The 144,179-nt window shown below is 45.7% G+C and overlaps 1 protein-coding gene and 1 non-coding gene across 2 annotated transcripts; both read left to right on the top strand.

The window, feature by feature from the left end:
- Positions 1-56,934: 56,934 nt before the first annotated feature.
- On the top strand, positions 56,935-142,775 carry LOC126528425 (uncharacterized). Its single transcript, XM_072284576.1, has 6 exons — positions 56,935-57,236; positions 72,872-72,960; positions 78,645-78,744; positions 125,132-125,214; positions 139,910-139,993; positions 142,642-142,775. The coding sequence occupies exons 1-6, from the start codon at positions 57,229-57,231 to the stop codon at positions 142,773-142,775; spliced, it is 498 nt and encodes a 165-aa protein (XP_072140677.1). The 5' UTR covers positions 56,935-57,228.
- TRNAF-AAA (transfer RNA phenylalanine (anticodon AAA)) lies at positions 60,291-60,366 on the top strand. Its single transcript has one exon. It is a non-coding gene; the product is annotated as a tRNA-Phe (tRNA).
- Positions 142,776-144,179: the final 1,404 nt, after the last annotated feature.

The following is a 144,179-nucleotide window of genomic DNA, read 5'->3' as shown; positions in this document are numbered from 1 at the left end:
AGGCCTCTTCGAAAGGGAGAGATAGAAGAAAGCAGGCAGGTTAACCAGAAACCAAAGTCCCGTCTGGTCCTCTGCACGTGGTTTCGGCAAAGTTGGTTAGAAATAAAGGACGGGGAGAAAAAAAAGATGTACACGCTGAAACTGCTGTGAGAAAAGTTTAAGTATGCGTAAGCATTGTGCCTCTTGCTGATCCCCACGCAGGCCGGTATCATTATCAAAGTCAACTGTAAAATTTTATCCGACCAGTGCACGCGACAGTGCTGCGGCGACAGAGACTACTGCGGACGGCAGCGCAAGGGGAATTGATGAGGCAAGCAAACTACTGCCGGTGGCGGCGCCAGGTGCGCTGATGACGTGCCGATCATTACAAGGCGGTATCACTCTTTAGCGCCTTATGCATCCACGTGGAACCGTTATGAACCGTGATCAAACGTACTCCGGCGGCGGCTGCGTATGGCGTGACTGCACGGACCATGCCTTGGAAGTTATCTGCGATGCGGACAGCAAGTGCCGACTGCTGATAGCTTTGCGCGATGCGTTGAAGTGCGCGGGCCCATTTCCAGAAAACGATCTGCAAAAGGGGCTGGGTGCGTCGTGTGCTGAGCGGTTCGTGAGCGCTGTGTTCTCGGTGCTTCGTTCGCGTGGAAGCGACAGGCAGCACCAAGGTAAACTCACTCGCTGCTCCGGGCTCTATCTGGAACGCGATTGTCTTACAGGACGGACGGATGGATGGACGGACGGACGGGCGGACGTTTTTTCTCGTTGGGTAAGGATAGAATTAATTATGCATTTAGAAAGTACTCAGGGTGTTCGCTGAGTCATCCGGGTCGCAAAAAGCACAACAATATTTCAGCAGTCGCATGGTAAGATATTGAGTCAGTTTTAAGTTGCAGGATTGTCGTTTTGGACAGACGTGGGCCGTCAAACTTGTTGAGCAAGAAAAGAAGTGAGTATTGCGTGTACAATATACTGCGGACACTGGCACAGAATACAGCTGATGATTTCTATGCTCATAAAAAAAGTGTACACCCTTTGAGATTTATCTTGCACCACAGCTATCATCGTCATCTGTCTTGACGTCATTGCCTTCCATTAAGGCTACCAGCCCCGCACTGCCAAGTCACGAACATCTTGTGCGTTATCAGCGCGACACAGCATTCTCGACAGAAAAGTAGCGAGCGCCAAGTTTTCAAGAGAAAAAAATTATGATCGTGCCAAAGCCATGATCTCATTATGAGGCACGCCATAGTGGGGGACTTCGGAAATTTGGACCACCTAGGGTTCTTTAACGTGCACCTAAATCTAAGTACACGGCTGTTTTCGAACTTCATCCCCAACGATTCGGCCGCGATTGGCGGGATTCAATCCCGCGACCTCGTGCTTAGCAGCCCGAGTTATTAAGAAAGTAAACACACCCGCCGCGGTTGCTCAGGGGCTATGGTGTTAGGCTGCTGAGCACGAGGTCGCGGGATCAAATCCCGGCCACGGCGGCCGCATTTCGATGGGGGCGAAATGCGAAAACACCCGTGTACTTAGATTTAGGTGCACGTTAAAGAACCCCAAGTGGTCGAAATTTCCGGAGTCCCCCACTACGGCGTGCCTCATAATCAGAAAGTGGTTTTGGGACGTAAAACCCGATAATTTTTTTTTTAAGAAAGTAAACACAAGTAACGCCGATGACGATTATTGTTAGTGGACAAGATGAGCCCCAAAGGGCACACACTTTTTTTAGAGTGCTGTTCCCCGAAGTGGTCAGAGGTTGGTGCATCGGCCATTACTATGTGGAAGGCGCAAGCCTCTTCGTAATCAGTGCACTGATTGTTCGGCAAAACGATTTATTCGTTTCCATGATTTATACAAGATGTTATGTGGTAAAGCTTCCCTTTCAGTGAAGTTATGAGAGTAATAACAGCCAATGTACGCCACTAACCTGCGGCAGCGCGGCAATTACAATTCGCAATTAGAAACACAATAAATGAAATGCCTCTTGTACGTACCGCTAAATGTGCTTTGTTTATAGGAAGCTTGTAAACTAATAGACAAGCAAATAAATTCTAAGACACAATTACACTGCCTAAATAGTGACGTTCCATTCGATCTGCATTCTGCTCCTATGCAGCAGGCCATTATTAGAGAACTTTAGAAGTGGACTCCCGGCCGGCTTTGCGTACACATAAATTCGAACTCCCTTATACTCATTAGGCGTTTATTTGAAGTGTCTTGTTTCTTTTGCGTAGTTTTGTACACCTGACCTATAGCGGCCCCTTGCTTCGCGTCTACTAATTGTAGAGCCCCACATTATGGTATTTTAGAACAGCCTTACCATCACGCTTCACCCTTGCTGGCCAACTTAGCTACAGAAAACCTCTCTGAGCTGCCAAATGAGTGCACGGCGTTGATTAATTATATTTAGTTTGCGCATGAATGCCCCCCCCCCCCCACACACACATACCCACAACACTGACAGATAGCCGGGTAGGTAATACGCGTCCGTCGATTCTGAAACACACATTTTAGTGTTTTCTTCACGCAAGTTCACCGTGTTTGCAAATGCACTGCGAGGCAGCAGCCTGGGAGGCCGGGCGACGCAGTGGCGTCGCTGCGTTTTAAGCACAGCTCCGTGGTAGCAAGTCGCACCACGTAAACAGTGTAGTGCACTCTGTAATAGTTGCTGTTTCGACCCTTATTTAAACTGGCTCGTATCCTCTAGGGGACATTAGGACTGTAATTAATATCATTCAATCAGTCTTCTGTTGCTTTCATATATCTTTTAATTACGCATTCATATTGTCTTATTTAGGCACCAGACGTTCTTGTTCGCCTCTTGGTTTACTTGCTAGTCTTTTTTCTGCATTGTTTCATTCTACCTATTCGAGCCTCAAAACATATACCACAGTAGATACGTGGGGTTTGCTATGTGTTTAACACCCGTCGTGTCAAACACATAGCAAAGATCTGTTAAGAAGCTTACTCCACACGTACAACACCGCCGAGGAGATTGCCGAAGCCCAAGAACGCGCGCAACTCACTGGCCTGACCACCACAGCGGCAGGTAAACGCATCCTCGAAGAGCTGGGTTACGACCCTGCGGGATTCTCGATGGTCAGTACCCCCGATCCCTAGGTGCATTCGAGACAAGTTCGAAGTAGCCCCTGTGCCCCGAAACGTCCATCCCGTCCACAACGAGGGCAGACGCAAGGCCAGAGCAACAGCCATCCTCAAGCAGATCAAGCAACAGGACATTAGAGCAAGCTTCGTTGACGCCGCGGAGTACAGCGATGGGAAGACCTTTGCCATCGTTGTGGTCGACTCAAGCGGCAAGATTTCCAATAGCGCCTCGATTCGGACTTCAGACCCCGGAGTCGCCGAGCAAGATGACATTAGGACTTTTCAGAAAGGTTGCATCGCCAAGCAGGCTGCTCATCTTAGCGCCTCGAATCCGTATGCTCTCACGCATCATTCGATTCACTGATTTCCCGCTCACGTAGGGTCAGTCGAGGGTGCTCCCCCTAAGCTCAGTGAGTCTTCTGACGAGGCTGCGCGTGACATCACCGACCATGATTCTTCTGTAAAGCGCCGACTCCCCCCCCCCCCCACCCTACGGCCACAGAGGCGCTCCCCGTACTCGCAACGAGGCTATTAAATTCTTCTACATATCTCGAAGGGTCTTTCCACCCCCTCGCCTCAAGTTGAATAGGACGCAAGCTGTTTCGCTTAGACTTCTGCAGACCAGCACATATCCGTGTCTGTCCGTTCTCCACGAGGCTCACCCCGACGTATATCGCGAAGGCGCCTGCCCGTCCTACGGGCAGACCTCCACTCTAGCGCACATGCTGTTGGAGTGCAGGTCGATATACCCCAAGTTCATAAAAGAGGAGTGGGATTCTCTTCTGCGTAGCCCCGCTTTTGCCTCCCCGCTGCAAGCGAATCCTGGCTGTCCGGCGTGCCCGCGACCGGGCCAGTGGGCTAGACGTGCTGGTCCCGACGTGGGACTAGCAGGGTGCGCGACGAGTCGGCGTCCTCGCCGGATCTGCAATAAAGTTTTCTCACTCACTCGCTCACTCACTCACTCACTCACTCACTCACTCACTCACTCACTCACTCACTCACTCACTCACTCACTCACTCACTCACTCACTCACTCACTCACTCACTCACTCACTCACTCACTCACTCACTCACTCACTCACTCACTCACTCACTCACTCACTCACTCACTCACTCACTTCGTGGCTTCTAGCTGTGGTTTTTTGTAATGAGCTTCGCGTTAGAATCGGGAAACGCTATGGCGGTCCACTAACCGTAGTATAGCGCACATTATTTAAATAGTAGTGTTGAGGATGATGAATATATTAAACATGAAGTATTACTCGAAATGGCCGACATTATTTACTGTCTAAATAAAAATGCATATTTGCCCAACAAACTAAATTTTATTAATCGTGCTCACGCTGTTATTTCTCTATCGTCCCCCACAGGGGCGTCTGCGCAAGCAGGCGTTTGGTGTGTTGCGACACCACGTACCCGAGCACACAAGGGTTGGACCCTCCCGCGTGTAGCCGTGCGCGGCTTAGCCGTGTTTGGGGAAAAGGGGATCCTGGGGGTTGAGCCGATGCTGGGTGTTTGGACCTTTAAGGCCCCCCGGCGGAGGCCACACACCTCTTCGGCCTCGGCTTCACATAGACGGCACCTCCAGACTGACCCACCTGGAGGAAATCGGCAGTCGCCTTTTCCTGTCCTCCTCTCCAATCTTCGTCTTTCTCTCCCACTTTTACATCTTTCGTGTCTTCTCTTCACTTCTTATTACTTCCGCATTTCCTGGCGGCATGGGTTAACCGTGTGTAATATATCCTGCCTTGGGTATATATATATTAGGTTATAGCGGCGATGCATAGCTGGCGTCTGCAGGTATTCTTCAAACCTTGTAGCGTCCCCTTGTTGGGCTCGGTGGTGGGTGGCTACCATCGCCGCCCAATTTTCCTGCTCTATATGGCAAATAACTTTCCTCCGCTACCTGATCGCTCCCTGAAGAGGGGGCGCACCGATGAAACATTCACTTTCTTCATGCAGCCAAAACAATCTTTTCCAAACTAACACGTTGTACATAGTCAGAACGATAAGAAAACAGTCAGAATGATCTCACCATTTGTTGTAGCGAAATCTCTCACTGAAGCAATTGGCCCAGGCTATAAAGTATCGAGGATGGGAAGTGGCGATCTTCTTCTCGAACTCCGCGACAAAGTGCAATATGATAAACTGTCAAACGTTGTAGCATTTGGGGGAATTCCCGTCTCAGTGGGCCCACACAGATCAATGAACACAGTGCGCGGGGTCATCTCAGAAGATGACCTCCTCGAACTGAGCGAAAGCGCACTGCTTGAAGGATGGCAAGACCAGAACCTAGTCAAAGTTCAAAGAATAACATTGCGGCGAGATGAGAAGCAAATACCTACCAAACACATAATCATTACTTTCGGAACCTGCAACCTACCTGAAACAATAGAAACCGGTTACTGCAAGCTTCGCGTCAGACCGTATATCCCAAATCCGCGTCGATGCTTCAAGTGTCAGCGCTTTGGGCATGGGTCGCAGAACTGCAGAAGGACGTGGTACTTGTGCCAAGTGTTGTTCTTCTGAACACGCTTCTGACACCTGTACATCAACAAACCACTGTGCCAACTGTGAAGGAGACCACCCCGCCTACTCGCGATCGTGCCCTACTTGGAAAAAAGAGAAACAAATCATAGAACTGAAAGTAAAACTCAACCTATCATTTCTAGAGGCACGCAAGCGTTTCTCACTCCAAAATCAGTCCAGTCCTTCTTACACCGATGTGGCACGCCAGGGGGCAGCGCTACATCTTCAGGCGGCCGCGCAAGTCACACGGAGTGTGACGGCGGTTACGCTATCAGCCCCCCTGGCGGGAGCAGCCACGGCTCTTCCGCCCCCACCACGAAGGACCAGCAGACCTCCGAGCCTGCCCGTCCCAGGGCCACTGCTCGTGCTGACAGGCCCGAAAAACCCCCGCGCGTGCCCGCTGAGCGGGCGTCATCCAGCGCCTCTGACGAGGCGATGGATGTAACAAAAACTTCTCCGGCGTCTCAGACGCCGAAGGAACGGCGTTGCTCCCTGGAGCGCGCCAACAAACAAGATATACCCCGCATCAAGGGGCCTGGAAAGGTCCCTTGAGCCAACCTAAGTGATATCTCTTTACACACAGCACATAAACACAAACAATATGGATACACAAATATTACACTGGAACGTGAGAGGTCTGATCCAAAACCTCGATGATATCAAAGAACTCTTGCACATATACAATCCAAAGGTGCTGTGTGTTCAGGAGACACATCTTAAATCCACGCAAACAAACTTTCTTAGGCGATACGCTATTTTCCGGAAGGATCGAGATGATGCTGTTGCATCGTCCGGCGGGGTAGCACTAATAGTAGACAGAGGCGTTGCTTGTCGGCAACTGCAACTCCGAACTCCTCTTGAGGCAGTTGCTATCCAAGCAGTGCTATTCAATAATCTAGTTACTATCACGTCCGTATACATCCCCTTAAGTTATCAACTCTCTAGCACAACATTTCAAAGCTTTATTGATGAGCTGCATCACCCTTACATAGTCGTCGGTGATCTAAACGCGCATAGCCCACTGTGGGGCGACTCTCGCTGTGATGCGAGAGGATGGCTTGTAGAAACCATCCTATCCTCTTCAAGTTCCTGCTTGCTGAACAAGAAAAAGCCAACATTTTACAGCTCTACACACAAAACATTTTCGTCGATAGATCTAAGCATAGCGTCTAGTACAATTGTGCCATATCTGGAGTGGGATGTCATTAATAACCCATATGGAAGTGATCACTTCCCCATCGTTCTAAGCCTTAAATAACAAAGTGAGTGTCATGCACATCTTCCTCGATGGAAAGTTGACTGAGCCGACTGGACAAAGTTTCGCGAACTAACACAGCTGCCCTGGAATGATATCTCTGAACTTAGCATAGACGACGCAGTAGCATACATAACAGCATTCATTATTGATGCTGCATCAGTATGCATTCCCCAAATAAATGGGTCGCCCTCGAAACGACGTATTCCATGGTGGAATGAGGAGTGTAAGAAAACCAGGAAAAAGCAAAACAAGGCTTGGAACCTCCTTCGTAACGCTCCATCTACAGAGAATCTGATTAATTTCAAGGCGATCAAGTCGCAAGGTAGAAGAACGCGCCGCCGCGCTAAACGCGAAAGTTGGAAAAGCTACATAAGCAGCATCAATTCATACACAGACGAACGAAAAGCTTGGAACAGGGTGAACAAAATAAAAGACCGTGAAACTCATCCCTTACCTTTAATAAATACACAAGGAGACACTCTTGAGGATCAGGCAGATTGTCTAGGATCACATTTTGAGCACATTTCCAGTACAACTCATTACCCAGATACATTTCTAAGATACCAGCGACTAGCAGAACAGATGAATTTGGGTCAGTACAGCTCATCCAATGAAGTATACAATCGTCCATTTGGAATGGCTGAGTTCCAGGCCTCACTGAACTGTTGCAACAAGTCCGCCCCAGGAAGTGACATAATAATGTATGAGATGATCAGACACCTACACCCTGAAACCCAAGAAACACTACTGTCACTTTTTAATTCCATGTTCTCTGCTGGCTACATTCCTTCTGCTTGGAAAGAAGCAATCGTAATCCATATTCTCAAAGAGGGCAAGGACCCTTCCTCACCCAACGGTTATAGGCCTATAGCTCTGACAAGTTGTATATGCAAATTATTTGAGAGGATGATTAACCGTCGCCTCATCCATTTTCTTCAAAGAAACAAGATACTCGATCCCTTTCAGTTCGGTTTTAGGGAGGGTAGACCCACAACAGATCACCTTGTCCGCATCGAGATAAGTATCCGCGATGCCTTTGTCCACAAACAGTTTTTCCTGTCGGTATTTTTAGATATGGAGAAGGCATACGACACAACCTGGCGCTTTGGAATCCTCCGTGACGTGTCTGAAATGGGAGTTCGAGGCAACTTGCTGAACGTGATTCAGAGTTACCTCTCCAATCGCACGTTCCGTGCGATTGGTAACGCTCTGTCTCGTACATTTACGCAAGAGGCTGGGGTTCCACAAGGTAACGAGTTGGTAACGCTCTGTCTCGTACATTTACGCAAGAGGCTGGGGTTCCACAAGGTGGTGTGCTGAGCTGCACTCTTTTTATTGTCAAAATGAACTCTATCCAGACTGCTATACCACATACTATGTTTTATTCTGTATATGTGGATGACATCCAGATAGGTTTCAAATCATGTAACCTAAGTATCTGCGAGCGGCAAGTACAGCTTTGCATAAATAAATTATGTATGTGGGCGGACAAAAACGGTTTCAAGCTAAACCCACAAAAAAGCACATGCGTCCTGTTTTCTAACGAGAGAGGCATACTTGCGGACCCCGCAATATATCTAAATGGAGAGCGGCTGTCTGTGAGCCATGAGCACAAATTTCTAGGAATCCTTTTAGACAGTAAGCTGACTTTTGTACCACACCTAAAGTATCTGAAATCAAAGTGCCTCAAGGCTATGAATCTGCTGAAGCTCTTGTCACGTACATATTGGGGAAGCGACAGACGGTGCCTTTTAAAACTTTACAAAAGTCTAATATTAACACGGCTTGACTACGAAGCAATAGTCTATAATTCTGCTGCACCTAGCGCTTTGAAAATGCTAGATCCTATTTACCCCTTAGGTATCCGCCTTGCTACAGGCACCTTTAGGACTAGCCCTGTGCAAAGCCTCTACGTCGAATCAAACGAATGGTCATTGCACTACCAAAGGACATATTTAACTTTCTCCTACGCCCTGAAAGTTAGCTCAGATGTTAAACATCCTTGTCAATCTACTATATGCGGCTTGTCCACTGCTAGGCTGTTTCGTAACCGCGCGGCCACTAGGCCTCCTCTGTCCCTCCGGCTGGAAGCACTCTCAGAAAATACAGGGGTCCCTCTTTTACACAATGTCCTAATGGCTCCTACACGGCTTCCACCGCCTTGGGAGCGGCCGACTATCAAATGTGACATGTCTTTCTTACAAATATCTAAACAAGCACCTGAGGCTCACATACAATCACATTTTCTTGAACTTAAAGAGAAGTACTCCTGTGACGAATATTACACAGATGCTTCGAAGTCTCCTGCTGGTGTTGCTTACGCAGCTCTCGGACCCTCATTTTCAACATCTGGGCCACTAAACCCACACACCAGTATCTTTACTGCAGAAGCATACGCTATACTTTAGGCTATTAAAAACATAAGGCGCAGAAATGTCGCTAAGGCTGTTGTCTTTACAGACTCATTAAGTGTCGTGAGGGCGCTAATTAGCTTACGAAAGCATAAGAATCCCGTTTTGAATGAGCTGTATAGCTTGTTGCGCTCCGCATATATGTGCAACCAAACGATTATCCTATGCTGGGTACCTGGCCATAAAGGCATAAAAGGCAACGTAACTGCTGACGAAAACGCTACGTCAGTGAGTTTTAGCGACACAGATGGAAATACCCCCATTCCTGCCACAGACCTAAAGCCCTTTCTGTGCCGTAAATTGAGGAGACATTGGCAAGCAGAGTGGGATACACAAACATGGAATAAGTTACACATCATAAAACCGAAACTACGGAATTGGATAAGTGAGAAAACAGCACGGTATAAGGAAGTGCTTTTTTGCCGATTAAGAATAGGACACTTACAGTACTTACTCCTACCTCTTGACTGGCGGGGATTCTCCTACTTGTAGTAGGTGCGGCGATAGCTTGACAGTGCTCCATGTTCTTATCCAGTGCCCTGCAATAGAAACAGAGAGGAAAAAGTATTTCCCTTCTGCATATCGGGAAAATATACGCCTTCACCCTGGATTTTTTCTTAGTGATGAACCACTTTTTAAACTGCAAGTAGTCTTAGATTTCTTAGCCGAAACCGACATTCTGAAAATAATTTGGCCAGGAAATTTTAACACGTGATTACCAGCCCTTGCATTCAAGGACCGTCTTGATGCTTTAGTGTAACTATACTCGTTTTCGTATGTTTTCATCAAAACACAACTGCCATCGTCCACGCCCATAACTAATAAGTGTCATTATTTTACTAGCTATATATTTACGTCATATACAGCGAAAGCTTTTAGGCCCTTATACAGCCATGTCACACATACCATAATAAATTCACTGTCCACGCCATTCAGAATAAATCCTTTAAATTACCATTTGTCATGGCGCTCTTTGGCCATAAGTGGCCCTTGCGCCATTAAAAACCACATATTATCATCATCATTCCTCTATCGTCCTCATTTGAATATTGTCATCCCAACGTCTTCACGCCATCGTCGTCGTACACCTTCGTCGACCCACCGAGCTCATTCCTTGTTCATCATTTTATCGTAATTACGCTGTCGTCATTCAATAGCGTTCGCCGCCACTGTCATGCCATCGTCACCTTTGCGTCGTCGTCGCACAGAAGGTATCATGCGTGCATTGTCATGCTGTCATGGTCTTGGCGGTGTGGTAAGGACACCGTTGTCATCGCTACTCCTTCATCGGGTTGCCGTCATACCGTCTGGTTGCCCTCATCGTCACGTCATCGTCATGGTACAGTTGCGGTATCATCGCCCTCAAGTTGTCGTCACCATAACTTAATAATCAATATCTAATTTCCTTCATGCCGTCGTCGTTACACGCCTTTGTCTATCGCTCTATCGATATCATTTCTGCTAAGTCATTACACTGTCACTGTGTCAGCGTCTTGCATGTCGTCGTCACAGCTCCACACTCATGGGCGACCTTCGTAAGCGAGCGCCATAGTAAAGTGGGACGACATCGCAGTATGTGGCATTTGGGTTGAGGTAATAAAAGACTCAGAATTGCTACTGCGTGTGGATAAAAAAACGTCACTTCAGAAATGTGGTCCGTGTCTGCATTGCCAGTTTGCTATCCGCATCATCGTCAACAGCCATCACGAGATGAGTTCTGCCGTAATTGCTTTTTAACGTCATGACCGCGTCATCACGGGAAGCCTGAAAAATGTGGCGACATTAAAACACCACGAGGTGGCGCTCACTCGAACTAAACTGGAAGTCGAAGAGAAAGTTCCGAAGCGCACAACCACAGGACAAGACGAGGTTCCCGTTAGGCCGATTGATGAACTAGGGCCAGAAAGTAAGGAAGCTATGTTGAAAGCAGTAGAAAAAACTTAAGAAGGTAGACGAATATCAGAAAGGTGGCGCAAAGTGGAAGGAATTTAATTGATAAAGGTAACGCGGAGAAAGAATTCACTCGTGTAGACCATTGATCATTACATCGGTAATATACAGGTTAGCAATGCAGGCAGTTACGCTAAAGCTGCAAGCATGGGCAGAGAATAATGGCATATTGGGAGAACTTCAGAATGGCTTCGGAATAGGCAGGTGTTTGGATGGTAACTTATTTGTCCTTACTCAGTGTATTGAAATATCAACAGTAGAAAGGAGACCGTTAAATCTGGCCTTTTTAGACATTACAGGGGCGTATGACAACGTTGACCGCACATTTTGTCGGATATTCTGGAATGGGAAGACATAGGCGACGATCACCTACAGCTTTTGAGAGAGATTTACCTAGAAAATACCGTTTGCGTTGAATGGGAAGGAATGAGGAGCGAGCAGCAAGTTGATATCAAGAAGGGACTGAGGCAGGGGCGCCTTTTATACCCACTGCTGTTTATGATGTGCATGGGAGGAGGGAAATGGCGCTAGAAAGAAGTACTGCCGAGTTTAATCTTTAATGCAAACAGGCGGGTACAGTAGTAGAGCAGCAGCTTCCAGGTTTGTTCTGTGCGGACGACATTGTGTTGCTATCTGACAAGCAAAGTGATATAAAACGCCTGGTTAATATCTGTGGGCAGGAAGGCGATAAGTTAGGTCTGAAATTTAACTTTAGGGATCAGGTGTCATGGTATTCAATGAAATCAGCGAAGAGAGAGTGACAATACAGGTCCAGGAAATACCTCGCGTAAAAGAATATAAATACATTGGTACATGGATAAATGAAGGCAATAGATATATGGAAACCCAGGAAAAAACAATAACAGTAAAGGGTAGGAGAAATGTGGCCATATTGAAACACAGAGCACTATGGGGATACAATAGGTACGAGGTGCTCCGGGGTATGTGGAAATGTGTAATGGTTCCGGGACTTAAATTTGGAAATGCGGTAATTCGCTTGAAATCAGAGGTACAATCATGACCAATGGAAACCAAAGGTCAGTGGGACGCCTCGCATTAGGCGCTCATGGGAAGACTACAAATGAAGCTGTGCAAGGTGATACGGTCTGCACAAGTTTTGAAGTGAGCGAAGCTCACAGCAAAATTGGGTATGAAGAACGTCTGAGGAATAAGGAAGAAAGCGAATGGGCTGGGAGAGTGTTGAGATATTTGTACAGGAGTACCATTGATTAACAGTGGAGGAAAAGAACTACGATGCTTACCAGCACGTATGCCGCCTCTATGGTGAGCAACCCAGCAAGAAAGGACGTCAAGCGGAAAGTCAGAGAGGCTGAGATAATCTCATGGGTGGCGGCAATGGAAAAGAAACCTGCCATGAGTAACTAATTACGAGGAAAAAATGAAATAATTAAAGAAACAACTACGATAACTCAAAGGGAAGCTCATTACTTTTCGAAGCGAGATCAGGATGCCTTAGAACACGCCTCTGTAAAGCGAGATATAAGAAGGAAGAACGAGCATGTGCTTGCTGCGGTAAACCTAGGAAAACAATGGAGCATGTTTTACTAGAATGTGAAGATGTCTGCCCAGTGGTCGATTTAGGCACCGCTGGCTTCCTGAAGCACTTGGATTCAGCGAGAGCAGGGGGAAAGCAAACATATCTGCAATGGAGACATACAAAAAGAAAGTTCACAACAGGGGGTCAGAACATTTCGTTATGGGGATTCGACGTCGTTTTTTTTCCTTTTTTTTTACCTAGGTAGGACATTAGGCAGCATAATAGCAAGAGCTTGGTGGCGTGACCCACCGCCCCGTTCCAAAGGGGAGGCTCATAACATCCATCCATCCTTTTATGTCCAGGAAAGTTTGGTATGCTTCCATTTTGGCGCAACCGAAGTGCTGTTCCCTGGGATGTGAGCTGGCAACCTCGTACTCAGAAGCGAAATAGCCCTGCCTCTGAGCCATTGCACAGGGATGACGACGACGAAGCGGGAATTTAGGGCGGTGCAGCTCGTGCCGATCTGAGCGGCGAAGGTGCGCGTGACAGTACTCGGAAGAATGCGGCCAGCGTGGAAAACGAGGGAGAACATTGTGTGCAGGGCGCTGTGGGAGCCGGACTTCCTGGCCCATGCTCGCTTCGGGCTCCCACTTGGGTCGAGGTACCAGATCTAGGTGCTTCCTTCGTCCAGGGACTGGCAAGCGTGAACACGGTTCGGAACAGCGTCTCCAGCACCGTGGCCAAGCTCCGGCATCGAGCTCGATACTGCACCGGCGTCGGTCGACGCCACCTGGACGACACTAGATCGGCATCGACGATTTGTATCCACTACTGCGCAAGACCCACACAGGTCTTCCTCCTCGTCTCATGACCAGGTAAAGTCTTTCCAATGGCAGTTACAAATTCTCCAGGGCATTGTCGGAAAGGGCTGGGTTATTCTAGTTTGCGTTCTATGCTTCGCTCTTGCTTGTCCTCGTGAGAATATATGTTCTTACTGTAATGCATTCTTCTCCGAATGCACTCCCTTTTCTTGCGGGTGTCATGCTGCCTAACTACGCGAATCTCGCTGATAGTGCAGCTATCTTTTTTTTTTTGACCGATTCATCTATTACAGCAGTCTAAAATAGGGTATCAATCGTCACTTACACCGCATACATATACGAGGGACAATAAATTCTAATGAATCCACCAGACGTAGCATTGAAGCAGCAGCGATTGCCGAAAAACCAGACAAAGAACTGGTTTTTCTGAGGTCGCACATGCGCTCACGTTCATCTTAAGTCATGAATTTTGAATGCATACTCATGTCGGGTTGATGCTTTGTAGGGGGCGCTTTTGCCTTGGTGTCTCAGTATATATATCTGTTTGTTTCTCAAAATAAAAATCAGTTGGAAGTCAGCACTTGGCTTCGTCGTCCTCTTTTGTCCCTCGTCTATGTATTCGCTGTAAGTGACGATTGATACCATGGAATACCAACTAGCCCGTACCCAAACCTTGCTTCAGTATAAAATAGGGTGCCAAATAGGTTATTGTGTATGTGAGCTGCAGCCACTAGATAAGTGCCACGTGGCTTTAGTTTGCTTTCAATCTTCTTATATCTTGTCATTATAAATGTTTGTTATTGTAACTATAAAAATTACAGCATGTTGTCCCGGCCTAATCGTTCATTACACAACATTTACATTATGCATAGAACCGTTGTCTACAAATCATGACTGGCTCGCGGTATTTAGTCAGCTACACTTGGCTCTGCCATATTTTTGTTCTCTCCGTAACACTACAAAGAGCATCATTTTTATTTTTATATTATTATCTGCATTCATAAAGCACCATTAACATGAGATGGCTAGCTTTGTCGCGGCTATGGACCAGGCTATCTAAAGTAGATAAATAAATGATGGGCCACTCTAAATGAGGTTTAGTTTGTAGGAATGGCTCTTCGTGAGATGTAACTAATACGTCACGTTTGTTATCTATAGTCGATCTAGCAAATACTCTTTACGAAATTTCTATTTTTATTCGTACTCCGTTACGAACTTGTAAGCCTTCGAGCCGCTTCGATCTTCTTTAACTGTTTTGACAACTTCTGCAGAAAATATTCTTGTCCTGAAATTCAGCATTGAAAAATTTCTGGAAGTTAGCTTTCTGTGGGAAATGCAAGCGATATTGTTCAGGCCAGTATAGCTGTGGCCCGTGTGCACCGGTGTTTATGCTGGCGCCGATGTACGTGTTCTGCGTTTCATCTGATAAGGGATTCTTAAGGCCACTTTATAGCCCGACGTGTGTGCATATATACATATATATCAAGAAGAGCACAACGTACGTTGAATAAGCACAGTATATGTGACTGACGTTTCGGCTGGCGGACCAGCCTTTGTCAAAGTAACCATTGACGAAGGCTGGTCCAGCCTTTTTCGAAGTAACCATTGACGAAGGCTGGTCCACCAGGCGAAACGTGAAGTCAATATACTGTGCTTATTCAACGTACGTCGTACTCTGCTTCATATTACTACCGGGGCCAGCGTGATTTCCTCAGCCATAACTATATATATATATTGTCAACCAGCTATTACAACTAAAACAGTTTGGCAAAATACAGATTGGCAAAAAACGTCTGCCTTTAGCGATGGCTGGTCCTCGGAGAGCCCGCGCGCGACCACGAACTTCGTCGTTCTCGCCTTAAGGGTCCCGTGTCAACGCGTGCTCCCCTCTCAAAAGCGACCGGCCCGGTCGCTTCAAGGGTAGCGGGCGCGCACTATGGCCGAGAGCGCCAACATGAAGACAAAAAAAAACAAAAAATACAGGAATGTACACAATGCTGAAGCGGTTTGTGAGGGTTGCTTAGCCCTGGCGTGCGTAGTACGGCTTCATCCGTACTACTTCAGCACGGGGACGGCGTCGGTTCGAACCAGGATCAGAGCTTTGAGGCACCACCTCGTAGTACAGATCACTGAGGTGGCGTACAACTTCATAGGGGCCGAAATAGCGGTGCCACAATTTCTCTGAGAGCCCACGGTGTCGGATAGGTGTCCACACCCACACGCGGTCGCCTGGTAAGTACTGGACCTTCCGTCGGGTCTGGTTGTAACGGTAGGCGTCGGTATTCTGCTGGGTGCGGATGCGATTCCGAGCAAGCTGGCGAGCTTCCTCGGCTTTCTCGATGAAATCTTCAGTGGTGTCATTTCTTGTGGCTCCGTGGTCTACCGGGAGCATGGCGTCTAGGGGGGTTGTAACGAGACTTCCGTAAACAAGCTCGAATGGTGTACACTCGGTGGTCTCCTGCACAGCGGTATTGTAAGCAAACGTGACGTACGGCAAAATTTCTGTAGGCAAGCCGGTGATCCGGTAACGAAAAGCGTTTATTCATGGGAGGGAACGATATAAGTACACTTTGAAAGGGGTGACGTAGGCGTCACATGTTAACAGTCTGGGCGCTATCAGAATGACAGTGTGATATGGCCACATCTCCCCTTTAATGATGATAAGGTCTAGAAGTTTCATCTGGCAACGGGTATCGACAGGGTTCCCGACGCAATCTTGTGCTCCTGCGTAACTGCTGTTGTCCAGGCTGGAGGTCGTCTTCTGAAGGCCCCTGCGAGGTTGATTCTGGCTCCGGTTGAGGTGCTGCCTCCCGCAGGTGTTCTCTTGTGCGACGGATTTCATGGCCGTCTTCGGTCTTCACAATCGTAGATCTTGGCGTTGCGGCTGGCCTTAGAACAATAGCTGGAGCCCAGGTTCTCTGGAGAGTGTCGTACGTCGTTACGCGTTGTCCCGGAGTCAGCGGGGAAAGGTTCCTGGCGCTGCGGTCGTAGTGGATCTTTTGCCGGCGCCGGATCGTCTGGAGACGGTCGTGGACCTCCTTGCTGGGTATGGCCTCTGGCTCCAGGTGAATTGTTGGTACCGGCAGGAGGGTCCGGGTCTGCCGCCACATGAGCCTCTGCACAGGAGACTTCAGAACTGGGTCCCTGGGGGTATTACGCCACTCAAGCAGAGCAATTTCAAAATCTGGTGTGCGAAAAGAGCACTTTTTGAGCAGCTTTTTGGCCTCCTGAACAGCTCTTTCCGCCATGCCATTAGAACGTGGGTGATATGGACTTGACGTGACATGCACAACGTCTAGTTTTCTGAAAAAATCTTTGAAATCTGAGCTACTGAAGGGGGGCCCATTGTCACTATACAGCTTCTGTGGCAGCCCATGCACCGAAAAAACTTGTGCACACCAAGTCTTGAGCGCATTAGACGTGGTGTGGCGAAGTTCTCGGACTTCGAAGAAAAAGGAATAGAAGTCAACCATGACGACGAACTCCCGACCGCCATAGTGAAACAGATCCACGCCTACGGACTTCCATGGCAGGGTCGGAACATCATGGCTCAAAAGGGGCATTTTCTGGTTTCGTGGCTGGTGCATTTGGCATACCTTGCAGGTCTTGCAAAACTGTTTAATATCTGCGGACATATTTGGCCAAAACATTACACTGCTGGCCCTCGCTTTCATCTTATCTGCTCCAGCATGCGCTGCGTGGAGGAGCTGCATGATCTCTGCCCGTTTCGATTTCGGTATAATTACCTTGTTGCTTCGGAAGACTAGCCCATCTTGTGCGTGAACTTCTTCCCTGTAGGTCCAGTATGGCCTTCCCGGCTCTGGGACACCATGCTTGTGCTCCGGCCACGCCGTCTCTGCGTATTCACGGATGATGATCAGTGCCGGATCCTCGTTTGTCGCATCCCGCAAGGTTTTCAAGCGGTGTTCCGACGCTGAAACATAGTCAAGCACATTTACTTGAAACTGCTCGGTTTCTTCTTGCAGTGCCATCTTATTAGGAAACCGCGATAACGCGTCCGCTAGGAATAGCTCTTTACCCGGTTTGTATTGCAAAGTTATTGCGTAACGCTGCAAGCTGAGGCGCATTCACTGCAAACGAAGCGGGCACTGATGCAGGGGCTTGGTGAAGATCGGTATCAAAGGCCGGTGATCCGTTTCGACGATCACGTCTGCTTGGCCGAAAATATAATCATGGAACTTCGTGCACCCATGTACTATCGCAAGCGTTTCTTTTTCAATCTGCGCATAACGCTGTTGTGCCTCTGTTAGAGATCTGGACGAGAAGGCTACGGGATGGCCGTCTTGCATCAAAACAGCCCCTACGCCCGACTGGCTAGCACCGACAGAAAGCGTGACTGCCTTCTTCGGGTCGAAGTAGGAAAGAATCGGCGCTGTTATCAGTGCCTGGCGCAGTGCTTCAAAACTGGCCTGTTGTTTTTCTGTCCAGACCCATGCGTTATCTTTTCTCAGTAGTTCTCTTAGCGGTTCCGTCAAGACAGACATGTTGGGAATGAAACGCTGTACATAGTTCATTGTGCCGAGAAAAATTTGCAGTTGCTTACTGGTCTTAGGCTCGGGTATTTCCAGAATGTCCTGAACACGCTCCGGGTCGATGCGCAGGCCTTGCGTAGTGAGGATGTGTCCCAAGTAGCAAACCTCCGCCTGCAGGAAGGTGCATTTTTTGAGGTTGAGTCGCAGATTGTGCTCACGGCAGCGCGTCAGTACGAGTGTCAGGTTGCAGTCATGCTCATCCTTTGTCTTGCCCCAGACTAGTATATCATCCATTACAACTGCGACACCGGGTAGACCGTCTAACAAGCGATGCATTGCAGCTTGAAAAATTTCTGGGGCTGACGATATTCCAAAGGGCATTCGCAGGAAGCGATAGCGCCCGTATGGCGTACTCATAGTGCAGATTTTTGAACTTTCTTCCGTTAGCTTAATCTGCCAAAATCCCGATGCTGCATCAAGCGTAGAAAAAAATCTTGCCCCGGACAGCCGCGGAACTATGTCTTCTAAAGTGGGCATGGGGTAATTTTCTCGAAGCAACTGTTTGTTCAGGGCGGTTGGATCGAGGCAAATACGCACTTTTTCTTTTTTCACCACGGTCACCATGTGGCTAGACCATTCGGTTGGTTCATTTACCTTTGTAATGACGCTCTGCTGCTCCATGCGCTGCAGTTCTGCCAGAACTTTGTCTTGCAGGGCGATGGGGACCCTCCTAGCAGGCACGACGGTTCCCGCGCTGCCGGGTTTCAGCTTCATCGAGTACTCCACGCCTTTCAGTTGTCCTAGCCCGCTGAAAACATCTGCGAAAGGTTGGGCTGGGCGATATAGTTCTTCACTGGAGACTTTCTGTATGCGGTATATAAACCCCAGGCGTTCTGCGACTGCCCCGCTGAGCGTGACTGGAACATCGTGCTCGACGAGGAAAAATTGTTCTTCGCATTTTTTGTTGTTAGCGTAAAGCAGAAGCTTGACTTTTGCTTGTGCCGTAGTCCTGTGACCAAAGAACGCTGTTAGAGTCACCTTGCAGGCTTCCTTTGGCTTAGCAGGTAACCTTTCCAGCTCGTTTTTGGAGATAACGCAACAGTTCGCTCCTGTGTCCAGTTTGCACGTGACAGGTTGGCCTTCGATGTAAACTGTTGCTGTCCATTTATCAACTTCAAGCGAGTTTATTGCTAGCCCCGCAAGAAAAAAATCGTCTGTCTCGGCCCGTACCTCCCGTAGCTCTTTTCCTGGACGGCTGGCGTTATGCGTGGCGCCGACTGATTTGCAAACCTGGGCAAAATGGTTCTGTGCACCGCACTTCCTGCAATTCTTTCCTCTCGCTGGACAATTTCCACCAAGATGCATCTGGTAGCCACACCTACTGCACAGCTTCTTTTCCCTCGCAACCGAGTTCACTATCGTAGTTTGCGCTCCGCCTGTTGCTGCGCTTATCTCTTGGAAGTGCTGCTTCCCTTGCTCTTCAATGCGGCAAATTTCTACGGTTCTTTGGTAAGAAGGGTTTTCCGCTAATAGTTTCTGCTGCAAACGCTTGTCTTGGACGCCTAGAACGATACGGCTGCGTAGCATACGGTCTTCTAGAAGTCCGAATTCACAGTTCTTGGCTAAAATTTTCAGTTCGATCAACCAGTCATTAAATGGTTCGCTTTCTTTCTGGTCCCTTGAACCAAAGCGGAATTCGTGGAGGGTTAAGTTGTTTGCTGGCTTGCAGTAGTCCTCGAATTTCTTGATCAAAACTTTGACGTCATTTCTGTCCTCGTCCGCGTCAAACTTGAAAGTGCTGAATGCTTTCCTGCCTTCTTCGCCTATGCTCACGAGAAATGTTGCTACCTGCACATCGGTTGGCTGCTTAGTCAATTGAGTAGCAGTGGCAAACAGTTCGAACTCACTCTTCCATGTTCTCCAACCAAGCCAGGCGTCGTCTGACGTATCCAGGGGTTTCGGCGCCGGTAGTAGAGTCGATGGAACTGGCAGCGTCGTAGGCGGGGGTGGTGTCGTCGACATCTCAACTGGGCTCCGCTGCCACCATGTAGGCAAGCCGGTGATCCGGTAACGAAAAGCGTTTATTCATGGGAGGGAACGATATAAGTACACTTGGAAAGGGGTGACGTAGGCGTCACATGTTAACAGTCTGGGCGCTATCAGAATGACAGTGTGATATGGCCACAATTTCATCCCATGTTTTGTGTTCCACATCAATGTACATGGAGAGCATGTCGGCTAATGTTCTGTTTAGGCGCTCTTAACAGAGCGCCTAATCGTCGTGCCCTTGTTGATGTGCTTGAACTCCTGGCTGAAGTTTGTCAGCAACGCTTCAGTTTTCCGTCCGTGTAGCCGAGCGATCCTTCTTGCGATGCAAATTTCATGGTCGAGCAGTAGACGTTGGTCACCCTCGATGACGCCTTCTACGTCAGCAGGTGTTTTGGTGCCGACGGAAATGACAATGCTGGAGCGAGGCGGGATGCTGACTTGACTTTCGAGCACGCTTAAGGCATGGTGACTACGAGAGCTCTCCGGCGGTATCGATGATTGCGCCGTATTGGTTCAGGAAGTCCATGCCGAGAATGACGTCTCGTGAACACTGTTGTAGGATAACGAAGGTGGCAGGGTAAGTCCGGTCATGAACGGAAATTCTTGCCGTGCAGATTCCAGTAGCGTGATGAGGTGTCCTCCAGCGGTCCGAATTTGAGGGCCTTCCCATGCAATTTTACTTTCTTCAACTTGGCGGCGATGTATCCACTCATGACGGAGTAATCAGCCCCTGTGTCGACTAAGGCGGTGACTGCGTGGCCGTCGAGAAGCACGTCGAAGTCGGTGGTTCTTTGTCTTGCATTACAGTTCGGTCTTGGCGTGGGATCACCGCTGCGTCACGTTTACCTGTGGCTGGTATGTGACGTCGTCAGGTCGTCTTTCACCGTCGTATTCCTTGCTTCCACACTTCACCGGGACGGCGGCGTGTGGCTATGTCGTCGAGGTAGTTTCTTCGGCGTCTTCGTCGCCGGCGGAGGATCTTCGTCAGTTCGACGAACAGCAACCGCACCTCCATCGGTTGCTGCTTTTAGTTTTTCGGATAGGGGCTCGCTGACCGGCCCCGGGCTGGGCGAGGGTATGGTCGGCGCTGCGGCGACAGGTAGCGGCCTGGTGATGGCGAACGAGACGGTCGTCAAGGGCTCCACTGAGTGGTGGAGAGGTGGTCACCGATATCACGAGGTCGTTTGCCAATCTGTGGTCGCGGCGCGTTAACGGCGAACCCTCGCAGTCCCATCTCCCGGTATGGGCATCGGCGGTAGACGTGACCCGCTTCTCCGCAGTGGTAGCAGCGCGGGCGGTGGTCAGGAGCGCGCTAAATGTCTGTCTTCCTCCCGTAGCGGTGCTGGGCGACGGGCGGGCGTGTTGACGGCAGCGGCGGTGGACGACGTAATTGTGGCGTTAAAGGGTCCTGGCCTGGTCGTGCAGGGCGTTGACGGCGGGCGACGAAGGCGTAGGTCATCGCTTCTGGCGGGGGCTGTGGTGATTCTGGTTGCACCTCAGGAACTCCAAGCGATCGGTGCACCTCTTCTTTCACGATGTCGGCGATCGAGGCGACTTGAGGCTGCGACGAAGGCAAGACCTTGCGCAGTTCTTTGCGCACAATGGCCCTGATGGTCTCGCGCAGATCGTCTGTGGCCAGTGATTGAATTCCTGCGTAGTTGGTAGAGTTTGTACGGCGGTTGAATTGCCGGTTCCGCATTTCGAGTATCTTCTCGATGCTGGTGGCCTCGCGAACGAACTCTTCCACGGTCTTCGGTGGGCTTCGTATCATTGCGCCGAAAAGTTCTTCCTTCACACCACGCATGAGAAGGCGGACTTTCTTCTCCTCGGGCATATCTGGGTCGGCGTGGCGGAACAGGCGCTTTATTTCTTCTGTGGAGATGCCAACGTTCTTGTTAGGTAGCTGCACTCGGGCGTCCAGCATGCCTTCGGCCCTTTCCTTGCGCATGACGCTCGTAAAGGTGCGCAGGAATCCGCTACGGAAGAGGTCCCATGTTGTCAAGCTCGACTCACCGTTCTCAGACCACGTCCTGGTGGCATCTTCTAAGGCAAAGTATACATGTCGCAGGTTGTCGTCGGAGTCCCAGTTGTTAAAAGTCGCGATTATATATTTGGCGCCATGTCCGCCACCGAATTAAGCACTAGGCTTGAGATGACCGTACTACATCAAGGTAACGCCGTCCTTAGCAAGCGCATCACCAAGTGGGCCAACGTCACTGCCTGCTTACTAGCTGTCGTTTATTGTGATGAGTTTTGCGTTCGAATCGGGAAGCGCTTTGGCGCTCCACTATGCCTAATATAGCACACATATTTTACATGATAGTGTTGATGATGATGAATATTTTCAACAAAAAATTACTCGAAAAGGAAAACACTATTGCAGTAAAAATAAAAATGCACATTTGTCTAACAAATTAATTATTACTGATCATGCTCAGCTTGTCGTTTCTCTATCGTATTCGTTAGATTATTGTCATCCAATCGTCGTCGTACCACCTTCGTCGGTCGATCGACCTCATTTTTACCCGCCATGGTTGCTCAGTGGTTGTGGTGTTGGCCTGCTGAGCACGATGTCGCGGGATCAAATCCCGGCCACGGCGGCCGCATTTCGATGGGGTCGAAATTGCAAAAACGCCCGTGTACTTAGATTTAGGTGCACGTTAAAGAACCCAAGCTGGTCAAAATTTTCGGATTCCTCCACAACGGCGTGACTCATAAATCAGAAAGTGGTTTTGGCTCGTACAACCCCATTATTTAATTTTTAATCGACCTCATTCCTTCCTCAACATTTTTTCGTAATCATGCTGTCGCCATTCAATCGTGATTACGCCATCATTGTCATGCCATCGTCGCCATTGAGTCGTCGTCGCACAGAAGCTATCATACGTGCATTGTCATACCATCGTCGCATGGTGGTGGCCGTCATACCACCTGGTTGCCCTAATCGTCACGTTATCGTCATCGTGCAGTCGTGATCGTATCGCCCTCAAGTCGCCGTCACAACACCATCTCCATCATAAATTACTAATCGATATCTAAGTGTCTTCATGCCGTAGTCGTCATACGTCTTTGTAGATCGCTCAATCAATGTAATTTTTGCTACGACGTTACACTGTCTCTGCGTCATGAATGTTGTCGCCATGCCTCCATACTCATGGGTGACCTTGGCAAGCGAGCGCCGTATAGTAAATTGGAACGTCACCAGAGTACGTGGCATTTTCGCGAAGGAATGAAGGTGTCAGAATTGCTACTGCATGTGGATAAAAAACGTCACTTCAGGAATGCGGTCTGTCGCTACATTTCTCGTTTGCTATTCGCATTATCGTTAACAGCCATCATGGGATGAGTTCTGGCATAATTTCTTTTTAACGTCATGACTGCGTCTGCGCGAGAAGCCTGAAAAATGTGTTAACATTATTACCCTACGAGGTGGCGCTCACGCGAGCTAGACTCTCTATGTCCAGGAAAGTAGGGTATGCTTCAACTTTGGCGTCACCGACTTAAGTGATGTTCCCTGGATGGGAGCTGGTGACCTCGGGCACAGAAGTCGATGCAGATGTAGATGCTTGTGATCTACTGGCACGTATCAACTCTGGGGGAAACGCCAAGAATCGGGTAGGTCATAGTAAAGTGTAAAATAAATAATTATTGTATATTACCTAGGTAAGCTATAATCGAAATATAGCGATTGTAGAGCCTGCACGATTTTATGAAACTGAAAATTTAAGCAATAACGATTCAAGTTAAATTTCGGTGAAAGAAAAGTAGGCCAAGGAGTATTTGTGTTCAGAGTTTAAATCTGGTCGGTGCTAAAAGAAAATTGTGGGTGGCTGCGCTAGCCTTCCCGTCGCTATGCCCAAACGTAGAAGCACAGAAAGAAAGCTTATTTTGAGCAGTTAAATCTAACCCAAGAAGGGGAAGCGGTGTTTCAAGGGTTGGTTTCTTTAAGCGAAGAAATCGTCGACAATAAATTAATAAATGTTGTATGAATTCGTCTTTTCTACAGACATGACAAATCGGTTAGGGTGCCAGGCCAGACCTGTATAAATAAAAATTCAAAAATCGCGAAGCCTAGATTGACGAAAAGTGCTTTTTCAGGGGTTCAATAAGTGTTTAAAAGCCGAGGAAATTGTTATAGATGAACAATGATTACACATTCTATTGTTGGGCTCAATTTCCGGAGGGCCAGTACTACTGCTAAAAATTCTGCAAGAAATATTGGTACGAAGTCCGGAAGGCGCACGGAAAATGGTAAGTCAAGAATAGGGCATACCAATGCCACATTTTTCTTGGTTCTGCGTGGAATCAGTCGCACAGCGACGACGACGACGAAGCGCAAATTTGGGGCGGTGCAGCGCGTGCCGATCTGAGCGTGGAAGGGGCGCGTGGCAGCATTCGGAAGAACGCGGCCAGCGTGGCACACGAGCGAGGAGATTGTGGCCCGGGCGCGGCGGCAGCTGGGCTTCCTGGTCCATGCTCGCTTCGGGCTCCCACTTGGACCGAGGCTCATGAGGTTCTTCCTTCGTCCAGGGGCTGGCAAACGTGAACAAGGGTCGGCACAGCGTCTCCAGCACCGTGGCCAAGCTCCGGCATCGAGCTCGAGACTGCACCGTCGTCGGTCGACGCTGCTTGGACTCAGTGTCGTCGACGATTTGTATCTACTGCGCAAGACCCACACAGGCCCTCGTCCTTCTGGTCGTATGATCAGGTAAAGTCTTCCCAATGGCAGTTATATAGGTTTACCAGGGCGTTCTCGTAAAGGGATGGGTTATTTTAGTGTCCGTTCTATGATTCGCGCTGGTTGCCTTCGTGATTGTGCTCTTAATGTAATGAATTCTTCACCGAATGCACTCGCTTTTATTGCGGGTGGGCGGGGTTGCCTTGCCGTTTACATACGCCAATCTCAGATAGTGCAGCCTATTTGTTTTCGTTGACTGATTCATCTGTTATAGCCGTCTAAAACAGGGTGCCGAATTGGGCATGTGAGCTGCCGCCATTGGATAAGTGGCACGTGCCTTTAGTTTTCTTTCAGTCTTATTGTATGTTGTCATTATAAATGTTAGCTTTCTTATTGTAAATGTAAAAACCACAGCATATAGCCCCGGCCTAATCATTCGCTACGTAACATTTACATTATTCATAGAACCGTTCCCCACAAATCATTATTGCTTCGCATTATCTAAACTCAACTACACTTGTTCTAGCATGTTTGTTGACTTCGTATCACTACAAGCAGCACCAGTTATTTATTATTTATATTTATGAAGCACCATGAACATGCGATCACTGGCTTTGTTGCGGCTACGGAGCACTGCATCTGGAGCAGTTCACAAATAAATCGTGCGCCGCTGTGAAAAAGATTTGCGGTTTGTATGAATGCCTCGTCGTGAGATGTAACTAAAACATCGTTTATCAGCTTTAGTCGATCTAGCAAATACTCTTCACGAAATTTCTTTTATTAGGACTACATTACGCACTCGTAAGCTCGTACCCTTCGATCTTTAACTTAATGTTTTAAGTCCTGTGGAAAGTATTCAGGTCCGAAAATTCAGCATTGAAAAATATCTGGAAAATAGCTTTCTGCGTGATGTGCAGGCCATTTTGTTAAAACCAGTTCAGCTGTTTCACGCCTACCACGCTGTTTATGTTGGCGCCGATGTAGGTGTTCTGTGTTTCACATGACAGGGGTTAGTTGAGGCCCCTTTATTGTCCGGCGTAGCGCTGACGCACGAGCACACTCGGCAGGACGACGCCATGCCAGCGAAAGCGCGCCATTTCGTAGTCTCCGACGCGAGGCGCGGCCGACGTATGCGGCGTCCGTTGGTGTTCCCCGGCTGCGGCTTTGGCTGCGGCCGGCGCGGCACGCGGCATGCTACATTCCCCGCCGGCCTCGTCACCCACAATGCACCGCGTCCCCGTCTCGCCGATGATGGTGGGGCGTTCCCCTGCAGATTGCATCGAGCTCGCTGTTTCCACTGACCTTGAAACTCCTGGTTTTGTGTAAAATGCGCATGCGCCTATACCCCGTTCCATATGCACAGCAGTCAACGCTGTGCAAGCTAGAGACTTCGTTGGCACTGTTTTTTGACCGAAATTGTTCGCAACTGCTCCTTATATATATGCTCAGTATTGAATTAAACAAGCTTTATTTATTAGAAACTATTTAAGTACACTGTTGTATGGGGCTGCTAAAGCCTTGTTGCTTTAGATAATGGTTTTTGTTTTTGCGCGACAAGCCTCACGTGCGCGCTCGCGCGAGCGAGCGCTGTTGACCTGCAGCGAAGCATTGACGGAACACGCAGAGTGATACCTTTTCTTGACCTAACGTCTTGCGTAGCTTCCACAGCGTTGACTGCTTATGTATGGAATGGAGTACAGGCGGCACGGCGCGGCGCACGCGGTGGACTATAGGGGGTCAGTTTTCTCGCCACCGTGACGTGACAAATCTGGCGTCGCCAACCTCCGCCGACGCTGGTTCACGCGCACGCTTCGTCGCACTATAATGTGGCCTCAACGCATAGCCAAGTTTTACACAGCCATAATACTAGACGCTTGGTAGTGCATTTGTTATTGTAATAGCAATTATGTCGACACCACTAGCCCATTTCTGTCGTCCGCCTCGGCTTCGCAGTCACGACCGTTGTCGTCGTGATCCGTATGAAGTCATAGTGCCTAACACATCTCGGCCGCGCGCCGTATGCTGTGGGCGAGAGCGAAAGCTTACGAGGGTGAGGCGATCTCGGTAGCATACGGTAGCTCGATCTCGTGCTCGCAAACGACGAAGGCAGGGAGGGCGCGCGCCGTCAAGGCATGGAGGCCAGAGGGGGGAGGGGGGGGGGGGGAAGGACTGCCGCGTAGGCGCGCCTGCTAGCTGCCGTCTTGAAAGAGATCTGCGGTGGATGCAGAGTGTAGGCCTACCGAGGAGCTCCGTGTGGGCTATGTGCTCTGCGCTTAGTTCGCATTGAAGCAACAGGCAGCACGAAGGGCAAATCGCTCGCTACTGCTGCCCCTCGTGTTTGTACAGCGAGTGGCCGCGGTCATCCAGTGAGATTCGTTCATGTTTGTCTGTGCGGGCGTGGCACCACTAACCTTTACTTCGTGATTTATTATATATATATGTATATATATATATCGGTGCGCCTAAACCCCTACACTGTCCGTATCGCAGATAGTATTCATGACAGGGCTCGCTCGGCCGCCCCATACGCAGGAGCCGCCGGAGTAGACCGCCCCCCTTAATTGTACATATTCGCATGCTAGCTAAATTAACTAGCATTTTGTGAGTACGCACAGGCAAACATGAACACTTCCCACTCGATGATCGCGGATACTCGCTGTCAAAACGCTGGTGTTAGGAATCGCGGCCGCAGTATCGAGCTAAGTGAAGCTTCAACGCAAACTGAGGGGTGAGAACACTCCGCACGTAAAGCTACGAGCCATCGGCCCACCTAGATTGTGCCCCCAAAGGAGATCGCTTTCAATATGAAACGCTTGTGTCCGCGCGCGGCCCAATTACAGCGGCTGGTCGGCTCACCGTTTCACGCTTTCACTCACACACACTGCCTACGGCGCGCGAGGGCGATATTATCCTAGAACGTCTGTATCGCAAACAATACCGGTAGCAAGTGCCGGAGGACGTCAACCCAACGCGCCTCTGCCTACCTTCGTTTTTCGCGACGGTTTCTCCTCGTTTGTCCTTCCCGCGGTCGCTCACCGTTACCTACACTTTCCTGAATGTGGCGCTACTTTCCCGCGTGCATATTTTTTTTTTTTTTTAGCTAAGGTAGGACATTAATCACTATAATAGCAAGAGCTTGGTGGTGCAACCCACCGCCCCGTTCCAAAGGGGACGCTCATAACATCCATCCATCCGTCCTTCGTATCCATCCATGCATCCATCAATAGCAAGAGCTTGGTGGTGCAACCCACCGCACCGTTCTAAAGGAGACGCTCATAACATCCATCCATCCATCCATCCATCCATCCATCCATCCATCCATCCATCCATCCATCCATCCATCCATCCATCCATCCATCCATCCATCCATCCATCCATCCATCCATCCATCCATCCATCCATCCATTCCTTTAGCTTGCTTTTGTTTTGATTTGCGGTCTTTTTTAGCCTTTAAATAATAATTGGGTAGTTTTCATTTTTTTCTTTTTTGTCTCTCTTATTTTCGTGTCCGCGGGTGTGTTTCTTGTACATTTGGATTTACAGGATAGTCAGAGTGACTTTTCGCGCCACGTGCTTCAGCACGTAAGTTGAGTCTTTATAGCCTTTAAATAGTAGCTTGGAAGTGGCAAGACTAATAGCTACTGGTGGATTTACTGTGTGTGTGCTAGTAGGAAAGCGAGAGCGTGGCCGCCTGGTTGAACACGTGCGAAAACGTGTCATCACTTAAGTCTCTGCGGCATTGATTGCTTTTAAAACATTGGTGAGAATTACTTTGTGACATTTTAAGGATTTAGACCCTCTGCGTACCGGTTTTTGCCAGAAGGCAGGTGCTCTGCATTATTATAGTATGTAGCTTTCCTAGTTAAAGGACACAGTACACATAAAGCATTGCTGTGGAACTGGCGTCCATCTCGTCTACATTTATTTCTCACTTCCCTCTTCTCTTCCTCTGTCCCCCCGGTTCCCGCGCTTCTTCATCTTCCATTCGAAGGCTCATACCGCTTCACCCTTCCAGGTTTCTTTTGCTAACCCCTCCTGGGGTAATACTTGAAAACGTTTCCAATCGAAGCACATTCAACTGAGCCCGTTTACCAATGTATCACACAGTCTTCAATATGCCTTTCTGAGTGGCTGTCTTTGTCACAGAGTAAGGACCATAAAATTTGGCAGTGGATTCTCTTACTCCTTTCCTAACTAGGATGAGGTCGGTGACTTGAATGGATATCTGAGCAATCTCTCTTGTCAACATTTTTTTTCATTCGTTTACAGTACCTCTCCTCCTGTGATTTTTGTTTTCTCTCCTCGACGATCTTTACATTTTCTAACAGCCCCTGTTCACGGTCCGCTTGAAGAATAGGGGTCTCTCCTGAAGAAGCGAACTGCGGGCTGCACCCCAAGCCACTGGTGTAGGAGCGATTGTGATGTCTTACAGCTGCTTCTAAAGAGCATTTCCATCCACCAGGGAAACCATCGTACATCCTGATGTATTGTTTCACATCTCGTATAGCACGCTCTGCAAGCCCATTCACCGCGGGATAGTATGGCGCACAGAATTTGATTGATATATTGTGGTCTCGAGCCCATCTTGCTAGTTTTTCACTCTTGAACGCTGGACCGTTGTCACATACGATCTTCCTGGTTGTCCTAAACATATCCCGTTGGAGGAGGGTGATGACACTATTCGCATCTTTTCCTGCCCGTGCCGCGACCATCCTGGTGCACTCATCTATGGCGAGAAGAAAAGCTTGCGTTTTTCGGACTCCTTCTCGTTTCTTAACTTCAAAAGACACGTTCGAGTGGCAAGGTATTATCATGGCGTCCGTAGGCTGCTTATATTTCACTTTGTTGACTTGACAAATGTGGCATGAACGAGCGTATTGATTGACGTCTTCTTTCATGTGAGGCCACGTAAATCTCTTTACTAGTTCGTTGTAGGTGCGCCAAAATCCGTCGTGTCTTCCAGATTTTGGGCTATCGTGGTACAAATAAAGCACCCTGGGAACAAGCGTTGGCGGGACTTGATAGCGACCTGCCATAAAAATTAATTGTTCAGTGCCTTCCCACAATTTCACTTCATTGATTTTTTCCGATTGTTCTTTGTTGGCATGTATCATCAGTCTAGACAATGCATCTGCATCAGTCAAAAGGGGTCCAGGTCTGTGGGAGATGGTGAAATCAAACTGCTGCAAGTAGTTCACCCATCTGGCGATACGTCCCTTCGGTTGGGTCATATTCAAGGGATGAGCGAGTGCCTGGTGATCCGTGAACAAAGTAAACTTCGCACCTTCTAGGTACGTACGGAAGTACTGAATTGCTTTAAGGACAGCAAGAGCATCCTTTTCAGTAGTGGTGTAGTTGACTTCAGGTGGCTTGAGGGTGTAGCTGTAGTAGCCTACTACATGTCGCTTTTCTCGGTCGGATGCTTCTGGACATTTCTGGTACAAGACTGCACCTGTTCCATAATGTGAGGCATCGGTATTCAGTTCAAAGGGTAAAGTGAAATCTGGTATGCGTAGAATAGGGTCAGCAGAGATTTTGTGCACCAGATCACGGTAGACTCTATCACATTCCTCATCCCACTCAAATGGAACTTCTTTCTGCGTTGGGCATCTCGTTTTTATAGCAAAGTCTTTTATGAAAGGTCTGAAATGTCGTGCTAATCCCAAAAACACACGCAAAGAGTGGACGTCATATGGTTTTACCAGTTCGGATATTCTCTCGACGGACTCTTGTTTCGTGCTTTTGGTAGTCTCATCAAATACTCTTCCAAGAAACGCAACTTTTCTTCGAAAGAATGCACTTTTCTTAAAATTAACCTTGAGTTGTGCCAAGCTCAAGGCATTTAATACCTGAGAAAGGTGTTCCTGATGTTCAGCCTCTGTTTTAGAGAAGACGATAATATCTTCTATGTACACGTTACAAAAGACACCTAGGAAAGGCTTCAGAACTTCGTTCATAATCTTCTGGAACCATGCTGGCGAGTTTTTCCAGCCGAAAGGAAGCCGGTTCTACTCGTACAGATCGAAGGGCGTGATAAAAGCAGTGTACATGTTTGTTTCTTCGGTTAGCGGGATCTGCCAGAAACCTTTGCACAAGTCAATGCGTGAAAAACTCCGGCAACCACCTGACTGATCAATAATTGTGTCTATCTTCGGCATGGGAAATGGTATAAGTTCTGTCTGGCGATTGAGAACCCTGTAATCTGTGCACAGTATGAAAGTTCCATCTTCCTTCGGAAATGCAGGAGATGCTAGACACCGATATAATCCGGCCTTCGGTGTCACCCTTCGCTTCTCCTATAACTATAGGAGAAGCGAAGGGTGACACCGAAGGCCGGATTATATCGGTGTCTAGCATCTCCTGCATTTCTTCAAGCATATCTTGCGTTCTCTTGACATGTTATAAGGTGATTTTCGGATGACGGTCTTGTCAGTTAGTTCGAAAGGTACCTTGTGCGACTTCATCGCTTGTGGATAGCTTCCTATGCATACCAGTTCAGGGTAGGTCGTTGCAATATCCTCCGCGCACTTGACAATTCGCAGGTTATCTTTTCTATCTTGCTGTGTCTCTTCCCATGATAGTCCTTCCACTAAAACTGCATCGTCCCACTATACGTTGATTTTTAGTTTCTTTATATCTGGTCTGGATAGCAGAAAGTCGTATGTCACCCCCGTTATCACCAGTACTTCACTCTCTATTTCATGACCTTGGAACTCGATGTTTACTGAGGCCCACTGATTATGCATTGTCACTTTTCCATCGTAGCCTTGCACCCGTAGTACTCTTCCACTATGCAGGTGACTTGCATCTAGCAGCTTGGCATTTCTTATAGACACAGAAGCACCGCAGTCAATCAAAGCCATCATGCGTCTGTTTCCCATTTTGACAGGAATGTGAAGTAGGCTAGAGCAAGTTTTTATTTGCAGGAAGATCACATCATCCTGCGGGTGGCAGAGACTAAAGGCATGATTGCCTGACGAGGTCTCTGCCCCCGTAACAAAAGGAGCAGTCTACAGCAGTACAGCAGAGAGCTGGTAACAAGAGAGGCGGCGTTACAAATAGTACACGCATACAGCCTACATCATACATACATCATACATTCTATACAATATGGGTGTACTTAAACACTATGGACAGTTTATTTTTTAAGAATCACATTGAAGATTCGCTCATATCACAAAAATACTTAAAAGGAAGTCAACAATTGAAACGGAAATTCACATTTGTCATTGTAACTTAACAATTTCAACGAAAAACAGAATCGACGGAAAACAAAATGAACCGCAGTTCACGTTTGAACGTTTTTCTGGGTAGGCATAAATCCAAAATAGCACAGTTATTCAACATGTCTATTACCTGATATTCCAGATCTTGTTTTCCATAATTTGCTCTGACTTTTTTATTTCTGCGTTTGGGGTTGCGGATATCATATTGCGCCAAGACAGGTATGTAAATACTGTGGAGTTTCTGTTTATAAATTCGCTGTGCCAGTATCCATAAATAGACTTTATTTGCAGGTAAAACATCAAATCTAGGAAAAAGTGGTTGTGTCGGCAACAAACAAATAGGGCCGGTGTGGTTCACAAAAATAAACAGTCTCAGTTGTGGTCATCGGGTCGGACTGATCACCCTTGTTTATTAGTTTTTTGTCGTCGGAGACTCTTGAGCGTCTGAAAGTAGGGGGACAGGGTCGTTGTCGACGTTATTCATTCGACCTCTGGGAGCACGCCAACCCAAGTTCTCTGTACTGCCTGCAAGGCGGCTCGGTTCTCGCGGATTACGGCTTGACCGATCCGCGCCGGTCCGTCTGAAGCGACTGCTTGAGCCAGCGGTTATATTGCCTTCTGAAGTAGATGGTATGTCGTGAGGGCACTCCAGGAGCTCGTCTTTAGTTTTAGGTGATCGTGCTTGCACTAGCTTCAGGGCTTCCGCGGCCAATCCGTGCATTATTAGAGCTACTATGGCGGAAGGAGGAAGCACAGGCTCGGCCAGCTTTAAAAGACGACGTTTTTCAAAGAAATACTCGACGGGGGAGCCCTGCTTGAATTTGAAATTAAGCGCGGCGTCCCATTTTTGCACTGGGTTGCTTCGGATTGTCGTCAAGAATTTTTCCTTCCACTGGTTCCAAGAGTTGCCAACATCTTCAATAATATGCAGATTGTACCACTTCCGTGCAACACCTCTTAAATAGCTACGCATGTTGGTAATCTTGTCCTCATTAGAGTGCCATTTGTTCTTCCCAACGGCATATTCATAGAATTCAAGCCAACTTTCTGGGCTTGAAGACATGCCGTCGAACGGATCGGATTCTACAAAATTAGTCGCCGGCTTCTCAGCGTTTAGAGAGCTTATAAGTGACGTCACCAGTTGGTTTTGTTGCGCCATCTGTTCTTGTTGTAGCTGAAGAGCTTTTAAAACGATGCTCATCTCTTCTGTCGAAGACCGTGATCCAGAGTCCTTTCGACGCATCGGTTGAAGAACTAATTCATCGAAGATCGCCAGACGCAAGTTCACTTTCACCGCACCCTTCCGACGTAGTTCAGCAAAGTCTATGGAAGCCTTCCCTAAAACCAGGTTCACGAGTTCTGCCGAGTTGAGTTCGCGAGGTAGTTCCACCGCTGGTTCGTCTTTAGCTCGGTATCTCAAAAAGATGATCTTCTCTGCGGGGTCTCCTCGAGGAAAAATGTCACCCACATGTTGGAGTCAGTTGTCGGCTGCGCCAAAATATTGTAGCGTTCCTAGTTAAAGGACACAGTAGACGTAAAGCATTCCTGTGGAACTGGCGTCCATCTCGTCTACATTTATTTCTCACTTCCCTCTTCTCTTCCTCTGTCCCCCTAGTTCCCGCGCTTCTTCATCTTCTAATCGAAGGCTCATACCGCCTCATAGTATTATAGTATTTGATTTAAACAAAGCCATGCAATACATGGTAAGAAAGCCGGGAAAGCGGGCAAAGTGCGGGGGTTCCCCCAAGGCCGATGAGGGGACGGATGGGAATAGAGAGGGAATCGAGTCAGTCGGCACACACTGTGATGCCGATGCTAGGCTAAAAAAATGGAGGCTTTCCACGAAAAACTTGTCAAACAGGGGGAAGAGCTCAAAAATAAGATAAATAGGGAGCGTGATGCAAGGAGGGTAGTGGAAAAAAGACTTGAAGCAGCCGAGGAAAAGCGGAACAGGGCCGCCATTGTGAAACAGAATGGTCGTGAGAATGGAATGCAGTCCCCCGACGTGACAGGAGAGGGAGTGCCAGCAAAGTACGTGGTAGGCGGGCAACGTGGTGAGGGGTTAACTGGAAAGAGCGGCACCTACCTAAGCAGGGAGAGGCAGGAGAGCGAAATTGTGATTATCGCCGGCGACTCAAACTTAGCTAGATGCTCAGAAGCAATTGTGGACAGGGTGAAAGGCGATAAGAGTGGCGGTAGGGACATTTCCAGGGCGGAGACTGGGTTCTGTCATGGAGCGAGCAAAAGAAAAGCTCGCGGTAAATGCCCACGTATGAAAGCTTGGTACAGTCGCAAGTGAGCTAAATGACGTCCTCAACAGGAAAGGGACAGGACTAGCCCGGCGCTTGGCGAAGAGGGTGGACGACTTGCGCGAGCTATCCCCTCAGGTGCAGATGGTGGTGTGCATGGTGCCACAGGTGCCTGTACGCGTGTAACAAAGAGCAGTAGTGGCTGCTAATGAGGCGATATGGAAAATGAGCCGAGAGAATGGCATCGAGGCTGTCGAAGTAAACAGAAGGTGCGGTGGTTTTAAGCGAGACGGGATCCACTTCAATTACAGGCTTGAACGAGAAGTGGGCTGGCGACTTGCTGTTAGCGCTGTTGGTTTCTTTAGGGGGCCCACGGGCGCTCAGGAGGTCAGAGTAGGTAGTAATGAAGAAGGTTCCCTAAGGGAACTTCAGCAGAGCATCGCCATCAATCACAGAAAAAGTAGAAAAGCAAGAAAGCGCGCTCACCACGCAATAGGCTACATAAACATGCAGGGCTGCATAAAAAAGGAAATGTGGGCAGAGATTGAGGAGCAGTTAAACAGAGAACAAATAGGGGTGTATGCGGTTACAGAAATGCACCTTAGAGGCTCGGAAGAGCCGCCAGTGAGTGAGAATGTTTGGGAAGGGTGCAACAATAGAACTAAGTCGGAAAGAAAGGTAGGAGAGTCGGAATGCTCGTCCATCAGGGAGCCAAATGGAAGAGTAAATTCAATATTTCAAGAGCATCTTTGGTTATCAGGTACACTGAGCGGGAAAAAAACTTGGCTGGCCGTTACGTATTTGTGGACCAGAAATAATTGCACAGAGAAGAATAAAGAGTTAGTGGAATGCATAAGCGCTAATATTTAGGGTTTTGGGAATGATGCTCAAGTTATCCTATTAGGTTACATGAGTGCCCACATACAGGATTTATATAGCTATACCGAAAACAACGGGAAGTGAATGCTAGAACTTTGTGAGCAAGATAACCTCGCTATCGTGAATACATGGGCTAAGTGTGAAGGACAGATCACGTGGGAAGTAGGAGACCGGCAATCCACCATTGATTACTGTCTGATGACCGAAGGAATTCATGATAAGTTGAGAGAAATGGTCATAGATGAGGAAGGGTTTAGCAGCATAGGGAGTGACCATAAACGCATCGTTTTGAAAATGGGATATGTAGTTGAGAAAGAGAGCAAGGGGCGCAAAATGGCCAGTCCAAATTTGAACGCTGTACAAATAGCAAATATAGTCACGAAAGTCGAAGAAGAACTTGGCAAATCGCCAAGTAAAGAGTGGAAATATGGTGAGCTTGAAAGTGTAATAACGACAGAAATACGAAAAGAGAAACAACATGTTCGATGGAAACGAAAGAAGAAACCGAAAAGCTAGTGGAACACGGAGATACGAGAAGCGATCGCCGAACTACAGAACACATCTCGAGAGCACATGCAGGCAAAGACGGCGCAGTTGCCGCAGGATGATATAAGCAGTAAATGAGAAAAAGTCTATGGCTCAAGTACTGGTGCAAGCAAAATTAAAAGGTGAAAGTGTACGTTGGTTGTCAGATACACGTGAGAAAAAGAAGGCGGCACCTAGAATATTTTGAACCACATAAAATTATTAGGCAGGAGTTCAACTAAACAACAAAATACCCTAGACGAAGATTCAATCAAACTGGAAGGGGAAGCGGCAATAAATTAAATCCAAAAATTAACAGCCCACTCTTTCGAAGGCAATGAAGAGATTGTATTTGAAGAAAAAAGAGCATGAAATAGCCCCAGGTAGAAAAGGAGCTGGTGCTGACAAATTTCAACTGGAAGAGAGCCGAAGAGAAAATTCCTAAGCGTACAGCCACAGGGCTAGACGAAGTTCCCGTTAGGCTGATTAATGAACTAGGGCCAAGAAGTAAGGAAGCTCTGGTGAAAGCAGTGAAAAAAACAAACATTAAAAGGTAGACAAATGCCAGACATTTGGCGACAAAGTAGAATGAATTTATGTTATAAAGGTAAAGGGGAGAATGAATTCACTCGTATCGGCCGTTGATACTCGTATCGGCCGTATATACAGGCTAGCAATGCAGGCAATCAAATAAAAGCTGCAAGCATGGGCAGAGAATAATTGCATTTTGGGAGAACTTCAGAATGGCTTCAGAATAGGTAGGCGTTGGAATGATAACTTATTCGTTCTTATTCAATCTATTGAAATATCAAAAGTAGAAAGCAGACCGTTATATGTGGCCTTTTTAGACATTACATGAGCCTATGACAATGTAAACCACAACATTTTGTGGGATATAATGGAAGGGGAAGGCTTGCGTGACGATTGTCTACGGCTTTTGGAAGAGATTTACCTAGAAGATACCGTTTGCGTCGAATGGGAAGGGATCAGGAGCAGGGAGCAAGTTCATATTGTTACGTGTGAAAAGACACAGACGAAAGAGGCTATTTACAAGCTATTTACACTGGAGCCAGACAGCCAGGCCGACCCTCGCTCGCGTTAATGGCAGCGACCAACTTCATCTTCGTTCTCGCGGCGGCCTTTCTCTTGAGCATCGCTCGATGATATCGTAATAATATCAAGGGAGTGAGGCAGGGGTGCCCTTTATCCCCACTGCTGTTTATGATTTACATGGTGTGGATGGAGAGTGTGCTATAAGGAAGTAATATCGGGTTTAATCTTTCATACAGGCGGGTACAGTAGTAGAGCAGCCGCTTCCAGGGTTATTTTATGCGGATTACATTGTGTTACTAGCTAACAAGCAATGTGATTGGCAACACCTGCCTAATATCTGTGGACAGGAAGGCAACAATGTAGGTTTGAAATATAGTGTTACAATATCAGGTGTTATGATATTCAGTGAAAACAGTCAACAGACAGTGGCAATGCAGGGCGATGAAATAGCCCGGGTAGAGAATATAAATACTTTGGTATATGGATAAACGAAGGCAATATATATATTGAAATACAGAAAAAAAGAATAACAGTGAAGGGGAAGAGAAATGCAGCCATAATAAAGCACAGAGCGCTATGGGGATAGAATAGGTACGAGGCGCTCCGGGGTATGTGGAAAGGTGTAATGATTCCAGTACTTAGGTTTGGAAATGCGGTTGTTTGCTTTAATACAGGGGTACAATCTGAAGTCGATGGTAACCAAAGGTCAGTGTAACGTCTCGCAGTGAGGGAGGCTCGCAGTAAAATTGAATATGAAGAACGACTAAGGAATATGAAAGAAAGTGAATGGGCTGGGAGAGTGTTGAGGTATCTGTGGAGGAAAAACATTGATTCACAGTGGAGGAAAAGAACTAGGAAGCTTGCCAGCAAGTATGCGGCCTGTAAGGTGGGCAACACAGCAACAGAGAACGTCAAGCGGAAATTGAGAGACTGAAATAATCTCATGGGTGGCGGCAATGGAAAAGAAACCTGCCATGAGTAACTACTTTAGAGGCAAAAACAAAATCGGGAAACAATTTATGATAACTCAAAGGGAAGCTCATTACTTTTCGAAGCGAGAGCGGGATGCCTTAGAGCACGCACCTATAAAGCGAGATATAAGAAGGAAGAAGCATATGCTTGGGCTGCGGTAAAGCAAGGGAAACGATGGAGAATGTTTTATTAGAATGTGAAGACATCTGCCCAGCGGTCCATTTAGGCACCACTGACCTCCTTGAAGCTCTTGGGTTGAGCGAGAGCAGTGGAAAAGTAAACATGCCCGCGATAGAGATTAGCAAGAGGCGATTCGAAGATTGCTTAAAGAAAAGTAGGGAAACGACAAAAATCGGTGACGTACAAAAGCAAAATTTGCCATTGGGGATCAGAAAGTTTGGTTGTGGGAGTTCATAGGGTGTTTTTTTTCTTTTTCTTTTTTTTTACCTAGGCAGGATATTAGGCAGTATAATAGCAAGAGCTTGGTGGCGCAACCCACCACCCCGTTCCAAAGGGGACGCTCAAAAGATCCATACATCGATCCTCGCGCCCCTTCATACTCTCCCCGGCGCGTGATTTTCATCACCTCCAGGCGCGTTCCTCTTTCGCTTGCTTCGCGGCTTCCGACAGATACCGCCGATTTTGAAGAACTGGACACTTACACTTGCGTGTAAGAAAGTTTGTCACGATCGCCAGAAAAACGAAACATTGAAAGCCACAGCTACCTTTCGCAGTGCGTGATGAGGGACGCCGTTGGCACCGAATCTCGACATCATGCTCAAACTGAGAGGGAACAGAAACGCTCGGCGTACGCAACTACTGTTTTACCGTTACTTCCACTCAGATCACTGCATAGTTACACAGCTGCAAAGCAGTTTACAGTTTATGGGCAGAAAGCGCTCGGCAGAAACAGAACACTGCTCATCTTTGGTCCACGAATTACTGAGCAAAGTGTGAAAGTTAGTGGATGCTTCCCTTAGTTGCTCCTGAGGCAGAGCGCACTGCGCATTTTTTGACCTCCAATCACTTCCTTTGCCTCTCTTTCTTCGGCATGGTGTGGGCCTTGGATCCACGTCAATGTGAATCGTCCGTGTGTTACTCGCTCGCGTTCCTCTCTTTGTAATCATTACGAATATAACACGTGCGGAGGAAGCCTAGCGCCGGGGGCCACAGCGGCGAAATCTGTCTGATGCTTTGGCATTAAAACAGGCTTCAGGTAGTTTTAGCAGAACGTTGCTTACGTATCACTTCCCACATATTTCAGGCGCAGTGATGCCTGCATAGAACACATTGACTTGGCTTATCTAACAAGCACGTTTCTTAGAGTCGCCAGTGACGTGCTCTGAGCTTGGCTGTAAAACCATAAAGAAAGCAACGAGACGCACGCTCACGCTTCGCTAAATCGGTTTCCTAGCAGAACGTGGGCAGCGTTCTCTGTTCCGCTGCCGCTATCAGATTTGAGCGCATCAGTGCTGAACGGCTGTGAGCAAATTGTTCTTTTACGCCGGTCACACATCACATCACAAAATGACCAGGTGGACGTCAAATTTGACGCCCAGGTTGACCCCATGCGCGGACAAGCGCGCTCGCTTCTCCGCGAGGAGTGCAAAACTCGAAGGACTGCTCAGCGGTGTTCCATATTATATAGTCTACTTATGCACTCAAGGCGGCGTCACCTCGTCCTCCTCATTGGCTGCGCCGTCACTTGCCCAATGACGCACTCACTCGGCCGCAGTGGGTGCGACGGGACGTGTTAAATGACGCGCGCATTAGGAGGACATTTAGCCAAACAGATCCGTGGAGCCACCGTGGTACGTGTCGGAGAAACGTGCTCCTCTTCCATTCCCGAGATCCGGGTCCAATTCCAACCCAGTCGAAAATTTACGAAACATTCTTTTCGAATCCATTTTGGGTGTCGCCGTTTGGTCACGCCGACTACTATAATGATGGATTTTTGGGAAATGGGGCGCATAATTCTTTTGCATTAAAAAACAAACTGCAGATCCCACGGCCTGCGAGAATCGATGTTAGCCGAAGCAGCGTGCGGTGAGCCTGCCAAGTTAACGAAACGACCAGGAGAGCACTAAGACGTAGGCGGCTGTTTCATGACGTACATGACACGCATGCCATGACCTATAATTTATGTTCGTCTTTGTCGTACTATGCCAACTTTGCTACGTACCAAGTTAACGGAACGAGCATGAAGGCACCAACATGTAGGCGTCTAGATACATACGGCCCAAGCGGCAAATGTTCGCCAAGAAATGCTCGGCATTTAGAAGCTTTAATGTGCAATTGGACGCCGTTAAAGGATACTTTGAAATATGAACACATTTCAGGGCAAGCGAGCTCGCTGAGACGCTTCGTGGGTTTTGACCAAGGCGCAGTTGAATGAATGAATGAAATTTATTCCCCTTTTAAGAAAGGGGAGGAGCCGGGGGGGAGAGAGGGAGGTCTAAGTACTCCAGTCCCAGCAGGCGTCCATCACCACATTATGTGGCTAGAAGTCCGTCTACCAGTCGTGGTAGGCCTCCGCTACCTCCTCAGCCCACCTCAGGACTCGGTCCTGTAGGGTGGGATCGGAGCTGCGCAGGGCAGTCTCCCACAGCTCCTCGCTACTAATTAATGGTTTGAGCTTGCGGGGGGGAGTTTTGAAGGGGCATTGCCACATGATATGGGAGAGATCTGCTATGGGGACAGGGCAAAAGCGACACTTGGGTGTCGGGTATGTGGCGGGAAAGAATAAGTGCAAAGTGCGCGGGGTAAGAAAGGTGCGAGTTTGTAGTTGTCGCCACACTATTTCTCTCTGGCGCGTTCTAGACACACAGAGAGGTGGATACAATAGGCGTTGGTTTCTGTAATGTGTGCAAATTTCATGGAATGTAACGAATGTGTCTTTATTGGTGTGTTGTTGGGAGTCATTAGGAAGGCGCAGTTAGAACGCAGGCAAGAGCTTGCGCGGACAAGGAACGCACGAAAATAAAAAAATATATGTAGATCACACGCACTGTGGGAATCGATGTAAGCGAAGCTTTGCTTGCTGTTTGCGTTCATTGACGTTATTGGCAGTGATATATTGACGGCGTACGACAGTCGTGATGGGATGTGAAATGTTACCTTGCCTGCTCCGCTCAACGCTATATGCGAGCCTTCGTCTCTTCGGCGCTAAGTACATGCTTCGGCGCCATTATTAGTTGTAGCGTTGTGGCTCACAAAAATGCCTCCCCCATCTCTCTCTTTATTCCATCGCTAATATTCTCCCTACCTATATCGCGCCTCTTCCTCTTCACAATCACACGCACACTCACTCTCTCCTCCGTCTACTGTTGTTACTGCCGCGGCTGAGCACGGAGACAAGCGCGACAGCTCTTGCACAGCGTTTGTAAGGGGTCGCGCCTAGTTACGGCGTCCAGAGGGCGTTGTGCAGATGCGACGCGACTTAAATTTTCATTTTCACACGAGCTTCTCTGGTCGTCTTTCCTTTGTGCCACACTCCTGTTGTGTACTAACGAGATAGCGTTAAGAGGAAGCTTTAGCTCGGTCTAAACTCCGACGCGGCCCCTGGACCAATTTTAATCAAATTTGTTGTATTTGAGAGAAGTTAAATTCTAGTGATTGTTGGTGGCGGAATTTAGGTTTAGCACTTAAATTTTGTTACAAGAATTTTAAAGGATTTGGAAGTTAGAAAACATAGGAGCACGAAGTTTACAAATGTAGTAACTGTATCAAGAGCAGATATCGTGATTCTGTAAACGGCATCCATTAGATCATGGAAAGCGGACGTCGACATGTTAATTTATATATTACATTAATTTTTTACGTTGTCTGGAAGGGTTCTGCAAAGGCTGTATTCACACATTATTCAATTTTCCGAGATTCATGTGTAACATATCAGTTTTGTCCGCTTTAGATGTACTGTAAGATTCAATTCACATAATTATAATATCATTTTTCATGCTGAATTACGGAGTTGTAAACTCGTTTTCTGAAAATGTGCGATTTTTGCCAATTTGTAGTATAAATTTGACAACCTAAATTAAATATTTTCAGAAAACGAAACTCTCAAGCTTACAACTTTAAGGTAGCAATGGAAAATGTCACATTTCTGTGAATTGCACTTAATAATACATCTACAGCAGACAAAATTGATACGTTACGCATGAATCTTAAAAACGTTTAGCAATATGAAAATAGAGCTTTTGCAGACACCTTGTACACAACGTAACGAATTCACGTAACCTATATATTGACAAATCGAATGTGTCTGCTTTGAATGGTCTAATGGATGCGGTTTGCAGAACCACGATATGTTCTTGATGCAGAGCTATTAATTTGTAAACTTCGTGCTTCTACTTTTACAAACTCTCGAATTTGTGAAAACCTTTAAAAAATGCAGCCCCTAAATCAAAATTCCGTTTGCAGCAGTAACTTTCAAGAAATTTCATTAAAACAACAAACATTCAACAAATTTCATTAAAATCGGTCCAGGGGTTATCTCTGAAAAACGCTTTCCTGTATTACACGTATTTGAATAGGCCGCGTTGGAGTTGGGCCCGAGCTAAAGTAGCTCGGGTGCTCCTATCTAAATACATGTAAAAGGAGAATTCGTTTTTCTCGGCAGCCCCTCCACCAAATTTGGCGAGGTTTGTTGCATTAAAAAAAAGAAGAACTTCAAATCTAGTGGCTGTTTTTTTTACGAATTTTTTATTTAGGTCGTCAATTTCAAACTAAAAATTGACAAAAATCGCCAATAGAATATTCTAGAAAAATAGTCTAGAAAACTAGACTAATAAGTTTAGAACTCAGCGATGAAAAATAACACAATTCTGTGAATTCTTTCTAATAGTACATCTAAAGCGGACAAAACTGATAGGTTATACATTAATCTCAAAAAATTGAATAATGTGTAAATACAGCTTTCGCAGAACCCTTGTAGACAACGTAACAATTACATATAATATATAAGTTGACTTATACAAATTGACATGTAGTATCTTTCCGCTTTGCACGGCCTAATGGATGCCGTTTACAGAATCGCGATGTCTGCTCTTGGTACAGAGTTATTAATTTGTAAACTTCGTGCTTCTCTGTTTTTCAAGCTTCCGAATACATTAGACTTCTTGTAACAAAATTAGAGCCCTACATCGAAATGTCACTACCAACAGTCACTAGAACTTAACTTTCTCTCTCAAATACAACTAGTTTAATTAAAATCGGTGCAGGAGTTGTCTCAGAAAAGCGTTTTCACCTTTTACATGTATTTGAATACGCCGCGTCGGAGCTGGGCCCGAGATAAAGCTTCCTCTTAAAGGGAAGCTGAAGTTTTCCAGAAAAAATGAGTGAGGAGCTGAACGTAATGGTTTTCAACTCTCCAAATTCGACTATCGCATCAAAATTGAGCGAAAGAAAGCGCAAACAGATTTTATTTCGACGAAAAGTGCAGCAGCAGACTCGGGCAGCTCGCGCGCCTCGTTTCCGCCTGTGATTGGTCGGGCGCCTCGTGACGTCAACATTAGTGTTCGTCGGGACCGGACGAACCGATCCGTTCGTCCGATGCAAGGTGCAAGGTGGTTTGGCGCTGTGGTTTGGTGAGACGGTAATGGTAAATTTCTAGAGCTTGCGTTTCTCTGAGAATTTCGGCGTTGCTCCCTACTTGTATACGTGGCCGGCCTCTCCAAGAAGCAAAAGATGCTGGTACCAAGCAGTACTTTCGAAGCGAACGAAAGTGAAGTGTTAGCATCTCCTCGTGTTAGAAATGTTGTTTGGTGAGCATGTTTTTTGCAAAGCTGTATTCAGCGATCCAGTGAGTTCGTTTCCGGGCAAACAAGTGTACTGCTATGTTCCTGCATGTCTCCTCGTGGAACGTAAGGAGTGATGTGATCGTCGGCATTTGTGCGCTCCCACAAAGCTGTCGGCAATCTACACAGACGGATTACATGCATGAAAAGCTTTCCGGTTCTTGTAGCACGTTTAGTGGCCTTCATCAGCGCGCCATCCGCATGCTACACGTAACCGCAGCCGTAAAGGCGGTGAATTCCGTCGGCTACGTGAGACAGCCGATTTCTCTCTGTGCGCGAGGGGGAGCGCAGCGTCCTGGCGTGCGCCGGCTTTCAAACGCATGAAAACTTTACACTTGCACTGCATTATGGTAGCTGCATGTTGGCTGTTTCACAGCACACGTGCGAATAGAAAATTAACGGCTCTTTGCGACAAAACCTGCATCCAGGGTGGGAGATGAACATGTGCCCTCCGTTCAGAGTGCAAACACGAAGGAGCTAGAAATAAATCAAAATCCAGGTTTGGTCTTCCAAGACCAGTTACCATCAGTCCGCCCGCACCCGTCCCGCCTTTGTGAGTTCGTTGCCCCGACCTTTTCGCGCTGCGTTTAGAAAGCCTGCTAGCAGAATGTCGTACTCTCACTCACTCACGCATTATTGATAAACTCTGTAGTAATCGTCGTCACGGTAGTGGTTAGAGCACAGCACTGTTGTTCTTGAGCGCTTGAAATTATTTCGATTTATAACAGCCTCCCACTTAGCTGCAAGGTTCTTGTCTTGCGGGGAGTAACGGAATATTGTCGCGGCCGCTGGTGTTCGTGCAGCCGTAGGCTGCACAGAACGCCGGCGTGATCGGCCCACTACTTCAATTCGGCCCACTACCAATCTTGTCCTGTGGCGTGATCGGCCCACTACGACCGTTGGAACAAACAGAAGAAGCGGTGCTTCGGTGCGAAGTAAAACAAAGACAACGTAGGCATTCCGTTTGTGTGTTTTATAATTTCTCTAAACTTCAATTCGTAAATTCAAGCAACAGGTCACGCAGATAACTGGTGTTGTCTTAAATAATTCTCGAAGTCACTTGTCCCCACGAGAGACGCCACACGGCGGACACCAGTACGTAGGCGCAGGAACACGAGCACGTCATCCTCCGGCTTGAAGCGCGGCGGCCCCTAGAAGGGAAAACAGCGTTCGTTTGGAAATTTCAGATCTTTCCGCGGCGTGTAACGATGCAATACTTTGCAGACACGATCGTTATCACGCAATGTATGCTCAGCGCTTTTTAGTTCAAAATGGTCAGACCTGGTGAGGGTTCCCTTAAGGGCCCGTGTCACGGAAAATCCGGTGTTGATGGCCCGGGCGTCTCGTTTATAATTTTGAATCACAACCGCGCAGGCCCTCCACGTGGCGAATGCATTGTCTTAGATTTTTTACAAAGTACTTCCTCGGAATTTTGAGAATGTGATCTCATAAACAAATGTCATGAAAGAAAACACCTACAGCACATGCCTTTTATGTTTTTGCGACATGGCCACGCCTCGAACACGTCCCTACGTGGCCACCATTAGTGGCGTGCGTCTCGACTGCGTCCTGACGTGGCCGGCGTGACAGCAGCAGCAGAGGTAGTAAAGTCGAAGGAAGAGGTAAAGAAAGCTTCGTTTAATAAAAGAAACATGATGCCTATAACACTTTTGCATTCCCCCACGTAAGCAGTCTGAAGTCTCCTTCATACTTTTTTTTAGTGGCACGAGCTTCGAGTGGTTTCTTGAGCCGCACTTCTGGTTGAATTCCTGAGATGACGGGAGGAATTACAATATACACCAGAAAAAATAAATAAAAAATTGTACAGTGCAGTGCGTGCGGTTATTAGCCGAGAACAAACCCAAACTCCCTCAGCTTTCTATTTTCTTCTGGTTTAGGCGGTCACGCCCCACAGCGCCGCCTATTGCGACCCGGTGAGACGGAGACCTTTGAGGATCTACTCGGCTTCTGTCCCGCATTCCCCTAGAGTGAGCCACCGTAGCCCTGCGTGAACAGGATGCAATAAGTTTTGGTCTTATTCGGAGACACCCTATTGCGCCCCGTCCATGACTGCACCATGGCACTGTTACAACTGTCCCTGCTACATATACCAAAAACGCCTTATTGGGCGCCCGAATGACAAGGATGGTGTCGTCAGCGTATGCTTGGATGGTTACTCCTTTAAACATGGAAAGGTCGAGCAGGTCTCGGATGATGGTATTCCACAACGATGGACTAAAGGGAGAGCCCTGAGGACTGACCAAAGTGGTGTCGTCGCGCACCTCTCCAGCGCGAGAACGGTGGATGACCAAGCGTTCCAAGTGTGCAAAAAGACGCTATAGGTTGGATGGGCAAGACATGTCACAAAGGAACTTTAGGACTAGAGGGTGCCACACACTATCAATGGCACCCTGAAATTCCAACGAGAACAGAATAGCCGGAAAGCGAGATGCTTTCAATTGAAAAAGGCGAGGCGTGTTTTCAATGCATGTAAAGCGAGGACCGAGGTGCGGCCACTCGTGAAACCGTACATGTTTGGGATAGAGAAAGTCATGGGAGCGGGAGTGGGAGTAGAAATGACTCGTCCATTCTGCCAGCACCGAGGGAAGTAACCGAAAGCTGAAGCGGTATTGAAAATGAAGAGGAAGGAAGGGTTTTAATTTGAAGAGGGCGCTGACAGTGAGAGGCAAGTCGGGGGTACAATCAGCACTCGATGGGAACCAAAGGTCAGTGGGTCGCCTTGCATTACAATAAATGAAACTGTGCAGGGTGATATCGGCTGGACTAGTTTTGAAGTTAGGGAAGCTCGCAGTAAAATAGAGTATGAAGAACGGCTGAAGAATATGGAAGAAAGTTAATGGGCTGGGAGAGTGTTCAGGTATCTGTACAGGAAAACTTTGATTCACAGTGGAGGAAAAGAACTAGGAAGCTTACCAGCAAGTATGCGGCCTGTAGGATGGGCAACACAGCAACAAAGGTCAAGCGGAAAATCAGAGAGGCTGAATTAATTTCATGGGTGGCGGCAATGGAAAAGAAACCTGCCATGAGTAACTACTTATGAGGAAAAAAACGAAATCAGGAAAGAAACAATTTATGATAACTCAAAGAGAAGCTCATTACTTTTCGAAGCGAGATCGGGATGCTTTAAAACACGCACTTATAAAGCGAGATATAAGGAAGAAGCATGTGCTTGCTGCGGTAAAGCTAGGGAAACTATGGAGCATGTTTTACTAGAATATGAAGACGTCTACCCAGCGGTCGATTTAGGCACCACTAACCTCCTTGAAGCCCTTGGTTCAGGGGAGCTGTGGAAAAATAAACATGTCCGCAATAGGCATTAGTAAGAGGCGATTGGAGGATTGGTGGAAGAGGAGCAGTGAAACGACAAAAAACGGAGACGTAGAAAAGCACAGTTCGCAATACGGGATCAGAAAATTTGGTTGTGGCAGTTCATATTGCTTTTTTTTTTTTCTTGTTTAGCCTATAGGTAGGACATTAGGCAGTATAATAGCAAGAGCTTGGTGGCGCAACCCACCACCCCGTTCCAAAGGGGACGCTCATCCATCCATCCATCCATCCATCCATCCATCCATCCATCCATCCATCCATCCATCCATCCATCCATCCATCCATCCATCCATCTGTCCGTCCGTTAGTCCGTCCACCCACCTACCCCCCGCCCAAATAAGCCCACACCATCATTCCTCAGACACATTCTTAAACCGCTGGCAAATTAATCTATTCGGCAGTCAACATTTTGATGCCTATTACAGCGAGAGCTGTATATGACTAACCTTAGAGTTTTTTCGTCATCCGGCAACAGAAAAAAATCATGTGGGCCGATTCTGGTGATAGTGCAAAAAGGGTCCAAGCTCAATGGCACATACCCCTGTGGAATCGGGAGCCTGTAACGCGCCCTTCGAAATGTTCGGGATGGGCCCACGTATGGGGAGGGCTTAACGCCTGCTTCACCTCCGCCGTGGGTCGGCCCGGTATTGCACTACCGTCGGGTAATCGGGATGTTTGCAGAAAAAAAAAAATCAAATTTCAGTGTTCTCTTATTATCTATGAATTCGTGAGCTACGTTGAACACCAGCCTACAGGACGTGTTCGAATAGATCTGCTGTTTTGCAGTTAGGCAGTACTGTGTCCACAGAGTGGAATGGTTGTCAATTTTTTTTTACTCCTTTTGGATGGCGGAACTTATAGGCATCTCCTGGGGTGTGGGAGGGCGTTTTCTCATCGGTTCGGTGCGCGCGCGATTAACTCGAGATGAGTTCAGTTGTCACCACCTATTCGACGATCACGCGCATCGCTGTTGCTTTGTTAGTTCAAGCTTGGTTGTTCAGACTGATCCATTAATCAGGAAAGGGATTCGGTTGGTAGACAGCTAGTCTGTATGCTGGTGCAACAAGTTGCGGCCGGAGAAAACACCAGTTGCGTTTAACTTTGCTTTTTGCTTCATTATTTCGTGGAGTAACGGCTCGCCGCGACGCTGGCAGGTCCTCGGAAGCATATACCCACGATATGGGTTAGAAAAGGTTGAATATAAAATAATGCGAAACAGCGGCCATCATCAGACCCGCCAATAACCGGTAAAACCATAAACAATATGACAGTCCCCCGTTATACTTCGTCTGGCTTTTCACTAATTGTACTTCAGTTTCCGGGCAAAACAGGCAACTGGAAAGAAGTGTAGCAAAGAGTTGACAAATTAAGCGATCTACTAAGGGAGAAAGCGAAGGCAACAGCCAAACAGGAAGGAAAAGCGAAAATTAACAAATTTAAGTGCTGGTTGTGAAAATATTTATCGATCAACATCCCTTTATTTAAGAAGCAAGCAGAGAAAAGTTCGCCGGAAGTGGAGAATAATTCCGTGTTTTGAATCACGCTTCTACAGTTCTTAGTGGAGCTGCCGGACGTAGCCACTTCTCTGCTGTGCTAATGTGAGTTTTTTTAACCTTCCGCGGTGGGCGCAGTACGTCTAGAACCGCAGCTGGGTGCCCTACGCAGCTACGCTCTACGCCGTTGTACGGGACTGCAGACCACGCATCGTTACGCAACTTCCCAAATAGCTACACGGGTTGGTTTTGGCACTTAAATTAGTAGAGCAGTAAAGGAGGCAAAAGAGCCGTGATTGCCCCGAAAACCTATATATTTCTCTATAATTCTTCCCGGGCTAATTAAAAAAACGCTACTAGAAATTTTTTACTTTAGCTTGTTTACTTGTTCAATGCAGCGTTCTGCATGCGCTTCTGTCTGGCGCGAGTCCATTTGATGCAGTTCCTTGTTTGACAAGTAAAGGAGAGGTGTATCTCACAGGCGTACCTGTGAGGTACATCTTAGTTCATTTCTATTTTGCGGGTTTATGCGTCTTTGTGACAAATGGCGGGCATTATTCACATTTGCACTAATAAAGCTACCTCTTCCCTCACCCCTCATTTGCATAGAAAGAGTTACCTTGAGTTGCCCCCCCCCCCCCCTGAAACACAATCCTTGGAGCGTGCCTGCTTTTTGATGACGAGGGTCTATAGTCCGAAGACTGTAGCGCTGTTCCTTCTGACAGTACAGAGAATTGCCCGCACATCTAGTCAAAAGAAGCTTACTCATCTCCTGAGAAAGTGCTACGCCGACTTGACGGAAAGTTAGCATCGATTTCCCTGTATCGATAAGAATTGGGAATCAGTTTATGTAGTCAAAAATAGCGAAACGCATTACGCAAATAATCATGCATTATTTGTAACGTGAAGCAAATGCGCATAAAATCGTTACTGATGCTTTCCTTCAAGTTGCAGGTAAAGACGTTAAAACTACGGTGGATATTGAGAAAAATTGTAGGCGACCCTAATCTTTGACTTAGGTGTCTTTTAGCGGCACTCCCACCTCGGCGTTGCTGTTCTTTAGTTTAACTTTAGGCGAACGCAATGCATGAATCGATCTCGGAGGCAACTGTTTTCCGTTAATTAGCCACTGAAATATGCCGCCTTTTTGTGTGTCAAATCATTAGTGACCTCATTAGCGCCGCTTTCTACTTCCGGATTTCCAGGAATTTCGCTAAAGTCGTGCTCACTTGGCAGGTCTCTAAAGGCTACGATTCTGTGCTTTGGTGTGCGGTAATCAGTGATATTTAATTCTAGTTAATCTAGACCCTTCAGTAAAACTTATAACCTCTTGCTCTGATTATATAATATAATGAAACCCACGAATTTTGTACTGGAGTGTAATATTTCTTAATTTTTTTTCTGACTTATTTTGAATTTCACCCTGTCGTCGCCTTGATTTCCAATTCTAATAATTCCAGGTACTTCAGTAACTCAACTTGTAGCTTAACCTCCGTTATCATATCTGTAATGAAACCCATGAATATTCAAAATCACTCTATTTTTTCGTTTTTGTTATTTAGTTTTGTTTTGTTGTGTGTTTTGTTATTTTGTTTTAGTCGTCTCTGTAGATGAACCGGAACCTGCACAAATTAACGCAGAAAGTTGGGCTAGTTGGTGTTGATGCATTTGCTGAGACATAGTTACTAGCGCTAACAAGACTAACGGAAGAAAAAGTTGGGACACGACAGAGCGCTAGACATCAACTGACAGGACCGAAGCCATATCAAAGCGACGGTTTTTGTTTTCGTGAGAGTGTATATGCGCTGCAAAAACAAGTTCATGGCATAAAATAAACGCCAAATAAACAGACGGGGAAGTGACCCACGTGTTGAGAAAAGGAAAGACGGGTGCGTTCAAGAAAGTAAGTATACCACTTCTAAATGAGTCGAATCGGCAATCAGGATGTTTGCAGAAAAAAAAAAATCAGATGTCAGTGTTCCCTTATCTATGAATTCGTAAGCTACGTTGAACACCAGCCTACAGGACGTGTTCGAATAGATCTGCTGTTTTGCAGCTAGGCAGTACTGTGTCCGTTTTCTCACTTCAGTGACTTTCTTGATGACCGAAGCCGGAACGCTACGGCAGACATCCTTTATCCTTGCCTTGAACTAATCTAACGTGCGTCTTGATCATGTAAGTACGATCTTCCATGTAGCCCCAAAGAAAGGAATCGAGTGGAGAGAGGTCAGGTGACCTAGCCGGCCAATTTACAGGCACTTCCCAATCTATTGCGCATGAAAACTCGCATTCACCAAGTTTCGTTCTCGGCTGCTGTGTGCTGGTGCTCCATCTTCCTGATACCACAGAAGTGGAAGACGTGACAACGGGACTTCGCTGAGAAAGTCATCCACTACTATTTCAACGATTTCGTCGCTGTAACACTGTCCATCGAAGAAGATGGGACCGATTATAGCACCGGCGTAAATTCCGAACCACACACTGAGCAACTACTGGTACTGCTGCCGATTGCGCTTTACCCAGTGTGGATTGCAGTCGCTCCAATGGCGTGCATTATGCAAATTTACCAGGACGCTACTGCGGAAATTGGCTTCACCTGTGCGCATGATGTTGTTCAAAAAGTCCGGAGACTCACGGATTTTTGTCAGGACCCTATTCGAGAAATCTACACGATTCTACAGGTTAATTTTGATTAATTATGGGGTTTTACGTGCCAAAACCACTTTCTGATTATGAGGCACGCCGTAGTGGAGGACTCCGGAAATTTAAACCACCTGGGGATCTTTAACGTGCACCTAAATCTAGGTACACGGGTGTTTTCGCATTTCGCCCCCATCGAAATGCGGCCGCCGTGGCCGGGATTCGATCCCGCGACCTCGTGCTCAGCAGCCCAACACCATAGCCACTGAGCAACCACGGCGGGTGATTCTACAGGTTACGATCTCCCAAGCATTGGTGCTGGTTAAGGTAGTACGGGTGAAAGGCCGTCATTTAGAATCCTCCAAACTGATGACCTGGATATTGATACTTTGTCGGCCGCGTCCCACACGCTAGCATGATAGTTTGAGGCCATAAATGCTAGAACATCCATGCGTAGGCTAGGACTCAAAGATGCATTCTTCCTCCGCTGTATCTTGAAGCTGCCGGTGTGCCTCAGGTTTTCATAATTTCTGATAGTCGATGCGTTTGGGCTAACGCCACACTTCCATGACTGATATATATATATATATATATATATATATATATATATATATATATATATATATAAACTGTGAAAGGCAAAAACTAGCTTTTATTGGGCGAACCTGTGCCCACAAAACAGGCTACACTTAAAGCACAACGAGACCGGCGAACACAGTCGGCGATCGTCGTAAATCTGATCAGCGGGTCATGCGCGTCGGCTTTTATAGTGCAGGCGTCGAATGTTCCAGACTAATCGTTCGGACCCGCGTGTCTTCCACAAAGTTCTACACCATTCGCGTCATGCGATGAAATCAGATAACATAAGGTTCGGCGACAACAGACAGCGGATAGAAGCATCGATAACTTTCCAGAAACTTCGGATACATGCAGGCGCGTCCCACGCTGTGCGATTACATTTGTTAGGCGGCGAAACGTGGTTGCCCGATACAGATAAGTAGACGTGTCAATATATATATATATATATATATATATATATATATATATATATATATATATAGTTGCGGCGATTCTCTTGACCCTTGGAGATCCCAATCCAAGGATCATGTGTACCTTCTGCTCATTAGAGAAAGACACGGCGACAGAGAAGCAACAGAAGGTGTTTGAACTCGTGCACTGACCTTGACAATTCGGTTTTGTGGTGATAGGTTTTGCGGCAAAAAAAAAAAAAAAAAACATCCGTAGACTTCATCTACTCTAAGAGAACAGCTATCACAGCTTGCTTCCAACTAACACCAAACACGACATGTTACTTCGGCCGGTGCGCGCCAGATAAGGCACTAGCTCGATCACGATGTTTTTCCTTACTTCCTTTACTTCGTTCTGGATAACTCAGAGGGAGCCTGTTCGAGGGCGCTGCTTTATGATCCGGGTGGGAGCGCAACCACGTGGTATTTTCCATATTTCGCGGGGTTTACTGATTAGTCGAAAAAAAAAATTTGTACGGAATTAGTACGTCGCTGAAAATACCAGTTAATGTCCCTTGGCTGTGCCTATGAATGCCTCACTCTCACTTTATTTAGGATAGTACGTGTCGTGTTATATAATCATTTCACTCTCTCACTTTATTTAGGATAGTACGTGTCGTGTTATATAATCATTTCACTTACCTAATTAAATTTTAGTAACGAAAAAATTACTGGCAGCTGCTCCACTGTACTGCAAACAATATGCACTAGGTTTTCTTCGAGTAACGCATTGCTCATTTCTTAAATCTTGGCGCATGTAACTAATTGGGACCCCGTGTATATATTTATGACCTTTGCATGCAACTGACGATGTTTCTGTCCCTAACAAATGCTGTAAATTAATGTTTTCTTTTCATGGGTCCTTAGCATTGCTTACTGGAAAGAGAAGCAATACTGAGACAACATTCACGTGCATTTCACAGGCCATTGATAAATCTGCCGAAGGGGTCACTGAAGTCTCCAGGTTTTGTCAGCTTCAATAAAGCATGAAGAGCAATTTGAAACATGGTGAACACAAAGCAACATATTCATTCTCTATGCAAGGCTATCCATAACTTTAGAAATAATTTTTGCTTTGCTGCCTCCATCTCTTTCAAAAATATAATAAACACTGTCCTTTGTGCATATTTAAATTTAATGTGTGTGTGCATGGTGTTTACAGTGGACATTTATAACAATGTTGAAGTGAGAAAATACGTATGAGGGAGCTTCCGCTAGTGGACTTCTACTGCGCGTGTCCCCCTATTGTCAGAGTTTGCAGAAATGAAGCGAAGGTATGAATTAAAAGTCGTGCATGTCCACCCCAACAATGATGCAGTAAGCTAAAAGCCCCAGTAAAAATTTGTCAGGAAAAAGATACGTTAAACAATGTGGGTGACAAAGCTCTGGTAATGGCACTTTAGGTGTGTGTGTGTGGGAATGGAATCTCAGACTCCCCCCCCCCCCCCACCCCCCGGGAATACTATGGTGGGGGCTCGGATCCCACAAACTCCGGTAGTCGGTGCCTAGGGAGGCTGGTATCATGTATGGTTAGTTATTGTTTCTTTTCAGTGCCAAGCGCCGTAAATTAACACAAAGCCGATCACAATGTTATCAGTGAGCCTTAAAGCTACACTTTTTATTTATATAGAAAACGAATCACGCGATTCGCGTAAGCTAGCTGGAAAGCATTTAGCCTGAATACATGTAACCAGATTGCTTTAAATACACGTCCTGCAGGCTTGCAATGTAAAAGTTCTGAATAGCGGTCCCACATCCCTGCATTCCCTTGTTCTGCACTGCAATGATGCGTAACAGTGCTTCTAAACGCTATGCACGTGATTTTTCCGTGCTGTGGGCGAGCCAAACGTAGCAGAGGGTTTAAATCTCTCTATGGAGGGGGGGGGGGGGGGGGGCATGTTGCAGGACAGATGCCGACAAGTTATTTTTTTTTTTACCTGCGCTATTGTTTGCCGCGGATCATTTCACCATTGGGAAGTGTTATGCAATCGTACGCATGGCTTGCCAGTGTTCTTGAAGAACGGAATGCAGCTTCAAAGTTAAGTACAGCAGCTATGCTACTCGTCATATGGAGACGTAATCTCAAATTAAGCGGTGTATTAGATTATGGACACGTGTACTTGTTTGTCTTTATTGGGCAACACGTTTCACCACCTAACAAATGTTATCGCGCAGGACGCGCCTGGAATGTTATCGATGCTTCCATCCGCTGTCTGTGACCGAACCTTGTGTAATCTGATTGTATATGTGCGCGACGCGAATAATGTAGAACTTTGTGGAAGGCACGCGGGTCCCAGCGATAACTCTGGAACATTCGACGACTGATGTATAAAAGCCCACGCGCTTGACCCACTGATCAGATTTTCGACGATCCCCGTCTGTGCTCGCCGCTGTTGCCGTTCTTTGAGTGTAGCCTGTTTTGGAGGGCACAAGTTCGCCCAATAAAACGCTAGTTTCGTCTTTCCCAGTTTGGCTGCTTTCTTCACTATCACTAATCCGTGACTATATATATATATATATAATCCTGCAAGCTCGCTCATGTACGCGTTCTTTATTTCTTGGGCACAATGTCCGCCGCTGAATTAAGCACAATGTTCGATATGACCGTACTACTTGTACATAACGCCGTCTTTTTTAGCAAGTGCATCACAAACTTGGCCAACATCACTGCCTGCTTACTTCGTGGCATCTCGCTGTAGCTTTCTTGTGGTGAGCTTCGCGTTCGAATAGGGAAACGCTATGGCGGTCCACTAACAGTAATATAGCGCACATTTTTTTAAAGACAGTGTTGATGATGATGAATATTTTGAACGTAAAAAATTACTCAGAAAGGAAGACATTTACTACAGTCTAAATAAAAATGCATATTTGTCTAACAAACTAAATTTTATGAATCGTGCTGAGGCTGTCGTTTCTCTATCGTCCTCATTTGAATATTGTCATCCCATTGTCGTCACGCCATCGTCGCCGTACCACCGTCGTCGATCCATCGACCTCGTATTCGTCATTTTATCGTAATCATTTTGTCGGCCTTTAATCGTGATTACGCGGCCACTATCATGCCATCTTTGCCATTGGGTCGTCGTCACACAGAAGCTAGCATTCCTGCAGGGGACATTGTTGTCACTGCCGCTCCTTCATCCGGTTGTCATCATACCATCTGGTTGCCCTCATCGTCATGTCATCGTCATCGTACAGTCGTGATATACTCACACTCAAGTCGTTGTCACACCATCTCCCCAATTCACTAATCGATATCGAATGTCTTCATGCCGTCGTCGTTACACGCCTTTGTCGATCGCTCGATCGATTTCTGCTAAGTCATTGCACGGTCACTACGTCAACGTCATGCATATCATCGTCATGCCTCCATACTCATGCGCGACCTTGGCAAGCTAGGGCCATAGTAGTCGACACTGCAGTATGTGGCATTTAGGCGAAATAATGATGGTGTCAAAATTGCTACTGCACGTGGATAATAAATGCCACTGCAGGAATGTGGTCTGTCGCTACATTTCTCGTTTGCTATTCGCATTATCGTTAACAGCCATCGCAGGATGCGTTGTGCGTAATTTCTTTATAACGGCATCACTGCGTCTCCGCGGGGAGCCTGGAAAATGTGTTAATATTGTTACGCTACGAGGTGGCGCTCACGCGAGCTAAACTCCTTTTGTCCAGGAAAGTAGGGTATGGTTGAATTTGGGCGCAACCGAATTAAGTGATGTTCGCTGGATGGGAGCTGGAGACCTCGTGCTCAGAAGCAGATCTAGATCTACTGGCACGTACTAACTCTTGAGGATTGGCCAAGAATCGTATAGTTCATAGTAAAGTGTAAAATAAGTGAAAGTTTTATTATAGGTAAGCTGTAATCGAAACATAGACTGTAGAGCGTGCACAATTTTATGAAACTAAAAATTACGCCATTACCATAGAGCAAAAGCAATTCAAGTTCAATTTTTGTGACAGAAGAGCAGGCGAAAAATATTTGTATTCAGAGTTTAAATCTCTTTGATGCTAAAAGAAAATTTTGGAAGGCTGCGCTAGCCTTCCGTCGCTATGCCCAAACGTACAGACACAGAAAGAAAGTTATTTTTGAGGAGTTAAATCTAATGCAAGAATGCGGGGTGCTGTTTCTAGGGTACGTTTTTTTAAGCTAATAAAACGCCGACAAGAAATTAAAAAAATGTTCTGTGGTTTCATGTTCCATACACACATGACAAATCGGTGAGGCTGCCAGACCAGCCCTGCATAAATAAAGATTTAAAGAAAGTACGCAACAGCGAAGCCTACTAATAGGTATTACAATTTTTATATATTGGCAAAGAGTGCATTTCCAGTGGTTCAATAAGTGTTTGAAAGACGAGGAATTTGTTATAGATGGAACAGACAAGTCTCGCATTATCATTTGCCTCCCATATCTTGGAGCTATGATTAAGGCTGATGTAGGGAGAATTTAGATGGCTGGGCCAGCTAGCGATGCTTTCGGCCATGAATCAGCAGTTTCATTTAGAGCTAGGCCTGTATGCCAAGGTAGCCGGACTAAATGGATATCAAGACTAAAAGTTGTGAGGTACTAAGGATTTAAACACTCGAAGAACCCGAGATTCTTTAGGTGTGGTGAGCGTAGTACGCAAGGATAAAGAATCAGTTACAATGATTACATTGTTATTGTTGGGCTTAATTTACGAAGGTCCAGTACTACTGCAGAAGATTCGGCAAGGAATATTGGTATAAACTCCGCAAGGCGCAGGGAAAATGATAAATCGAGAATAGGTGTGAATATACGAATACTTCATTTTTCTCGGTTCTGCGTGGCATCAGTCGCACAGAGACGACGACGACGACGAAGCGAAAATTTAGGGCGGTGCAGCGCGTGCCGATCTGGGCGTGGAAGGTGCGCGTGGCAGCATTCGGAAGAACGCGGCCAGCGTGGCACACGAGCGAGAAGATTGGGTCCCGGGCGTGGTGGCAGCCGGGCTTCCTGGCCCACGCTCGCTTCGGTCTCCCACTTGGACCGAGGCCCATGAGGTCCTTCCTTTGTCCAGGAACTGGCAAACGTGAACACGGGTCGGCAAAGCGTCTCCAGCACCGTGGCCAAGCTCCAGCATCGAGCTCGAGATTGCACCGGCGTCGGTCGACGCTGCCTGGACGACACTAGATCAGCGTCGACTATCTGCATCTACTGCTGCAAGACCCACACAGGCCCTCGTCCTTCTGGTCGTATGATCAGGTAAGGTCTTTGCAATGGCAGTTATATAGGTTTTCCAGGGCGTTCTCGTAAAGGGCTTGGTTATTCTAGTCTGCGTTCTATGATTCGCTTTTGCTTGTCCTCGCGAAAATGTTTTTAATGCAATGTATTCTTTTCCGAATGCACTCCCTTGCGGGTGTCTTGCTGTTTAGCTACGCGAATCTCGCTGATAGTGCAGCTATCTTGTTTTCTTGGACGATTCATCTGTTATAGCCGTCTAAAGTGGGGTGCCATAGGCGTGATTACATATGTGAACTGCAGCCACTGGATAAGTGACGCGTGGCTTTAGCTTGCTTTGTCTTACCATACCTTCTAATTTTAAATATTGTCGCTCTTACTGTAAATATCAGAGCTGCAGCATATATCCCCGGCCTAGTCGTTCGCTGCACAACATTTACATAAGACCGTTGACTACAAGTTAGACTGATTCGCATTATTTCATCAACTATACTTGCCTCTGTCATATTTTGGTTCGCTTCGTATCGCTAAAAAGAGAATCTTTTCTTTTCTTTATTACCTACATTCATGAAGCACCATCAAACTGAGATGACCAGACTTGTCGCAGCTGCCGAGCAGGACATCTAAATTAGATACATATAAATCATGCGCCGCTCTAAAGGACATCTACAGTTTCTATGAATGACTCTGTGTGAAACCTAATACCTCACGTTTGTCATATTTAGTCGATCTAGAAACTTTTTATGAAAATTTCATTTGTTATTCGCACTCCGTTACGCACTTGTAAGCTGACATGCTTCGGTATTGTTCAACTAACTGTTTTGACAAGTTCTGTAGAACGTATTCGGGCCCTAAAGAAAAAAATTTGGAACTTAGCTTTCTGCGGCGATTTCGTTCAGAACAATTCAGCCATTGCCCACGTACCACGCTTTGTGGTGTTGGCGCTGATGTAAGTGTGCTGTGATTCGCATGACAGGGAACTGTTGAGGCCCATTTATAGTCCGACGTAGAATTGACGCGCGCGCACGCTCGGCAGGGCGACGCCACGCCAGCGAAAGCGCCGACGTGTACGGCGTCCGTCGCGGTCCGTCGGGGTCCCCCAGCTACAGCAGGCGCGAGATGCGACATGCATGCTCCATCCCGCACAGGCCTCGGTCACCCAAAATTCACCGCGTCCGCGTCTCGCCGCTGCCGGTGGCGCGTTCCCTTGCACATTGCAGTGACCTAGCAGTTTCGTGTTCATCCTGAAACGCCTAGTTTTGCATAAAATGCTCACGCGTCTAAGGGTGAGTTTTCGCGTAGCGGTAATAAGACGAAACTGGCATCGCCAACCTTCGCCGACGCTGGTTCACGCGCACGCTGTGTCGGACTGAAAGGTGGTCTTTACGCGTATAGCCAAGTTTTTCTACATAGCCATTAATTGAATTATGCGGTTTTACGTGCCAACACCATGATCTGATTACGAGGCGCACCGTAGCGGGTGGCTCCGGAAACTTAGATCGCCTCGGGTTCTTTAACGTGCACATTAGTCTAAGCACACGGTTGTTTTCGCATTTTGCCCCCCTCGAAATGCGGCCGCCGTGTATGAGATTCGATCCCGCGACTTCGTGCTTAGCAGCCCAACACCATAGCCACTAAGGAACCACGGGGGGTCACACAGCAATGGTACCAGACAGTTGGGAGTGCATTTATTATTGCGAAATGCCGAAGGCAGGGAGGGCGTGCCGTCAGTGCTCTGACGCTAGGAGGGGGGGGGGTGTTCAGGGAGATGTTTACTTAGGGTGCAGCTGCGTACGACGCCCTGATCGCTCTCGCGTGGGGCCCTGTATTGCAAGGGATTGGCGGTGGTTACAGATTGTGCGTATACTGAGGTTTGATAGCTCCGTATGCACTATGCTCTCTGCGCTTAGTTCGCAGTGGAGCGAGAAGCAGCATGAAGGGCAAGTCGCTCACCAGTGCTGCTGTTCTTCCTCACACCAGCGTTTTGACAACGAGGGCCCGCGGTCAAATAGTGAGATTAGTTTGTATGTGCGCGAGTCATACCATGCTCAATAATTTGGTTAATAAGCGTATGTTTACAAGTGTACCCAACCGATAATACAAGTACTTCTTATAGCTACCTAATAATTTGCTATCGAAATCGATGATCTAACTTTCAGACAAAACTGGGCAACTTATTGTACTGAGTGGAAGAAACGGTGAACGTTCTTGCGTTGTTTTTCGATATCTTCCGCCATGCAGGCTTTGTGCTAATTTTTCCTTGTGTGGTGCCGACCACGATCGTCAGATGTTGCACACTCCAAACATTTGTAACGTTGCAAGTGCAACATCGATGAAATTCTCACACAAGCTCTTCTTGTGCAAACTATCTTAGAAACAAACATTTTGTCCGCTCGGCAGTAGCCGATTATGCATAAGAAACTTCTACTGGTTTTCCAGAAAGAAAGCTTCGCTGTAGAAGAAATATTCATTTTGGTGCGAGACTCGAATGCATAAGCATTTCTATGCCTACCCAACGAGAAATTTGTCCATCGTCACGTAGGACGAATGCAATGGCTCATACCCTCCTAAACAATGGCTCATACCCCCGCAGTAGGGTTTCTGTGGTCGCAGTACGAGTGTTTCTCCTCCTAGGCATAAACAGCTTCGCTGTAAAAACAATGAACACCTTCCTGCTGGAGCCCAATACGATCATAAGGCGCACTAACAAATGAAAGTTTATTGAACATGCCGAGTAAATGTTGGTTGACAAGCAATAAATCGAAGTTACACCAAAAGAAGCAAGAACTGATGTGTGTCCATACAGATCCCAACAGGAAACGCATCCGTCACTGAAAGTTTGACGTAATAGCTCTGCGGAAACCCGCAAGGTGGAGAGAAGTAATTATGAAAGGGAAAATCGGATATCCACCTGCTCGTAGCTGTTGCTGCAAAGGATACCCAGACGGGTTCCTCGAAAGAAAAGCCTCGCAGTTGAAAAAACTTCGTCCTGGTCCGAGACTCCACCTTGCGTGTTTCCGTCAAACTCTTGCCTTTGCATCGAGTTGTCGACAGACTTCGCCCTGCCATCTGATAACCGCCTGGTTAGCTCAGATGGTAGAGCGGCTGCCCCAAATAGGCGGTGGTCCCGGGTTCGAGTCCCGGACCAGGACCATTTTTCAACTGCGAGGCTTTCCTTTCGAGGAACCCGTATGGTTTTCCCCTGTAGCAATTGCTACGAACGAGTGGATGTCTTATTTTCCATTTAATAACTACTTGTCTCCACCTTGCATGTTTCTGCACTATTACGTCAAACTCTTGCCTTTGCTTCTCGGCCTGCCATCTTCTAGCCGTCTGGTTAGCTCAAATGGTAGAGCGGCTGCCTCGGAAAGGCGGTGGTCCAGGGTTCGAGTCCCGGACCAAGGTGAATTTTTCTTTCGAGAAACCCGTATGATACTCTTTCGTAGCAGTTGCTACGAACGGATGTATATTTGATGTTCCCTTTATTAACCTCTGAAAGTGTAAAAGAGGTTATGCTGACACAAGATTCTCCCAGTGTCTTTGTATCTACAGCTTCCATAATTTTTCGAGGCAGCCGATTAGCACAGAATGCTAGCTTCTTCCTGTACGATGTACTCTCGACACCTGAGCGTGCATTGTAGAGGAAGAAGCTAGCATTCTGTGCAGATCGGCTGCGTAGAGAAATTATGGAAGCTGTAGACCTAAAAACGCCGGGAGAACCTTGTCAGCATTGCCTCCGTTAGAAATGGATGCATTTCCTGTCAGGAAACGCACATTCTTTTACTTCTCCTTTTTGTGTATGTTCGGTTTATTGCTTTTCAGCCAGCATTTACTCGGCGTGTGCATTAAATTTTCGGTTGTTAGATCATCTTGGCTTCTCTAGTTCAATGCTATGTGTTCTCCGGTGCCGTTTGCAGCCAAGCTATTTTTGTTTTGCTCTGCAACGAGTCACTTCATTGGCCCTTGTGATGGTTCTGTGTACCTTATATAATTTTTTATTTGGCCAATGTTGCAGGAGCGTACAGTGTGAAGCAGTAACAACAGGGTACGCTAACTTCCAATTAAACGGTTTGTTGTTAAATTCAGTGATTTATAAAGGTTACCAGAAGGCAGTACAGCAAGAAAGCCTGATAAAACTAGTGCTTGATAAAACCAAACCTAAAATAGAGAGTAAGTACAAATAAATATAAAAGTCCAGGGAAGAAAAGAACATTGTGATCAACTGCGCATGCGGTGACCTGGAACATGTTGCTGAAAGAGTGTGCTTGCGTAAGCAGCTGTCAGTCTGCCTATTGGAATAAGAACAGTGTTTCTTGAAATATGCTAGCACGCACTATTGGCGATTGTAATGAATTTTTTCCTGCATTGGTATTTTTCTGTATTTTCTTTCTGCAGCATTTTTATTTGTGTTTGCTTGCATCAAGCACCAACTTTTATGTGGCCTGCAAAGCTGTCTATTTGTTTTCTTCAAAACTGTACACCACAATTTTGCAATGAACCTTCGTTGGAAGTTAGCCGTCATCTATCTTTAGTGTCACCCTGTTGATACTGCTTCATTCTATGCACCCTTGCAACATTTGTGTGTGTGGGGGAAGGGGTGAATTGGGGCCTTGGCCGGGGCTATCGCTCTTTTCCTGTGCAGCCCCATGAATCCATTAGCTGTAGTGCAACAGAAACAGAATGGACAAGAACGAAGTGTACACACAGTGCGCTTCGTTCTTGTCCAGTTTTCATTTATGTTGGGCTCATGAGCCCGCTTGTCCTGGAATATCTGCATGGCAATCTATCCCGTAATTTAATTTTTGGCCATGTGCTTGAAAATCGCGGGTCAATCTCCTGATTTTCCTGGCAATCTCGTGTGATGTGCAGGCCCAGACAGCTTCTACGCGCAGGTGTGCATGGTGTTGTAGTCTGCATATTTACTCTGCAAGTGCTACTTTGATTGCTTTCAATTCAGCTTTTCTAGGTGTAGGCTAACTGGCAATAATATTCACTTGTATGGGGTTTAATTTTATGTAGTGCCGTACTACTGCTACACTGCTATTGCGACATCAGTGTACTATATGTGTCTGATGTTTGCTTCAATCTTCATGATTAGCAACCTCCTCTCTGTGCTTGACAGTTGCATATAGTCTCCTGGCCTAATTGTTTCCATCATCTTGCGCGGTATGGGCCTGTTTTGTTTCATGTTCAGTTGCTCCTGAAGTTGGGTTTCTGAAGGGAGGGGTAGTCGTCTTTGCATCTCATATGCTACCTAGCATAGTACTTAGTACCAAGTTCGGAGCTCTTCAGGCAAAGAAATTGTGCTGCAGGCTGCAACTCTGCTCTCTATGTACTTGTTCGTTTGCTCTTTCTCAGAGAGGTCTTCAAGCATGGTAAAGTTGATGTGCGCTGCTGGTAATTGATACCGTGCAATACCTTGGACGCAAATACATCATCTGCGATTTTCCATCGTATCCGCTTGTCCACCCCCCATTATTTCAAGAGTATTCTTTTCACCAGGTGTAGAATTTGGGTCCAGGCATAGCATAATTGTTTCACCCACGTACTGGCGCTGCCGTCATGGTCTTAAACTATCTGAACATTTGTGCATGTTCACTTGCGGGTATGTTTGTCCAGCTATGTGGAACACAGTGTGTCATCTGGGGTAGTTGTTGATTCTAGTCTTTTTTCCGACATTGATGCAAGCTTACTGATCAGAAAGCGAGAGTCCAAACCGGCCAAGAAAGTCTGCAGTGTTGTCGAGAGCTTGTTCCATCTTTCTTCATTTCTGTATAAGATAGCTTTCCCACATACGCTAGTACTTCTTGTAGTATGCCCTTGTTGTTGGGGTGGGTTGGCCAAATGTAACTCCAACTCTCACCTGGAATTTTGTCCTTCAAAAAGCTGCTGTTGAATTTAACTGCTCTACCTAGAGCAGTTACTGCTCTTAAAAACACTCTCTTTATTCTTTCATAAGCGGTATTACACAATGCCCTGTAATAAAGCTTATGCGGCTTATGGCTCACTCATTTCTGCCAGAAGGGAGAAGTCCTGAAAAGGGTTTTCTTTGCGCTGTGTGCATGCGGTAGTATGAGCATTCATGTCTTAACACTTGTACATCTGTAGAACCAGTTTCCTGATAGAGCATTTGCCAGATCATGCTTATTTGTGCAGTGCTGTTGAACAATACATATTACTGCAATGAATGTTTACACGCTCGAAGTATAAGAAAAGATACTTGTTTTACAACTGTGCCCTTTGCTTTCGATTGGTGAGAGATTTATCATAAGCATGTCCCTCTATGCAACACTATTTGGAACTTCAATAAATGGTGAACTAAATCTAAGTGCGAGAGCTTTTTTTTACCTTTTGTCACATCAAAATACGACTGCCATGGCTGGCAATTGAATTCCTCGCCTTGTGTTAGCAGCCACAGTGGCAGGTGAATAAATTTTATTTTTCTTGTCGGCATGTAGGTAAAATTCGGAATAAGTTTGTCATTGAAAAAAGCAGATTTTTGATCCTTTATTGTATATGTGATCACAAACTTACTAGAAACTGTTATTAGAAACACGTAAGGCATGGATGTTTCTGCGCACTTGATCAGCTGTTAACGTGCAAGAACCGTTTGTACTTAAACGATTCAAAGATTCACAGGAAGGGATGTAACTTCCTGACTTCAGTGCAGTTTTGATTAACTTTTCTTTAACGTGTCATCTTCTACTGTTTCAATTCCACAAGAACAGGCTGTTTGCCTGCTTTTCGCCTTGTTGCAAGATTTTTACATGATGGTGCAAGAGGGTACGTTGTCACTGTTGTACTATAGCAAACAAATAATTTACTTAATTTACTATCTGTAGTGTTAATTACCGTTCAAAGCAAATGTTAATAGAGGTGCAGTTTGGATACAAACTCCGCAAGATGTTCAATGTTTATTGAATTCTGTGCAAGAAAAAGCAACTCTAAAGAAGAGATGCAACTGAACGTGCCTGAAATATTTGAAAACAAAATGACGCTGCTTATTCAAGGCACGGAGTTAATGGGTAGAAAATGTCGTAGAAAATTCGATACGATAGCCTACACGTTCGGTCTGTCAAATTTAAGTGAGGTAAGATAACAATTCACACTTGAAAACCGACAAGAAAATACAACTGAACGGTACCGGGTTCAGCACAACATTGAAACTTCGAGTACTTGGCTGTCTTGTCATTTGCCCTTGGCGGCGTCGAAATTATTTAAGCTGCTCCGTACGCGCGGTTTTTGTATGCTATTCAACAAAAGAAAATGAAGACACCAAAAAGCCATTTCGTCTCGTGGCAACTCGCAAAGGTGTTCGAAGCAAACGTAAAAATGGACTTCGTTTGCTACGTAGGATGGCAACCAACGCATAAAAATGGGAGAATGGAATCTGCGGCACAAGTTTATTTTCCCTTCGCCTACTTACCGAATTCGGCAACCCACGTCTCCGCGCATTGCACTTGTTGAGCGACACACCATCTTCCAAAACAAACCGGCGAATTAGCTCTCCTCGCAATTTCGACGGAAAATTGCAGCGATCGCTGCCACTGCGAGACCAACCGATTGGTCGCAGCCGAAAATCGGATGGTTGGCAGTGCGATTGCGATTTTCGTCGCAAACGACAGAAATCACACTTCCTGTGCGACGGAAATCGCATCATTTCAAACAGACGTTCCTCGTTCGCTTGCTTCGCGGCTTCCGACAGACACCGTCGATTTGAACAGCTGGACAGTGACAGTTGCGCCTGCCACGACAGTGTTTATGCGCACAATGCTCTCGGCGGAGACAGGAGTTAGTAACATCTACAACTCCACTGTGCTATAGATATTACTGAGCAGAGTGTGAAAGTCCGTGTATGCTTGCTTTAGTGGCTCTAGTGGCAGAGCGCAGTGCGCGTCTTTTTTTCTGCCCAGACGCCTCTTGATTTGCCCCTCTTTCCGCGGCATCGTGCTGGCCATGGATCGACATCAGTTCGAATCGTTCCCGCGTTACTCGCGCGCGTTTCTCTGTTTCTAATGGTTATTGTAAGAGCATAACACGTGCTAATGAAGCCTAGCGCAGGGGCGGAGGCAATGAACTCTGCCTGAACCCTGTCTTATTGCGAAAGCATTAGACCGTTTTGGCAGAACGTTGCTTACGCTTCGCTCCGCACACATTTAAGGCTCTCCGATTCGTGCGTAGAATACACTGATTTCGCTTATCTACCAAGCGCGTCTCCCAGAGTCGCCAGTGACGTGCTCTCAGCTTGGATGTAAAACGACAAAGAAAGCAACTAGACGCACGCTGACGCTTCGCTCAATGGGGTTCCTAGCTGAACGTGGGTAGCGTTCTACGTTCCGCTCCCGCTATGAGATTTGTGTGCGTCCGTGTTCTGGGTAGCGTTCTGCTGAGCGGCTGTATTGATACGCCAGTCTGAGCTGAGCGGACCGTAAATTCTCTTCTAAAAACTGTCGAGTATATGCTCCACTACGCGAACAACCGTCGGCGTAGACGGCGTCACCGAAAGACTGCACCAAATATGGCCCACGGCGCGAATCGTAGGAACACATCACATTTCTAAGGGAGGTTCCTGTAAAGAAATGAAAGGCTTTGCGAAAGAAATTTGGTAAATTTTCGTCTGGGTGGGAATCGAAGCATGGTCACCAGGGTGCCAGACCAGCACGTTTCCCCGACGCCATGGCGGCTCCATTGTTTTCGCTCACTGTAAAAATTGACCTATTGCCTGCGTTATTGCGCGCGTGACGGTGCCGTCAAAGGGCAGGAGGTGGCGCCACGTCATGAGTTATATAAATGAATATATAAAATAGAAATTTGGCAGAGACACTTGAGTGCTTATGTGTTGGAATGCGAAAGGATTATATGCCCTATGGTGAAATCTTTCCTTTCCGTGCGTTCCTTGACTGAGCAAGTTCTCGGCTGTGTCCTAACTGCGTCTCGCTAAGGGCAAATGAAAACGCGCCGAGGGCCTCGCAAGCTCTCTTGTCCGCGAGGAGTTCATAACTTGAAGGATCGCTTAGCGACGGTCCATTGGACACTAATGCTTTTTTATTTGATTACATGTTCTACTTAATCACTCGAGACGGCGTCACCTCCTCCTCCCCATTGGCTCCGTCGTCACTCGCCCAATGACGCACTCACTATATAGGCCGCAGTGGCTGCGACGGAATGTGTAAAATGACGCACGCAGTATGGGAGCACATTTAGCCAAACAGATCCGTGGAGCCGCCGTGGTGTGGGAGAAGCGTGCTTGTCTTGCACTCCACAGATCTGGGTCCGACACCAACCATGCCCAAAACTTAAACATTCTTTTCGAAGGCACTTTTAACGCGACAGCGTTAAGGAGCTCGTGTCGCAGAAAAGCCGGTATCGTCGGCATCGGTGGCGTTGGCCGTGAGCGATAAATCCCGGAAGGTACTTGATAAATAAAAAAAGAACTTGCAAGATGGGCAGGGTGGGAATCGAACCAAGGTCTCCGGATTGTGAGACGGAGCCACTACCACTCAGCCACGAGTTCGATGCTTCAAATCGGGACAAATGCACTTCTAATGAATGTGGTGTTGCCTTAGAAACGTGCCGTAGAAAGTTATACTGCGGTGTATATCGGTAATTATGCGCATGTAAATTACAGAAGTCGCAGTTAAACGCGTAGCGAAGTACGTTTCCGCTACATTTTTACTGCGCTTCACGCGCACGCAAGGCCAGCTTCCGGAAAACACAGAAGACCCCCTCCTCGCATTGTACGGCGCTGCCCTGACCGCTGGCGCGCCACTCGCCCGCGCGACGCGGCTCCTCTTTGTTTTTAGCGTGCTGTGGTTATTCCTAGGTGCAGCGTGCGATGCGGGACGCCTCTGACGTGTCGCTGCGCCGTAGCGCGTCTGGTGGGAAAGCGTCCCCTGCGACATGTGCCGTGCTGCTGGCGAGGAGTCATGCGTCTGCGTGGTGCTCCCAAGCGAGATAGAGGACGATGCCATCAAGGCGTCAGCCCCATGATCACGTCCACCTTCATGGCGCGTCGCGGCATGGCTGTGCGTGCCGATCACGACGTTTGGCTCGCGTAGGTCGTTTCTCCCTCCGAGACACCAGGTTCTTTGGTTCATTCCGCTTGCTCAGGCGCACGTTTCGTCTTTGTTTGACTCCAAGAGCATGCCGAGCGAATGAGTGGGCCTTGCGAACGGGGTGTGATAACGATATCGCGTTCCACTCTTCAAGGCGAAGCTTAAGCGTCCTCCAAATTTTTTTGGTGCCATCATTCGGTCACGCCTACTACACCGATGAATTTTCCGGTAATAGGGCGTTATAATGCTTTTGGATATATACACGAAAAAGGAAAACCGGTAGATCCCACGCCCTGTGAGAATCGGTGTTATGCGAAGGAGTGTGGCGGGGAGCCCAACAAGTTAACGAAACGACCATGAGAGTACGAAGACGTAGAGGCTGTTTCTTGACCTACATGAGAAGCAAGTCATGACTTATAATTTGCGTTCGTCATTGTCGTAAAATGCCAACTTTGCCACGTAACAGGTTAACGGAACGAGCATGAAAGAACCAACATGTAGGCGGCTAGATAGGTGCTGTCAAAGCGGCAAATGTTCGCCTAGAAATGCTCGGCATGTAAAAGCTTTAATGTGTAATTGGACCCCGCTGAACGATCCTTTGAATTATGAACCCCCCTCATGGACAAGCGAGCGCGATGAGACGCTTGGCGCGTTTTGATTGAGCCTCACCAAAGCGTAGTTGGAAAGCAGGCGAGAGCTTGCGCGGACAAGGAACGCACAAAAAGAAAAGAAAAATAAACACACACACACAATGGCTATAAGGCTTTGGCATTCCCACACGTAAGTAGTCTGAAGTGTCCTTGCCGATTTTTTTTAGGGGCACGAACGTCGAGTGGCACTCTTGTTTCTTGCGCAACACTTCAGGTTCACCTCCTGCAACCAGGGACGAATTTCAAGATAGATCAGAAAGGAAAAGAATTAGCACAGTACAAAATAATGCGTTTATTTATAGATATATCACAGCATAAGTTACTGAAGTGTTTGGATGAATAAATATAAATTAAGTAATTACAAATCACTAATTACAGCACCCGAAGGCACAGAATTGTAGAGTTTAGAGACCCGCAACGTGAGCGCGACTTTGGCGAAATTCCTAAAACCCAGAAGTAGAATGAGGAAGTAGTAACGTCACTATATACGTCACACAAAGAAGGTGGCGTGATATTTAGCCAGCCAATTGATGCAAAACAATTACTTTAGAGTTCGGTTCGTGTGCTGCGTTCGCTTAAAGTTGATCTAAAGAATAGCAATGCCGAAGTGCGAGTGCCACTAAGAACCAACAGGTTAGGCGCAAGCCTTTCTAGGCTCATGGTGAAGTTTGTGTCAGCAGAGCTGACCGCCAGTGTGCCCACCGAAGCGCCATCACGCCATATGAAGGCAGATCGAAGACAGATAAAAGAATGAAAAATGATTGATAGCGACAGTTAGTGAATGATAACGTCATTATAGAGATCGGTAGAGGTTAATGACTACTAATTATAATGACTACTAATTACTTATCACTACTGATGACTCCGAAATGTCTAACGACGATTTGCAATGACTACGATTAGGAATGACTAGAAATGTCTAGTGATGAGCAGTAATGACTAAAATGAGTGCAATAACAGCACTGAAAGCCAGAAACGTAAGGGAACCTTTAATAGGAAATATAATTCATAACATAATAACCGCTCAAACACAAGAACACGAAATTAAGCTCTGTTGGATACCAAGCCATCACGGAATTAGAGGCAACGAGAGAGCTGACGCGTGCGCCGCTCAAGCCTGCCATAAGGAGGTCAGTACTGTAAGTATACCCTATACAGATTGCATGAAGTTAGTGAAAAACAAGGTGAAAGAAAAATGGCAGTGTACATGGAATAGCGAAGAAAATCACAGACTACATTTAGGAAGACCTATTGTAGGAGAACGGCGATCATGCAGGCATCAGGAACGTTTTATAGAAGTAATTTTATGCCGCCTGCGCATCGGACAAACACACCTAACACATAACTTTCTACTTACAAAACAAGAGAAACCCTTATGTGAGAAATGTGGAGATGAACTCACTGTAAATCACATTTTATTCTCGTGCACACAACTCGAACGGCTAAGGAAAAAATATTTTACTGTATTTTACAATGAGCGCATTCCCTTCCATCCCAGTCTACTTTTAGGAGATAACCCACTTGTAGGAACTTCATCTCTTTTTAGTTTTTTGAAAGACGCAGCGATCCTAAACGAAATATATCACAGAACTACTAATTCTAAAAATTATTACCCAGTTTTTTCACGCATCTTATGATGCACCTCACCCATTTTCTCAGTCCTGAGAAGGCTGAGGTCTTCATTTGGTCTGTTGGGCTCCTCAGAGTCCTTTCCGGACAAGGACTTTCGCTGAGGATACCCAATTTTTGAAATAAATTATACCATGTGTTTGGCGCATGATAGCCTCAGTTTCTTATGCGCCATAAAACCCAATACAATACAATACAATAAAATAACTATCATGACTTGTAATTACATTGAATGACTACGAAATGACCAATATGTCTAACGATGGCTTGTAATGGTCAAAATTGATTACAAATTATTAAAAATGCTTACTAGTGAACAGTAGGGACTAATAATGACTGAAATGACCAATATTTCTATCGACTTGTAACGGCTACAATTGATTACAAATGACTGAAAATGTTTAGTAACGACCTTTAATGACTAAGAACTACAGAAATGACTATATGACCATGTGTAACGACTGCTTGTAATGACCGTAATTGATCCCAAATGACTAAATATGCTTAGTAGTGCGCAGTAATGACTAAACGAAAGAAGAGTAAAAGAAGAGACAAAGAGAAAGTTACGAATAAGAGGAGGAAGAGTACGCTTTCGCCGTTCACCTTTTAAAGTGATCTTAACCCTTTCAGACGCTGTCTACACAATCGTGTACAGCGAGATAATGCATCAACAGCAAACCGCTGATTAATGCAATTATATTGGTGCATACATCTGGAAACATTTATTATTAGAACGGTGCGCCAATTTTGAGCAGCGTTCATAATTTTTTAGGGAAATGAATGGGATGGTAGACGGTTGGGTGTTTTTAGTCTGTGTCAGTATGTTATATGTAGCGGGTTCACTTCTTTCATTGTTCGTCACAATGTCATGCACCAGGCATGGTTTTCAAGTGGCTGGATAAGTGCTTTTCAAGCTTTGCCAAACACGAAATAGTTTGTCCTCATATTTGATGTTCTTGTAGCGAGTTATCGCACGAGTCGACGTTTTTTAAACTTGACAAAATTCATGAAAGAATTGAAAAGCCTTAATCTTTTCTGCATCTGTACACTTTCTATGATTCTAAAGATGCGAGAGATATGGTGAAAGCAAGTTTTCAATCAACGTGATAAAGCGGCGTCTGAAAGCGTTAAGAGATCCTGTATTTTTCTGTTCACGTGCTGCGATTACACAATCCGAATCACTCCGCCCAAACGCGCTCTTGTCGCTGCCAGGGCAATTTCTTTTTCGCATATTCAGGCTTCGAGAGTCTGTAAACGAAGCGACCACGCATTGCCAACAGCAAACTCGTTGGCAGTGCTATGTTCCATTGTTCAGACACAAGGCCAGTGCGAAAAGTTTCGTTCTCTGAATTGCGCCGCTCCACCGCAGCTGTTGCGCAACACTTTTTTTCGTTGGCCGCTGCGGCTGGGATCGCAGGGAGCTCGCAGCATGTGAAACGGGCTTTCAGCGCCTGTTGTGGTCCGAGCTCCAGCCACTCGTGAGGCCGTGCATGGTTGGGACGCAGAAACTCATGGGAGTGGATGAAGTAATACATTCTGGAATTTAGGAGACACACACTTTAAAACTATGCCGAGTATCTATTTGATGCAGATCGGTATGTAGGAAGTCGGGTCCGTAAGGAGTTGCCTGGGGGTGGGGATGGAAATGAGTGGTGCACTCTGCCAGCCTCGAGGGTAGTAACCAAAAGCAAAAGCAGTATTGAAAATGAAAAGGAGGAAGGAAGCATTAAAATTGAAGAGGGTCATGAGAGTGAGCGGCATGATGTCTAGCCCCGGTGAGGAACGCCATGCAGTGGTGTACAAGACCGTGTGGAACTCGGGTAACCTGAACTTCACGTCCAGCACGGCAGTCTCATACGTACTTCGTCACGACCTATTGCCTAATTGAAACCTAGTGGGGACTGTCCAGAAAGTCATCGTCCCTCGGAACTTGGGTTTTCAACAGAAGGGCCGCAGACTACAAGTGTGATTTCGTGGTGTGACCATAGGGTCCAGTGAGGACTGGTAGATTGTGCGCAGAAAAGGTTGAGCGAAAAGGACCTACAAGTGCAGGCGTGCTCGCTCAACATAGCGTACAATGCAATAGCTCACGAGTGCAGTCACGTGGTTTTATTTCAACTATCGCGTGCTTTCTTCAAACGCCAGAAAAATCATCACGCAGCATGCACATTGCCAAAAAAGTTGGATCGGTCGTTTTGAAATGTCCTCTAGAACGTAAGGAAAGGCAATTGTCCCTAAAGCGATTATTCAAAATTTCGCGTAACTCAGCTTAGTTGGTTAACTATTTAAGCGCAATATAAAAAAAAAGTACTGTAAGGAGCGCCACATGTCGGCAAACCATATGCCGTTGGTTTCATTAAGCGGCGGCTAACCGCTTTTTTAAAATTGCTGGCACATGTTACGTGAAACAACCTGTATATGTATGTCAATTACACACATCTTAAGCAGAAAGAAACACCCTTGCTCCCAAATGGAGGATGCCCACGATGTAAGCGCCCACACTCAGAAGTTGCACCTGTTGGTGCGTATCTTGTCCCTCAATAACAGTCATCTACCTTGCTTGTGTTCGCTTTCTTGAAAACTCGGTGCTCGCTACTTTCCTGTCGAGAATACTGTGTCACGCGTATAACGCGCAAGTCATTCGTGACTTGGAAGTACCGTGCTCGCAGCGTTAAAGAAAGGAAAATTATTGTTTGTCCTATGAGTTTTGCTGTGTACTCTAGTTTTTGTCATTTCTGATTTATTTTGAATTTACTCCCCAGCCGTCTCAGTAGGTGAATCAGCTTAGCTGCGAAAAAAGTCACTCGATACTCGTGCCCCCAAAAGACTAACAAATAAATCCTGTGGCTTATATACCTGAAAATACATCAAAGCACTTTCATTTTACAATGCCAGCCACAAAGTATCCATTCACACAACTTATAGGCGGTGAGCTTACACACCTCCAAATTTCGCATAGCTTCAGCTTCTGGTATTTCATGTACCAGCTGATCATGATGCCGTTCGATATCGGCACATTTTTTGAACTCAGGAGCACAGTCAAATCTCTTGCAGTGCGAACGATGCTTGTTTGTACTACATTGAACCAGCCGCGTTCATGTAACGTCGGAAGCATTAATTCACTGCGGCGTAAAAACGGAACAGCCATCAGTTGCTGGATCGAAAACTTAACTGTAGTAAGTTCTTCGAACACATACCAAACTGTTTATTGGTTCGCTTATGTGATGTGGGATTCATGGACGTGCAAATGAGGCCTTTTCTGGCACAATTTCGTGAAGAACGTGTTGTATAATTGCTTATTTGAGTTATCGAACTTCCTATGCAGGAAGAGATCTGGCCTGGCCCGTATTATCCACGTGCATCCTCTACGGACTTTCTTTTTGGTCCGGGAATTAGTTATCTACATCATGGTGGGTAAGTATCTCACCTGAACCTCTCAACATCACAATAAAAAACTAACGCGCTTCAAATATGTACTAAATCGCGCAAAGATGTTCGTTTTCCTGAGAGACGCTGCTTCCACCGATTGCGATAGAAATTTAGCAGATAGCTATACGAAGTAGGGACAGTAGCGTTAGCGACGCGTAAGATTGTAGACCAATCACTAAATTAACAAGCATGCACAGGCAAACACCTCACTCATTGACAAACCGCTTGAGTGAGTAAGTGCGGCAGCAGCAGCGAGCGAATTGACCTTCAGGCTGCCTCGCTCCAGCTCGAACTAAGCGGCGAGGACAAAGCGCATACGAAGCTATGAGCACTCGGCGAGCACTTTTGTCTCCATCTCAGTTCCCTCTCAAGATAGGGTCCACGCGGACGCTCCGTACGCCGCAGCTGCTCGAGTTGACAGCCCCTCCCCCCACTTCCTCCCTCTCTCCCCGATGCCTTGCTCGCGACGGAACACGGGACGCTTCCTCCCTCCCTTTCCACCCTTGCGCCCGCGATGTTGAGCCACCATCGTCCGCTCACCCTCGCACGCTTTCAATCGCACATTAAGAATACGGGATGCAGCGACGATGTTATCGCTCTTCGACTTCATACCGAACATCACGGTGAGCGCCTTCACAAATGCGCCTGGACTGTCCATATAATTGTCATCGCAGTAATAACTGCGGGAAACTCGCAAACAGCTCCACAAGTGAGCGCATCAGATGACCCAGAACGTAGCAGCGAACGTAGAGGGGGGGGGGGCATCGCTCGCGCATGCGCAGGTGGTTCGATGCTGCAGTAGCGTGGAATCCCCGCGAGGAGGAGGCGTGCGGATGGCCAGATACACTTAAGAAAAAATAAAACCCATAATAAAGAAATCGCCACCCAAGCACTCCGTACAGATGGTTAACCAGCAAATCTGAAACTTGCGGACCCGGTGTTTATCACTGGGTTAATCCCGATGGTTCATTAAACGACGGCTTGGTAGACTGCCGGATCCTTGGTACGCAGTTGCTGTTTGCAGTTGGCTGCACGAGCGTGTTCTCTTGCCCGTGCTGCAGCGTCGGCACGGCGTAGACGAGCTCGTTCCCGGTTCTGCTCGCGGCGTTACTGATAGAAAACTGCGTGCTCCTCAGGAGTACGTGTGATGCGTGGCCTACACATATGACCCGGAGAGAAACTGCTGCGCGAGCACTCGGCTGCGGCGGAGAGCAATGACGTCACTACTGGCGCAGCCAACCGCGCCCCTCTTTCTCTTTTTTGCGCGCATGTGCGCGGAGTTGCACCGGCGTTTGCGGCGTACAGGCGAGGGGGAGAGCGGCGCCTAACTTCCGACTTTATTTCGCGACATCCACGACAGCTTTTATAGCAAATGAAAGGAAAAAGCAATAACCAAGAGACACCTGTAGCTTCGCACCAGAAGCGTGCAGCGGGGAAGCCTAGCTCAGCTTCCAGGAGGATGGCCAACAAAGCTGAATTTTTTTTTCTGAATAGTCGGACACTGCCCCGTTTTGAAAGGAATAGAAAATGGCTGCCCGCCGATTGCTCTGGCACTATAGCTACTGATAGCGGCCGCGGAATATGGATTTATTTGCGTATAAACATTTTTGAGTTGCACTATAACGTTATCGAGCTCTTTCGGCACGTATGCGGCATCAATGTGCCAACTTTTCTTTGCCGAGGATTAATTTTGGTGGCATTTTCAGTGTTGCGTTGCACGCGGCTGCGATTTTTGACCAGCCACCGCCTACCAAATAAGGGGAAGCCACCACCGTCTTCATTCGGTTGTTTAATTTCAGTGTGCTGGCTCGGCTCCATCGAAACCCTCTCCACTTGAGTGTGCTCCTTGACTCTTGCCAGCCCATTCAATAAGGAAACACACTAAACGTAGGCAATGATATTCGCTTTGAAAACATAAGAAGTGACGACCTATAAACGAGTAGGGCACTTGATTGGGATTTCCAAACAACGTATCGGGTAACCAACAAATGCTTGCGTCGGTAATTAAGTAAATCTGACGACAGGAAGTTGGAGTAAAAAGAGATTGGAATATCTTTACGTATTTTGCGTGATTTTAAGCCAAGGAATCGATTAGTTATCGGCGAATGAACATCATCAGTATTGCGTCCAAGCCACCCTGTGAGACTCGCGTCACCACTGGTGCAAATGCCGCGTAATACGTACAGCTTCACACATATAGGCGACACATTACCAGTTCCAATGTTTAAGTACTTTCTAACCTCTTAGGTTCAAAATAGCCCAAATCAGTGTTTCACCTGTGTTTACGTAAACCAAACATTACTGACAGTATCAGCACCTACAAATGATTACTCCCCTATAAGGTGGCTCTTGACCCTTTATTCCAAGCCAGTGTAGTTAGCTGCCTTCAGCTACATCAGTGTCCTTATCTGGGTAAATCTTTGTTACAGGTACGAATATTACATGAACTTATTCACTAACTTGTGCAACGTTTAAAATGGTTATTTCACTCCAGTTTTCAAGATTTCCTTCATTTGTTGCATATCGTCATGCCTTTAGCCTTGTCTCGCGTACTTGAGCGAATGCTGAAAAACAGCTTTGCTTGCATAAGACGTGTTTTGTCAAGGGTCTATGTGCTTGGTTCGAATGTAACCGAAGCTCAGTATAGCTCCCCGCCAACGTGCTAACATATGTATGGACTCGCTTCTATGGAACCAAGTGTGCAATTTATTTGCATTTCTATTCAAAAGTAGCCAGCTCTAATTATTCCAATGTCGAGACAAATTTTGATAATGTTCGTTGACACAGTGAGACGTTGGCCCTTTTAACTTTTGACAAACTTGCTAACATGCTCCACAACTTATACCGAATTGGGGGTATTGTGGATGTCGCAATCAATTTATTAGGCGGATACCACAATTCTATTTCTTGAGCTAGATTACTCGGAGGCAGAAGTTACTTGCACAAGAAATCAAAATGCGTAAGGGAATGAATATTGAAATGGTACTAGTTGAGCTTGAACTCATGAACTTACGAGTGAAATACTGCAATTTACAAGTTGTAGCCGCTGAGTTTGCTGGGCGCAACCATTTCAAGTATTTTGTGGATGTCAATCATTTGCGAGGTCTTCTTGCGACGAAATACTTAGGCGTTGCTCTCACTTTTGTGCCTCGGTGCGCGAAAGGGCATCTTGAGAAAAAACGGAGGAGGGACCAGTGCAAATTTTGCAGCGCATATTTTGGAACTGGTGCAATCATCAGAGCTTGCTTTCAATCATTTTACTTTGAGGAAACGCCCGCTGCCGTTTGTAGTTGTAATACGTACTATCATATACCTTGTGAAAACTTGATCACGAAATTGCAGTAACTAGTAGAATGCCCAGTTGTAGAAGTAATGTTCATCTCATCCGTAAGGTTCATGGTTTAAATTAGATCTATCTCCCATTTTCCTATATTCAGTATGGAAAAAGAAACCGTTCTATATTGTGAACACATTGAGTTGGCCCACGACACCAATATGATGTGTACAATGTACATCAGGAAACTCTAGCGAATACGATGTAAAGCATTATTCGTGCAACCAAAAATATTTTGTTCATATTTACTTTCCAAAATATACGCTAAGCGGCACACTCAAAAGGTATCTGGTGTTATGATGGATGGTGCAATACACTCAGCCAAACAGTGACTTAGATTGCTCTGCCTAAGAGTCAGCGGACCAATCCATAGAGTGGCATCAAGTTGAAGAGACTGGCATCAAGTTGTAGAACATTCCTTCTCCGTGTTTATGCTGAAGGATTGTGTGGCATGGTGCTATGGCTGTGTGCACCTTAGTCGTCACGATTGCGCTGCTTGTCGCTGTATCAACGCCACGTGCCGGTAGGCACACACAATTACGCAACGCCTAAGCAGCATGAGGGGCCTTCAAATCTTAATCATCGTGTACATGGGACTTGCAGATGACTTTCTTTTTTCGAGGGGGGGGATTCAAGCGCACGTATATAACTAACGTCTGAGGCATCAGTGACAAACTAATATGACAACAGCGTTAGCAATAGTGCGAACGCATTCCTGCCCTTCTTGAAGTTTGATCCTTTTTGCTCACTTCGGGTTGCCTGAGTTGCTTTCCATCTCTTGTTCCGTGTGCCATTTCACAAGTTCTTTCTTTGGGAATATTTGGAAACTTACGCGCGCCCTCAAGCACCCGGCACCCACCGGTGCTTGAGTAAGCAACCAACAGGAGTAAAGATTTTGCCTCCTGCATGACATTGTGAAAAACAATGAAAGAAGTGAACCCGTTACATACAACATACTGACAAAGTAAAACACCCAGATGTCTACCTTCCCACTCATTTTGCTAAAATTGCAGCACAGTTCCAATAAGTGTTTCAAGATGTATGAAACACCTTTAAAGTATACCATTACTTTCATCCGTGCTTTTGCTATTGAACTCTCCTGCTGTGCACAACTGTGTAGGCAGCGTCTCAAAGGGTGAAAACCGTTTTGATGCTTTGCCGGGGCCGTCGGACGGATTGCACGTAGGCCTTGGCAGCCGTTCACGGTTTCTTCCAAGTATCTGCTGAAATATTCACCTTCGTGTATACCGGTAGCACCTACGAGGTTGCTGTGATTGTTTCTCTTCTTTACAACGCTTTCACGAGTTTCGTAAGCAGCAAACTTCGAGATATTTCTTTGCCAAGGATGGTCGCGTCGGCAAGTGTAGCCGAAAAGCGCGTAAAAAAAGTCAGGCTAGGTATGTGTAAGAACTGTGCCACTTGGATCATCTTCAGGCAAGTCAGCGTGGTTACCAATTAGATAAAGCGTGACCCGACCAGTATAAACGACAGCGCTGTAGCGACACGAATTGCTACGGACGACGGCCACGCGGGATCTTGAAAGCGATCTGCGATGGGGAGAGAGTGCGCCGAGTTCTCATAGTTTTGTATGCGCTGTATTCTGGCCGCTTAGTTCACGTTGAAGCGAGAGTAAGCACGAAGACGAGTTCCGGGCTCGCTGCTGCTACCATAACATTCGTTGACGGATGCATGGGCTTCCTGGCTGCGAAGGCATATAAATAACTAACACATATAAGAGCCCCAGCTTCTGGATCTACGTGTCTGCCCATGAGCAGACTGCGCGAGGCATTTTTGTGTAAGTCGTAACGCCAGCCCGGGCTGGCTCACGTCGTTAAACTCGCGTGCTTAAAGGTATGTCACCCACAGAGACGACAAATGGATCACGAGGTTTTCCCAGAGTTTCAATCAAGCCGGCTTTTTTGAAGTCGTCTACTGAGCTACGATGAGGCCTCTACCAACGTGCTTGTGTGTATATCTGATATGCATTGCTATCGCCTTTTTGTGACACTTATGTGTAGATTGACAGCTTCTTGGTTGGGGCTGTATGATGATTCCTCGGTATGGTAAGGGCCAAATGCTATCGCCAGTAAGAAAAAACATTTAGTATACCTCTAGAAGAATTCGATCGATACATGTTGTTTCTGAATAACCTTGGTTTGTGCAATTTATACGCAGTGTATAATAAATTACTACAGTTTTTAGATGTTGTGTTCATGCCAAGTGTATCCTCAGCTGCTGACATTTGGCCTGCGGTTGATATCTTACCTTCAATCGGTAAAACATGCTTAAGCGTCAATCGATGCACGATAATGGGTCATTTTTTTCTTGCTTGTAGGCACGTTACCACGTCGACAACAAGATGCGATCAGCAGGACTCTTCTGACGGCAGTCCAGGATTTCAGCCCGATACTCAAAAGGAGTCTGCATGTGTTGAGGTGCGTGTAAGAAGATAAATTGTTTCATAAAATATTTCCAGCTATAAATGAACTTATTTATTCAATCACCAGTCGCCAAAGTGGTACTAGGTATAAAAATATATCGGCACTTACATTAGAGTGACAAACATTATCATATTTTTCAATTTTCCTACAGCGCTTTATAACAGTCGTGAAAGTTTTGGGTTGATTATACCTTGGAATTCTCCACCCCTTTCTTGGCCGATAACCGACATTGGGTATAAGCCACTAATCGGATTGGCAACAACAAATACTACGACTCGTTCAGACTATACCAGATTGCAAATGTTGGTAGAAGGGAGCACGAAAGGCCAATGCTGCAGGCTAAGAGGCAACGCCCATGTTGCTACTCTATGCGTGCGCGCTCTCGGTGACGATGAGGTGCGACTCAGGCGAGAAGCGCAATCAACACGATCCACAGCGTCCCTCACTTTGGTGGCGCCATCTAGTTTAGGCACCGGCAAACTCATCTTTTCACGAACTGTAAATTTTGCATCAAAATCTTAGAAATAACCACCGGATGTCACTGAAAAATAGACCCAGTGAACTTGACACATTATCCACATGAGCGTGCTACGTATAAATAATAGATTAGTGTTAGAAAAATGAGAAGTAGCAGCATAATGGCTCCTACGCTATTCGCACTTTTTTTCGCCCAGATATTTCTCCACAGTTACTAACTCTATGCAAAGAACAGCAAAGGTAACAAGCAAAAAACAAAAACAAAAAAACGCGAAAGGGAGTGCAACGTGTTCAAGCTAGATCAATTCAAGCGCACGTTTTCATTTCAAACGAACGAACGAAAGAATGAATTAGTCAATGAATGCTTCATACAATTACTGAAACACTGAATTTAGGAGAATGGCAAGATGTTACTTTAGCAGCTACAATGAAAATATTCAACCTTGCGCATAGGTTAATCACAGCCTGAGAAATATCGTGTGTCCTCCTTTCAGTACATCAGGGCTATAAGCGGGCGGCCTGTCTGGCGGATAGTGTGTGGAAATATTGTGCACTAAACCTGTTTCTATTTACATTTAGGGCATTCGAGCTGCACCTTCTCCATTGTACCCGTGTACGTAGACCCGAAAGCATAGATGTATTCATTTTTTATCGCGCAGTCAAAATGTTTGCTCAGGTTGCTAATGGAAATTGGCACGACCTGCGAGAGAATGTAGACGAAGATGACTTCGACAGTCATTTTAAGCGAAGAACACACGGTGCTCCATTCCAATGCCCATGAAAGATTAATCTTTTTGATCTTCTTCAAATGTGTTATGGTTCAAACACCTTTAGAAGTCGAGAGCTTTCTCTTGCGGAGTTCCTTTATGACTTCTTTTAACCATTCCGCCACAGTGCTTTCGAAACAGATATGAGATAAAATATGGCGTCCAGTTCTTCTTCTCGAGTTCATTCGTGCATGTGCTATTTTTTAACATGTAACCACTGTAGAATCAAGTTGCGCTTGTGTAAGCCAAAAGTATAAAAGCATACATATGTGTGTAATAAAAGTGTTTTCTTATTCGCGTTTCGTTGTCAGCAGATGGTGTGATGCGAAAGAGCAAACGGCGCATTTCAGTTCACACCATAAAATGTTGGATTTGCTGAAATTGAAATTGTTCTCAATCCTGTCGTTAATTTATTCAAAGACTGCAGTAATTTGTGTTCCTTACGCACTTTGGGCTATCCGAGATTAGCTTTCGAAACCGATATGAGGCAAAATACGGCACTGCAGTAATTTGTGTTCCTTACGCACTTTGGGCTATCCGAGATTAGCTTTCGAAACCGATATGAGACAAAATATGGCACTGCAGTAATTTGTGTTCCTTAGGCACTTTGGGCTATCCGAGATTAGCTTTCGAAACCGATATGAGACAAAATATGGCACTGCAGTAATTTGTGTTCCTTACGCACTTTGGGCTATCCGAGATTAGCTTTCGAAAGCGATATGAGACAAAATATGGCACTGCAGTAATTTGTGTTCCTTACGCACTTTGGGCTATCCGAGATTAGCTTTCGAAACCGATATGAGACAAAATACGGCACTGCAGTAATTTGTGTTCCTTATGCACTTTGGGCTATCCGAGATTAGCTTTCGAAACCGATATGAGAAAATATAGCACTGCAGTAATTTGTGTTCCTTAGGCACTTTAGGCTATCCGAGATTAGCTTTCGAAACCGATATGAGACAAAATACGGCACTGCAGTAATTTGTGTTCCTTACGCACTTTGGGCTATCCGAGATTAGCTTTCGAAACCGATATGAGACAAAATACGGCACTGCAGTAATTTGTGTTCCTTAGGCACTTTGGGCTATCCGAGATTAGCTTTCGAAACCGATATGAGGCAAAATACGGCACTGCAGTAATTTGTGTTCCTTACGCACTTTGGGCTATGCGAGATTAGCTTTCGAAACCGATATGAGACAAAATATGGCACTGCAGTAATTTGTGTTCCTTAGGCACTTTGGGCTATCCGAGATTAGCTTTCGAAACCGATATGAGACAAAATATGGCACTGCAGTAATTTGTGTTCCTTACGCACTTTGGGCTATCCGAGATTAGCTTTCGAAACCGATATGAGACAAAATATGGCACTGCAGTAATTTGTGTTCCTTAGGCACTTTGGGCTATCCGAGATTAGCTTTCGAAACCGATATGAGACAAAATACGGCACTGCAGTAATTTGTGTTCCTTACGCACTTTGGGCTATCCGAGATTAGCTTTCGAAACCGATATGAGACAAAATATGGCACTGCAGTAATTTGTGTTCCTTAGGCACTTTGGGCTATCCGAGATTAGCTTTCGAAACCGATATGAGACAAAATATGGCACTGCAGTAATTTGTGTTCCTTACGCACTTTGGGCTATCCGAGATTAGCTTTCGAAACCGATATGAGACAAAATATGTCACTGCAGTAATTTGTGTTCCTTACGCACTTTGGGCTATCCGAGATTAGCTTTCGAAACCGATATAAGACAAAATATGTCACTGCAGTAATTTGTGTTCCTTACGCACTTTGGGCTATCCGAGATTAGCTTTCGAAACCGATATGAGACAAAATATGGCACTGCAGTAATTTGTGTTCCTTAGGCACTTTGGGCTATCCGAGATTAGCTTTCGAAACCGATATGAGACAAAATACGGCACTGCAGTAATTTGTGTTCCTTACGCACTTTGGGCTATCCGAGATTAGCTTTCGAAACCGATATGAGACAAAATATGGCACTGCAGTAATTTGTGTTCCTTAGGCACTTTGGGCTATCCGAGATTAGCTTTCGAAACCGATATGAGACAAAATACGGCACTGCAGTAATTTGTGTTCCTTACGCACTTTGGGCTATCCGAGATTAGCTTTCGAAACCGATATGAGACAAAATATGGCACTGCAGTAATTTGTGTTCCTTAGGCACTTTGGGCTATCCGAGATTAGCTTTCGAAACCGATATGAGACAAAATATGGCACTGCAGTAATTTGTGTTCCTTACGCACTTTGGGCTATCCGAGATTAGCTTTCGAAACCGATATGAGACAAAATATGTCACTGCAGTAATTTGTGTTCCTTACGCACTTTGGGCTATCCGAGATTAGCTTTCGAAACCGATATGAGACAAAATATGTCACTGCAGTAATTTGTGTTCCTTACGCACTTTGGGCTATCCGAGATTAGCTTTCGAAACCGATATGAGACAAAAATATGGCACTGCAGTAATTTGTGCTCCTTAGGCACTTTGGGCTATCCGAGATTAGCTTTCGAAACCGATATGAGACAAAATACGGCACTGCAGTAATTTGTGTTCCTTACGCACTTTGGTCTATCCGAGATTAGCTTTCGAAACCGATATGAGACAAAATATGGCACTGCAGTAATTTGTGTTCCTTAGGCACTTTGGGCTATCCGAGATTAGCTTTCGAAACCGATATGAGACAAAATACGGCACTGCAGTAATTTGTGTTCCTTACGCACTTTGGGCTATCCGAGATTAGCTTTCGAAACCGATATGAGACAAAATATGGCACTGCAGTAATTTGTGTTCCTTAGGCACTTTGGGCTATCCGAGATTAGCTTTCGAAACCGATATGAGACAAAATACGGCACTGCAGTAATTTGTGTTCCTTACCCACTTTGGGCTATCCGAGATTAGCTTTCGAAACCGATATGAGAAAATATGGCACTGCAGTAATTTGTGTTCCTTACGCACTTTGGTCTATCCGAGATTAGCTTTCGAAACCGATATGAGACAAAATATGGCACTGCAGTAATTTGTGTTCCTTAGGCACTTTGGGCTATCCGAGATTAGCTTTCGAAACCGATATGAGACAAAATACGGCACTGCAGTAATTTGTGTTCCTTATGCACTTTGGGCTATCCGAGATTAGCTTTCGAAACCGATATGAGAAAATATGGCACTGCAGTAATTTGTGTTCCTTAGGCACTTTGGGCTATCCGAGATCAGCTTTCGAAACCGATATGATACAAAATATGGCACTGCAGTAATTTGTGTTCCTTATGCACTTTGGTCTATCCGAGATTAGCTTTCGAAACCGATATGAGACAAAATATGGCACTGCAGTAATTTGTGTTCCTTACGCACTTTGGGCTATCCGAGATTAGCTTTCGAAACCGATATGAGACAAAATATGTCACTGCAGTAATTTGTGTTCCTTACGCACTTTGGGCTATCCGAGATTAGCTTTCGAAACCGATATGAGACAAAAATATGGCACTGCAGTAATTTGTGCTCCTTAGGCACTTTGGGCTATCCGAGATTAGCTTTCGAAACCGATATGAGACAAAATACGGCACTGCAGTAATTTGTGTTCCTTACGCACTTTGGTCTATCCGAGATTAGCTTTCGAAACCGATATGAGACAAAATATGGCACTGCAGTAATTTGTGTTCCTTAGGCACTTTGGGCTATCCGAGATTAGCTTTCGAAACCGATATGAGACAAAATACGGCACTGCAGTAATTTGTGTTCCTTACGCACTTTGGGCTATCCGAGATTAGCTTTCGAAACCGATATGAGACAAAATATGGCACTGCAGTAATTTGTGTTCCTTAGGCACTTTGGGCTATCCGAGATTAGCTTTCGAAACCGATATGAGACAAAATACGGCACTGCAGTAATTTGTGTTCCTTACCCACTTTGGGCTATCCGAGATTAGCTTTCGAAACCGATATGAGAAAATATGGCACTGCAGTAATTTGTGTTCCTTACGCACTTTGGTCTATCCGAGATTAGCTTTCGAAACCGATATGAGACAAAATATGGCACTGCAGTAATTTGTGTTCCTTAGGCACTTTGGGCTATCCGAGATTAGCTTTCGAAACCGATATGAGACAAAATACGGCACTGCAGTAATTTGTGTTCCTTATGCACTTTGGGCTATCCGAGATTAGCTTTCGAAACCGATATGAGACAAAATATGGCACTGCAGTAATTTGTGTTCCTTACGCACTTTGGGCTATCCGAGATTAGCTTTCGAAACCGATATGAGACAAAATACGGCACTGCAGTAATTTGTGTTCCTTAGGCACTTTGGGCTATCCGAGATTAGCTTTCGAAACCGATATGAGACAAAATACGGCACTGCAGTAATTTGTGTTCCTTACGCACTTTGGGCTATCCGAGATTAGCTTTCGAAACCGATATGAGACAAAATACGGCACTGCAGTAATTTGTGTTCCTTACGCACTTTGGGCTATCCGAGACTAGCTTTCGAAACCCATATGAGACAAAATACGGCACTGCAGTAATTTGTGTTCCTTACGCACTTTGCGCTATCCGAGACTAGCTTTCGAAACCGATATGAGACAAAATATGTCACTGCAGTAATTTGTGTTCCTTACGCACTTTGGGCTATCCGAGATTAGCTTTCGAAACCGATATGAGACAAAATACGGCACTGCAGTAATTTGTGTTCCTTAGGCACTTTGGGCTATCCGAGATTAGCTTTCGAAACCGATATGAGACAAAATACGGCACTGCAGTAATTTGTGTTCCTTACGCACTTTGGGCTATCCGAGATTAGCTTTCGAAACCGATATGAGACAAAATATGGCACTGCAGTAATTTGTGTTCCTTAGGCACTTTAGGCTATCCGAGATTAGCTTTCGAAACCGATATGAGACAAAATACGGCACTGCAGTAATTTGTGTTCCTTACGCACTTTGGGCTATCCGAGATTAGCTTTCGAAACCGATATGAGACAAAATACGGCACTGCAGTAATTTGTGTTCCTTAGGCACTTTGGGCTATCCGAGATAAGCTTTCGAAACCGATATGAGACAAAATACGGCACTGCAGTAATTTGTGTTCCTTACGCACTTTGGGCTATCCGAGATTAGCTTTCGAAACCGATATGAGACAAAATACGTCACTGCAGTAATTTGTGTTCCTTACGCACTTTGGGCTATCCGAGATTAGCTTTCGAAACCGATATGAGACAAAATATGTCACTGCAGTAATTTGTGTTCCTTAGGCACTTTGGGCTATCCTAGATTAGCTTTCGAAACCGATATGAGACAAAATATGGCACTGCAGTAATTTGTGTTCCTTAGGCACTTTGGGCTATCCGAGATTAGCTTTCGAAACCGATATGAGACAAAATATGGCACTGCAGTAATTTGTGTTCCTTACGCACTTTGGGCTATCCGAGATTAGCTTTCGAAACCGATATGAGAAAATATGGCACTGCAGTAATTTGTGTTCCTTAGGCACTTTGGGCTATCCGAGATCAGCTTTCGAAACCGATATGAGACAAAATATGGCACTGCAGTAATTTGTGTTCCTTATGCACTTTGGTCTATCCGAGATTAGCTTTCGAAACCGATATGAGACAAAATATGTCACTGCAGTAATTTGTGTTCCTTACGCACTTTGGGCTATCCGAGATTAGCTTTCGAAACCGATATGAGACAAAATATGTCACTGCAGTAATTTGTGTTCCTTACGCACTTTGGGCTATCCCAGATTAGCTTTCGAAACCGATATGAGACAAAATATGGCACTGCAGTAATTTGTGTTCCTTAGGCACTTTGGGCTATCCGAGATTAGCTTTCGAAACCGATATGAGACAAAATACGGCACTGCAGTAATTTGTGTTCCTTACGCACTTTGGGCTATCCGAGATTAGCTTTCGAAACCGATATGAGACAAAATACGGCACTGCAGTAATTTGTGTTCCTTACGCACTTTGGGCTATCCGAGACTAGCTTTCGAAACCCATATGAGACAAAATACGGCACTGCAGTAATTTGTGTTCCTTACGCACTTTGCGCTATCCGAGATTAGCTTTCGAAACCGATATGAGACAAAATACGTCACTGCAGTAATTTGTGTTCCTTACGCACTTTGGTCTATCCGTGATTAGCTTTCGAAACCGATATGAGACAAAATATGGCACTGCAGTAATTTGTGTTCCTTAGGCACTTTGGGCTATCCGAGATTAGCTTTCGAAACCGATATGAGACAAAATACGGCACTGCAGTAATTTGTGTTCCTTACGCACTTTGGGCTATCCGAGATTAGCTTTCGAAACCGATATGAGACAAAATACGGCACTGCAGTAATTTGTGTTCCTTACGCACTTTGGGCTATCCGAGACTAGCTTTCGAAACCCATATGAGACAAAATACGGCACTGCAGTAATTTGTGTTCCTTACGCACTTTGCGCTATCCGAGATTAGCTTTCGAAACCGATATGAGACAAAATACGTCACTGCAGTAATTTGTGTTCCTTACGCACTTTGGGCTATCCGAGATTAGCTTTCGAAACCGATATGAGACAAAATACGGCACTGCAGTAATTTGTGTTCCTTAGGCACTTTGGGCTATCCGAGATTAGCTTTCGAAACCGATATGAGACAAAATACGGCACTGCAGTAATTTGTGTTCCTTACGCACTTTGGGCTATCCGAGATTAGCTTTCGAAACCGATATGAGACAAAATACGGCACTGCAGTAATTTGTGTTCCTTACGCACTTTGGGCTATCCGAGACTAGCTTTCGAAACCCATATGAGACAAAATACGGCACTGCAGTAATTTGTGTTCCTTACGCACTTTGCGCTATCCGAGATTAGCTTTCGAAACCGATATGAGACAAAATACGTCACTGCAGTAATTTGTGTTCCTTACGCACTTTGGGCTATCCGAGATTAGCTTTCGAAACCGATATGAGACAAAATACGGCACTGCAGTAATTTGTGTTCCTTACGCACTTTGGGCTATCCGAGATTAGCTTTCGAAACCGATATGAGACAAAATATGGCACTGCAGTAATTTGTGTTCCTTAGGCACTTTAGGCTATCCGAGATTAGCTTTCGAAACCGATATTAGACAAAATACGGCACTGCAGTAATTTGTGTTCCTTACGCACTTTGGGCTATCCGAGATTAGCTTTCGAAACCGATATGAGACAAAATACGGCACTGCAGTAATTTGTGTTCCTTAGGCACTTTGGGCTATCCGAGATAAGCTTTCGAAACCGATATGAGACAAAATACGGCACTGCAGTAATTTGTGTTCCTTACGCACTTTGGGCTATCCGAGATTAGCTTTCGAAACCGATATGAGACAAAATATGTCACTGCAGTAATTTGTGTTCCTTACGCACTTTGGGCTATCCGAGATTAGCTTTCGAAACCGATATGAGACAAAATATGTCACTGCAGTAATTTGTGTTCCTTAGGCACTTTGGGCTATCCTAGATTAGCTTTCGAAACCGATATGAGACAAAATATGGCACTGCAGTAATTTGTGTTCCTTAGGCACTTTGGGCTATCCGAGATTAGCTTTCGAAACCGATATGAGACAAAATATGGCACTGCAGTAATTTGTGTTCCTTACGCACTTTGGGCTATCCGAGATTAGCTTTCGAAACCGATATGAGAAAAAATATGGCACTGCAGTAATTTGTGTTCCTTAGGCACTTTGGGCTATCCGAGATTAGCTTTCGAAACCGATATGAGACAAAATATGGCACTGCAGTAATTTGTGTTCCTTAGGCACTTTGGGCTATCCGAGATTAGCTTTCGAAACCGATATGAGACAAAATACGGCACTGCAGTAATTTGTGTTCCTTACGCACTTTGGGCTATCCGAGATTAGCTTTCGAAACCGATATGAGACAAAATATGGCACTGCAGTAATTTGTGTTCCTTAGGCACTTTAGGCTATCCGAGATTAGCTTTCGAAACCGATATGAGACAAAATACGGCACTGCAGTAATTTGTGTTCCTTACGCACTTTGGGCTATCCGAGATTAGCTTTCGAAACCGATATGAGACAAAATATGGCACTGCAGTAATTTGTGTTCCTTAGGCACTTTGGGCTATCCGAGATAAGCTTTCGAAACCGATATGAGACAATATGTCACTGCAGTAATTTGTGTTCCTTACGCACTTTGGGCTATCCGAGATTAGCTTTCGAAACCGATATGAGACAAAATATGTCACTGCAGTAATTTGTGTTCCTTACGCACTTTGGGCTATCCGAGATTAGCTTTCGAAACCGATATGAGACAAAATACGGCACTGCAGCAATTTGTGTTCCTTAGGCACTTTGGGCTATCCGAGATTAGCTTTCGAAACCGATATGAGACAAAATACGGCACTGCAGTAATTTGTGTTCCTTATGCACTTTGGGCTATCCGAGATTAGCTTTCGAAACCGATATGAGAAAATATGGCACTGCAGTAATTTGTGTTCCTTAGGCACTTTGGGCTATCCGAGATCAGCTTTCGAAACCGATATGAGACAAAATATGGCACTGCAGTAATTTGTGTTCCTTACGCACTTTGGTCTATCCGAGATTAGCTTTCGAAACCGATATGAGACAAAATATGTCACTGCAGTATTTTGTGTTCCTTACGCACTTTGGGCTATCCGAGATTAGCTTTCGAAACCGATATGAGACAAAATATGTCACTGCAGTAATTTGTGTTCCTTACGCACTTTGGGCTATCCCAGATTAGCTTTCGAAACCGATATGAGACAAAATATGGCACTGCAGTAATTTGTGTTCCTTAGGCACTTTGGGCTATCCGAGATTAGCTTTCGAAACCGATATGAGACAAAATACGGCACTGCAGTAATTTGTGTTCCTTACGCACTTTGGTCTATCCGTGATTAGCTTTCGAAACCGATATGAGACAAAATACGGCACTGCAGTAATTTGTGTTCCTTAGGCACTTTGGGCTAACCGAGATTAGCTTTCGAAACCGATATGAGACAAAATACGGCACTGCAGTAATTTGTGTTCCTTACGCACTTTGGGCTATCCGAGATTAGCTTTCGAAACCGATATGAGAGAAAATATGGCACTGCAGTAATTTGTGTTCCTTAGGCACTTTAGGCTATCCGAGATTAGCTTTCGAAACCGATATTAGACAAAATACGGCACTGCAGTAATTTGTGTTCCTTACGCACTTTGGGCTATCCGAGATTAGCTTTCGAAACCGATATGAGACAAAATACGGCACTGCAGTAATTTGTGTTCCTTAGGCACTTTGGGCTATCCGAGATAAGCTTTCGAAACCGATATGAGACAAAATACGGCACTGCAGTAATTTGTGTTCCTTACGCACTTTGGGCTATCCGAGATTAGCTTTCGAAACCGATATGAGACAAAATATGTCACTGCAGTAATTTGTGTTCCTTACGCACTTTGGGCTATCCGAGATTAGCTTTCGAAACCGATATGAGACAAAATATGTCACTGCAGTAATTTGTGTTCCTTAGGCACTTTGGGCTATCCTAGATTAGCTTTCGAAACCGATATGAGACAAAATATGGCACTGCAGTAATTTGTGTTCCTTAGGCACTTTGGGCTATCCGAGATTAGCTTTCGAAACCGATATGAGACAAAATATGGCACTGCAGTAATTTGTGTTCCTTACGCACTTTGGGCTATCCGAGATTAGCTTTCGAAACCGATATGAGAAAAAATATGGCACTGCAGTAATTTGTGTTCCTTAGGCACTTTGGGCTATCCGAGATTAGCTTTCGAAACCGATATGAGACAAAATATGGCACTGCAGTAATTTGTGTTCCTTAGGCACTTTGGGCTATCCGAGATTAGCTTTCGAAACCGATATGAGACAAAATACGGCACTGCAGTAATTTGTGTTCCTTACGCACTTTGGGCTATCCGAGATTAGCTTTCGAAACCGATATGAGACAAAATATGGCACTGCAGTAATTTGTGTTCCTTAGGCACTTTAGGCTATCCGAGATTAGCTTTCGAAACCGATATGAGACAAAATACGGCACTGCAGTAATTTGTGTTCCTTACGCACTTTGGGCTATCCGAGATTAGCTTTCGAAACCGATATGAGACAAAATATGGCACTGCAGTAATTTGTGTTCCTTAGGCACTTTGGGCTATCCGAGATAAGCTTTCGAAACCGATATGAGACAATATGTCACTGCAGTAATTTGTGTTCCTTACGCACTTTGGGCTATCCGAGATTAGCTTTCGAAACCGATATGAGACAAAATATGTCACTGCAGTAATTTGTGTTCCTTACGCACTTTGGGCTATCCGAGATTAGCTTTCGAAACCGATATGAGACAAAATACGGCACTGCAGCAATTTGTGTTCCTTAGGCACTTTGGGCTATCCGAGATTAGCTTTCGAAACCGATATGAGACAAAATACGGCACTGCAGTAATTTGTGTTCCTTATGCACTTTGGGCTATCCGAGATTAGCTTTCGAAACCGATATGAGAAAATATGGCACTGCAGTAATTTGTGTTCCTTAGGCACTTTGGGCTATCCGAGATCAGCTTTCGAAACCGATATGAGACAAAATATGGCACTGCAGTAATTTGTGTTCCTTACGCACTTTGGTCTATCAGAGATTAGCTTTCGAAACCGATATGAGACAAAATATGTCACTGCAGTATTTTGTGTTCCTTACGCACTTTGGGCTATCCGAGATTAGCTTTCGAAACCGATATGAGACAAAATATGTCACTGCAGTAATTTGTGTTCCTTACGCACTTTGGGCTATCCCAGATTAGCTTTCGAAACCGATATGAGACAAAATATGGCACTGCAGTAATTTGTGTTCCTTAGGCACTTTGGGCTATCCGAGATTAGCTTTCGAAACCGATATGAGACAAAATACGGCACTGCAGTAATTTGTGTTCCTTACGCACTTTGGTCTATCCGTGATTAGCTTTCGAAACCGATATGAGACAAAATACGGCACTGCAGTAATTTGTGTTCCTTAGGCACTTTGGGCTAACCGAGATTAGCTTTCGAAACCGATATGAGACAAAATACGGCACTGCAGTAATTTGTGTTCCTTACGCACTTTGGGCTATCCGAGATTAGCTTTCGAAACCGATATGAGAGAAAATATGGCACTGCAGTAATTTGTGTTCCTTAGGCACTTTGGGCTATCCGAGATTAGCTTTCGAAACCGATATGAGACAAAATACAGCCTGCAGTAATTTGTGTTACTTACGCACTTTGGTCTATCCGAGATTAGCTTTCGAAACCGATATGAGACAAAATATGTCACTGCAGTAATTTGTGTTCCTTACGCACTTTGGGCTATCCGAGATTAGCTTTCGAAACCGATATGAGACAAAATATGGCACTGCAGTAATTTGTGTTCCTTAGGCACTTTGGGCTATCCGAGATTAGCTTTCGAAACCGATATGAGACAAAATATGGCACTGCAGTAATTTGTGTTCCTTAGGCACTTTGGGCTATCCGAGATTAGCTTTCGAAACCGATATGAGACAAAATATGGCACTGCAGTAATTTGTGTTCCTTACGCACTTTGGGCTATCCGAGATTAGCTTTCGAAACCGATATGAGAAAATATGGCACTGCAGTAATTTGTGTTCCTTAGGCACTTTGGGCTATCCGAGATCAGCTTTCGAAACCGATATGAGACAAAATATGGCACTGCAGTAATTTGTGTTCCTTATGCACTTTGGTCTATCCGAGATTAGCTTTCGAAACCGATATGAGACAAAATATGTCACTGCAGTAATTTGTGTTCCTTATGCACTTTGGGCTATCCGAGATTAGCTTTCGAAACCGATATGAGACAAAATATGTCACTGCAGTAATTTGTGTTCCTTACGCACTTGGGCTATCCCAGATTAGCTTTCGAAACCGATATGAGACAAAATACGGCACTGCAGTAATTTGTGTTCCTTAGGCACTTTGGGCTATCCGAGATTAGCTTTCGAAACCGATATGAGACAAAATACGGCACTGCAGTAATTTGTGTTCCTTACGCACTTTGGGCTATCCCAGATTAGCTTTCGAAACCGATATGAGACAAAATATGGCACTGCAGTAATTTGTGTTCCTTAGGCACTTTGGGCTATCCGAGATTAGCTTTCGAAACCGATATGAGACAAAATACGGCACTGCAGTAATTTGTGTTCCTTACGCACTTTGGTCTATCCGTGATTAGCTTTCGAAACCGATATGAGACAAAATATGGCACTGCAGTAATTTGTGTTCCTTAGGCACTTTGGGCTATCCGAGATTAGCTTTCGAAACCGATATGAGACAAAATACGGCACTGCAGTAATTTGTGTTCCTTACGCACTTTGGGCTATCCGAGATTAGCTTTCGAAACCGATATGAGACAAAATACGGCACTGCAGTAATTTGTGTTCCTTACGCACTTTGGGCTATCCGAGACTAGCTTTCGAAACCCATGAGACAAAATACGGCACTGCAGTAATTTGTGTTCCTTACGCACTTTGCGCTATCCGAGATTAGCTTTCGAAACCGATATGAGACAAAATATGTCACTGCAGTAATTTGTGTTCCTTACGCACTTTGGGCTATCCGAGATTAGCTTTCGAAACCGATATGAGACAAAATACGGCACTGCAGTAATTTGTGTTCCTTAGGCACTTTGGGCTATCCGAGATTAGCTTTCGAAACCGATATGAGACAAAATACGGCACTGCAGTAATTTGTGTTCCTTACGCACTTTGGGCTATCCGAGATTAGCTTTCGAAACCGATATGAGACAAAATACGGCACTGCAGTAATTTGTGTTCCTTACGCACTTTGGGCTATCCGAGACTAGCTTTCGAAACCCATATGAGACAAAATACGGCACTGCAGTAATTTGTGTTCCTTACGCACTTTGCGCTATCCGAGATTAGCTTTCGAAACCGATATGAGACAAAATATGTCACTGCAGTAATTTGTGTTCCTTACGCACTTTGGGCTATCCGAGATTAGCTTTCGAAACCGATATGAGACAAAATACGGCACTGCAGTAATTTGTGTTCCTTAGGCACTTTGGGCTATCCGAGATTAGCTTTCGAAACCGATATGAGACAAAATACGGCACTGCAGTAATTTGTGTTCCTTACGCACTTTGGGCTATCCGAGATTAGCTTTCGAAACCGATATGAGACAAAATATGGCACTGCAGTAATTTGTGTTCCTTAGGCACTTTAGGCTATCCGAGATTAGCTTTCGAAACCGATATGAGACAAAATACGGCACTGCAGTAATTTGTGTTCCTTACGCACTTTGGGCTATCCGAGATTAGCTTTCGAAACCGATATGAGACAAAATACGGCACTGCAGTAATTTGTGTTCCTTAGGCACTTTGGGCTATCCGAGATAAGCTTTCGAAACCGATATGAGACAAAATACGGCACTGCAGTAATTTGTGTTCCTTACGCACTTTGGGCTATCCGAGATTAGCTTTCGAAACCGATATGAGACAAAATATGTCACTGCAGTAATTTGTGTTCCTTACGCACTTTGGGCTATCCGAGATTAGCTTTCGAAACCGATATGAGACAAAATATGTCACTGCAGTAATTTGTGTTCCTTAGGCACTTTGGGCTATCCTAGATTAGCTTTTGAAACCGATATGAGACAAAATATGGCACTGCAGTAATTTGTGTTCCTTAGGCACTTTGGGCTATCCGAGATTAGCTTTCGAAACCGATATGAGACAAAATACAGCCTGCAGTAATTTGTGTTCCTTACGCACTTTGGTCTATCCGAGATTAGCTTTCGAAACCGATATGAGACAAAATATGTCACTGCAGTAATTTGTGTTCCTTACGCACTTTGGGCTATCCGAGATTAGCTTTCGAAACCGATATGAGACAAAATATGGCACTGCAGTAATTTGTGTTCCTTAGGCACTTTGGGCTATCCGAGATTAGCTTTCGAAACCGATATGAGACAAAATATGGCACTGCAGTAATTTGTGTTCCTTAGGCACTTTGGGCTATCCGAGATTAGCTTTCGAAACCGATATGAGACAAAATATGGCACTGCAGTAATTTGTGTTCCTTACGCACTTTGGGCTATCCGAGATTAGCTTTCGAAACCGATATGAGAAAATATGGCACTGCAGTAATTTGTGTTCCTTAGGCACTTTGGGCTATCCGAGATCAGCTTTCGAAACCGATATGAGACAAAATATGGCACTGCAGTAATTTGTGTTCCTTATGCACTTTGGTCTATCCGAGATTAGCTTTCGAAACCGATATGAGACAAAATATGTCACTGCAGTAATTTGTGTTCCTTATGCACTTTGGGCTATCCGAGATTAGCTTTCGAAACCGATATGAGACAAAATATGTCACTGCAGTAATTTGTGTTCCTTACGCACTTGGGCTATCCCAGATTAGCTTTCGAAACCGATATGAGACAAAATACGGCACTGCAGTAATTTGTGTTCCTTAGGCACTTTGGGCTATCCGAGATTAGCTTTCGAAACCGATATGAGACAAAATACGGCACTGCAGTAATTTGTGTTCCTTACGCACTTTGGGCTGTCCCAGATTAGCTTTCGAAACCGATATGAGACAAAATATGGCACTGCAGTAATTTGTGTTCCTTAGGCACTTTGGGCTATCCGAGATTAGCTTTCGAAACCGATATGAGACAAAATACGGCACTGCAGTAATTTGTGTTCCTTACGCACTTTGGTCTATCCGTGATTAGCTTTCGAAACCGATATGAGACAAAATATGGCACTGCAGTAATTTGTGTTCCTTAGGCACTTTGGGCTATCCGAGATTAGCTTTCGAAACCGATATGAGACAAAATACGGCACTGCAGTAATTTGTGTTCCTTACGCACTTTGGGCTATCCGAGATTAGCTTTCGAAACCGATATGAGACAAAATACGGCACTGCAGTAATTTGTGTTCCTTACGCACTTTGGGCTATCCGAGACTAGCTTTCGAAACCCATATGAGACAAAATACGGCACTGCAGTAATTTGTGTTCCTTACGCACTTTGCGCTATCCGAGATTAGCTTTCGAAACCGATATGAGACAAAATATGTCACTGCAGTAATTTGTGTTCCTTACGCACTTTGGGCTATCCGAGATTAGCTTTCGAAACCGATATGAGACAAAATACGGCACTGCAGTAATTTGTGTTCCTTAGGCACTTTGGGCTATCCGAGATTAGCTTTCGAAACCGATATGAGACAAAATACGGCACTGCAGTAATTTGTGTTCCTTACGCACTTTGGGCTATCCGAGATTAGCTTTCGAAACCGATATGAGACAAAATACGGCACTGCAGTAATTTGTGTTCCTTACGCACTTTGGGCTATCCGAGACTAGCTTTCGAAACCCATATGAGACAAAATACGGCACTGCAGTAATTTGTGTTCCTTACGCACTTTGCGCTATCCGAGATTAGCTTTCGAAACCGATATGAGACAAAATATGTCACTGCAGTAATTTGTGTTCCTTACGCACTTTGGGCTATCCGAGATTAGCTTTCGAAACCGATATGAGACAAAATACGGCACTGCAGTAATTTGTGTTCCTTAGGCACTTTGGGCTATCCGAGATTAGCTTTCGAAACCGATATGAGACAAAATACGGCACTGCAGTAATTTGTGTTCCTTACGCACTTTGGGCTATCCGAGATTAGCTTTCGAAACCGATATGAGACAAAATATGGCACTGCAGTAATTTGTGTTCCTTAGGCACTTTAGGCTATCCGAGATTAGCGTTCGAAACCGATATGAGACAAAATACGGCACTGCAGTAATTTGTGTTCCTTACGCACTTTGGGCTATCCGAGATTAGCTTTCGAAACCGATATGAGACAAAATACGGCACTGCAGTAATTTGTGTTCCTTAGGCACTTTGGGCTATCCGAGATAAGCTTTCGAAACCGATATGAGACAAAATACGGCACTGCAGTAATTTGTGTTCCTTACGCACTTTGGGCTATCCGAGATTAGCTTTCGAAACCGATATGAGACAAAATATGTCACTGCAGTAATTTGTGTTCCTTACGCACTTTGGGCTATCCGAGATTAGCTTTCGAAACCGATATGAGACAAAATATGTCACTGCAGTAATTTGTGTTCCTTAGGCACTTTGGGCTATCCTAGATTAGCTTTTGAAACCGATATGAGACAAAATATGGCACTGCAGTAATTTGTGTTCCTTAGGCACTTTGGGCTATCCGAGATTAGCTTTCGAAACCGATATGAGACAAAATATGGCACTGCAGTAATTTGTGTTCCTTACGCACTTTGGGCTATCCGAGATTAGCTTTCGAAACCGATATGAGAAAAAATATGGCACTGCAGTAATTTGTGTTCCTTAGGCACTTTGGGCTATCCGAGATTAGCTTTCGAAACCGATATGAGACAAAATATGGCACTGCAGTAATTTGTGTTCCTTAGGCACTTTGGGCTATCCGAGATTAGCTTTCGAAACCGATATGAGACAAAATACGGCACTGCAGTAATTTGTGTTCCTTACGCACTTTGGTCTATCCGAGATTAGCTTTCGAAACCGATATGAGACAAAATATGGCACTGCAGTAATTTGTGTTCCTTAGGCACTTTGGGCTATCCGAGATTAGCTTTCGAAACCGATATGAGACAAAATACGGCACTGCAGTAATTTGTGTTCCTTACGCACTTTGGGCTATCCGAGATTAGCTTTCGAAACCGATATGAGACAAAATATGGCACTGCAGTAATTTGTGTTCCTTAGGCACTTTGGGCTATCCGAGATTAGCTTTCGAAACCGATATGAGACAAAATACGGCACTGCAGTAATTTGTGTTCCTTACGCACTTTGGTCTATCCGAGATTAGCTTTCGAAACCGATATGAGACAAAATATGGCACAGCAGTAATTTGTGTTCCTTACGCACTTTGGGCTATCCGAGATTAGCTTTCGAAACCGATATGAGACAAAATACGGCACTGCAGTAATTTGTGTTCCTTACGCACTTTGGGCTATCCGAGATTAGCTTTCGAAACCGATATGAGACAAAATACGGCACTGCAGTAATTTGTGTTCCTTACGCACTTTGGGCTATCCGAGATTAGCTTTCGAAACCGATATGAGACAAAATACGGCACTGCAGTAATTTGTGTTCCTTACGCACTTTGGGCTATCCGAGATTAGCTTTCGAAACCGATATGAGACAAAATATGGCACAGCAGTAATTTGTGTTCCTTACGCACTTTGGGCTATCCGAGATTAGCTTTCGAAACCGATATGAGACAAAATACGGCACTGCAGTAATTTGTGTTCCTTACGCACTTTGGGCTATCCGAGATTAGCTTTCGAAACCGATATGAGACAAAATATGGCACTGCAGTAATTTGTGTTCCTTACGCACTTTGGGCTATCCGAGATTAGCTTTCGAAAGCGATATGAGACAAAATATGGCACTGCAGTAATTTGTGTTCCTTACGCACTTTGGGCTATCCGAGGTTAGCTTTCGAAACCGATATGAGACAAAATACGGCACTGCAGCAATTTGTGTTCCTTACGCACTTTGGGCTATCCGAGATTAGCTTTCGAAACCGATATGAGACAAAATATGGCACTGCAGTAATTTGCGTTCCTTACGCACTTTGGTCTATCCGAGATTAGCTTTCGAAACCGATATGAGACAAAATATGGCACTGCAGTAATTTGTGTTCCTTAGGCACTTTGGGCTATCCGAGATTAGCTTTCGAAACCGATATGAAACAAAATACGGCACTGCAGTAATTTGTGTTCCTTACGCACTTTGGGCTATCCCAGATTAGCTTTCGAAACCGATATGAGACAAAATATGGCACTGCAGTAATTTGTGTTCCTTAGGCACTTTGGGCTATCCGAGATTAGCTTTCGAAACCGATATGAGACAAAATACGGCACTGCAGTAATTTGTGTTCCTTACGCACTTTGGTCTATCCGTGATTAGCTTTCGAAACCGATATGAGACAAAATATGGCACTGCAGTAATTTGTGTTCCTTAGGCACTTTGGGCTAACCGAGATTAGCTTTCGAAACCGATATGAGACAAAATACGGCACTGCAGTAATTTGTGTTCCTTACGCACTTTGGGCTATCCGAGATTAGCTTTCGAAACCGATATGAGACAAAATATGGCACTGCAGTAATTTGTGTTCCTTAGGCACTTTGGGCTATCCGAGATTAGCTTTCGAAACCGATATGAGACAAAATACGGCCTGCAGTAATTTGTGTTCCTTACGCACTTTGGTCTATCCGAGATTAGCTTTCGAAACCGATATGAGACAAAATATGTCACTGCAGTAATTTGTGTTCCTTACGCACTTTGGGCTATCCGAGATTAGCTTTCGAAACCGATATGAGACAAAATATGGCACTGCAGTAATTAGTGTTCCTTAGGCACTTTGGGCTATCCGAGATTAGCTTTCGAAACCGATATGAGACAAAATATGGCACTGCAGTAATTTGTGTTCCTTACGCACTTTGGGCTATCCGAGATTAGCTTTCGAAACCGATATGAGACAAAATACGGCACTGCAGTAATTTGTGTTCCTTACGCACTTTGGGCTATCCGAGACTAGCTTTCGAAACCGATATGAGACAAAATGCGCCACTGCAGTAATTTGTGTTCCTTACGCACTTTGGGCTATCCGAGATTAGCTTTCGAAACCGATATGAGACAAAATATGTCACTGCAGTAATTTGTGTTCCTTACGCACTTTGGGCTATCCGAGATTAGCTTTCGAAACCGATATGAGACAAAATATGGCACTGCAGTAATTTGTGTTCCTTAGGCACTTTGGGCTATCCGAGATTAGCTTTCGAAACCGATATGAGACAAAATACGGCACTGCAGTAATTTGTGTTCCTTAAGCACTTTGGGCTATCCGAGATTAGCTTTCGAAACCGATATGAGACAAAATATGGCACTGCAGTAATTTGTGTTCCTTAGGCACTTTAGGCTATCCGAGATTAGCTTTCGAAACCGATATGAGACAAAATACGGCACTGCAGTAATTTGTGTTCCTTACGCACTTTGGGCTATCCGAGATTAGCTTTCGAAACCGATATGAGACAAAATATGGCACTGCAGTAATTTGTGTTCCTTAGGCACTTTGGGCTATCCGAGATAAGCTTTCGAAACCGATATGAGACAATATGTCACTGCAGTAATTTGTGTTCCTTACGCACTTTGGGCTATCCCAGATTAGCTTTCGAAACCGATATGAGACAAAATATGTCACTGCAGTAATTTGTGTTCCTTACGCACTTTGGGCTATCCGAGATTAGCTTTCGAAACCGATATGAGAGAAAATATGTCACTGCAGTAATTTGTGTTCCTTACGCACTTTGGGCTATCCGAGATTAGCTTTCGAAACCGATATGAGACAAAATATGGCACTGCAGTAATTTGTGTTCCTTAGGCACTTTGGGCTATCCGAGATTAGCTTTCGAAACCGATATGAGACAAAATACGGCACTGCAGTAATTTGTGTTCCTTACGCACTTTGGTCTATCCGAGATTAGCTTTCGAAACCGATATGAGACAAAATATGGCACTGCAGTAATTTGTGTTCCTTAGGCACTTTGGGCTATCCGAGATTAGCTTTCGAAACCGATATGAGACAAAATACGGCACTGCAGTAATTTGTGTTCCTTACGCACGTTGGGCTATCCGAGATTAGCTTTCGAAACCGATATGAGAGAAAATATGTCACTGCAGTAATTTGTGTTCCTTACGCACTTTGGGCTATCCCAGATTAGCTTTCGAAACCGATATGAGACAAAATATGGCACTGCAGTAATTTGTGTTCCTTAGGCACTTTGGGCTATCCGAGATTAGCTTTCGAAACCGATATGAGACAAAATACGGCACTGCAGTAATTTGTGTTCCTTACGCACTTTGGTCTATCCGTGATTAGCTTTCGAAACCGATATGAGACAAAATATGGCACTGCAGTAATTTGTGTTCCTTAGGCACTTTGGGCTAACCGAGATTAGCTTTCGAAACCGATATGGGACAAAATACGGCACTGCAGTAATTTGTGTTCCTTACGCACTTTGGGCTATCCGAGATTAGCTTTCGAAACCGATATGAGACAAAATATGGCACTGCAGTAATTTGTGTTCCTTAGGCACTTTGGGCTATCCGAGATTAGCTTTCGAAACCGATATGAGACAAAATACGGCCTGCAGTAATTTGTGTTCCTTACGCACTTTGGTCTATCCGAGATTAGCTTTCGAAACCGATATGAGACAAAATATGTCACTGCAGTAATTTGTGTTCCTTACGCACTTTGGGCTATCCGAGATTAGCTTTCGAAACCGATATGAGACAAAATATGGCACTGCAGTAATTAGTGTTCCTTAGGCACTTTGGGCTATCCGAGATTAGCTTTCGAAACCGATATGAGACAAAATATGGCACTGCAGTAATTTGTGTTCCTTACGCACTTTGGGCTATCCGAGATTAGCTTTCGAAACCGATATGAGACAAAATACGGCACTGCAGTAATTTGTGTTCCTTACGCACTTTGGGCTATCCGAGACTAGCTTTCGAAACCGATATGAGACAAAATGCGCCACTGCAGTAATTTGTGTTCCTTACGCACTTTGGGCTATCCGAGATTAGCTTTCGAAACCGATATGAGACAAAATATGTCACTGCAGTAATTTGTGTTCCTTACGCACTTTGGGCTATCCGAGATTAGCTTTCGAAACCGATATGAGACAAAATATGGCACTGCAGTAATTTGTGTTCCTTAGGCACTTTGGGCTATCCGAGATTAGCTTTCGAAACCGATATGAGACAAAATACGGCACTGCAGTAATTTGTGTTCCTTACGCACTTTGGGCTATCCGAGATTAGCTTTCGAAACCGATATGAGACAAAATATGGCACTGCAGTAATTTGTGTTCCTTAGGCACTTTAGGCTATCCGAGATTAGCTTTCGAAACCGATATGAGACAAAATACGGCACTGCAGTAATTTGTGTTCCTTACGCACTTTGGGCTATCCGAGATTAGCTTTCGAAACCGATATGAGACAAAATACGGCACTGCAGTAATTTGTGTTCCTTACGCACGTTGGGCTATCCGAGATTAGCTTTCGAAACCGATATGAGAGAAAATATGTCACTGCAGTAATTTGTGTTCCTTACGCACTTTGGGCTATCCCAGATTAGCTTTCGAAACCGATATGAGACAAAATATGGCACTGCAGTAATTTGTGTTCCTTAGGCACTTTGGGCTATCCGAGATTAGCTTTCGAAACCGATATGAGACAAAATACGGCACTGCAGTAATTTGTGTTCCTTACGCACTTTGGTCTATCCGTGATTAGCTTTCGAAACCGATATGAGACAAAATATGGCACTGCAGTAATTTGTGTTCCTTAGGCACTTTGGGCTAACCGAGATTAGCTTTCGAAACCGATATGAGACAAAATACGGCACTGCAGTAATTTGTGTTCCTTACGCACTTTGGGCTATCCGAGATTAGCTTTCGAAACCGATATGAGACAAAATATGGCACTGCAGCAATTTGTGTTCCTTAGGCACTTTGGGCTATCCGAGATTAGCTTTCGAAACCGATATGAGACAAAATACGGCACTGCAGTAATTTGTGTTCCTTATGCACTTTGGGCTATCCGAGATTAGCTTTCGAAACCGATATGAGAAAATATGGCACTGCAGTAATTTGTGTTCCTTAGGCACTTTGGGCTATCCGAGATCAGCTTTCGAAACCGATATGAGACAAAATATGGCACTGCAGTAATTTGTGTTCCTTATGCACTTTGGTCCATCCGAGATTAGCTTTCGAAACCGATATGAGACAAAATATGTCACTGCAGTATTTTGTGTTCCTTACGCACTTTGGGCTATCCGAGATTAGCTTTCGAAACCGATATGAGACAAAATATGTCACTGCAGTAATTTGTGTTCCTTACGCACTTTGGGCTATCCCAGATTAGCTTTCGAAACCGATATGAGACAAAATATGGCACTGCAGTAATTTGTTCCTTAGGCACTTTGGGCTATCCGAGATTAGCTTTCGAAACCGATATGAGACAAAATACGGCACTGCAGTAATTTGTGTTCCTTACGCACTTTGGTCTATCCGTGATTAGCTTTCGAAACCGATATGAGACAAAATATGGCACTGCAGTAATTTGTGTTCCTTAGGCACTTTGGGCTAACCGAGATTAGCTTTCGAAACCGATATGAGACAAAATACGGCACTGCAGTAATTTGTGTTCCTTACGCACTTTGGGCTATCCGAGATTAGCTTTCGAAACCGATATGAGAGAAAATATGGCACTGCAGTAATTTGTGTTCCTTAGGCACTTTGGGCTATCCGAGATTAGCTTTCGAAACCGATATGAGACAAAATACAGCCTGCAGTAATTTGTGTTCCTTACGCACTTTGGTCTATCCGAGATTAGCTTTCGAAACCGATATGAGACAAAATATGTCACTGCAGTAATTTGTGTTCCTTACGCACTTTGGGCTATCCGAGATTAGCTTTCGAAACCGATATGAGACAAAATATGGCACTGCAGTAATTTGTGTTCCTTAGGCACTTTGGGCTATCCGAGATTAGCTTTCGAAACCGATATGAGACAAAATATGGCACTGCAGTAATTTGTGTTCCTTACGCACTTTGGGCTATCCGAGATTAGCTTTCGAAACCGATATGAGACAAAATACGGCACTGCAGTAATTTGTGTTCCTTACGCACTTTGGGCTATCCGAGACTAGCTTTCGAAACCCATATGAGACAAAATACGGCACTGCAGTAATTTGTGTTCCTTACGCACTTTGCGCTATCCGAGATTAGCTTTCGAAACCGATATGAGACAAAATATGTCACTGCAGTAATTTGTGTTCCTTACGCACTTTGGGCTATCCGAGATTAGCTTTCGAAACCGATATGAGACAAAATACGGCACTGCAGTAATTTGTGTTCCTTAGGCACTTTGGGCTATCCGAGATTAGCTTTCGAAACCGATATGAGACAAAATACGGCACTGCAGTAATTTGTGTTCCTTACGCACTTTGGGCTATCCGAGATTAGCTTTCGAAACCGATATGAGACAAAATATGGCACTGCAGTAATTTGTGTTCCTTAGGCACTTTAGGCTATCCGAGATTAGCTTTCGAAACCGATATGAGACAAAATATGGCACTGCAGTAATTTGTGTTCCTTAGGCACTTTAGGCTATCCGAGATTAGCTTTCGAAACCGATATGAGACAAAATATGGCACTGCAGCAATTTGTGTTCCTTAGGCACTTTGGGCTATCCGAGATTAGCTTTCGAAACCGATATGAGACAAAATATGGCACTGCAGTAATTTGTGTTCCTTAGGCACTTTAGGCTATCCGAGATTAGCTTTCGAAACCGATATGAGACAAAATATGGCACTGCAGTAATTTGTGTTCCTTAGGCACTTTAGGCTATCCGAGATTAGCTTTCGAAACCGATATGAGACAAAATACGGCACTGCAGCAATTTGTGTTCCTTACGCACTTTGGGCTATCCGAGATTAGCTTTCGAAACCGATATGAGACAAAATATGGCACTGCAGTAATTTGTGTTCCTTACGCACTTTGGGCTATCCGAGATAGCTTTCGAAACCGATATGAGACAAAATACGGCACTGCAGTAATTTATGTTCCTTACGCACTTTGGGCTATCCGAGATTAGCTTTCGAAACCGATATGAGACAAAATATGGCACTGCAGTAATTTGTGTTCCTTAGGCACTTTAGGCTATCCGAGATTAGCTTTCGAAACCGATATGAGACAAAATACGGCACTGCAGTAATTTGTGTTCCTTAAGCACTTTGGGCTATCCGAGATTAGCTTTCGAAACCGATATGAGACAAAATATGGCACTGCAGTAATTTGTGTTCCTTAGGCACTTTGGGCTATCCGAGATAAGCTTTCGAAACCGATATGAGACAATATGTCACTGCAGTAATTTGTGTTCCTTACGCACTTTGGGCTATCCGAGATTAGCTTTCGAAACCGATATGAGACAAAATATGTCACTGCAGTAATTTGTGTTCCTTACGCACTTTGGGCTATCCGAGATTAGCTTTCGAAACCGATATGAGACAAAATATGTCACTGCAGTAATTTGTGTTCCTTACGCACTTTGGGCTATCCGAGATTAGCTTTCGAAACCGATATGAGACAAAATATGGCACTGCAGTAATTTGTGTTCCTTAGGCACTTTAGGCTATCCGAGATTAGCTTTCGAAACCGATATGAGACAAAATACGGCACTGCAGTAATTTGTGTTCCTTAAGCACTTTGGGCTATCCGAGATTAGCTTTCGAAACCGATATGAGACAAAATATGGCACTGCAGTAATTTGTGTTCCTTAGGCACTTTGGGCTATCCGAGATAAGCTTTCGAAACCGATATGAGACAATATGTCACTGCAGTAATTTGTGTTCCTTAGGCACTTTGGGCTATCCGAGATTAGCTTTCGAAACCGATATGAGACAAAATACGGCACTGCAGTAATTTGTGTTCCTTACGCACGTTGGGCTATCCGAGATTAGCTTTCGAAACCGATATGAGAGAAAATATGTGACTGCAGTAATTTGTGTTCCTTACGCACTTTGGGCTATCCCAGATTAGCTTTCGAAACCGATATGAGACAAAATATGGCACTGCAGTAATTTGTGTTCCTTAGGCACTTTGGGCTATCCGAGATTAGCTTTCGAAACCGATATGAGACAAAATACGTCACTGCAGTATTTTGTGTTCCTTACGCACTTTGGGCTATCCGAGATTAGCTTTCGAAACCGATATGAGACAAAATATGGCACTGCAGTAATTTGTGTTCCTTAGGCACTTTGGGCTATCCGAGATTAGCTTTCGAAACCGATATGAGACAAAATACAGCCTGCAGTAATTTGTGTTCCTTACGCACTTTGGTCTATCCGAGATTAGCTTTCGAAACCGATATGAGACAAAATATGTCACTGCAGTAATTTGTGTTCCTTACGCACTTTGGGCTATCCGAGATTAGCTTTCGAAACCGATATGAGACAAAATATGGCACTGCAGTTTTTGTGTTCCTTAGGCACTTTGGGCTATCCGAGATTAGCTTTCGAAACCGATATAAGACAAAATATGGCACTGCAGTAATTTGTGTTCCTTACGCACTTTGGGCTATCCGAGATTAGCTTTCGAAACCGATATGAGACAAAATACGGCACTGCAGTAATTTGTGTTCCTTACGCACTTTGGGCTATCCGAGACTAGCTTTCGAAACCCATATGAGACAAAATACGGCACTGCAGTAATTTGTGTTCCTTACGCACTTTGCGCTATCCGAGATTAGCTTTCGAAACCGATATGAGACAAAATATGTCACTGCAGTAATTTGTGTTCCTTACGCACTTTGGGCTATCCGAGATTAGCTTTCGAAACCGATATGAGACAAAATACGGCACTGCAGTAATTTGTGTTCCTTAGGCACTTTGGGCTATCCGAGATTAGCTTTCGAAACCGATATGAGACAAAATACGGCACTGCAGTAATTTGTGTTCCTTACGCACTTTGGGCTATCCGAGATTAGCTTTCGAAACCGATATGAGACAAAATATGGCACTGCAGTAATTTGTGTTCCTTAGGCACTTTAGGCTATCCGAGATTAGCTTTCGAAACCGATATGAGACAAAATATGGCACTGCAGTAATTTGTGTTCCTTAGGCACTTTAGGCTATCCGAGATTAGCTTTCGAAACCGATATGAGACAAAATATGGCACTGCAGCAATTTGTGTTCCTTAGGCACTTTGGGCTATCCGAGATTAGCTTTCGAAACCGATATGAGACAAAATATGGCACTGCAGTAATTTGTGTTCCTTAGGCACTTTAGGCTATCCGAGATTAGCTTTCGAAACCGATATGAGACAAAATATGGCACTGCAGTAATTTGTGTTCCTTAGGCACTTTAGGCTATCCGAGATTAGCTTTCGAAACCGATATGAGACAAAATATGGCACTGCAGTAATTTGTGTTCCTTACGCACTTTGGGCTATCCGAGATTAGCTTTCGAAACCGATATGAGACAAAATACGGCACTGCAGTAATTTGTGTTCCTTACGCACTTTGGGCTATCCGTGACTAGCTTTCGAAACCCATATGAGACAAAATACGGCACTGCAGTAATTTGTGTTCCTTACGCACTTTGCGCTATCCGAGATTAGCTTTCGAAACCGATATGAGACAAAATATGTCACTGCAGTAATTTGTGTTCCTTACGCACTTTGGGCTATCCGAGATTAGCTTTCGAAACCGATATGAGACAAAATACGGCACTGCAGTAATTTGTGTTCCTTAGGCACTTTGGGCTATCCGAGATTAGCTTTCGAAACCGATATGAGACAAAATACGGCACTGCAGTAATTTGTGTTCCTTACGCACTTTGGGCTATCCGAGATTAGCTTTCGAAACCGATATGAGACAAAATATGGCACTGCAGTAATTTGTGTTCCTTAGGCACTTTAGGCTATCCGAGATTAGCTTTCGAAACCGATATGAGACAAAATATGGCACTGCAGTAATTTGTGTTCCTTAGGCACTTTAGGCTATCCGAGATTAGCTTTCGAAACCGATATGAGACAAAATATGGCACTGCAGCAATTTGTGTTCCTTAGGCACTTTGGGCTATCCGAGATTAGCTTTCGAAACCGATATGAGACAAAATATGGCACTGCAGTAATTTGTGTTCCTTAGGCACTTTAGGCTATCCGAGATTAGCTTTCGAAACCGATATGAGACAAAATATGGCACTGCAGTAATTTGTGTTCCTTAGGCACTTTAGGCTATCCGAGATTAGCTTTCGAAACCGATATGAGACAAAATACGGCACTGCAGCAATTTGTGTTCCTTACGCACTTTGGGCTATCCGAGATTAGCTTTCGAAACCGATATGAGACAAAATATGGCACTGCAGTAATTTGTGTTCCTTACGCACTTTGGGCTATCCGAGATAGCTTTCGAAACCGATATGAGACAAAATACGGCACTGCAGTAATTTATGTTCCTTACGCACTTTGGGCTATCCGAGATTAGCTTTCGAAACCGATATGAGACAAAATATGGCACTGCAGTAATTTGTGTTCCTTAGGCACTTTAGGCTATCCGAGATTAGCTTTCGAAACCGATATGAGACAAAATACGGCACTGCAGTAATTTGTGTTCCTTAAGCACTTTGGGCTATCCGAGATTAGCTTTCGAAACCGATATGAGACAAAATATGGCACTGCAGTAATTTGTGTTCCTTAGGCACTTTGGGCTATCCGAGATAAGCTTTCGAAACCGATATGAGACAATATGTCACTGCAGTAATTTGTGTTCCTTACGCACTTTGGGCTATCCGAGATTAGCTTTCGAAACCGATATGAGACAAAATATGTCACTGCAGTAATTTGTGTTCCTTACGCACTTTGGGCTATCCGAGATTAGCTTTCGAAACCGATATGAGACAAAATATGTCACTGCAGTAATTTGTGTTCCTTACGCACTTTGGGCTATCCGAGATTAGCTTTCGAAACCGATATGAGACAAAATATGGCACTGCAGTAATTTGTGTTCCTTAGGCACTTTAGGCTATCCGAGATTAGCTTTCGAAACCGATATGAGACAAAATACGGCACTGCAGTAATTTGTGTTCCTTAAGCACTTTGGGCTATCCGAGATTAGCTTTCGAAACCGATATGAGACAAAATATGGCACTGCAGTAATTTGTGTTCCTTAGGCACTTTGGGCTATCCGAGATAAGCTTTCGAAACCGATATGAGACAATATGTCACTGCAGTAATTTGTGTTCCTTAGGCACTTTGGGCTATCCGAGATTAGCTTTCGAAACCGATATGAGACAAAATACGGCACTGCAGTAATTTGTGTTCCTTACGCACGTTGGGCTATCCGAGATTAGCTTTCGAAACCGATATGAGAGAAAATATGTGACTGCAGTAATTTGTGTTCCTTACGCACTTTGGGCTATCCCAGATTAGCTTTCGAAACCGATATGAGACAAAATATGGCACTGCAGTAATTTGTGTTCCTTAGGCACTTTGGGCTATCCGAGATTAGCTTTCGAAACCGATATGAGACAAAATACGTCACTGCAGTATTTTGTGTTCCTTACGCACTTTGGGCTATCCGAGATTAGCTTTCGAAACCGATATGAGACAAAATATGGCACTGCAGTAATTTGTGTTCCTTAGGCACTTTGGGCTATCCGAGATTAGCTTTCGAAACCGATATGAGACAAAATACAGCCTGCAGTAATTTGTGTTCCTTACGCACTTTGGTCTATCCGAGATTAGCTTTCGAAACCGATATGAGACAAAATATGTCACTGCAGTAATTTGTGTTCCTTACGCACTTTGGGCTATCCGAGATTAGCTTTCGAAACCGATATGAGACAAAATATGGCACTGCAGTTTTTGTGTTCCTTAGGCACTTTGGGCTATCCGAGATTAGCTTTCGAAACCGATATAAGACAAAATATGGCACTGCAGTAATTTGTGTTCCTTACGCACTTTGGGCTATCCGAGATTAGCTTTCGAAACCGATATGAGACAAAATACGGCACTGCAGTAATTTGTGTTCCTTACGCACTTTGGGCTATCCGAGACTAGCTTTCGAAACCCATATGAGACAAAATACGGCACTGCAGTAATTTGTGTTCCTTACGCACTTTGCGCTATCCGAGATTAGCTTTCGAAACCGATATGAGACAAAATATGTCACTGCAGTAATTTGTGTTCCTTACGCACTTTGGGCTATCCGAGATTAGCTTTCGAAACCGATATGAGACAAAATACGGCACTGCAGTAATTTGTGTTCCTTAGGCACTTTGGGCTATCCGAGATTAGCTTTCGAAACCGATATGAGACAAAATACGGCACTGCAGTAATTTGTGTTCCTTACGCACTTTGGGCTATCCGAGATTAGCTTTCGAAACCGATATGAGACAAAATATGGCACTGCAGTAATTTGTGTTCCTTAGGCACTTTAGGCTATCCGAGATTAGCTTTCGAAACCGATATGAGACAAAATATGGCACTGCAGTAATTTGTGTTCCTTAGGCACTTTAGGCTATCCGAGATTAGCTTTCGAAACCGATATGAGACAAAATATGGCACTGCAGCAATTTGTGTTCCTTAGGCACTTTGGGCTATCCGAGATTAGCTTTCGAAACCGATATGAGACAAAATATGGCACTGCAGTAATTTGTGTTCCTTAGGCACTTTAGGCTATCCGAGATTAGCTTTCGAAACCGATATGAGACAAAATATGGCACTGCAGTAATTTGTGTTCCTTAGGCACTTTAGGCTATCCGAGATTAGCTTTCGAAACCGATATGAGACAAAATACGGCACTGCAGCAATTTGTGTTCCTTACGCACTTTGGGCTATCCGAGATTAGCTTTCGAAACCGATATGAGACAAAATATGGCACTGCAGTAATTTGTGTTCCTTACGCACTTTGGGCTATCCGAGATAGCTTTCGAAACCGATATGAGACAAAATACGGCACTGCAGTAATTTATGTTCCTTACGCACTTTGGGCTATCCGAGATTAGCTTTCGAAACCGATATGAGACAAAATATGGCACTGCAGTAATTTGTGTTCCTTAGGCACTTTAGGCTATCCGAGATTAGCTTTCGAAACCGATATGAGACAAAATACGGCACTGCAGTAATTTGTGTTCCTTAAGCACTTTGGGCTATCCGAGATTAGCTTTCGAAACCGATATGAGACAAAATATGGCACTGCAGTAATTTGTGTTCCTTAGGCACTTTGGGCTATCCGAGATAAGCTTTCGAAACCGATATGAGACAATATGTCACTGTAGTAATTTGTGTTCCTTACGCACTTTGGGCTATCCGAGATTAGCTTTCGAAACCGATATGAGACAAAATATGTCACTGCAGTAATTTGTGTTCCTTACGCACTTTGGGCTATCCGAGATTAGCTTTCGAAACCGATATGAGACAAAATATGTCACTGCAGTAATTTGTGTTCCTTACGCACTTTGGGCTATCCGAGATTAGCTTTCGAAACCGATATGAGACAAAATATGGCACTGCAGTAATTTGTGTTCCTTAGGCACTTTGGGCTATCCGAGATTAGCTTTCGAAACCGATATGAGACAAAATACGGCACTGCAGTAATTTGTGTTCCTTACGCACTTTGGTCTATCCGAGATTAGCTTTCGAAACAGATATGAGACAAAATATGGCACTGCAGTAATTTGTGTTCCTTAGGCACTTTGGGCTATCCGAGATTAGCTTTCGAAACCGATATGAGACAGAATACGGCACTGCAGTAATTTGTGTTCCTTACGCACGTTGGGCTATCCGAGATTAGCTTTCGAAACCGATATGAGAGAAAATATGTCACTGCAGTAATTTGTGTTCCTTACGCACTTTGGGCTATCCCAGATTAGCTTTCGAAACCGATATGAGACAAAATATGGCACTGCAGTAATTTGTGTTCCTTAGGCACTTTGGGCTATCCGAGATTAGCTTTCGAAACCGATATGAGACAAAATACGGCACTGCAGTAATTTGTGTTCCTTACGCACTTTGGTCTATCCGTGATTAGCTTTCGAAACCGATAGAGACAAAATATGGCACTGCAGTAATTTGTGTTCCTTAGGCACTTTGGGCTAACCGAGATTAGCTTTCGAAACCGATATGAGACAAAATACGGCACTGCAGTAATTTGTGTTCCTTACGCACTTTGGTCTATCCGAGATTAGCTTTCGAAACCGATATGAGACAAAATATGTCACTGCAGTAATTTGTGTTCCTTACGCACTTTGGGCTATCCGAGATTAGCTTTCGAAACCGATATGAGACAAAATATGGCACTGCAGTAATTTGTGTTCCTTACGCACTTTGGGCTATCCGAGATTAGCTTTCGAAACCGATATGAGACAAAATACGGCACTGCAGTAATTTGTGTTCCTTAGGCACTTTGGGCTATCCGAGATAAGCTTTCGAAACCGATATGAGACAAAATATGTCACTGCAGTAATTTGTGTTCCTTACGCACTTTGGGCTATCCGAGATTAGCTTTGGAAACCGATATGAGACAAAATATGTCACTGCAGTAATTTGTGTTCCTTAGGCACTTTAGGCTATCCGAGATTAGCTTTCGAAACCGATATGAGACAAAATATGGCACTGCAGTAATTTGTGTTCCTTAGGCACTTTAGGCTATCCGAGATTAGCTTTCGAAACCGATATGAGACAAAATACGGCACTGCAGCAATTTGTGTTCCTTACGCACTTTGGGCTATCCGAGATTAGCTTTCGAAACCGATATGAGACAAAATATGGCACTGCAGTAATTTGTGTTCCTTACGCACTTTGGGCTATCCGAGATAGCTTTCGAAACCGATATGAGACAAAATACGGCACTGCAGTAATTTATGTTCCTTACGCACTTTGGGCTATCCGAGATTAGCTTTCGAAACCGATATGAGACAAAATATGGCACTGCAGTAATTTGTGTTCCTTAGGCACTTTAGGCTATCCGAGATTAGCTTTCGAAACCGATATGAGACAAAATACGGCACTGCAGTAATTTGTGTTCCTTAAGCACTTTGGGCTATCCGAGATTAGCTTTCGAAACCGATATGAGACAAAATATGGCACTGCAGTAATTTGTGTTCCTAAGGCACTTTGGGCTATCCGAGATAAGCTTTCGAAACCGATATGAGACAATATGTCACTGCAGTAATTTGTGTTCCTTACGCACTTTGGGCTATCCGAGATTAGCTTTCGAAACCGATATGAGACAAAATATGTCACTGCAGTAATTTGTGTTCCTTACGCACTTTGGGCTATCCGAGATTAGCTTTCGAAACCGATATGAGACAAAATATGTCACTGCAGTAATTTGTGTTCCTTACGCACTTTGGGCTATCCGAGATTAGCTTTCGAAACCGATATGAGACAAAATATGGCACTGCAGTAATTTGTGTTCCTTAGGCACTTTAGGCTATCCGAGATTAGCTTTCGAAACCGATATGAGACAAAATACGGCACTGCAGTAATTTGTGTTCCTTAAGCACTTTGGGCTATCCGAGATTAGCTTTCGAAACCGATATGAGACAAAATATGGCACTGCAGTAATTTGTGTTCCTTAGGCACTTTGGGCTATCCGAGATAAGCTTTCGAAACCGATATGAGACAATATGTCACTGCAGTAATTTGTGTTCCTTAGGCACTTTGGGCTATCCGAGATTAGCTTTCGAAACCGATATGAGACAAAATACGGCACTGCAGTAATTTGTGTTCCTTACGCACGTTGGGCTATCCGAGATTAGCTTTCGAAACCGATATGAGAGAAAATATGTCACTGCAGTAATTTGTGTTCCTTACGCACTTTGGGCTATCCCAGATTAGCTTTCGAAACCGATATGAGACAAAATATGGCACTGCAGTAATTTGTGTTCCTTAGGCACTTTGGGCTATCCGAGATTAGCTTTCGAAACCGATATGAGACAAAATACGTCACTGCAGTATTTTGTGTTCCTTACGCACTTTGGGCTATCCGAGATTAGCTTTCGAAACCGATATGAGACAAAATATGGCACTGCAGTAATTTGTGTTCCTTAGGCACTTTGGGCTATCCGAGATTAGCTTTCGAAACCGATATGAGACAAAATACAGCCTGCAGTAATTTGTGTTCCTTACGCACTTTGGTCTATCCGAGATTAGCTTTCGAAACCGATATGAGACAAAATATGTCACTGCAGTAATTTGTGTTCCTTACGCACTTTGGGCTATCCGAGATTAGCTTTCGAAACCGATATGAGACAAAATATGGCACTGCAGTAATTTGTGTTCCTTAGGCACTTTGGGCTATCCGAGATTAGCTTTCGAAACCGATATAAGACAAAATATGGCACTGCAGTAATTTGTGTTCCTTACGCACTTTGGGCTATCCGAGATTAGCTTTCGAAACCGATATGAGACAAAATACGGCACTGCAGTAATTTGTGTTCCTTACGCACTTTGGGCTATCCGAGACTAGCTTTCGAAACCCATATGAGACAAAATACGGCACTGCAGTAATTTGTGTTCCTTACGCACTTTGCGCTATCCGAGATTAGCTTTCGAAACCGATATGAGACAAAATATGTCACTGCAGTAATTTGTGTTCCTTACGGACTTTGGGCTATCCGAGATTAGCTTTCGAAACCGATATGAGACAAAATACGGCACTGCAGTAATTTGTGTTCCTTAGGCACTTTGGGCTATCCGAGATTAGCTTTCGAAACCGATATGAGACAAAATATGGCACTACAGTAATTTGTGTTCCTTACGCACTTTGGGCTATCCGAGATTAGCTTTCGAAACCGATATGAGACAAAATATGGCACTGCAGTAATTTGTGTTCCTTAGGCACTTTAGGCTATCCGAGATTAGCTTTCGAAACCGATATGAGACAAAATATGGCACTGCAGCAATTTGTGTTCCTTAGGCACTTTGGGCTATCCGAGATTAGCTTTCGAAACCGATATGAGACAAAATATGGCACTGCAGTAATTTGTGTTCCTTAGGCACTTTAGGCTATCCGAGATTAGCTTTCGAAACCGATATGAGACAAAATATGGCACTGCAGTAATTTGTGTTCCTTAGGCACTTTAGGCTATCCGAGATTAGCTTTCGAAACCGATATGAGACAAAATACGGCACTGCAGCAATTTGTGTTCCTTACGCACTTTGGGCTATCCGAGATTAGCTTTCGAAACCGATATGAGACAAAATATGGCACTGCAGTAATTTGTGTTCCTTACGCACTTTGGGCTATCCGAGATAGCTTTCGAAACCGATATGAGACAAAATACGGCACTGCAGTAATTTATGTTCCTTACGCACTTTGGGCTATCCGAGATTAGCTTTCGAAACCGATATGAGACAAAATATGGCACTGCAGTAATTTGTGTTCCTTAGGCACTTTAGGCTATCCGAGATTAGCTTTCGAAACCGATATGAGACAAAATACGGCACTGCAGTAATTTGTGTTCCTTAAGCACTTTGGGCTATCCGAGATTAGCTTTCGAAACCGATATGAGACAAAATATGGCACTGCAGTAATTTGTGTTCCTTAGGCACTTTGGGCTATCCGAGATAAGCTTTCGAAACCGATATGAGACAATATGTCACTGCAGTAATTTGTGTTCCTTACGCACTTTGGGCTATCCGAGATTAGCTTTCGAAACCGATATGAGACAAAATATGTCACTGCAGTAATTTGTGTTCCTTACGCACTTTGGGCTATCCGAGATTAGCTTTCGAAACCGATATGAGACAAAATATGTCACTGCAGTAATTTGTGTTCCTTACGCACTTTGGGCTATCCGAGATTAGCTTTCGAAACCGATATGAGACAAAATATGGCACTGCAGTAATTTGTGTTCCTTAGGCACTTTGGGCTATCCGAGATTAGCTTTCGAAACCGATATGAGACAAAATACGGCACTGCAGTAATTTGTGTTCCTTACGCACTTTGGTCTATCCGAGATTAGCTTTCGAAACCGATATGAGACAAAATATGGCACTGCAGTAATTTGTGTTCCTTAGGCACTTTGGGCTATCCGAGATTAGCTTTCGAAACCGATATGAGACAGAATACGGCACTGCAGTAATTTGTGTTCCTTACGCACGTTGGGCTATCCGAGATTAGCTTTCGAAACCGATATGAGAGAAAATATGTCACTGCAGTAATTTGTGTTCCTTACGCACTTTGGGCTATCCCAGATTAGCTTTCGAAACCGATATGAGACAAAATATGGCACTGCAGTAATTTGTGTTCCTTAGGCACTTTGGGCTATCCGAGATTAGCTTTCGAAACCGATATGAGACAAAATACGGCACTGCAGTAATTTGTGTTCCTTACGCACTTTGGTCTATCCGTGATTAGCTTTCGAAACCGATATGAGACAAAATATGGCACTGCAGTAATTTGTGTTCCTTAGGCACTTTGGGCTAACCGAGATTAGCTTTCGAAACCGATATGAGACAAAATACGGCACTGCAGTAATTTGTGTTCCTTACGCACTTTGTTCTATCCGAGATTAGCTTTCGAAACCGATATGAGACAAAATATGTCACTGCAGTAATTTGTGTTCCTTACGCACTTTGGGCTATCCGAGATTAGCTTTCGAAACCGATATGAGACAAAATATGGCACTGCAGTAATTTGTGTTCCTTACGCACTTTGGGCTATCCGAGATTAGCTTTCGAAACCGATATGAGACAAAATACGGCACTGCAGTAATTTGTGTTCCTTAGGCACTTTGGGCTATCCGAGATAAGCTTTCGAAACCGATATGAGACAAAATATGTCACTGCAGTAATTTGTGTTCCTTACGCACTTTGGGCTATCCGAGATTAGCTTTGGAAACCGATATGAGACAAAATATGTCACTGCAGTAATTTGTGTTCCTTAGGCACTTTGGGCTATCCTAGATTAGCTTTTGAAACCGATATGAGACAAAATATGGCACTGCAGTAATTTGTGTTCCTTAGGCACTTTGGGCTATCCGAGATCAGCTTTCGAAACCGATATGAGACAAAATATGGCACTGCAGTAATTTGTGTTCCTTACGCACTTTGGGCTATCCGAGATTAGCTTTCGAAACCGATATGAGAAAAAATATGGCAGTGCAGTAATTTGTGTTCCTTAGGCACTTTGGGCTATCCGAGATTAGCTTTCGAAACCGATATGAGACAAAATATGGCACTGCAGTAATTTGTGTTCCTTAGGCACTTTGGGCTATCCGAGATTAGCTTTCGAAACCGATATGAGACAAAATACGGCACTGCAGTAATTTGTGTTCCTTACGCACTTTGGTCTATCCGAGATTAGCTTTCGAAACCGATATGAGACAAAATATGGCACTGCAGTAATTTGTGTTCCTTAGGCACTTTGGGCTATCCGAGATTAGCTTTCGAAACCGATATGAGACAAAATACGGCACTGCAGTAATTTGTGTTCCTTACGCACTTTGGGCTATCCGAGATTAGCTTTCGAAACCGATATGAGACAAAATATGGCACTGCAGTAATTTGTGTTCCTTAGGCACTTTGGGCTATCCGAGATTAGCTTTCGAAACCGATATGAGACAAAATACGGCACTGCAGTAATTTGTGTTCCTTACGCACTTTGGTCTATCCGAGATTAGCTTTCGAAACCGATATGAGACAAAATATGGCACAGCAGTAATTTGTGTTCCTTACGCACTTTGGGCTATCCGAGATTAGCTTTCGAAACCGATATGAGACAAAATACGGCACTGCAGTAATTTGTGTTCCTTACGCACTTTGGGCTATCCGAGATTTGCTTTCGAAACCGATATGAGACAAAATACGGCACTGCAGTAATTTGTGTTCCTTACGCACTTTGGGCTATCCGAGATTAGCTTTCGAAACCGATATGAGACAAAATACTGCACTGCAGTAATTTGTGTTCCTTACGCACTTTGGGCTATCCGAGATTAGCTTTCGAAACCGATATGAGACAAAATACGGCACTGCACTAATTTGTGTTCCTTACGCACTTTGGGCTATCCGAGATTAGCTTTCGAAACCGATATGAGACAAAATATGGCACTGCAGTAATTTGTGTTCCTTACGCACTTTGGGCTATCCGAGATTAGCTTTCGAAACCGATATGAGACAAAATATGGCCCTGCAGTAATTTGTGTTCCTTACGCACTTTGGGCTATCCGAGATTAGCTTTCGAAAGCGATATGAGACAAAATATGGCACTGCAGTAATTTGTGTTCCTTACGCACTTTGGGCTATCCGAGGTTAGCTTTCGAAACCGATATGAGACAAAATACGGCACTGCAGCAATTTGTGTTCCTTACGCACTTTGGGCTATCCGAGATTAGCTTTCGAAACCGATATGAGACAAAATATGGCACTGCAGTAATTTGTGTTCCTTACGCACTTTGGGCTATCCGAGATAGCTTTCGAAACCGATATGAGACAAAATACGGCACTGCAGTAATTTATGTTCCTTACGCACTTTGGGCTATCCGAGATTAGCTTTCGAAACCGATATGAGACAAAATATGGCACTGCAGTGATTTGTGTTCCTTACGCACTTTGGGCTATCCGAGATTAGCTTTCGAAACCGATATGAGACAAAATACGGCACTGCAGTAATTTGTGTTCCTTACGCACTTTGGGCTATCCGAGATTAGCTTTCGAAACCGATATGAGACAAAATACGGCACTGCAGTAATTTGTGTTCCTTACGCACTTTGGGCTATCCGAGATCAGCTTTCGAAACCGATATGAGACAAAATATGGCACTGCAGTAATTTGTGTTCCTTACGCACTTTGGGCTATCCGAGATTAGCTTTCGAAACCGATATGAGACAAAATATGGCACTGCAGTAATTTGTGTTCCTTACGCACTTTGGGCTATCCGAGATTAGCTTTCGAAACCGATATGAGACAAAATACGGCACTGCAGTAATTTGTGTTCCTTACGCACTTTGGGCTATCCGAGATTAGCTTTCGAAACCGATATGAGACAAAATATGGCACTGCAGTAATTTGTGTTCCTTACGCACTTTGGGCTATCCGAGATTAGCTTTCGAAACCGATATGAGACAAAATACGGCACTGCAGTAATTTGTGTTCCTTACGCACTTTGGGCTATCCGAGATTAGCTTTCGAAACCGATATGAGACAAAATATGGCGTCCAGTTCTCCTTCTCGAGTTCATTCGTGCATGTGCTTTTTTTTAACATATAGCACTGTGGTGGAGACCGTATATATATCTATATAATTCGCAATGTGGTTAACGTGCTTTCAGAGCAAGCTTTAGCTCGGGTGCCTAATACTTGGGAAATCTTAATACTTGGGAAAGGAGAAATCGTTCTTGTCAGCTACCATTACTTCAAATTTGCTGTTTTCTTGAATTTAAAAGAAAAAGTAAAATTTAGTGACTTTTGGTACTGACTTTCAAACTCGTCAATTTTCTAATAAAAATTTCACAAAATCGCAAATTCTGAGAAAACGAAATTATAATGTTGGCAATACTCTAGCTCAGCAATGGTAACCGATATCACAGTTCTGTAAATTGCACCTAATAGTCCATCTAAACCGGACGAAAGTAATACTATAATACAAGTGAATCTGAAAACAGCGAGTAATACCTGACTAGAGCTTTTGTAAAACCCTTGTAAACAAGGTAAGAAATTCAAGTAAAATATAAACTGTCAAAACAAATTTGTCCACTTTGGATTATGTAATGGATGCAGTTAACAGAAGTGACGTCTGTTCTCGGTGCAGAGCTACGAACTTGAAAACTTCGTGCTTCTATGTTTTTTTCTAACTTATGAATTTTGAAAAAATCCTCTTCAGGAATTCACGCCCTAAATCGAAATTACGTTTCCGGCAGTCACTAGAATTTAACTTTCTCTTTACGATGCAGCAAATTTCATTAAAAGTGGTCCAGGGGTTATCGGGAAAGCGTTTCCGCGTTTTACATGTATTTGAATATACGGCACCGGAATGTGGCCCGAGCTAATGCTTCCTGTTCACCTCGAATCCGCGACCTCAAAAAGTTGCAACTTAGTGATAACGCATCTTGTGTCGCGTTTACCTCTAAATCGCCCCTGACCTTTTCTAAAACCTCCATAGAAATCAGTCTCCTTATACATGATATCAATATAACCAAATTTAACTGCCGCCACGAATGAATACCTAGACAGTAAAGGACAATTTCCCTGGACGCAGATGGTCAGAAGCTGCTGCTTCCCATCGCAGCTCACAAATTAACGCGTGCGATTTGAGTTTACTGCGATGGGCTCGCGATACCGCGATCAAGCGCACGTGAGGGCGGGAGAGGAGGGGGGGGGTAATCAAAATGAAGTTGGTGGCAGGTTCATTCGTTTCTCGCTTTCTAGTGCGGCCCTGTTTGGGCATGGCTGCCAGCACGGCTGATGGCATACGCAGCCCCCGAGCCAGGTTTTAGAGGAAATCAGCCGCTTCTGCAGAGAGTGCGCGCGCCGAGATGGCGTGGCATCTCGTCCACTAAACTCCCACGTATTAGTGCTGTAGGTTATGTAAGCGCAAGTTTCGGAGACGCTTTGATGCCAGATGAGATACACTTCATTGAAAAGGATAAGAGCAGCAGCTGTGGAGAGGGCATCTCAGTCTAAGGTCCTGCTGGGCATGCATTTCATGGCTTCAACGATGAAGGTTGCTTGGTACTACTGAGCCGGTAGTAATGCTGCGCGAGTCAATGAAGCAGCCGTAGGGGTAAAGGATAGGTTGGTGGACGTTGCGGGGGGAAGGGTGGGGAGGAGGGGAGGAGCTCCGTAGTGTTCGATAACCGTTGGGATGCGCGCCACATCTGCAATAATCGCGGAGGCAGGTATTGAGTGAATACGCAAAGATGGGCACGTGTGGGAGAAAAAATTAAGTCTAGTGTGACGGAAGCCCGTCTGCTCGGGACTTCTTCCTTTAAGTATGGAAGAAAGAAGAGATTCCGTCTGTTTTTTTCGGATAATGACGCCGTGCGCGCGAGATAGACCGAGTTGTAAAGGGGGGAAAGGCGGGTGGGGGGGGGTCAACTAGATAGGGCTGGATAGGATTGGGAGGAGGTCTTTATTCATGTTAGGTTGGCCCAGGGACGCCGGGAGCCTGGCGAAGAATGTCGCAGGCAAGCCGATTAGCCCGTTCGTTCCCCGACAGTCCCGCGTGGCCAGGTACCCGCACGATTTCAACAGGTGTAAGAAGACTGCTTTGGAGAATGTGTCGGAAGGGCAGCGAGTTCGCCACGTATGACCACAGAAGGCCATGATGGAGTCTGTGAAAATCATAGGCAGGTGAGGGGTTTCGGGGGGAAGATAGCGACAAGCGGCTTATATGACATGTAGTTCAGCTAGTGTGAGATATGTAACCGAGAGAACCTCTCTATGACGAGTAGCATATAGCTGCTCAAAAGGACCACGATGGCAGAGCCAAGTTAGGATACGCTAGCGTCCCTGTAATAGAAATGACGGCGTGGATGAGTATGGGTGAAATGCTGCACATAGCGGATTCGAGCCGAACGGTGTTGTGTGTGCACACGGGGGTTTGTTTCGAGGTAACAGTGCAATTCGTAGAAGTGCCGTGCAGGATGATGGGAAGTGCGGCAGAGTTGGTAGAAAGGGACTTCGAGACAGAGTAGCCGACATTAGCCAGGATGTGGTGCGCCTGAGTGGTGGTGCTCACGCGAAGTTCCTGGTAGCGATGGTCAGTCAGGATGATCTCTTCTATAGTGTTGTGTGGCGCCCAGCTGAGCTAAGCGCTCATTGCTGGCACTGATTTGGAGACCCAAAGCATTTTTAAATTGCTCTGCGTATGATTTTGTCAACGTGATTAAGGACATATTGGCGAAGAGATAAATAAGGGAGCTTGTAGCGAAAGTGATATAGGAGTGCGCCCGGAAAATGAAGTTCGTATGCACATAGGCCCCTAATCGGGTTAGTGATGCGACGCATTAGGTATAAGATTTCTTCTTGCTGGAAAATGAGCCGTACCGCAGAAGAGGTTCCGCGATCGGCTTGAGGGTGCAGGCCTAGAATTTTTGTGGATTTTACTAGTTGAATGGGGTTACGATGCAGCAGTAGTGCTAAGGGAGGTGGTTGCAATCGAGAATGGTTGACAAGGAAGAGAGCAAATTTTGCAGGTGAGAAACAAAGCCCAATTGTTTAGCGACAACTGAAGCGCTAGCAAGGGCGTCCTGTGGGCAGTCTTGGATATAACCCGGTCAATCAAAATAAGGCCACATGTGTATGTCATGTGCGTAGATAAGTATAGCGGATAAAAGTTAACGTTTCGTGGGTGTGGTAATGGTACAAACATTGAAGGCAAAGGAAATCGAAGCGTTCGCTTTCCTCTGCCAGCGCTTTCCACAATAGCGCCCACCAGTGTGGATTGCACCATCACCCACGGGGGGGGGGGGGGGGTAATGAAGGCGGACGCATGGCAGTCTTCGCTTCGTACTGCTGATGTCAAAATTCCGTCAGCACGGCATGAAACCCGCCAATACTTTCGTCGCCGACTCTCAAATTTAAAACTAAACATGTCTTTTTCTCATTTTTTTTCGATTCCACCATTTTTTGAAAATTTCGCGCGCCTTGTCATGTAAGGACCCGTCCGCGACTGTACTTATTTGCATATACTTGATTTACCGCAAAACGACATTTTGATATAACAGACTACGTTGCCCAATGGTAGCGGTGAATACAATGAGTGATTGTCGAAGAAAGTCTAATCAGCGTGTCAAACGTGTCGGCTTTTATGCGTGACTCGTCGAATGTTCCAGCGTAATCGCTGATGCCATCGTGCCTTCCAGAAAGTACCACAGAATTTGCGTCGCGCATACCCTCAGATTGCACAAAGTTCAGTGACTAAAGATAACGGTTAGCACTACGGATAACATTCAAGAAACTTTCGGCACATGCTGGCGCGTCTTGCGATGAGCGATAGCGTTTCACATTTGTTAGCTAGTGAAAAGCTGTGAACCGAGAAAGATAAAAAGGCAGACGCGTCAATGCCCCCCTCCTGTTAAAAGGCATCGTCCCAATGCTATAGGCACGAAAGTGAAAACAAAATCAGACATAAAAAAGAAAGAACAACAACAAAGCAACAAAGAAGCGAAGTTCCTAAGTCCGTCAGCGGACGTATAAAGGGTTAAGACGCCCCACGTGGGCGACTTCAGGCCGTGCGTGGTGCCTCTGATTGCGGTAGGCGAGCTGTCTGGCTTCTTGGGCTTGCTGGAGATAGGCGGCGATGTCTAGATCCTCTTTGTAGGTGACGTGCAGTAGGATGGCGTCGAGACTCGCCATCGGGTTTCTGCCGTAAACGAACTTGAACGGTGTGATCTGCATTGTTTCTTGCACTGCTGTGCCGTGCGAACGTTACGTAAGGCAGGACGGCATCACACGTCTTGTGCTCGACGTCGATGTATAGTACATTGCTAGCATGTGGGCAACGGTCTTGTTCAGCAGCTCCGTAAGATCGCTCGTCTGTGGGCTGTAGACAGTCGTCCTCCTGTGGCTTGTCCAGCTGTGTTGTAGAACGGCTTGGGTGGGCTCTGCAGTGAAGGCCGTTTCATTGTCGGTGATGAGGACTACTGGGACACCATGTCACAGCAGAATGTTCTCATTCGGTAGATGCATGCATGTTTTAAATAGCTTGGGCTCCTATGTCTGCGCAGGACGCTCGTGAACGTCTGCAGATTGCCGTTGCGGAGCAGGCCCCGTGCTGTCAGGGTCGATTGCTGGTTCTCAAACCACGTCCTGACGGCGTCTTCTAGGGCGAAGTACACATGTCGCAGCTTGTCGTCAGAGTTCCAATTGTTTAACGCAGTCACCCCTCCGCACGTTTCCAGCCAGTTATCTGGGTATTCAATTGATCCACAGACGGTCAGTGGCTCCCTGCGCTCGTGCAGCACGATGGTCGACGCTGGGGCTGCCAGTGTTGTTCACTTGGCGCAATCTTCTTGGTTGTCTCAGGTAGAAACCCTTGTTCCTGGGGCAGGTGTTCTAGCCGGCGGCTTGCTTTATGATCCGGGGTGAGGCTGGTGTTGTCTTCGTGGTATGGGCTTCGATCACGGCTTTTTGGGGGTGTCTGGTACATTAATGCAAAGCTTCTCCGCCAGACATCACGTGGTAATGACGATCACGAACACCGTGGAAAAGCTGTGAACGGTAAAACTCCTTATTGGGCGAACCTGCGCCCAGAAAAACAGGCTACCCTCAAAGCACAACGATAGCGGCGAACACAGTCGGCGATCGTCGATAATCTGATCAGCGCGTGAACCGCGTTGGCGTTTATACGTGACTCGTCGAAAGTTCGAGAGTAACGACTAGCACATGCGCAATTGGCTCGGTGCGTAGGTGGCGAGATAGCCGCAGCGAGAAAGGGGAGGAGGAGGAGGAAAAGAAGGAAGAAAAGGTAGGAAGGGCAACTAGACGCTTGTCCGGTTAGCTACCCTGCACTGGGGAAGGGGTTATAGAGATAAAAAGAAAGGAAAGGGAGGGCAGAAGGTACTCTCAGTGTGAACATGAGCGGTTGTCCATTACTTGACGCCTACAATCGGTCACAGAGGCCCCTCAATTTCATGACTTGTAGCAGTGCCCGCGTTGCTTTGTAAGCCTGCACCACATGGGGTTATGATCCGAAAATTTTTACCCCCGTATTCAGGAATGCATCTTAACTTGAAGCCTACGCTAGACCCGTATTCAGGAATGCATCTTAACTTGAAGCCTACGCTAGACTTTATATAAATGACGCTTGGTGCGAACGCGCGCAAGACGCTCGCTGCGTTTCCTTTGGTGCATTCAGCACAGGCGCCATGATTTAAGTGAAGTCAAGCATGGGCTTCAAGTTAAGATGCATTTCTGAATACGTGGGTTAGTCTCTGAAAATGGCCTGCTGTCTAATCGGTTTAACACCCTCTGAAAAAGCGGGCTCGCATATGCCCAGTGAGGTTCTTGCGGTCTCGTGCATTTCAGCGAATGCTGAAAAAGTTTTGCTTGCGTAAAACGTGGTTTGTCTAGGACCTATGTGGGGCTTAGCTAGAATATAATCGAAGTTCAGCATAGCTCCCCGCGAATGTGCTAACAATTGGATATGTGGACTCGCACTACATCATTTGCATTACTTCCACTGAAAGAAAGGTCAGCTCCCATTATTTCCATGTGTGCATAAATTTGATTATGTTAACACAGTTAACAGTTTGTGTTCAGCTTTAGGAGAACTTGGTAATGTGTTGCACAACATACAGGTATAACGAATTGTTAATGTTTTTGTTTTAGTAATGAATTTATTCGCCCGATAGCAGTTTTCTTTCTTTGAGCGACATTACTCAAACAGGCGGAAGTTACTTGCACGAGAAATCAAAATGCCTGAAGGAATAAATAACTCTTCATAACAAATCTATCTCTCCACTTAAAAAAAAACTCCACTAACTGGGTTTTAACTGATTACTTTAGAAGCGGCTTAGTTTGCAAGCCGCTCCCACTTCCAACAGTTTGGAAGATGACACCATTTGCGAATCTTCATGCGTCTGCCTTTCCTACAATAAAGTGTTTTCTCTCTCTCTCTCTCTCATGCGGCAGAATGCTTTAGCGTTGCACGTAACTTATGTTTCGGCGCAAAAAACGACATTTTTTTAAAGAAAAAAGTCGAACCCATGCAAACTTCATTGCGCGAATCTCTCCAAACCGGTGATGTCATCTGAATTTCTTTTCAATTAGTATATACCTTGGGTACTTAACGGCTACAATTTGTAATTTCACTACGTACCATAATGTAACTTGTAAAATCCTTGACAGAAAATTTCGATAATTCGTAGAACGACATTCTTAAAACCACATTTTTTTTGTAGAAAGAAATAGAACCCATGCAAACTTCAGGGCGCGAATCTCTCTAAAACGGTGAGGTCATCTGAATTTCTTTTCAATTTGATATGTACCTAGCGTTAAGTACCTTGGGTACTTAACGGCTACAATTTGTAATTGCACTACGTACCATAATGTAACTTGTAAAATCCTTGACAGAAAATTTCGATAATTCCTAGAATGCGCATTTTAATTTCTTGTGGAAGTAATGTTTACCTCTTCTGTCTGGTTCATGGCTTTAAATTGCGCTATCTGCGTAGGCGATTTTCATATATTCGCTAAAGAAAAAGAACGCTCTATGTTATAAACACTGAGCTACCGTATGGCTCGTTGCGTTATATGTGGTCAATGTTCATCAGTGTGCGCTTGCGAATGCGATGCGAAAACTGGCAACCAAAATATTGGTTGCCATATTTCTGGCAACCAAAAATATTGTTTCTACAGTTACTGTTGAAATAGTAATCCCCGCACGTTGCAAAGAATACGCTAAGCTGCACACTCAAAAGGTAGCTGGAGTTGTGACGTATTTCGCAGTACGCTCGGGCTGACAATGGCTTTTCCTAAGAGTCAGCTAACCAATCCTTGCACTGGCAGCAGATTGTAGAACATTCTTCCTCCATCTTTATTTTCAAGGAATGTGCGGCTTGGTGCAATGACCGCCTGCACCTTGGTCATCGCCAAAGAGCTGCTTGTCGCCGCCTTGACACCATGTGCCAGTAAGTACACCCAATTACATAATGTTTAATTTGCATTAGAGCCTTTCCAGTCTTGTACTCTTTCCTGTCTTAGCAAGCTTCTAGAGGAAGGTTTTTTTTTCGGGTCAGATCCGCGTAGATAATTAGCGCTAGAAATATTGTGGTAAATTTGCTGCGCTTCTTGATTCATTTCCACTCAATTCGTGTTGCCTCACTGTTTTGCAGCTGGTATTGTTGAAAACCCTCAATTAGGGGCAGTTGTGAGCTCCGAAATGCACCAGGCATTGCAGGCACAACTCGGTATTCAAGGTCGAACGAAAGATGCATATCGTCATTTGGCGTCACTTGGCCAACATAGCAGCACAATGCAGACAAAAGACAAAATAATCAGCGTTTGTAATCACTCGTTGCTTACACAGCAGCAACTCCAACGCAGGTGTTCTTCTAAGAGAAGGCATGCGATTGCTTACTTCATTGCGGTGTCTTTCGCCTAGTGTTCAAGTTGCAAAATAAGGGTTCATACATCAACAAACCAAGCGCTCTTTAATGTGCCGTTTAATTAGCAAGGTACGTTCGATGACATCGTGCAAAACTACATGTTTCACAGTCAACGTGGTGTGCCTTGTTTTATGGCAGTTGCAGCGATGCTGATGTCGAAGCGTTAAGAGACACGGTAGGAGTCAGATAGTTGAAAAGACGGCACAAGGTATGTCGGTTCCCATCGCGCCTGCACGTAAAGTAGTCGATATTTGCAAACCTACAGAACATTACTTTGTGAATACTAATCACACGGGTACCTCGTTCAGTGGAACCTTATTTTATATATTATACATAGGTAAACTATTTTTTAATGTGCCACATTTTTCAAATAATGTAAAACATTCAGCGAAGTTGAACAATAACACGTATATGACTCGGTCCACAGCCATGCACATCGCACACGATGGTGAATGAAAATTAACTTCGCTCTATTCATGTCGCCGCATAGCATCGTTGGATTTCTTGCGCAACATCGTCAATTCTTCCGTTACCTTAAAAAAACTATACTGACCTCGCGCCAGAATAATCCACGAGGCATCACAACTTGAACTTGATGCCCTACTTTGCTCGAACTAATATGTTTAAATTCAGCTATTTTCCTCGTTCCATAGAAGACTGGAATTCTTTACCTGGGTCTATTCGCTCATGCCCACCCCGATGTTTTGTATGTGCTATGCAGGATGAAGGGTCTTAGCACATCACGCTCATCGTTGTACTATTCACGCGCCGTGTTGTATTGTACGAGCACGCGCCGCCCAACTGAGCGCCGATCTTAAGCGTCCGCGTGTAGCGGTGTCGGCGGACGCTACAAAGCCTCCCGCTCAGATGTAACGGCGAAATGCACTCGTCGACGAAGTATCTGGGGTTACGTGCTCATCCACGGGTACGTCGGCGACATCCGTGGGGAGCTCCGTGGGAGGCGTCTCGAGGTTGGCCAGTTTGAGGCGCTCCAATGAGACTACCTCTTCGCGACCAATCGGTAGGATGGTGGCATCTTGTGGAGGACACGCTACGGCCCACCGCATAGGAGGGTCTAAAAGGTGCCCTTACAGCGCCTCGTCTGAGCAAAACTTAGGCCGACAACGCAAGGTCCATATGCACAAAGATGCTGTAGTCCGAAGGTCGAGGCGGGACGGGGCGCAGTTACTGAATGGAGTCCTCTAGGCATTGAAGGCATTGAAGCGGCTGGGGCGAGGGGTCCGAAGGAACGAACCAGTCTCCAGGAAGTCGCAGGGGTACACCATAGACGAGTTCGGCCGGATAACAGCCAAGGTCGCGACACAGGACAGCGTGTAGGCCCTGAAGCACCACAGGAAGGTAGTCGACCCAGTGCTTTCGATATATACGTGTAGTGAGGGCAGCCTTGAGCTGGCGGTGCAGCCGCGGAACCATGCAGTTGGTACAGTGATTATATGCAGTGGTACGGAAGTGTTTAGCTCCAAGCAGACAGTTAAGTGAAGTGAAGAGACCATGGGGAAGCCCATGCTGAAACGAAGACTTTCGCGACCGTTTCTGCAGTGATCTTGCGGAAGGGGCATGGCTGCGGGCCAACGGGTGAAGCGGTCAATCATTGTTAGAATGTGCCGGCAGTCGTGAGAGGGCGGAAGTGGTCTGAGCAAATCAATATGGACGTGGTCAAAGCGACAGCCAGGTAGCAAGAAAGACAGCGTGGGACTCTTCTTGTGGTGGTGGGTCACCTTGGTGGTCCGGCACGTGAGGCAGATCGCGCCTACTGGCGAACATCGGTGCTAATGGCTGGCCATTCGTAGCGCTGTGTAACGAGGCGTTGCGTGGCTCGGATGCTTGGATGACAGATGGCAAGGGATTGGAGCACCGCACGACGGAAGGCAAGCGGAATGAAGAGACGGAATGCAGCCGCTGGACATGTCGCACCAGAGTAAGCCAGGTACAGACGGGTGAGGAACGAGTCATAGACAGAGAGAACGGAGATGGCCACGGCAGCGCTTGCAGCTCCAGGTCTTCCACCTGCGTCCGAACTAGACGTTGCCAGCCCACAGTTCCAGATGTGCCGAGGGAGGTGATCCGGGAGAGCGCATGAGCTGCCTTGTTTTGGGTGCCTTTGATGTGCCGGATGTATGTTGTGAACTCCGAAATATGGTCCAGTTGACGAAGTTCACGTGCGACGTAGATGGAAGTGTTTGTACGGAAGACCTACACCAGACATTTGCGATCCATTAAAACATAATATCGCTGGCCCTCCAAAGAGTGCTGGAAGTGCAGAGTGGTGGAGCATATAGCAAGAAGCTCGCTGGGAAGAACGCTGTAGCGAGTTTCGGCAGGTTGGAGCTTCCGAGAGAAGCCCAGCTAGCGGACGCCACTTTGGGTGGATTTGCTGCTAGCGAACAGCGCGAATGGCTGCACTGGAATCTCGCACCATGGTTCGCGTGGGCACGTTAGCACTCGCATAGATGAAAACACCGGATTGACGACGGCTTACTTTAACGTGTTGTATTCACTGGCTTTAGTCAACAATAAAATACCAAAAACATAAGCGTTTCTCCACCTATGCGGGTGGCATCCTGCAGTACACAAATGGCAATAAATGAAGAATACATCTTATATATGATACGGCCGTAAACATCCGGCAGGGGGCCACGGTTAGAATTGCATAAAGATTGATTGCGACGGATGAACCATAATTCCACAAATTTTCTTGGGCCCCATCGGTGTTCCCGTGCTGACGCGGTTACATTATCAAAATCGAATATGTGTGTGGTTACATTATCAAATCGAATATCAAATCGAAACACTGAGGAATGTGTTTTTCATAATGTAATGTAATGTAATGCGGAATGAGCAGTTCTTTAAGTTGGACTGTCTCCGGCATCGGCCCAGGAAATCGGCTAGTAGCAGAATGCCAAATAAAGCATCATAGGTTTAGGCTTAATGTGCAAAGCAATACATTTCGTTCCAAATAGGCATAGTGGAGGGGGTTGGAAATTGCACTGCATAAAAATTTGCCGAAGAACATTGGAACAGACCAAAGTAAGCCAGCGCACGCAGACCGAGGCCTAGGCCGACCATTCATATAGGACGCCAGAGGGAGCACGTGTGTGGAGTGGAAAGAGAAGCAAACATGGTGACAAGGGGACCAACACAAGTGCCAGATTTAGACAAGACAGGAAGTTTGGGGTATGAAGTGGCGAGCTGAGCTCGAAGACAGTTGCCGGAGCTACGCAATATCCCTTGGGACATAGCTTTTGACCACTGCAAGATTTCAAGCTAGGCGACAGAACTGTTCTCGATACAGTTATAAGCTAATGTATATTTTTGTGCCACTATGGAGGAGCAGCGTTTAGCCCACCACAGCGAAGTCCAAGGAGGAGGAAAGAACTTTATTGGGTCCTGAGGAACCCCTTCCCGCCCACTCTTGGTTTAGTGGTCGGCAGGGGTCGCGGGCCGCACCCACGTTGGGACGGGAAGCCCGTGAGCCTCGGCCCTTTCGTGAGCCCTCTGGACGGCCCAGAGCGGGGTCTGGTGGTCGTCGCTTCGCAGGGCGTCCATCCAGTCTTCTTCTTTGCTGAACACGGTGCCGCTTAACGCGGAGCATTGCCAAAGCATGTGCGATAGCGAGCAGTACGATTCGCCGCAATCCGGATATTGCGGCTCTACGTCCGGTGAATATAGGCTCATTCTGCCTCTCGAGGGGAACGACCTCGAAGTCCAAAGACCTTGCGTTTTTTGGGGCGTTACAACGCCCCAACGCCATAGAGGGTTTCCGAGACAACTTGGACTAGGCGATAGAAACTGTTTCACAGTATGTGGTTATGAGACTTGTTCCATCGTCAGTCCTCTTTCGCCACCAAAGTACTAACTACAGGAAGCAAATTAAATATGCTATTTATTTGTTCTTTCTGTTAAGGTGAGGCTTCCAATCGTAAATATATTAATACGAAACAGCCGCCACAGTGTAGCTGCACTGAGAAGGACGTGTGTGCGCGCTTGATATAGCGTTGCCATTTTCGCCTCCGTTAGGTCCCCTGTAAATAATCTGTAAATAGCATTGGGCATCAGCTACACGTAATAGAATTTGATGGAGGCGGACGTTCCCCGTACCCGTCATGAAGTTTCACAGCGGTCCCAGCGGCGACAGTGCAACTTCGGACCTTGCTGGTGGCACTTCATCTACGCAAGCGTCTCCGCCTGGAGCCCCGACCTACGTCGCCGTTCCTCCCCCCCACCCCTCCTCTGGATCCTGGTCTTTTCACCGGAGTCGGCAGTCCTGATGTTGACAACTGGCTCTGCTTATACAAACGTGTCAGCACCCGTCACAGTTGGGATCCGACTATTATGCTTGCCAACGTTCTTATCTACCTCGACAGAGCTCCCTCCACTGGCATGGTTCCAGACTCATGAAGAGATCTTTTGGCAATCCGTTCGGTCACCAAGTCAATTTCAAGAAAGCGCTTGCCACACGTGTACAGACGTCGACTGAGTCCTACGTGTCGTACATTCTTGACGTCTTGGCCCTTTGTGCCAAGGCTAACCCGAACATGTGTGAGGACAATATGGTTAATTACGTTCTAAAAGGCAGCACTGACGACGCCTTCAATTTACTGGCGTTTACGAACGTCACCAGCATCGATACAATCCTCAAGGAGTGCCGCCGTCTCGAGGATGCTAAATGACGCCGGGTATCCGAGCACATCACGCGACTTTCCAACACAGCTGCTACATCATCATGTGACGACCTCTTCCACCAGCCGTCACGATGTGACAACTTAACCCGCATCGTTCGTCGTGAAGTCGAAGTAGCACAACCGGCGGCCCCTTCATTCTCGTCACCTGATCATTCTCCGGTGACAATCTCCTTGATCAAGGCCGTCGTCCATCAAGAGTTGTCCAATGTCGGCCTGCAATCCAATCGTTCCATGAGCTAGGAACTTTTCTTCCCGCACGTCCCCACCCCACTCTTCTTACTCCTCTTATCAACAGCGCAACCCCTCCGAATGGCGAACCATGGACGACAAGCCGATCTGTTTTAACTGCCGACGCACTGGACACGCCGCTTGCCACTGCCGCTATTCTCCTGATTACCACCCTCGTCCCTCCAATGCGTTTTTTCCTTCGCTCCTTCTATTCCCTCCCCATCATCTGACCCTGCGACACCTTTGACACGACCCCGCTACTCCCACTAGCTTTCGCCCTCCCACCATCAATCTCGTTCGCCCCCGCCACGCCGTGCTCTTTCTCCGACCAACTCACCGCAGCCCTAACCAGAAAACTAGACAGTACAGCTTCTGGAGGTGAAGTTGCAGTGAAGACATTGGAACGAAATGCTCGCTTCACCTTGCCCACGAAGAAGAATCTTTTGGACGTTCTCGTCGGCAGTATTCCTGTGTGCGCGTTGATTGACACCGGGACGCATGTGTGCGTTACGAGTGCTGCTCCTCGCCGTCGGCTCAAAAAAGTTCTGACGCTTGCCCCAAACCGAGTTGTACAAGTCACCGACGGAGGTAGTATCGTCGCTATTGTTGGCATGTGCTCTGCCCGACTCACCATTGCTGAGAGACACACCGTCGTTCTCTTCACCATCATCGTGCGTTGCCGTCACGAACTCATTCTCGGTCTGGATTTCCTTGGCAATCATTCTGCCCTCATTGACTGTTCGGCGGGCTCACTTCACGTTGACTTGCCTCTTCTTACCGACCCTGTGGACCCGCCTCCAAGCCATTTGAGCAGCATGGATTCTATTCGTCAACCGCTTCACTGTGACACATGTCGACTTGTCCTCACTAGCTGCACCTGACGGCAGTTACGTGGTACCGATTCCGACCGTTATGCTTACACATGGTGTTACCATGCCGCACACTGTGCTGACAATTACTGGCAGCGGCACCTGCCTTCCCCTTGTCAATTTCGCGCTAACCGCGCAAGTTCTGCCTCTGGGGATCTCATTGGCTATAATTAGCGCTTTGCAGGATGATGTCAAGCTATTCACAGTTGAAGATCGTTACAGCTCAGCCCATACCGTGACGTTATCTTACGGTACTGACGTCGAAATTGAGAAGATGGTTTCATCTGACCTTACACCTGCTCAAGCTGAAGCCCTTTACCGCGTTCTTGAAGGCTATCGCTAAATTTTTGACTTTGACAATCGACCCTTAGGTCAAACGTCCGTCGTGACAAAGCATAAATCCTGTCGATGCGAACCCTATTCACCGACATCCATGTCGTGTTTCTTCGTTAGAACGAGCTGTTATCCAACATCAACAACAAAAGATGCTTGAAAAGGACATTATCGAGCCTTCCTGTAGTCCCTGAGATTCTCCTGTCATACTCTTCAAACAGAAGGATGGAGCGGGGCGCTTTTGTGCAGATTATCGCCACCTGAACGAAATCACAAAGAAAGACGTGTACCCTATGCCACGTATTTATGACACTCTAGACTGCCTGTACAGTGCCACCTATTTTTCTTCTAACCACTTACGGTCCGGCTACTGGCAGATATCCGTCGACGACACGGACCGAGAGAAGACTGCATTTGTATCCCCTGACGGTCTTTATCAGTTCTAGGTGATGCCTGATGTCTCTGTAATGCGCCCGCCACCTTCGAACGAATGATGGACTCTTTGCTTCAGGGGATCAAGTGGTCCAGTTTATGCTATCTGGATGACGTCATCGTTTAGTCGCCCACATTCTACACGCATCTAGACCGTCTTACAGCGATTCTTGACGTAATAATAATAATAATAATATTTGGGGTTTTACATGCCAAAACCACTTTCTGATTATGAGGCACGCCGTAGTGGAGGACTCCGGAAATTTTGACCACCTGGGGTTCTTTAACGTGCACCTAAATCTAAGCACACGGGTGTTTTCGCATTTCGCCCCAATCGAAATGCGGCCGCCCTGGCCGGGATTCGATCCCGCGACCTCGTGCTCAGCAGCCCAACACCATAGCCACTGAGCAACCACGGCGGGTGATTCTTGACGTGTTCATCCGCGTCGGTCTCCAGTTGAACTCATCAAAATGTCATTTCGCTCGCCGCCAAATCACCGCCCTTGGACACCTCGTGGATGCCAGAGCCGTGGGATCTGGGGCGCTATAACGTAAAACTGTTCCAAGTTTTTCTATTCCAATTCTGCAATGGGCCCTCCGCGATTGGTCAAAAACTTTTTGGACCGCACCCCTTCTACTGTCTGTTACGCGACGTCACGAAAACCGCGATAGCTCCCCATCTGATATGACGCATACACACCGATCATGCATGATTTGACCGAACAAAAGAAAAATAGTTATTTCTGATTCGACGCCTTTTGGCCATGAGCCCTCGGCTATTGGTACAAAGGTTTCGGGCTGCGCCCACTTCACCTGCCTGTCACGCAACGTCACAAAACCGCAAGAACTCACCGCGTCAAAGTGACGTGTACGCGTTAAAGATGTATTAATATGCCGAACAACACTGAATTTTCTTCTGAATAGCCGCAGGCTGCCCCGTTCCAAAAGAAATAAAAGATGGCTGCCGCCGATCGCTCAGGCACTGGCTACTCGCACCCACCGGAGAGCATGGGTTTATTTGCGTACAATTAAATCTTTTGCGTGGCCGCGTAACGTTTTTGAGCACTTTCTGCACGTTTACGACCTCGATCTGCCAACTCTTAGGAGGATCCGTCTTAGCTGCAATCTTAAGCTTCCGTTACTTGCCGCCGCGATTTTCGACCAGCCACCTCAAGCCAAGTAAGGGAAAGTGGACCAATAGCACACGCCGGCACCACCCTCTTCAACCGGTTATCGATTTTCAGTGCAGTGGTTCGGTCCCATCGAATCCCTCTCCACTTGAGGGGGCTCCTCGCCTCTTGTCAGCCAATTGGATAAGACAAGCCGCTCAGTGTAGGCAATATTTGTTTTTTCAAGCAAACCAAAGTGACCTCCTATGAACGAGGACAGCGTTTGATTGGTCTGTTCAGACAACCCTGCGGATGACCGCCCGATGCTAGCGTTCGTGGTTGCGCAATTTTGACGTCAGGAGATTGGAATAAAAGCATATTGGAATAGTTTTACGTTATAGGGCCCCTGATCCGGACAAAACTCGCGTCGTTACGAACTTACCTGCTCCGAAGTCTACCAAGGACGTTCGTAGTTTCGTAGGGCTGTGCTCTTGTTTCCGACGCTTTGTGAAGGATTTTGCGACCATTGCACGTCTCCTTACCGACCTCTTCAAGAAAGACGCCCCATTTTCTTGGGGTCCCGACCATGCCGCATCTTTTCGCAGCTCACTACTCTCCTTACCACGCCTCCAATTCTGGCCCACTTTGACCCGCCTGCCTCAACGGAAGTTCGAACTGATGCCAGTGGTCACGGCTTAGGTGTCAGTACAACGCCATCGTCGACATGATCGCGTTATAGCCTAAGCCAGCCGACTTCTATCACCAACTGAGCGGAATTATTCATTCACAGAGCGCGAGTGCCTCGCTCTTTTGTGGGCTGTTGCGAAGTTTCATCCATACTGTGTCATCCGCTCTCTGCTCCCTATCCTCCTCCCAAGGACCCAACGGGACGACTCGCTCGCTGGGCGTTACTTTCCCCGTGGTATATAAGACGGGACGCACGCACCAGGATGCCGATTGTTTGTCCCGCTACCCGGTCGACGAACCTACTGATGCGAACGCCATCGCTTGCGTTTTCTGTGTCCCAGTTGCTTCAAATTGGCAACGAGCAATGTCGCGATCCTTCATTACGAGCCCTCAGCGACCGTCTGGAGTCAACGTCTGGCCGCGCTTCTCCCCGGATGTTTCTCATCAAGGAGGGGACATTATACCGCCACAATTTCGATCCACACGGCCCTGACCTTCTGCTCGTCATTCCATCACACCTGCGTTCGACTGTCCTCCACCAACTTCACAACGCTCCCTTGGCTGGACCTGATCCCTTGGCTGGGCGTCTCGCGCACATACGACCGTGTATGCCGTCGATTCTTATGGTCTGGTCTCGCCCGCTCCATGCGGCGCTACGTTGCTGCCTGTGAGCCCTGTCAGCGCTGGAAGAAGCCCTCCACACTTCCAGCTGGATGTCTCCAGCCGATCGATATCCCACCCGAAACCTTTTTCCCCTGTTGGTCTAGGCCTTCCTGGACCATTTAATCTCTCGGGCTCCGGAAATAAATGGGTTGCCGTCGCTACTGATTATGCTGAGCTGTACGCAATCACCAGAGCCCTCCCGACAAGTTGTGCTGCTGACGTTGCTGACTTTCTTCTTTGACTTCATTTTAGTGCACGGTGCTCCGCGCCAATTACTCACTGACCCTGGCTGAAGCTTTTTTTTGGCAGTCGTCGAGGACATCCTCCGCTCCTGCTCGACAAAGCACAAGTTCAGCACTTCCTACCACTCACAGACCAACGACCTCACCATCACCGACATGCTTTCGAAGTACGTTGCGACCGACCATCACGACTGGGACCTTCACTTACCATATGTGATCTTCGCGTATAATTCATGGCGTCACGACACCGCCGGCTATTCACCATTCTATCTCCTATATGGCCGAGAACCTGCGTTGCCGTTGGACACTTTGCTTGCCTCGCCCGCACGTTCAGCCACTGAATACGCCCGCGACGCGATCGAACACGCCCACCGCGAGCGCTACCTCGCCCGTACCCCTCTCGAGGCCTCACAGGAGCATCAGACACTGGCCCACACCGTGTGGGGCGACAAGTGACCGATATCACGTACAAAATCATCCCCGCCGACCTCTCAGCGTCCTCGTCAGCTGCAAGTGACATCGTTCACGTGGCGAGACTAAAGTCATACCGCGCACCTTTCACCGCGGATGTCTAGATTAGGGACCGGGACGGTGCTTCTACGGCCGGGGGCGACGATACGGAACTGCCACCACAGCGTTTCTGCACTGAGGAGATAGAAGACGTGTGTGCCCGCTTTATTTAGCGTCGTCATTTTAGCCTCCGTTAGCTCCCCAGTAAATAAATTGTAAATAGCATTGGGCATCAGCTACACGTAACAATATTACTCCTCATAGATTGCCCCATGGATGCAGTCATTGTAAGTGCACGGTTTAATTGGTTCATTTTTCTGCGTGTGAAATGCTGAAAGTTTTATGTGAGTGCGCAACTGTGTGTCGCGACACTGCACAAGTGATTTCGAAGGACTAACAGTGCTCACTGCATCACTCGGTAACCGTCTGACCTTTGCATATGAAGCGATAGTGGCGTGAACAACGCAGCTCGCGATAAGCGGGAACGAACACTAAGGTGGCATTTACACCAGCAAGTGACATGGGGTCCAGAAGCGACTGCGGCTAACGATCAAAGAACTGCTCACGGTGACCGATGTTTACAAGCGGCGAACGTGAACTGCCAGTTCACGTTCAAGGCAATTTCAACTTCAAAGTTCAAGCGCAATGAAACACCGATACATCGCAATTGTTGCCTTTCACGTCTGCTCACCCAGTCACGGACATGCAAAATAAGCGTCTGCCGTGCTCTCTCGATCCTGCGTCACGTAAAGGTGCACGAACTTTGCGACTCCAATCCCTTGAATCACAAAGCCAAGGTATCCACCATTTACCGGGTAATCATTTTGGGCAGTTTCTGCTAAAGCGATATTGGGGGACTCGCGTGATGGCCGGTGTGAAATGCTGTAAACACAGCCAGCTTATTACTTCCAGTCGGGAGCTTACCGGTTCCAGAGTTTACGTACTATAGATCCTCTTTGGTGGAGAATTGCTCAAATTGCATCGTTTCGCCTGTGAGTGCGTAGCCCAATCATTATTCGACAGCTAAAAGCTGTTACCCTCATGAGGTGGTCGAACCTAGCTCTTGGCCCTTTATTATAAGCCAGTGTAGCTGCTGTCAGCTGCATCAGTGAACTGATATGGGTAGCGTTTTGTTACTTCTGCGAATAATGCGTGCGTCTATTCGTTATTTCGTGCAATGTTCTCTAAGACAGCCCTTTTCGTCAAGGTGTGTTTCACCAGAGTTTCCACAATTTTTCTTGAATTGTGTCATATCGTCAAACATTCAGCTTTGTCGCGCATGTTTGAGCGAGTGCACAACAGCGGCATTACTTACATAACACGTCTTTTGTCGAAGTTCTGTGTGCTTAGCTAGAAAGTAATCAAAGTTTAGTACAGCTCCCTGGCAATGTTCTAGCAATCCGATGTATCGACTCGCTTCTATTGAATTAAGCACAGACTTTCATACAATAATTACGAGAGGGAACTCTGGCGCTAGTGTCTACGGGAACTGCAATGACAACGGTTGTACTAGCATGGGCATTATGGGAAGTAGATGGATTTGCCCGTCCTTATGGCTTCAAACGGCTTTGTGACTTTCTGTAATTTTCAACAATGTACTTCGTAATAAACAAACATCATTAAAATTGTCCGACGGCAGCATTCGAACAGAGGAACTCTAAGCACAGAAGCCTGATATTGAAACCATTAAGCCACGGGCGCATGTATCGACAAGCGATTGAAATGCCCTTATGTATTTATCGTGAGCACGCCACTGCCTTTCACACGTTTCGATTTGACCACCTGGACAAGCTCAATCGTTGCAATTGATAGCAATTGTGCTTGTTCGCGGTGTCTTCTGCACTTCGAACAGTATAGATTGCGCTGAAACTATATAAGACTTCTATAGCGTAGTATAAAAAGCCACAAAAACGTCTGAATCCACAAGCATGAAGAACAAATTCATGTAATTCCCATCATTCCCATGGTGGTACAAGGACTGCAGCGCGAAGAGTTCCCTCTAGTAGTTATTGTATGAAACTCTATGGAACCAAGTGTGCGAGCTATTTGCTTTCTACATCTATGACACGAGCACGCAAAAACCCTTTTAAGTAAGCGGTCTTTTAACAAGTTTAAAGACTCTTCACTGAATAGGTGTTGCGCAGCAGACGTACAGGACCGAGTATCTCATTTTAGTGTTTCCTACTCAGCACGTTATACGGAAAGCGTGGCGCTAGCGTTTGAAATAAACTCGGCCACAATAAACTGATTTACTTCTAAATATAAAGTGAAAACCTATATTATTACACGGTTTTTAAGAAAATTTCCGAACCCCAGAGTAAGAAATGTTAAAGCAAATATTTATTTTAGTAGGTTCGAGAGGTCGGCCTGCTTTACGGGACCCGTTTAGCAGAATGCGTTGTTGGGCAAGTAGGCTCATTGCATTTGGAAAGATTGGATGCGCTTTGTAGACGGTCTCAAGGAAGAAGTCGGGACAGGCGCAAACTAACAACTGAGGTTTATTCGAGGGAAACACATAAATATCAGAAGGGACAAGCACGCATCAGTGACACATCGATCATACTTTACTATAGGGAGGCACGTTTCCTATAAAATACGATTAGCTGAGCCACGCCATTGGTTTTTTCTGATTTTGTGTTTTTCTCCTCTTATCTGCTGCTAATATCCTGATGCGCCTGTGCTGGCATGAACTGATATTTAAGTGTTTCCCTCGAATAAACTTATAAACCTCAGTTGTTAGTTTGCGCCTGTCCCATCGTCTTCCTTGTGACCGTCTACAAAGCGCATCCAATCTTTCCAAATACAAAGGACCCGTTTGACCTGCTTACGAAGGCCCAAAAGAAAATGAGCGCTGCTGGGTTCACTGAACCTTCTCCGAGACATAAAAAAAAATTGTTTTTTTTTTAATTATGAGTCTTTGCATACGAATCGATAGTGCCGTGAACAACGCAACTCGCGATAAGCGGGAACGAACACTAAGGTGGAATTTACACCAGCAAGTGACATGGGGTCCAGAAGCGACTGCGACTGTAGGACCAGGAAAATTGGACGGCGCGTATAAACCGGTGCCATCATTCGAATTTGTTTTCCATGAGTATACCTTGGGGAATCACCGGCTACGATTAGTATTTTCAATACATACAATAGAACGCAGTTAACCTTGTAAAAACCTTAATTAGGAAATTCGGGTACTTCGTAGACTACTCTTTTTCGGCCATCAAAATGATCGACGAACTCCGCTTCCCGCAAAGATCGCTCTCTCTCTCGTGTGTCTGTGAGCAAAACTCTTTTTCGGGACAAGTCCTATTGCTCCAAAGATTTTCGAGTGCTTGTGTGACAGGGGTTATTACTCGCATCCAAAAAAGCGGCAAGCTCTTAGTGCATCTGCGTGGCCATTTATTTAGTAATGCTGGTCAACACATTGAACCGCTTGTGCCTTTAGCTTCCGGGGAACTTGGTAACGTGTTCCACAGCATATACAGGATTGTTGTTATTGCAGATGTAGAAATGAATAGGCAGATAGCACAATTCTAGTTCTTGCGTTAGATTACTCATGGGCGGAAGTTACTTGCACAAGAAATCAAAATGCGTTAGGCAATATGCTGTTCACCCTGTGGTTCAACTTAGCAGTTATACTTTTTAAACAGAATTAGGGAATAAATAGTGACACTGCATTAATTAAGCTTGAACTCGTTATTTTACCGCTGAAATAGTTCAATTTTCAAGTTCTAGCCGCTTAATTCGCAAGTCGTGTCCACTTCAAGGGATTTTGTGGATGACATCATATGAGACCATTTTATGCGAGAAAACGCCTTGGCATTGCTGTAAGTTTGGCGCTTCAGTAATATAAACGGCACGTTTACAAAGAGTGGATGTAGGACCAGGAAAATTAGACGGCGCGTATAAACCGGTGCCATCATTCGAATTCGTTTTCCATCAGTATACCTTGGGGAATCACCGGCTACAATTAGTATTTTCAGTACATACCATAGAACGCAGTTAACCTTGTAAAAACCTTAATTAGGAAATTCGGGTACTTCGTAAAATGCGTATTTTAATTTGTGGAATCAATGTTCAATTCTTCCGTCCTGTACGTGGTATAAAATAGCGCAATCTGCCATAGACCTTTTTATGTTCAGTGTAGAAAACTGCTGTTAGCTACCACAGGGCAGGTAGCGTGATGTGTGTACAATGTGGGTCAAGGATGTCTTGATAATGCGATGCAAAAGATTACTTTCTTGCAACAAAAATTATTTTTGTTACTGTTAAAAAACAATCCCAGCACCTTGCAAAGAATACGATAAGCTGCGCACTGAAAAGGCATCTGACGTTAGTATGTATTACTCAATATGCTCAGGTTGACACTGCCTATTGGTAGCTTTTTATAAGGGTCAGCCGACCAATTCTCACAGTGGAATTCCTTCGCCGTCTTTATTTTCAAGGATTGTGCGGCTTGGTGCGTGGACAACTTGCACCATTGTCCTTGCCATCGCTCTGGTTGTCGCTGCCGGAACCCCCCCAAGTCAGTAAGTACAAACAATTACGCAGCGTCCAAGTTGCGTGAGAGGCCTTCGAATCTTTATCACAGCGTATATGGGGCTTGTAGAGGAGGTCGTCTGATGTATCAGTAAAGCACGAATAATGCTGATAACGGTGCTGGAAATAAAGTGAACACTTTCCTGCGCTTCTTGAACGTTGAACTTTTTTACTCGCATTGGGCCAACTCACTGTTTTCCAGCTCATGTTCTCGAAAGCCTGCGATTAAGGGCAGTTGTCAGCTATGGATAATGGTAGGCAGGGCAAGGCCAAAAATGCTGTGATTCAAGGCTGAATTTATGACGCATATTGTCTTGCGCCAGCCGGTCAACATGCCAACTGGGTGCAAACAAGAGACGAAGAATAAGCGCTGTCATTATTCAAGGAGCGTGTTTTAAAAAAAGACATCTGATTGTGCTCTTCGTTGCGATGTCTCACCCCTGCTGTTCAATTTGCAAAATAAGTGGTCATACGTCTCCAACGGTGCGAACGCTTTTGAAGGTGCCTTGTAATTTACGAGGAATGTTGGATGTCATTGTGTAAAACTACGTCCGATAGCAAACGTAATATCTTGTTTTATGCCAGTAGCAACGAGACCGGGTAGCCGTCTGATAGTTCATAGACGGCATAGAGTATGTCGGTTACCTTCGCGTCTGCACGGCTAGTCCTCAATATCTGCAAATCTACTGATTAACTCATGACTGCCAATTACACTTTCTCCTCATGCATTGCCACCTAACTATATATATATAATATATATATATATATACATATATATATATATATATATATATATATATATATATATATATATATATATATATATATATATATATATATATATATATATATATATATATATATATATTGTCACAGTCGGTAATGTGGGAAAAGGAGGACGATGATGGTTGCCTTGGAGACGAAGAAGAGTGTAGCATTATCGCTGGTCTACGCTTGCTGGCTAAGCCATTAAAAGCCATGTGTAAATAGACGCATGCTTCTTCCTTCCCGTAACATCTTTGGTGGACGTGCGGGGTAATCACTTGCGCAAGACGGAGCTCCGCAGCGGACGTAACCTCGCCACCGACGGTCATCCTGGCCCAGCCTCGCGACCCTGGCATGTTTTCCGGGATTGCAGAATTACGAATGGGTCAGCGCACACAACAGGCGGGATAACACGCTTATGCTGGCCAATATAATATTCTACCTCAAGAAAACGGCACGGGTCTGGTTCGAAACACACGAAGAGATTACGAGTTGGGACCAGTGCAAGCAGAGGCTTAGAGATTTGTTCGGCAAGCCCGTCGGCCACCAACGTGCTGCGAAGAAGGACCTTGGGACCCGTGTAAAGACGTCCACTGAATATTACGTGGCGTATATCCAGGACGTCCTCGCCCTTTGCCGCAAAGTGGATAACAATATGGCAGAGGCAGACAAGGTCAGCCACGTTTTAAAAGGCATCGCGGACGACGTAACAAGAACGTAACAACGTTCAATGAAATCAACGAGAAATCAACGAAATCAACAATGAAATCAACGTTTTAAAAGGCATCGCGGACGACGTAACAAGAACGTAACAACGGTCAATGAAATCAACGAATGTCGCCGCTTTGTAGACGCGAAGAGTCGCCGCATAGTTCAACAGTTTACGCGTCTGCCTAATACTGCAGCTTCATCGACGTGCGAAGACGTTTGTCCACCTCGTGAGCTCACCTCCTGCGAGAACGTCGTACGTATCGTTCGGCGAGAACTCGAAGCAGCGTCTCCTGCCAAGCCAGTAACGCAGTGCTTTGACGATTCCCGGCCGCTTGTGCCTCTCATTCAGTCGGTAATTCGCCAAGAACTTGCCAATGTGGGCCTTCCGTCCATCTGCTCCGCCAGCCGTCCTGACTTTGCTTCGTCTGCTGCGTCTGCCTCTGTTCACCGAAACCAATACGGTCTATATCCTAGCTATCGCAACCCGGCCGAATGGTGCACACATGACGACAGACCCATCTGCTTTTACTGTGGACGTGTGGGCCACATCTTTCGCCACTGTCGAAATTCCTGGCCATCCCACTCTCGACCAAGCTTTCCCGCCTACCGCCGCTCCCCACTGAATCTTCGCCCGCCATCACTCTCCACCGAGGTTGAAGACGCTCCTGACAACGCTCGAGCCACCGCGACCAGCCGCTCGCCATCACCTCATAGTCGCCGCTACCGTTCACCCCAGCTGCGTCGCTCTCCATCCCCGGCTAACCGTCGCCGCTCTCCGACGGGAAACTGTGGCAGCTCCTGGAGGTGACGCTGCTATAGAAACCCGGCCTGAAATTCCTCTGCTGACCCTGCCTACTAAACGGAACCTTCTGGACGTGGACGTGGATGGTTTGCCCGTTACCGCACTCAACGACAATGGAGCCCAAATTTCCATCATGAGTGCGGAGCTTCGAACACGCTTGAAGAAAGTACTGACTCCTGCTCCGACTCGACTGCTCCAGGTCGCCGACGGTGGAACTCCGGCTGTGCTTGGAATGTGTACTGCTCGTGTCAGTGTCGCCGGTCGCCACACGTCCGTTTTGTTTAGCGGGCTCGAACGTTGCCCTCACAATGTTATCCTCGGACTCGTCTTTTTGGCCGCCCATTCTGCTCTGATTGACAGTTGCGCCGGCGTTGTACAATTTGACCTACCACTACCTGTCCCCATTGACCTTGCTGCTCAAGCTCCAACTCAGCTTTGTTCCGCGGAATTTATGCGCCTGCCACCTCTTGCAGCAACCTGGATCCCTGTCTTAGCCTGCCCACCTGTACCTGACGGAGACTATATCCTTACTCCCGCGACTTCTGTCTTGCTTTCTCACAATGTGTCCTTCCCGCACACCATCGTTTCTGTTGCGGACAATCAGACATGTCTTCTCATCCTAAATTTCGGACAGTGCCCACAAGTACTTCCTCGAGGCATGCCTTTAGCCACGTTGTCACCGAAGCACGAGTGCCACATTTCCGCTCTATCTGTTGCGCCGTCTTCAACCAATGCTGATTCTACGCCTTCTGCAGCAGCCCCGACCGACGACTTTACAAAGATGATTGCAGCGGACCTCTCAACCCAACAAGCCGCAGAGCTCAGTGGCCTCCTCGAGTCCTACTCCGACATTTTTGACCTGAACTATCGCCCTTTGGGTCAAACTACGGTCGTGAAGCATCGTATAAATACCGGCGATGCAGCACCTGTTCGCCGACGCCCATACCGGGTGTCGCCTTCTGAGCGACAAGTTATCCAGAGCGAGGTTGACAAGATGCTTGCCAGAGGGATTATTGAACACTCTTCCAGCCCGTGGGCGTCCCCTGTTGTTCTCGTCAAAAAGAAGGATAACAGCTGGCGATTCTGCGTTGACTATCGTCATCTAAACACGATCACCAAGAAAGATGTATATCCACTTCCCCGCATTGACGATGCTCTGGATTGTCTCCATGGTGCCACTTATTTTTCATCTATAGACCTTCGCTCTGGATATTGGCAAATTGCCGTGGATGAAATGGACCGTGAAAAGACCGCATTCGCCACACTAGACGGCCTATATCAGTTCTGGGTGATGCCTTTTGGCTTGTGCAATGCCCCGGTGACCTTTGAACGGGTGATGGACATGCTCTTACGTGGTTTGAAATGGTCCATCTGTTTGTGCTACTTGGATGACGTCATCGTATTCTCCAACTTTTGCGACGCATCTTGAAAGACTTTCATCTGTTCTTTCTGTTTCTCGCACCGCTGGCTTACAGCTCAACTCGTCCAAGTGCCACTTCGGTCACCGCCAAATAACCATGCTCGGACACCTCGTCGATTCTTCAGGCATTCGCCCCGACCCCGCTAAAGTTCATGCTGTGCAGAATTTCGCCGTACCAACTTGTGCCAAAGATGTTCGCATCTTTATTGGCCTTTGCTCGTACTTCCGCAGGTTTGTGGAAAATTTCGCCCATGTTGCCCGTCCCCTGACTGACCTCCTGAAGAAAGACGTTCCTTTCTGTTGGGGCTCTGAACAGGCGTCTGCTTTCTCGCAGCTCATCACGCTCCTCACCACACCTCCTGTTCACGCCCATGTTGACTCCTCCGCTCTGACAGAAATCCGCACTGACGTCAGTGGCTACGGCATCGGCGCAGATTTAGTTTAACGCCAATGTGGGCACGACCGCGTCATCGCCTAC

Source organism: Dermacentor andersoni, chromosome 9 (assembly GCF_023375885.2).
Source record: "Dermacentor andersoni chromosome 9, qqDerAnde1_hic_scaffold, whole genome shotgun sequence".
Lineage (NCBI taxonomy): Eukaryota > Metazoa > Arthropoda > Arachnida > Ixodida > Ixodidae > Dermacentor > Dermacentor andersoni.
Note: the sequence above shows the minus strand (reverse complement) of the source record. Positions and strands in the feature narration are given on the sequence as shown.

Coding starts and splice junctions, on each gene's coding strand:
- LOC126528425 (XM_072284576.1), top strand. Junction 72,961..78,644: donor AGTTATCTACATCATGGTGG/GTAAGTATCTCA, acceptor TCTTGCTTGTAG/GCACGTTACCACGTCGACAA. Junction 78,745..125,131: donor AGGAGTCTGCATGTGTTGAG/GTGCGTGTAAGA, acceptor TTTATTTTCAAG/GAATGTGCGGCTTGGTGCAA.